Genomic DNA, 127,457 nt, shown 5'->3' with positions numbered 1-127,457 from the left:
CCTCCTCTCAGCGCGTCAAAACGCTTCGTCTAGCAGTTCCGTCCTCCTCCATCCCTCTTCACCTTTCATTGGCTGGCACCGGGATGACTGATTGAATGTCACTGGGGGTAGGCCCACGATTTGGCACAATAATCAAGATTTCCCATAACCACGAATGTCAGCGTGTTATATATATATATGGTAAGATATGGCATCTCCAAGCTGTCTAAGTGAGTCAGAGTTTAATTTATTGTTTTTCCGCAGTTCTAATAGATAGTACATGGCTTTGACGCCATGGACGTTTGTATGGCATATGGAAAAACAAACAAACAAACAAACAAAAAACAGCCAGGCAAAGAGAACCGTGTTCTCTCTCATTTTAGCCCAATTAGGCTTTTTCAGGTATGTCAGTGTTATGTGGATTTACAAATTTTATAGGGTAATAACACCAGATGGAAAAAACTTCACAAACGTTTGAATCTGAATTGATACCTGTCCCCAAACCCACTTTTCAGGCGAGACACAGAGTGCACCTCATTTGTCTCCTCGCTGTCTCTGAAATCTCTTCAGTATGCATTATTTGACACATGTGGAATGTTGTGAATAATAAGCTGACCAGAAAACTGGCTGAGAGCTATATGGCAGTGCTTTACAACATAAAGACTATTCCTGGTGGGTACAAATGTCCCACTCAGTTTACACATTCAACTGTAAATCCTGAATTTCATTTGAGCCATTTTTTTTCTTTTATATTTATTTCGACATTTGATGTTAAACTGTTAAAATGTCGGACTTCGAAGTAGAAAGTAATGAATGTGTTGGTGTTTTTAGTGCGTCACAAGTTGAACAATCTCAATCAAACTCAGGAGAAATTTCATGTTGTTGTTGTTTGATCTAGTTATAGACAAAAATGTCAAAACTTTCACTTTATAATCTTTTATCAATACTTGATTAAATGAATGTGAGATTTTCAGAGCAGAATTAACAGTTGCGTAATTACGCACATCTAATCCCTGATATGACAGCCACCACGTCGCTGTCGAAAAGAAAAGGCCAGCAGCCGAATTGAGCACTGGCAGTAACACTAGCACCTATTGAGCTTGGCAAAGCCTTACGTGGTCTTATTTGTTCCTGGTAGCCAGTGCCACATTAAATGACCTGACAAGGGAAAGCCACGGGCTACTTCAGATAAAGTGTCCGGGCTCTGGAAGCAACTAACCGCTCAGATTCAATGTAACAGGCGCCCAAAGTGACCGGGTAATCTCATTTTCACTAACTTGTCTCATGGACAGACAAATGCGCGTCGGCCTGGGATGCGGCAGGTGGCTTTTTAGGCTATCACATTACAGTACTTTAACAAACTATCAGCCAACACATTCACTGAATGACAGCGGGCTTTGTATTAGTTGGATTTTACCCGGAATTTCGATTGATCAGGGAGGTATTTTGAATTGTGAACTGTTAATCATACAATACTTATTTTATTTGGGTAATTCTTTATACTTTTAGGTGGAGTATTTGCCGTTTTTTTTCAGCAAATTTGTGTTTTTGTAAGCACAATAAAATGTTTAAGAAACTACGTCAGATTTATAAAGGCTACATACTGAAAAAACTGCACGAACAATTGCGATAAATCCCATTTTGATTGTTGGGTTTTAAAGTGTGAGATCACATTGTACACATTCAAATGGGAATGCAAAGATACTGAGATGGGGGTAAATATATGTTTTAAAAATGATCCACATCTCGCCGTTCACAATAAGCAGTTATGAAGCAATATGACAAGGCCCGAGGTGTTTGTTTGGCAATATGGACGGACTCGGAGTGTTGGCCGGCTCCCCCTGCCATATGTGAGCTCACCGGTGGCTTTTGATGGGGGAGAATTGGTCTGTTATAGCTGTCATCATTTCAGACATTTTTATGTTTCTCTTGATGACATTTGCAAAAACAATTCCCTCGTGGTGATGGTGGAATTGCTGTATAAAAAAACGAAAACACATGTTCGTTTTAATTTAATTGCGCATCCATTTTTTTTTTAAATCATGACTCACACCTAAACTCGAATATCTGTTGAATAAGTGCATTGAAAATAATATTTACTCAATTTGAGTGACGGCAGTTCCTTCAGTCTGCACCGAGCAGAAGGGGTCCCACTCCTTGTAGAGGTGGGGTGTTAGTAATCTGGTGTAATCCTCTGATTATGAGTGATTATGACACATTAGATCTGACCTACGAGGATACCACCGTGACACTGGTTTGCCAAAGAGAAGCCCCACAGCCCGCCTCCTGTCAGCTTTTAGGAATTTACTGTTGTTGAGGACACTGTCGGACCTTTTCGTTGCCTCAGAAAAGGTGGGGCAAATGATAATTGATGCCAAACGTCTCTCTGAAATAGCAGCCTTGAGGTCATCTCATTTAGAGCAAAATATTTCGTTTAAACCTGCAGCCCTCCATGAAACAAGTAAAGATGTGGGCTACATCAATCCTCGTTTCTTTCCCACAGGCAATATAAAAGCTGACACCCTGATTCCAAAAGTCCAAAAAGAAACGACAACAAAAGAGTGAAAGAGTGCGATTTGTTTGAGAAATTACCGCTTGATCTGCATAATCGGGGGGTTCTGGGCTGCGGCTCGGTACCCGGGGGCTGCGTTTTTATTGCGCGTCTCTTCGCCGTTATCAATTTCAGCAGCGCGCCTGACTTTTTAAAAGGGGGACGAGGCCGGCTGCCTCTGAATAATGAATGACACGCTTTTATATTGTCGCTAAAGTGCCCGTGATGTTACAATATGAAAAGGCAGCGGTAAGTAATAGTGCATTTAAAGGGGATGTAGTGTATTATTATGATGTAAAAGAGAAGGAGGGAGAGGGAGATGAGTGGAGTGCGGCACCCAGAGAAAGACAGAGATTGTTTTATTACAATAAGAGGAGATGAGTTTGCCTCGCAGCGAAATGGGGACCAGTTAATGAAACTTTACCGCAGCTAACGATTTCCCCTCCCTCGCTCCAAAAACCCGCCCTTATGAAATATTTAAACTATTTAATATAGGTGGTATTAAGCTGAAAGACACTCTCATCGGCCATCTGACAGCATTTACAAGCCTGCAGATTTTTTTAAAAGTTGGCTAAACAAAGCTTTACAGCCCGCTCTCCCCTCAACTGGCATACAGCAGAAGTCTCGTATAAATCGTGCTTACATCGAGCGCAATATCGTGAAAACGTGTCTTCCTCTTTGGAGACTTGATTTAGTCTAATATACACTTTCCTCCATGCATCTTTTCTCACGCAGATGGAGCATTTTCCAGGCTTCTCCCATCAATATGAGCCTGTCTTTAACTGGGGGGGATTGCCTAGCATGGCCCCAATGTGGGGGTATAGTGTTTCATATTGACATGCTCTGTGGGATTGTTGGATGAGAAGAGAGCAATGGGATCCCCCATCAGGGTCCCGGACAGAGCAGTCATCATCCCTGGGCTGTCATTGGAGCAGTGCTCTGTAGCTGTGTGTGGACACAATTTATCTGACAGACACTTAAAAAGCAGATAAACCAAAAAATGTCACTGTAAATGTCACTTATATGGCCTTGTAGATATTAAAGGATTTTAATTAGCAGTTATTAAGGTTGTAATCCCTAAAGATTCTCTTTATTGGTAGAGAGGTATTTCATTTTTCACTAAAAGACAGATGTCAGCAGAAGTGTATCTAAATGTTCTAGCAGCAACATTTTGTCATTTTTTTTTGTGAACTTCTCGTGCACAAAAAAAGTCGCAAGCTTCTTTTTTTTGTGTTACTATTAACATTTAAAGGTTCCCTGATGTTTATTTGTTTCAGTGAACATAAGGAAGAAGATGCCTCGGCTCTGCGTGTGTGAGGGTAGACTATGTTAGCCTGTCTGATGGTTGAATGCATGGCTGCCTCTTCACGCTGGTTAGAAGTCGTGGAGGGAGGGAGAGGAGGAACAGAGTGAGAAAAGGAAGTAAGCAACCACACGGACATGAATTATAGGGATGGACGAGAGCAGAAACAGGATGGATGGACGGCTGAGATGGAAATGTGAGGGAAAGAGTTTAAGCATTAATGGGGATCATTTGGGGATGATGATAATTGAGCACATGGCTTGAGTTTAGACAAGAGGATTGTCTTTTCTTTGTGAGTGGGAGTTAACCTTTGATAGGAGTGCTGAAAAGTTTCTCTGCTTTTTAGTCGCTGATCACGAGCAGCTTTCAAAGAGGTCCCTTTGACAAAACTACTGATGTAATTTAATTAGTTTCTCGTGGCTTTAATGACTTATGACTGATTTATGTGTGCATATCTGAGAGTGTGCCAAGAAGGGTTTGAGTTTAAGAGCAGCTGAGTGCTCCTGAACGCCCCTGGTCATGGCGCTAATGTGTTAATTCATTACTGCTTGTAGTCAGCTGCATTGTGTCAGACCTGCGATTCCCGTCTCCCTCTGTCTGCGTCCCTCCACTTCATAAAAGCCGATTATGCTGCGTGTCGTCCTTTCTCTCCTGCCTCTTGACCTCCTCACCCCTCCTGTTGCCTGCCTGCGGGGCGCTCATGCAGGGGAGCAAGGGAGGGAGGGACGGAGGACCAGCTGCCACCAGCCATAGTGCTTTGGTTCCTGGCAGAGAGAGCTACTCCAGCCCCCTGCTTTGCTGGGCCTTCTGGCCCCTCAGGGTGGAGGGGGCCCACCAGCCTCATGCCACCAGCTCCACCTGTCTTGCCCCAGGCGTAGTGTGACCGATTAGCCACAGAGACATACACAGTCACACTTTTCAAAACTGGATGACCCTTAAATATGTCAGTAGCTTTGATGCCATTTAGCCTCTAAACTGTTTAAAAAGCTACTGAACTCATGCTGAAATGCAACAAAACACAAGCACCATTCCCCACATGCACACACACTGCAATACACCTCTCTGCACACACAGGCGGATGCACAGAGGCACTTTGCTGAGAGGCGTGAAAGAGCGAGAGCTAAGTGAGGCCACTCCAGAGCGCTATTCTCTATATTGATTTCCCATTATCAGACCCTTGGTCCCCGTGGAGTCATTAGTGCTGGGATCAAACAGACAGACAGAGAAGGAGACTAATACCAGTCACTTACACCAGAACGGGGAGATCACCTTACCTCCCTCAGGGTAGGAAGGCCAGAGAGGAGCAGAGGAGGAGAGGAAACAAGTAAAGTGGGGAGGGGGGATAGTGGACGGACGAGTGCAATGGGCTAACAGATGGAGACAGCAAATGTGCAGAAAGAGAGGAAGAGGAAAGAGGTGGGGTCTCACAGAGGAACAGTACACACTCTTTGATCACTTTATTTGACAGTTCTGTTGGGTCTTGTCTCCACTTTCTACTTTAGCTAAGCATTCAAAATTGTTTGAGTTGCCTTTGTTTAAAATTTTTATCCAACTTTTTTCAAATTTGGGACTTTTCTCTTTGTTCAACCTTCTATAATGTTGCCAATATACCTCCCCACCCTGTTCTCTGTCAATAATTTTACAGTAAAGATGCAGTGATGAATGGTTTTCATGTAGCCAGCAGCTGTCCCCACACCAGAGACACACACACACACACACACACACACACACACACACACACACACACACACACACAGATACACAAAGTGAAGGAGCGAAAGAGGAATATGAAATGTGAGATACTCATTTCGGTCCCTTCCTTCATAATTTCTGTGGATGTATTTATCCTCTGTGGAATCCGCAGGAACAATGAATTTGTAGTATGAATCAACACCATCAATCTTATTCACTTCTGCCTGCCAGTGAGACCTGGAAGTGGTGGTCAGGTTCCACACTCACACATGGACTGACACACTCATACACCCGGCTCAGATGGGGGTGACCCTGGCCTGACCCCCCTGCTGACCCCCAATCTGTTCCCCAACCTCACACCATGAGAGACCGGGGCACACTGGGACAAGGCTCATACACACACAAGTACACACACTGGCATACTCTGCCGTGTGTGATCTGATGGATATCTGCTCAGACAGTGCCATGTGTGTGGGCAGTGTGCGCGCGGACAGCGTGTGCATGAGGGTGTGCGCTACCATAGCCTCTGCCCCCTCCCACTGGTGTTAATTGATTCTTGGTGCGCTTTGCTGATTGGTGTGAGGACCCCTAGAGGCGGGCTCAGTCTCCACCAGTGCCCTCTCCCCATTTGTGTAGCACCTCAGACACACACACACACATGCACACTCTTCACACAGATATACAATATGGTTTATCTCTAAATAAGTATGGTGTATGTGTGTCCACACAGTGGTCAGTGCACATGTGTTGATTGTACTGGTGAGAAAACAAACACACACACACATACACACACATTTGCACACTCTCATGTCTTTCAGGGGGTTTTCACACCCTGGTAAAGAGGAAGCTGGCTAGCATACACGAGCAGATTGTAGATCATATGAGACGATCCACACAGAAAAAAATCTGTGTCTTAGAGGTGATTCACGAACAATATAGGTGGGTGAAGGTGTATGTGTCTGTGTGTGTGTTTGTGTGTGTGTGAAAGAGAGCCAGAAAGACAGTAAGAGAGATGAATCTGCGGTTATTAATTTCCAGCCGCGGCCCCTGGGTGAGATGTTAATATAGGGCTGATTGTGACTAATTTCTTATTAATTGCCATCAGCGATTACACAGTGGCCAGTAATGTGGCTAATTTGTTGAAATGAATTTGGTTTTCTGAGGCATTTTAATTGCTGCAGGTGGGCAGCATCCTCTGCAGTCTCGCTTTTGTTTTTCGTCAGGAAACTTTTGAAGTTGTGCAGCTGCTGCTGTGTGAATAGTATTGGTGACAATGTATGATTTATAGCATTTTATCTCAACATTAGAGAATGTATGTACCATTTCAAAGAAATGTTAAACTCATAATGGACACGGATGCTTTGGTAAGATGTTTGGGCGTTCAATCCTGTCTCTGAACTGAATGATTGTAAAAAATAAAAATTGGTTGGGTTTTCTGAAATATAGGGTCAAGTAATACATACAGGCTTAAATATATCCACAACTTACATCACTTGTTCAGTGATACTGAAAGTTCTAAAATGTCTTTTAACTTACTAAACCTTTTAACCTGTTAGTAATCACAACTGATTGCAGCTGTTGGTTTGGGCAAGTGCAGCCCCTTTACCAAGGTCTTGAAGATGACCCAAACTGTCAACCTCAGCTGAGAGGAAATTGATCCAGATGATCATGACCAAGTCAGAAAAAGTGACAGAACAATTCTGACATGAACTAGAAGCTGTTTGAAGCGTTAATGTGCACAGTCAAGAGTGTTTTACAGGGGTATAGACTGAGAAACTGCTGTCCAAGGAGAAAACCCCAGCCTTAAAATCAACATCTTCAAGTAGAGTATATGGATAGAAATGAGGCCTTCCAGAGGAAGATTTTATGATCGAGTACAACAAAGACCTAATTACTTAGCAACAAGAATTAGGGTTTAATTTAAGGGTGTAAAGGTGAAACCCAAAGAACATTGTACCACCTGTTAGGCATGGTGATGGTATAATCATGCTCTGGGGCTATTTTGTTGCCAGATGGAACTGAAAGATTTCACAAAGTGGCTGACGTAATGGAGGACGACTTCCTCAGACTTCTTCTCAGCATTCTCTAAAAAACAACTGATCTGGCTGGACAACTGAAACCTAACTGATGCCAAACACAACATAAAGCAGGCCAGCTTTTAGCTTTTGGAATGGCCTCCCAAAAATCGTGACTGAGCCTTTCTGGAAGTATATCTTTGCTTAAAAGTCAGATTTATGACATGGAAACCAGCTAATTTGACTGAACTCTGCCAAGAAAAACAGAATTCTGCCAGAGGCTTGTTGATGTATACCAAAAGTGACTTTTGCTAAGCAACATTCAGCTAAATATTAGGTGTTATGTTTTTAAATGTGTGCATTTAATTTTGCCCACATGCTGATTTCAGAATTCCAAATTTTAGTTAAAGAAGCATGTTATACAAACATTATGCCCCAGTAAAAGACCATGTTGCCATATATTCATGACTGTGAGTAAACCTTCATGCCTGTGCATGTGTAATCTTTTCTCGCTCTGTCTGACGACATACACACAAACAAATCCTTGCAGCATCACTGTAAATGCCCCTAATATCTTATTCATCAGGTTTATTCATCCTCCTCCTTCCATATTTCTCTACATGTTCACGATCATTACTGTGGAGATGAAGGGACATTTAGGTTGTTGCCTTTGTTTGTTGAATGTTTATAGCTTCCTTTAGCACAGTCTCAACGACCACTGAGGAACCAGTAGATACAAAATCCAAATCCTCCCATAAAAGAGGAGATGCCCTCTGGGCAGCCATAGCTCATAGTTGGCCTGATTTAGTGGCAGCCAGGAATCTGGGCTTGAATAAAGACAGAGAGAGCGAGGGCAGAGTGGGAGAGATAGAAGAAAAGATAGCTCCCTGCGTGATAAATAGCCCCGGCTCTCTCTATTGCATTAGCCGTCCGGGCCGATAGATTGCGAGCCCAATAGACCCAGACGTATGCGATTGGTTTCTCATATAAAAGTTGCATATTAAATTCCTTCACAGGACTGTGCCCTCCAAGCATGAAGGAGGGATGGAAGAAATGCGAGTTAAAAAAGCAGAAAGTGCAGAAAGGAAGGGAAGAGCAAGAAAAAGGCTTTTTATGAGAGATGAAACGAAGGCAGAGTTGGGGAAGCCTGTGAAGAAGGGGGGAAGATAATGGCAGGAAAAAAGTAGCTTGATGGTAGAAAAGACAAATGGTGATGTCATGTATTTAATAAGTCCGTGGATATTGGGCGATGAGTGCGACCGAACGTCCATTTAATCAGTATTGCTTCCCAATGAAGATTTCTCTCTTGTTTTGTTCAAGCCCTCCCTTCTTCTGTTCTCAGCCGTTCTCCACATGCTAACGACCCCTCTAATTGTTTCCAAGCTCATTAAGATGCTGCTGTTTTAATAGTAATTAATCCGTCATTTGCCTACATGAGAACATGGACCACTGAGGTTTGTTCATCGCTGTTTCAATACACTGATAATGCAGTAGCTAAGTCAAAGGAGACAATATCCTGCTAATTTAGCTCATCTCTGTTAATTGGTTGTTAAGTGCCTTTAATTACCAAGCAGGCTTTGGGATTTAGGTCGGCAGAAAGAGGGTTTTCTGTGATTGTCCTCGTCCATCTAATGATTCTTGAGTGAACTTTGAAAAGTGGAACAAATGACCAAAGAGAGGAAGGAGACGCATGCACACTGACCCTGTTCTCTTTTCTATGTACCGTTTTCTCTCCCATTTCCTTTCTTCTTCTCTTCCTCTCCTCTGTCCTCCTGTCCCTTCCTCCATCTCTGCTCACTCCCCATCTCTTTCTCCAGATATTATTAACTCATTAAGTTTTTTTCATTATTTTTAATAAAAGATGAGTTATGGCTTTAGCCTCACTGTGGCAGCATCCCCCATCCTCGCCTCCTCCCTCCTCTCTCCGCTCCTCTTCAACCATTTACTCCCTCCCCTCCTCCTCATCACACCCCCAGATTTTCTCCTTCTTTCTCGGCCTTATTGCGCACTGATGCTCTGATGCGTTTGACCCCTGAACTGCAGTTTCCGACCTCGGTGTTTCTGGTTACAACCTTCTGTCCGTCTTCTTTGCTTTCGCCACAGTCACTCTCAACTATCAATCATCTCTCTTTCTCATAGCACTGAGCAGTCTTTAGATGGCATTCATAAGATTTATGATTCATGATTCTCTCTGTCTTTGTCTCTGTGTGTGTGTGTGTGTGCAAGAGCGAGAGAATTTAGAGAAAGAAAAGGGGATAAAGAGAAAGATAGACTACAGAGAGGGAAGAAAAGGGTCTTGTCGATGACACAGAATAATGACAATATTCATGATTGATAGCCTATACGGAGCTAGTCGGGTGTGTTGTATTTGTGCCTGTGTGGATGCGTGTGCTTCTCTGTTTTCCCCGCGTTAAACTGATGTTAAAGAAGCAATGATTCATGGTTTTCATGTGGTTTCAGCTGTCAGTGGTCACTCTGAAAAAAAACAAACACAGAGGGAGAGATGGAGAAGTGTGGCAAGTGTCTGGGATTACCAGGGGACACATGATTTCTATGTAGCAATAGGAATGAATGAAGCGGGAGAAGAGCAAAGCCTAATCAGTTTGAGCCAGACGGCGCAGACTGCAGATCATACCAGTTAACTAACTTTAGCATTTACTGCATCTGCTTGTCTTTTCTTCTACACTCTTGGCAAAATTGCTAATGAATTAATCTTATTAAAGGCTCTTTCTACATTCTTAATGGCCTTTTTTGTTATTACATGCCTTACATGGATGAAAATAGTTGTGTAATGAAGCAGTGATATGAGGTTTAAGGAGGAATGATTAGTGTTTGAAAAACCTCAATCCTTCAGTTTGAAATGTACTGCTTGTGTTTCTTTGCTGTACTCTGCTGCAAGGATACACGTGATAGTGGCATAAACCTATCTATATGTTTGTGGAAATAAAGCCGCAAACTTCCAGGCTGATGATGGCTAAAGGTATACTGACATTTCTTCTGTTCAAGAAACTCTGTCCAAAGGGAAACTCCAGAAAAGGACGTGATGTAACTACTAAATATTGCTCAGAGTTGCTTCAAACATTCAAGTAATGAGTCTGTGGGCCGCCCTTACTCATACTCAGTCCCAACTCACCATGCTCTGTCTCTTGGTCAGGACACCTTTCCTTCAGTTTTTACTTGTTTTTTGCAAACTAATGTTACCTATTAACAGCATAGTGACTGATTACCATTGTTTGGCAGCGGTATAGCAAGATTTCCACTATGAATAAGAAAAGATGGATATAAACTCTAAAAAAAAAAAAAATTAAAACTTCCACTAATACAGAAAAAAGTACAAGTGGTTTTTGCCTGTTTTAAAGGGGATGATCCACACTAGGGGAAATAGAAACAACTTTTTCGATCGAAAATGTTGTCTTACCAGCTGTGTCTGTTCACAATAAAGCTGATTGACGGGCCTCTTTCAAGATTTTCTTTCTTAAGGCTTTGTGTAGAATAGTGGTCTTAATTGACAGTGAGCAGAGAACAAGAGAAGGGGACGAAGAGACGGAGGATGACATGGTCTGGGACTGGGACTCAAATCGGGGCCTACTGCAGCAAAGACTTGCGGTATCTGTAAATGGATGCCTACTCAACCACTTGAGCTACCTGGCATTTCCATCTCCCTACATTTGTTATATTATCCCAAATATTCCCAGAGATTCAAGTAAATCCTGAAGAAGAACTCTCTCCATTTTTTTTCTCTTGTGGATGTCTGGCAAAGGTGTTGCTGTGTTTCCTCAAAGGTTGTTTCTGCTTAGGACAACTACTTCTTCTACAGAATTACAACCACTAGCAAGGCAGCCTATACCCCCCGGAGAGACTATGCAACTTGATTTATTCACATCAAACCAGTCAGTGGAAACGCATCTGATTCATATTTACTTTTTGATGCTTTTCAAAAGATTTATTTTGCTTGGCTAGTGAATGAAAATCAGTCAACTACTTTAAAAAGTAACTTGTTACATTGTAAGATTTCTACTGTTATTATATAACTGCTCACAATGGATTTGTATCTGATGGGACTTGATGGAGTACTTTAACACTGATGGGGGCTTTGCTGGCTTAGAGTCAGAATCAGAAAATTAAATATGATGGAGGCATACAGTATGTGAACTATTTGACTTTCTCACAACATTTTTTCCAGGCAGTGTGTTAACAGCATTTGGTTTTTGATCTCTTACTAGTTCCACTGCTTTCAATGCTGTAAAGTAATTTTTTCTTTTTTTTTTTTTTTTTTTTTCTTTTTTTACTGTGCTGGGTAAATAAAAAATCTGTCCTGAGACCTGTAAAAGTTCAAATGAACACTCTCTGTTTTTCAAACAAATAGAGATGACAAGTGGAGATAACATTTTTGAATGTCACACCTTTTAATCGATCAGATTTCCCTTTGGGTGTGTTCTTTGGCAAACTGGAGCCTCACTGTTGTTTGGCATTGAGTGTAGAGTCAGCCACTCAGATTTGTTTTTATTTGATTTTTGTCTTTTTATCGTTTAGTTTTATTATTACATTTCAAAATGATTGTAATTATGATACATACTATTACTGAGAATAATTACATAATTAATTATTATTTAGAATTAAATTACAGTTTCCAATCAGCATGGTGGTGATTACAAAAAAATATAGGTGAATTTATACTGTGCAAAATGTATTTTTTCTGACTTATTTCTAAGCAACATGGTTCAAAATGGGACAAATCTGAGTACAGCACAATCAAGTGTAAAGATGGAGGGGTCTGCGGGTGTAGATAAGTTTAGCTATATTGGCAGAATGCTATCAAAAAATGTTATTTGCTCTTCCCTTGTTTAAATGTATTCAGCTACTTACCTGCCAATCAAATCAACGTGCACTGCTCTTAGCAGCTTGAGAAAAGAAGGCTTTTTAATCATAGATATTACACAATAGTCCTCTTCTGCATTTAACAGTACTGTTCACTACAAAGATTCTTCAGCAGCGATTAAAAATGCATAAAAACTATTGAATGGTCCATATTAAACCTGAGAAAATATCTCAAGCCAAAAGAGGACATTTCTGTTCTACTGCCAATTTTAAGATATAGTACAGTATACAAAAATTAATCAACTTCTTAAATATTTTAATTGTTACATGCTTTTTTTTTAAACGGGGCAGTGAGTAACCTGTCGTTGTATTTAAGTGGTGATGGCATCCTTTGCGTTTGCGGAGATATTCATTTTATCTTTGAAGGCACAATGATTCCAGCGTCAGACTGTGAAAGTCTAAGAGTCCTGCACCAAAATAAAACTGCAGTTTTCTGCTGAGTTGTCTTCATGCCAGCCAATTAGCTTCAGGTGCCTCTTACATGCTCAGTGTCACTGGATGATTGAGACCTCATCTGTCTAGCTGATAGGCAAGAATCAATCACTCTCATGTTAGAGTGCCATAAGCAATTTTAACAGTTGTTTCCATTTCCACCTTGTTGATTTCTAATGTTCTAAATTTCTAAAGTTTCTACTGCAGCTTATTTGATCACATTAGCATCCTTAAATGATTTCAGGTTGAGTATTGTTTTTTTCCAGTTAATATCCATTGTATCCATCTTAACTTCTCCACCATAACCATTCAATTTGTGCAGAAACCTTGCTGCTGTTGAGATACATTAATGTATCTCAACAGCAGCAAGGTTTGAAAGAGAAAGAAAACATTAGTTTTTTTTCCCAATTGGGAAAAAAAACTAATTTTAAACTAAATCTACATGTTTGCTTTTTCATTGTTATTTTTTTCAAAATTTTCTGTAAAGCAATCGGTCACAAAATTGAATTCACTGAAAGATGAAATGCATTACGTTCTTCTGGAAAAGCTTGAGTCTTGACATGTATGTGAACGTTACTTTGACATGCACCATCTAACTGATTGTTGTTAAATGGTAAATGGACTGTACTTGTGTAGGGCTTTTCAAGTCTAACTGACCATTCAAAGCGTTCTAACACTACATGCTACATTCACCCATACTCATAGCACGTCTTAGTATGTGCATAACCACGTGCTTCCAATCCATTCACACACACATTGCGTTGCTTTGTGCACACTCATACACCGATGGATCCATCTTCCTCCTGAGCTACAGCCGCAGACCAAAGACATCCCTCCTTTGCAACAGCATTCTCTCAGCACTGTGGCCTTCCCCAGAAGGACAGTGTACCTCACCACAACATTAAAAGTGGTCAATGAAGACATCAAAAAGTCAACAAATGGCGCACTGTATTAGCAGAGCCTCTAAACTCCCCAGATCCCACTCTGCCTGTGCTTCTGCAGGAACAAGACAGATCCACGTAGAGCTCACCTCACAGCCCACAGGACCCAAAGGATCTGCTGCCAACATTGTGGTACTATACACATGTCCCAAGGGGTCAGAGCTGTTTTGGCATGGATCACAATATTAGGCAGGTGGATTTAGTGTTGTGGCTTGTGGCTGGTGTGTAAATTCCCACAAGTTATGCTGCAAGAAGAGTGTGTGAGGTAGGGAGGATTGTATTTTATCATTTTGAAGTGCAGTTACACTGGAGAGCAATCGCATCCTGACAGGAAGAATCAATTACATCTGGCAGGTGAGTTCTGAGTAAATTAAGATTGACTTGGAAACGTTAAACTATTGTCTAGTCATTAACGGAAGTGTTAGAGCTACTCACTGATATTTAAATATAGTAAGAAAATCTGTTGAGCAGAACTAAAGAAATGAATAGATATGTATAGTGTGCATTTCTAAATAATTCTTCAAAGGAAATAGCTTGTAGTATGAAAAGGGCTCAGTGTTAATGTGGTGATGGTTTGAACCAAGTCTGTTGACAGCTGTGATGAATTGTGTCCGCTCTACTCATGTTCCTTACCACACACGTTGTCTGCATCCTCCCACATAATACAGATCCATGCTTATCGGCTTGTATTGCTTCCAGTAATGGTATTGTATGCGATATACCTCTTTTGAGATGCTCTTTACTGTTTTGGTTGTAATTTTTACATATTTTTTTTTAGGAGCAGCACAATCATTTTTTTCAGTCCTCAGTCACATTTAATGGATGAGTCAATGTATACGTTTGCCAGCATTACACCACAGAATTAAGAAGCATCTGAAGGTGGCTGGAGTCTTCCATATGGACACAAAACATTACAATACTATACATTTCAATGCAAAGACGTGTTTGCTCAAAGTCCATTTATCACTTTCTCCCTTTGGGTTGTTGATCATTATGGGTAATCCATTTTGAATTAAATGTTTATTTGTCTTCTCCAGGCTGAAGATGTGGTACTTCAGGTTTCCACTGGAGTGCACTCTTGAGTCGGCATAAAAAATGTCCACCGGTTCATGAAATTAATGATCAACAAGTCAGTTGGCTGGCCACAGTACTATCCACAGTCTCTGGAGTTCAAGAACTGGATGTGCTTGTGCGTTGATCCTCATTGAAGAGGTGCTGCTGAGATCCTGGTCTCTCTTTTTCTGTGTTCAACTTAGGCTAGAGGGAATTCTAACAGAAAGACAAAAGAAAAGAGGTTTGTCTTGATTCAGTCACCCTTGCTGTCAATGGAGAGAAGTACAAGTCACTACTGAAGTGTGCATTCTTATTCTCATACAGTCCAAGCCACATTGTAGGAGGTAGGTTTCTGCTTCTGGACGTTACCATTGTGCACAAATAATACTTTCAGTATTCCTAAACCATATACTATATCAAATATAACAAACATCTTGTACAGTTATGTTACACATTAAAATTAAGCTTATGTTGGTTGCAAACCTTGGGGAGATTTATCTGATGCTGAACTTGTACTTAGTTAAAAGTAGAGTAATTACTACACATCAAATCTGGATGACCTATAAATACACTCATACATTCAATGCACCTAAAAAAATATATATGTTTGAAAAATTCCAATTTGTCAATTTGAATACTAATTGAATTGTATATGTGTGTGTGTGTTTGCATGCTTGCTGCAATACTGCAGTCCCAATAAGCCCCTACAATGGTAATCATAAAAGAAAAAAAGAAAAAACTTGTTTTGTTGCTTTAACTAATTCACAGTTGGCAAACTCATTAGTATGTGTTGTTCACAAAATGCAGTGAAATGAAAGCAGGCTGTGAAACTGGATAATGTGTCTCCTCTGTGCTGAAAGCACATTTCTTGGCCTAATAAGCATATTGCCATATGGCCTAATGCACTGTGGACGACACAGCTAGGATCTGCGTATCACAGTTCATTTGTTCTGGGCAAGACGTGGCCTGTGGGGGCTGCTGGGATGCCAGTATATGCAGTATATCTACTTACATGTTGTATCATGGGTGGTTCTGCTGTAGCACTGAATGTGTTGGGGGTTGGTACGTTTCTCTGTCTTTTGTCTGTCTGTTTCTCGTCATGCTGATGTTTTCTTGCTGATTCTTGGTGGTGTCGTGACCACGGCATGCTCCCTGACCAGCCCAGGCTCAGTTTGACCTAGGTTAGCTCCTAAAGAATAGCAACAACAACACGTCTGTGTGCTTCTGGGAGTGAGTAGATTTAGTGTTTGAGAGAATTAGCGAAGCAGAATTTATTGTAAGAGCCAGTGCAAAGACACAGCATGGTGTTCATCTCAATATTGCTTAATATGAGTGTCTTTGTAGCACTAACGCCCCCACGATGACGATAACGGGCATCAGCACCACTGATGACTCAAACCTCACTGCAACCTTTCTCTATTTTTGTTAATGAAGTGTCATATAAATACAGACTGAACAGTAATTTAGCCTTCATTGCCGCCGTCCTGTGTGGCGGCAGTACCATTTGTAAAGTGGATAGTTGGCGTGGCTGTCCTGCTGTTCTGTTCTACAAGAATGACGTTTTGGTTTGTTATAGCTGCCCTGCAAGTGGTAGGGGTGTGGCCACACAGCAGCGTCATCTCTGTCAGCTGCTCCCTGGGTGAGATGGAAAGCAGAAAAGATAAGAACTGGAGTGAAAAAAAAAAAATGGCTGGCATATTGTTTTCATATTGGCTTTTTTCATATTTCATGTACAGTACTGTGCAACAGTCTTGAGCTATAATACCTCATTTCTTCATATGTTGCCAGAATAATGGAAATTAGGTGCAAAGATTTATTGAAACGTGTAAACATTAATATGAATACAGTAAGGCAAAAACTAAGTTTGTAAAGTCAATATCTGCTCTGAGCAAAGTTATTCTTCAACACAGCCTGAAACCTCTTAGATGAGCTTTTTTTGTCATTTCTTTAAGTGGTCTTCAGGAATAGTTCTCCAGGCTTCTTGAAGGACATGTCAACGCTCTTCTTGGGATATTGGCTAACTTTTCTTCTCTTTTCTGTCAAGATGATCCCACACTGCTTCAATAATGTTGCGGCCTGGACTCTGGGGAGGATTCATCACTCATTAAAACCTGTTGCCACTGAGTTTCAGTCCAGCTTTTATGTCATCTGACATGCCTCACCATTTTCTCCCCGTTTCTCTTCTTTATGAATGGCTTCTCGGCAGCCAAACTTCCATGGAGACCATTTTTGATGAGGTGGTCAATGAAGAGTAGATGGATTAAGATGGATCTCTCAGGTCCTGTGTCCTTAAGGACATCCCTTTCAAGTTCTGTTCATTTGCTGTAGATGGTTTATTAGGCCTGCCACTTCTTCTTTTGTCCTCCACTTTTCCAATTTCCTCACTTTTTCAGGAAACACAGGACACCATGCTGAGCTATGACAAGTATTCCACTAACAACTTTGCAAATCACCCTGTTGGTGCAAAAATGCTGTCTGTCAAACTGTTATCTTTGGCATTTTTCATAAAGGCAGCTAAAGAAATGGGAACAAATGATGTATTTTTGCCACAGGCTGTAGCGCAAAGTGCCTAAAGATACAAAATTAAATTATTATTATTATTATTTTTTGCTAAGCTACAAATTGAAACATAACATAACCTTGAGTTAGGTGCCTTTTTATGCTTAAATGATCAATAGGTCTGTGTTAAATGGCTTGACAATCAGAAAAAAAATTGTCTCTAAAAATTGTCAGCTACAAAGACTGCACTATTCATCAAGTCCAATTTAAGATATCACTAGAAAGTCTGGGTCCTTGGAATCAAAATATAAAGAAATGAGGGGTGGTTCAAGACTTTTGCACAACACTGTAAATATGCACTCTGAAATCAACCGTATTCTGGAAGAGCTTCAACTTAGCAGCTTCACCTGCTGTTAACAGTTGGGGACGGCTGTCGGCTCCTCCACCCTTTGTAAACAGGGCAGCTACATCTCAGTAGTTTGGTGTAAGCTGATCTAAAATCCCTGTTTAGGGCTCCATAGAGGATAGGATTCAGGGCTGAGTTGGCATATCCCAGCCACAACACAAAAGAAAATTCTGGTACTAAGCTAGGGTCTGGATGCTCCTTCAGGCCCAACATTGTGAATAAGATGAAATAAGGTAACCAACAGACCACAAAAGCCCCGATCACCACTGCCAGTGTAACTGTGGCTTTGTGCTCTCTCAGTGCAACCGCCGAAGCACTGCAGACCAGAGTGGTGCAGGTGGGAGGATTGTTCCTGCTGTTGTAGCTGGTGACACAAGTGGGTCGGGTGCTGACAATGCGCTTGGCCTGCGCTCGTGCAATACGGAGTATTTGGAGGTAGGTCCAGCACATAGCCACCAGAGGCAGGAAAAAGGTGAGAAGAGAGTCGGTGAGTACATAAGGTCTGTTTAGCTCGAATCGACATCTCCTCTCTGCAGCCATAGGCCCGCGGTTCTGCACTGTCCCATTCACGGTATTCCACCCCATTTGGATGGGTAAGAAAGACACGGCCACAGACACTGTCCAGACACTTGCCATGGCTACGGCAACTTTCCATGGCAACACTAGTGATGCGTATCTCAGAGGCATAGTCACAGCCAGGTAGCGGTCCACACTGATGGCCAGCAGTGTAAGGATGGAAGCAGTACACAGCATGACATCCATGCAGATGTAGAAGTTGCAGAAGACTGGGCCAAGCGGCCAGTCATCATTGAACTGGAGCAGGGCAGAGAACGGGAGGACCAAGAGGCCGAGCAGCAGGTCTGTCACAGCCAGCGACACAATGAAACAGTTTGTGATGCAGCGGAGGCGTCGAGAGGCACAGACAGCCAGACACACCAGCACATTACCACCCACAGTCAGAAGGATGAGGAGGGACAGAATGACACCCAGCATCACTTTTGACAACATTATTACCGCTTCTTCACTGGAGACGATCTGATGGCATCACGGCTGGAGCTGCATGCTAATCATAGTTATGTTCATTTTTTAATAAGTAGGCCCACATTGTAACCCTCAAGCTCACAAATAACGTATTTAAATATGTTCATTTGGAATGTTCAGGGGGTCTCTATAATGAATTAAAATCTTGTAACGTGATTCATTCAGCTCCAGGTGTTCCATCTGTTTCATATCTTCCCATTGTTGAAAACTTGGAAACCTTCAACTCTCCTGTCTTTTGATCACAAAACTCTTCATATGCACATTTGTTATGATATTCATCCCAAAATGAAGTTGGTCGGTCAACATTTGCTTTTTCACAAATGCTGCAACAGAGAGGTGCAACTCAGTTCTGTCATTGGCCTTCTGCATGATGACTTGTTAATGGTTGCTCATGGCGTGTTGCTGTCTTCAACACCGTTTTCATGGCTGGAGTGACACCTAGTGGACAAAGAAGACAAACACAGTTGGTCTAAAATGTTTGCTTATTTAAAAAAAAACAAAATAAAACAAAATCAAGTTTGAATACTTCTGAATCTTAGACATCACATGTGAACTACTTTTGAAGTTGTACTTAGAAATCACACCTGAAAATATTACACCCTATCCTAAGAAATTTAACCAAATTTTAAGTTCAACAAGTTCTGTGTCTGCAGGCTTTTTTTCCTCTTCCTCTTCCAAAGATGTCATTTTAATATGAGCTTACTGCAAACTCTTAGCTTAGTTTTTCCATATTTCTTTTTTTTCTTTCTCTTTTAAGGAATTCACAACCACACAGAAGACAGGCATTATGAATCATGACTGTTTGATATGTAGAACCCTATTTTCAAGGGGCACAATCTATTTAAAGGGTGAGCTCAAAAGCTGTTTTATGAACATGTGTGGACTTTCCCTTCATTACATCTTCTTCATGTAAGCAGATAAAAAGTCTGGAGTTTATTTCAAGTGTGACATTTGCATTTTTAAGATGTTGGTGTGAGTCCAGTAACGATAAGCAAAAGGCACCATCCTTGAAGCTTCGAAAAGAAAGTAAATCCATCAGAGAGTTGCCAGGAACACCTTTGCGTTTATGGGCAACATGGCTTACCTCCAAAATGTGCTGAAGTGTGTGGATGTTAGTCCACAGCACAAAATATAGCAGTTCCACAATCAAGGCCAAAATGGTAAATTTACTGCATCTTGGCTCCAGAGTCGCTACATGACAACATCTGCCTTATAAGATTGTAATATGTATATGTTTTTTATTACTTCAAACTATCGCAAAAGTGATACTGAACAACTCTAAAAAAGTTCAGACTGGTTTATAAGTGGAAGGTGGTGTTACACTTGTCTGTCAAGCCAGAGAACAAAATTGGTTGGCTAGGAATAAAAGTGTTGGATAAATTGTTATAGTTAGTTATGCCCAAAAAAACATGGTGAGGGATTTAAAAAGAAAAACAATGTTGTTAGGCTTAAATATAGACAAATAAAGGTTGGCGTTATGTTGTCTGAATGCTGCATTACACAAAACAACAACCAGTGTCAACATTTTTGCATCTAATTTTTCTGTACCTTTATTGTTAACGCAACTATGTTTTAGACAAATGGGTAAATTTGTTTATTGCACGTTCTCTTATGGGACGGGGGGTCACGGATGACTGAAATTGAATGATCACAGGATCCTTTCTGCAGTAGAGAGAAAACAAAACAAAAAAAACTTTGCAACCTCCAGCAAAGTGATGATCACATACCAGGAGGTACACATGTAATTATCAAAGTCTACCATAAAATGACATTTTCACAGGATCAAATGCAGAGGGTTTACCACAAGGTGCAAACTTTTCATGAGGCTCAAAAATGGGGGAAGGATTGGTTTGACTTGCCAAAAACAACTTCAAAATCTAGAGCAGCTCTGGAACGTCATACTTTGTAAAGATTAAACTGAGATTATCCTGTACAAGAATGAATGATAGAAAAAAACTATGGAGAAAGCATTGAATTATCTGAAGCATACATCATCAGCTGAAATATATTGAGACCCAGTGTGATAGTATTGGTATTTATCGTTTTAGATGTTTATGGATAAATTGACAGAAAATAGCCTGATTAATTATTAAATTTACAGGGAAATACTGTGTTCTCAAGTTCAGCCAAATCTGATTGAATGACACTTCACAGTGTAGGTGAGCAATGACCCTAAATGTACTGCCATTGAAAGTTATTAGGAGTTATTGAAAGTTAATAATTCCGCAATTTAAAGTTTGCAATGGGGGCATTTTATCGAAAGTCCCCTTTTTCTTGAAAGCATATATTTGTGTGTCTGAAATCACTACTGACTCAAAGTTTCAGAAAAAAACTGAACTCTGGCATTTTGTTTTAGGCCCCCCATTTCTGAAAATGTGATTTCCTGAGCGGTTCAGATTTGAAGGGGAAACATATCTCTCTCTGAACGGTTTTCCAGCTTCCTCCCTTTGTATCTCTGCCTAACTTCTACATCAGATGATAATACTCTTGCTAAAAGTGGGAAGCCGAATGTCTTACACTCTCGCTTTTTGTTTTGCTATTAATATCAAATCTCATTATTAGTTTAAAGGTTGCTTGACATAAGAAATAAACAAGCTAATAACGTGCTGCCAGTACTTTGTCTGATTCTGTAAATCTTGACAAGGGAATCTGACATCAGTGAAATATTGGCCATATAAATGACAGTTCCTAATGTTAGCTACTAAGCACTCAAATTAAAGAAAGAGGAATGGAGTCACAGTGAAGTTCAGAGTTTCTGGAGAAGATATGTGACAGAAGAATCACAACGTGAGCTCTCAGTTGGGTTATTAATGGTTGAGTGACTGTTGGGATGTGTGTTTAAACAACTTTGGCCAATTCAACATGACTTGCAATGAGACTGTTTTCTAAGCATTCTTACTGTAAGTCATGCAGTGGTCTGAGATCTTTGTGGTCTGGGTTAATAACATAATAACATGGTCCAAGGTTCATGCAGTACTGCAGATCTCAACAGAGGCAGACCCTGAGGGAGAAAACGGTGCAGTGGAGTGGGTCACTCTTTGACCCTAGAAAGATCTGCTTGAATTGTGACAGCATGTGAAAAAAGGACATAGTTTGTCTCCTAGAATAATCTGATCTCAACATTATCGGGCTGCAATCATTTTAAGACGGTAGAACTGTCTTCAAATCAGTCGATGGCTTTGATGAAAACAAAATACGGTTTTACTGCACTCCTGAATCTATGTTGGGGTCTATGTTGGGTTGTTAATCTCTTCCCCGACTGGTCGTGCAGTCAATGGTGTTTCTTTTTTTTAATTCTTCCATTTCACAATTATTGAGGCAACTGTGTTACAGGGAACGCTCAGAGCTTTGGGGATGGTTTTATACTTTGGTCTTTATCCATATCAGTCCATAGTTTGATCACTGAGATTTACAGAGAGTTTGTAGGTCTTCAAGTTCAGAAATCCATGTGCTGTATATTGTCCTCTATGGACAATATACAGCACAAGTGCCACATGGGTTTTTAATGTCTGCCTGTCACAATGTGTATAATACTTGTTAAGTGTCAAATGAGTGTGTGTATGAGTAGAGTAAATGTGCTTGCTTCACTGGTTGGTGGGTAATGTTTGCTTAAAGCTGCAGTCGGCAAGTTTTCAAAATTGCGAGTCTAAAGTCGGAAAATTCGAACTGATACAACTTTCAGGTCCCTCCCCCAACCTCTAACAAGCTCCGAATCGCCCCCCAAACCCCTCCCCCTCTGTGGACGAGGTTGTGCACGTGAGTTCACACCAGTGTGATAGACTCACGCTCAGCAGCGTGTGCACAAGCTGTGATTGACAGGTAGGATTCCTCCACCCTAACGTGATTGGTTAAAAACAGCCGGGAGCGCTCGGTTTTTGCAAGCATGATTACAGGCTTCAGAGGGAGCTACAGATTTCGTTATTTTTCCTAAACAGCCTATTTAATATTCAACTTCCAGAATCCCATGACAGTTCAAGCTAATATGACTAAAAAAAAGTTGCCAACTGCCGCTTTAAGTGTCCTTATAGACATAATGGATATTAGGACATTTGCCGGACTTGGTTCAGAGCTGCTGGTTTATCACGTCTAAAAGAGGGAGAGACACATTAGAAGACAGACACACTGGCTTCATATCAAGAAAAAAAGAAAGAGATCTAAAGTACATTTTGAAAATGGCACAGAAAGAAAGGTTTTAATTAAATCCGTCTCTACAGAAACCAGAAAGTCTTCTAATCTGCAGTTCTATAACCAACTGCTGCTTTGAACGTCATCCATAGCAAACACTGATAACACAGCAGCCGCAAACCTACGAAGTGCAGCTCTCACATGCAAATGGCATCTGGGCTGTTACATCTGACAGCGTCAAAGACTGATAACTCCCACATTTCAGCATGTTTTCATCATCAGAATATGTCTTTCACTGTCCCTTAGTGTATCTCTCACACACTTGCTTGCATAGATCCGATAGCTTCAGGAGGGTTTGACTTGGATTCAACACAGTCCTGAAGAACTGTCCAGATATCAACATGCCTTTTAGTAACTGCAAGTAGTCCAACAGGACCAGCCTTCTCAACCTTATGTACACACCATCATATTTATAATATACATAATGTATAACACGAGTGTTATGTGACAGAAGAGTGTTCCCTCTGACTTACGTGTTTTTCTGCCCTCAGCTAAATGCATTAGTTCCATTTCACAGTGCACACAAGTAAGAGCATAGCTGCATTTGTCTCCTGTATTTTATCTTTGCAGGAACATTGTGATTTCATAAAACCTTTTAATATACAGTTCGGACCACGTACTACCCAGGAAGCTTACAACACAAAGACTTTAGTACAAGATGCAAATAATGACTTGCATGCATTTGAGAGTGTAATAGCCCCTTGTTGCAAAATAACTAAATGTATAGATTGATGGACAGATGGAGCAATGCTTAAATGAAGGAATGAATTAATTTAAAAAAGAAGGAAAAAATGATGTCATTTTTGCCGTGGTACTTTATTATTGGGCATCTGCTGATTTTCACAAACTTCTCATTATAGTTGTCCCTAATGACAAGCCCAGGTGAATGTTACTGCATCTTTATGTATTGTAATACGTGTCCACACTTGGCAATTCCGGGCTCACATGGAAACCAACACAACCAGCAACATCTGTTTGAATAATGGATTTTGAGGACTTTAATGGATCGTAATGACTACTGAGTGCTCTGTTTTCCACAGGATGTGAAGGCTGTGCTGCTTTCAGGCATTTTCTGAGCAGAAATCATGTATCATCTCTTTAAGCAACAACAAAAGGGAATATTGGTTTGCGGTTTTTAACACGTTTTGATAGTTCATCCCAAGACTTGTGTATTCAGTGTTTGGAAAGCGACACAGTCGAAATTCCAAACTTCTTTGCTGTGACAACCTAAAGTCTGGAAACCACTGACATCATGCCTTTTGATGCTTTATTGTGGGTCTCTCTGCCTTTAGTATAGGTAATTACTGATTTAGCCTATTTAAAACATCCAATTACTTTGACTTATGAATGTCTTTTTTAATTGATGAATTATGACATCATATTGCTTTTGCAGTGTTTAAATTTAAAGCATACATCTATGCACTTGTGAATATGTTATATTTCTTGTGATATTTTCCATCTTTCAAGGCTTCATGCTATAAATTTCTATGAAACTTCATGCTTCAGGCCCCTGAAGAGATGATCAATCTCTGCCCTGTACTGGCACCATTGTCCTGGATTTAGGTGCAACAATAATCAATAGTAGCCGCTCCGATAAAGGTTAGCATAGGTGATGCTTGAGCATTAGTTGAGAAAGTCTTCAAATCAAAACAAGCATTTAATTTGTTCATACGCTTAAATAACAGCCTATGACGCCATCTTGTGGCAAACAGAAAAATACAACTAGCATTTCCACACCAGAGCAGACAGCAATCTAAAGTGTTTCCTTTACGAAGCTACAAAATCCTCTCAAGGAGGAGGGAAGCTTTGTCACTTTGTGGTTGGATTTAGCCAATAACTTGGTTAGGATTAGAAAAATGATTGTGGATAGGTATAAAATAAAAAATGTTTTCACAACCAAGCCATTACTTCTATCGATGCAATTTTGACAATTCACACATTCGCACATTCTTCAAAATACACATCCCATGGGGGTCTATTTGGTGATAGGACAGTCTGTCCGTTATCTCAGAATTGGGTAGTATTTCTTTGCTAAAAGAAGGCCAGAGAATGACATCAGAGACGTGTCTCTTCGGAGAAGATGTTTGTTCTTCTTCTGACGGGCTTTGCCAAGAGTTTATTTACTTTTGGCTTTTTGGGCTCTCCTCGTAGCAGTTCATTGATCCAAATGATTGAAGTTTGCTTTCGAACAGAGACTTGAAAATAGTTCTGTTACAAACTATTTGGTTATTGAAATGGAAGGACTTAAAACAAAAAAAAATCAATTTGTCAACAAACACCTATCACACCCTGATTGCTTAATTTCCCATCCATGGTGGTGGAGTACAGGGGCTAAATTTCATTAACTGCGTCACCATCCAATTACTTAGAGATCCAACTCGATCTGTGTGTAATTGAAATGACACCCAACCTCTGAAGGATATGATGAAATATTAAGTGATTATATTTTAGGGGCTCCTTGACAGCTGTTTTTCCTTTTCACTTTTCTTCCACTATAAGAAAGATGCAAATGAGCTGGAGAAGCTTCATCTTGCCCCGTCTAGACCCCCCCCACTCTACTCAGTAAGCAGTCTGCTGAAAAGAGCCCAATTTTGGGTATTATGATGAAAGGCAGGCAGAAAAGATCCCAAAATGGTGGCTCTTTAACAGACATGGTCTGAACTCTGAGATGAGTAATGAGGTTATTTATCTCTCAGCCGGGGCTTGCTGCCTAAATCGTGAGATCCTCTGACCTCTTTTATTATATTCTTTTTTACCACCCAGATGTTATCTGTTAAATAAATGGCTAAGCATTAACTGCTCTTCTTCATTCCTTCATTCACTTAATCAAAGAAATCACCTCTATTGTCAGTAAGTAAAGTGTTTGAATGTGTTTCTGCAGATCTAAGAAACTGAAAATTGATTTCACACTTTGCCAATTTGTCAGTCGGGTATAAATTGAATTTCTCTGCCAGGTTGTTACTGACTAGTTGTGCATGCAGGAAATAACTCATTAAAAAAATCACTTTTTATAATTAGTTGTCCTTTATTGGGAAGTATATCCTGAGATTGTGCACAAAATCAAATCTCTTGTCTAGTCTTAGCACTTTTGACATGTGTCTCTGGTATTGGACTAAATATACTTCTCAGGATCATGGTTAAATTTGAGGTTTCAATTTAGGACGAGTACAACATAAGCACATAACATATGGCTGAATTCTGCTATAGTCTGCATGATTGTTAAACCCTAATGAACTTTTTTTGTCAAAGTTATTGATGTTGATGTAGAGTTCAAAGTAAGAAAAGCGAAGAATTTTACCTGATATGTCAACAAACATTTAATTAGAGCTAATTGTAATGCTGAAAAGGTCTATAGCTGCAGAAAGCAACTGCTTTGTCCACCAAGGCAGCATAATCAAGCCTCCTAATGGCTCATTTATCCTAATATAAATTGGTAGAGAACCTTAGACTTGTCTCACTCTCTCCCTTTGCTTTTAAGCGGTTTGAACCTGTCTGCACTTTTCTTGATGTGTCAGTACCTGTTTGTCTGTGTGTGGGGGGGGCGTGCGCATGTGTGCTTGCACACACCTGCCTTCCTGCTTTGTCTTTAGTCTTTGACAAAGACTGTGTAAGAGGGGGTGGGGGGTTAGGGAAGAGGTGGGTTGCTAGGTAACAGTTCTGTGTTCTGACCAGTGGGGAGAAGCTCTGAAAGTGTGAAACTGAAACACGTTGTGCAACAGGTATAACCGCAGATCAACAGGGGGATCTGACACAAAAACTATGCATGGACACTAACAGCATGCATTGCTGTGGCTATTGCTATTCTAACAGGTTCAGGACAGATGGGAAAAAAATTATTACCCTGAGTGTTTCAATCTTACTACATCTCTTATGTTTGCAGTGCAGCTGTATAGAATAGTCAAACAAAATATGCGGCTGTGGGCTAGAGTGGAAACATTCATGAATAAAACACACTCTCATGAATCATCCTTTTACCTGTCACATCTTACATGTACACTTTTGTGCTGCTAAGGTGGGGAACTTTATTATGAGCTCAGCATGTTGCTGTTTGACCTTGTCACGACATCGTCTCATTATTCTAGAGGCACATTGTAGATTTACTTTTGGTGCTAAATTGACTTAGTTTTCCACTTTGAGCCACGGTATTCATTTTTTAGAGCAAATTCACTGTAATGATTGCTCAGCTGCTCTTTGGGCGTTGGCATTTACATAATTTGTAATTAATTAATTTATTGATCTAAATATAAAGTATAATGTCTAAAAGGCTTCTCTTTGGTGGGATATTAAGAGCATAACAACAAACCTTCACCAACATTGAGATGAAGGAAAATGATATAACTGAACTGGATATGTTCCTAATCTCATGTAACCAACAAAAACAACTTGCTGTCACTCCCAGCTTGACTCATATGGATGCATCGTCTGGAGCCTTTGAGTCACTTTTTAAAACTTTTGACTTTTTTAGTCAAAATTTCAACATGCAGCTTTGCATTAGACTTCGATAGATGTCCCTGAATATCTGTATTCAACACCGTACGATGGTAGATAAAATGTCTCGGTTGGACTTTACTGTCACATAGGAAGACGCAGAATGGGGAGGTGTGCTGTCTTGACATTGTTAAAATTGCCACGAGTGGTATTTTAAACTCAGACCTCAATGTTCCTCTAACCTAACTCGGTTAGCTTAAACTGAAAAGGAAAATAACTTAACTCCAGCATTAACCATCTGACAGGAGATCAAAGTCCCCTGAAGATTCAAATTAAATTCTCATTTTTAATGCAGACTTAATATTCTTTAACACAGTACTCTGGAAGGGTGGAGAATATTCTCATTATACTCAGACCATAGGCAGGTTAAAAAAGTCTATTAGCCATTTTGTTATTCATCATTTAGCCGTTCGTATTATCAACAAAAAAACAAAAAACAATGTATACACATCAGTATATTTTCTTTATTTTTCTGGGCTGTTTTTTTTTCCCCCCTCTCGATTATGTTCTTTGTCTATCTGTGTTTATCAATCAATAATACCTGGCTGTCTGTCAATGTGTTACAATAAAAAATCACTCCTTTATGAGATGGAAGTTGATAGTTGATGTTGATATATTGACCATCATAAAGCACACAAGTGAAAAATACATTTTTCCTTTTATGCAATTACGTTTGCACTGAATACTGTAATCTCACTTCCACATATTCCGGGCTGATTGAATGACCCCTTTATGAACTACATTTTACGTCGTTGCAGGCTCCCAAAAGGCTCATGAGACTCATTTGAACTCAAATCCACAGAGCTGTCCTCAAGTCATGACAGCTTCAAAATTTATATGATAGAAATTATGTCTCCTTGTCTGAGATGAGCCGTTAAGAGTGGGAAGTTTGGATGCTGTCGACATATGATGTGAGGAAAGTCACACATCACTAACCTCACACATTCTGCTTCTCTAAACTCTCCCTCGCTTCTATTTGTATTAAAATGCTATGAAATTGCATCTCTGATATTAACTGTGCTGTTTGTTGAACAAATACTTTGGCAGAAAGTTTACAGATATTAATTTCTTATTTTTCTGTTGTGTTCTTGCTGTTTGTTGAAATGCACTAACACTAATTACACCAAGAAAACACTAAGTCGAGCTTCGTCATCAAGCCAAGACGTGAGGTGACACGTTACAAGAAGTACGTAGCCAGTATGAATATCTAAACTTACCTCAGGGATGCTTTTCCCGTTGATGACGACCACTCTTGCTTCTCTGCTCTGCTCCCTGAAGAAACCACAGGCTTTCTCATGAAGACTGCATGTTTGTGTGTATAACGCGAATGTGGGACCAGAAGGGGAGAGAGAGAGAGAGAGAGCGGGCAAGGAAGCAACGGTCCCTTTCATAGCTCTGTCTCTCTCTCTTACTTCTCTTTTTCACTCTCTGCCCCTTAATTGTTCTCCTTTTACTCATCTCATCTGGGTAATTTGCTTTTAAAATTATTCTAATTGCTCTTCCATTCTCTGGTCATGCCTTTTAACGTGCATGTGCCAGCGACCACAATAAAGCAGGTTCTTCTTAATAATGCCTTGGTAATCCGAGCAGTCTACTGCATAGATATTTAGAGAAGCAGATATCTTTTTCAGTTTTTACTTTTCCATCTCATGCAGAGAAATGCATTTTCTCTCTGAATTTATGCAGTTATGATTAAGTGAATTGTTGGAGTTACACGAGCAATAGCTTCTGAGAAGTCTGAGAATTGGCATCACTTGGGAGGGAGTGATGTTCATGATCCCTAGGGCCTGAGAGACTCAACCTTTGTATCTATTTTTTACGAGGCATGCTTACTGGTGTTACTTCTCTTTACCTTCCAATGTCAGTTCATCTTCAGAGCTTCAGGCTAAGTTATTATCCCTTCTCTTTTCATTGCTTTTGTCCACTTGTGCCTTCCCTTTTCATATCTGTTTAATATTTGTCTGTTTTTGGCACGGTCTCGGTTTCTGTGGCCTTGTTCATATCGTAGTTAGAGCTGCATTTAATCACTTTCTGTCTCTTTTTTTCTGTTATTTCTTTTCATTCCATCTTTGCATAAGTTAATCTCTGACATTATATCTGGCCAAAGAATCGTCTATTTTTTGTCTTTCTTTCCACACACTTTTAAGCTCCACATGTCTCCCCACGACTTTCTACACCAGGGTTACAGTTTTGTTCTTCTGCACAAAACTGTGGCAACATATCTTTTCTTTAACACTTTTTCATTTATTCTCTTTTTTAATACACCTACAGGTTCTTCGCTGCCTTTCACACATTCATTTACTCACTTCTTGACTGCAAAACCTAACATTGTTAATACATCTTCCCATTAGTGTTAAATCCATAGAAAGTGTGAGAGCAAGAGTACTTGCTAATTGCTAAGATTTAAAAACAAACTTACTTAGTCATGGGCTTACTGACTGAGTCACTGGCTCCATCTGTGGCATCTTATGTATCTGAGGCTGTTCCTTGGCTTCGATGCATTTTATTCCAATGTCTTGAAATCAAGGGGGAAAAGGATATTTATTGGAACTGGCAGTTTGCTTGAAGTGCTTAGAAATATGAATAGCATTGTAGTTTTAACCAAACTGTTCCATGCTATAATCAAGACATCATTCACTTGCAACAGTCCTTTTTTTGGCAGAAGTAAACTCAACAGACAATGCAGATACAGATAAGAAACAATAACTACTGCAGCTGGAGTTTCTGTGAACAAACCAAATGCTATAAATGGCTTGATTAACAGCATATATGAAACAATTCATCATTTCCATTTACTATAGTTTATTTCCCCCTTCAATGTGTATATTTGTAGTTCTTATTTTTTTTATTATTGTTATTAGGACTATCACTTGGTTATGGTAAGAAATCAAAACTACTTGGTTAATATTGGAAAACGATCATGGTAAGGGTACACTTCAGATTCAGTTTGACAAATGTCCACTAGAGGTTGTATATTCTTCAAGATTCTTGCTTCTTTTCCGTCAAAACAAAGATGAAAAAAATAATAATCATGATAAAAAGACTTGAGAAAAAACACCTAAAAAAAAAATTGATAAAGAATTCCTTAAAAATAGTAAAAAAAATAAAAATAAAAAGGACACTACAGAAGTGTACAAGGACCAATAATTACATCGTTACCTGTAACACGATTATTGGTTGTTTATAGGTCTGCATGAGCATACAACCAATACTGTTGTAGAATGCTGTAGGAGAACAGTAGTGCACCTTGCTAAAAGTTTAACAACACAGTATTTGTGACTGCTTTCACTGGCATAAAAAATTCCACCTGATTATTTTATTGTTTTCATGCATAATGTATTTCAAAGCTACATGTTGGAAGCTGCTACCTTGTTAGCTACTGCAGAGGGCATTTATTTGTGTTAAACAACATGCGATATGTCAGCTGCAGCAAATATTAAATGCTGATTCACAGATAAAAATTAAAATGGACCTTAATTATACACGTGAATAAATCTTTATTAATTTTTATTCTGATAAAGGATTTGTAAGGAGTCAAGGATGATTTTTAGAATAAAGATAGTGTTTGGATGCTGAATTACTTTCTGGTCACTACGAAAAGTTACTATTTTAAGAGGTGAGTTCTTAATAAAGTCAAGAGAGTGGACCAGTAAAATTCAAAAAGGTCATATCTGTCATAGTTGATTGCTGCCGATTGTGGTGTTGAGGATGTTCTCTAAATGGAAGGCTGTTAGTTACCACGGTAACATCATATGAAGGAGTTCTGGGAAAATGCATATTTGACGGAGTGTTTTCTTTGAGATCTCAGAAATGAATTTGAGCTTGATGAATCATTTCATTGACGAGCAGAGCTGGGACCAAATTAAACCTTGATTTTAAAACTCTGGTAAATGAGAAATTTACAGCTGAGTCCTGAAACTGTATACTGCTTCTGAAATGTTCATTCGTACGGAAGAGACAACATTTTACAGTGCATACATCTTAGATAATGACAGTTTGCTCCATGCAGGATCAGAGCAGCAGTCGTTCATGCTTCTGTCAACTAAAGTTACAACCATTGCTCAGAAAATGAATCAGCAGATGTTTTATCATCATCATTTCAAGTATTTCACATTTACTTTTGGTGGGTTTTGGTCTGCATGCAGGAGAAAGCTGAATGCTCCCATCTAACCAGACAAAGTCTGAGTTATACTACTGGAGTGTGAAGTTATTACAGCACCTGTCACGCTAATTAGAAACTAATTGCTACCTGAGCATTAGACTGTTTCATAGATTTACAATTGGTTGATTGACTGATTACACAGAATCATTCAAATCTAACTTATTATATCTAAATTGAAAACGGGTTAATATATTGGAATTTACAGTGTGTGGTATTAATTGATCATTTTAACTGGCCATTACATAAACTAAAATATTTTGTACCACATCTTACTTTGAAACAGGAAATAGATAAATGCTAATGTCGTCGAGTGTTCCCCCTACATTTGATTCCTGTTTTATCTTTCTTGTTGCAGAGGGATGAGGTGATTTCATGGCATCCTTAACTGAACATTAAGTGTCCAGATGCTTCACCTTGTAACTCAAAACACTTTTGATTTTGGAGGCATGCAGGGCAATGCACAAAGAGAAGAAGGTGAGGCTTTTAAGAGATGGCAGTGTGAGCTGTCAGACTATTGATTTAAGTTCCACAGATCAGTGACTAGTTGTTACTTAGACGCCATCACTTTTTTTTGAGCCAATCTCTGACAACATCACAAGTTGCTGATGTTTGGCAGCCAGTTTAAGTGAGCAAACTGGAGGCCTCATACAGTGCATGGGCCTGTGTGCTTGATAGGACTCCACCTTTTTGTACTCTACCACTTCCTCTTAACACCCTGAAGACAGGAAGCGAAAAGAGGCAGAAGAGGAAGAAAGGCAAAGGGGGTTGGGCTTATTGTCTTTTTTTAAAGAAGAAAAAATGCATAAGAGAGAAGTTGAGGGCGAGAGATGAAAATAGGAGGAGAATCAGAAAGATACGATCCGCAAAGTGGGTAAAGGCTTACAAGCAATCATGGCTCCTTGGACAAGGACTGCTACAGAGAAATTTGGTGTGGGTAAGTGCTTACAATTTGTGCTCACTTGTGTGTCTCTTTGTGTGTGTGCATGCACATAAGTTTCGCTATGCTGTCTCACTGTGTAATGATGAACTGTCTATCTAAAATACAGCTTACTATCACTTCCTGCTTGATGCTATATGAGCAGGTGCAAAAGGCCTCTAGTAGAGGCACTGTAGAATGTGCACAGCCCATTAAATCCTAACCCAAAGATCTTACAATCTTACATTCTAACATTCTCATATTCATCATTTCACTTTTGTACAACAAAACCTATAGTAGCTGCAGTGTAATTTGAAGGATAGGATCACGAACACATCTTAGATCTGATGGAGAGAAGGTCAGCAGTTAGTTGGCAGTTTTAGTGCATTTAACATTATGCAGCACAAAAATATACAAACTTTATACATTATTCCTGAAAGTTGCTATTTAAATAGGAAATGTTCAAGTTTGATGAGGATTAGATTTTAGGCTGTGCAAACACAATCTGAATACAGTTGATTGTTAAGGTGGTATGTGGTTGAATATGGCAGAGCTGATCAGCTTATGCTGCCATTAGATATGCAACACAGTCAAAAACCTGTCAAAAACAGAGATTTGTCACTTCTTGTGCAGCTCGCCCGTTGCAGACATTACATAGATTTTTTTTTTTTCCACTGGAAATAAGTTACAAAGGTAAACTTAGAGGCGACAGCTTAAAGTTTTTTTATATCTGGTATTTCTACCATGTCTAGTTTAATTATTTCAATCTAATGGCTCTATCTGTAATGAGTTTCTTCCTAGTTCGTGTAAGACTACAACACAGGAAGTGGAGGAGAAGGAAGGACGTTTGTGTGAGTTTAAAGCTGTACAGCTGAGAACTGCAGAAAAGGTTGATACAAAGTATTATTGACACAATAATATTCACGAACCTCGCACGTGTACGTTTACTTTTTTAAGTACAAGTAACGGCCTAAGCTAGTAGTCTATGAATAGTGTGCAACTTGTGCTAAGCTACATGAATTACTGCGGTACAGGGGAAGAGCAACCCTGTTAGTTCTTACAAAGCGATGTCTCATGCAACCTTTACTATGTGGGAGCAGCTGCTGCTGCATTCATCTGAGTGCTTATCGGTTCTTTCACTGATATACTGAGAACTAAATGTATCATCAACTCATTTATGTGAAATAAACTAATCAATTCAATGACATAAAATAGCCAAACAAAAAACAACTAAACCTGATGACCATAAAGCAGCAATACGTGCAAATCACTACCAAAACTAATTTTCCTTTCATCCAAAACCTATTTGATTGTCATCAACCTTCAAACAAGGGTGATTTCCTGTAGCTCTCCTCATCTAAGTCTCTGTTAAGCTGATAGTCTCTAATGTGCACGTGGCAACTGGAAACAGTTTTCACGGTGACCAAATTACCTGCTTTTTCATTAATTAAGATGACATACAGCATGTGCTAAGATTTGGATGATCAAATGCATGTTTTGTGTTTAGGTGGTGTGTATTTTTTTTTCTCCATCATACCACCACCATAACTTGCACAACCAAAATTGTTTCTGTTTTAGTGAAGTGGAATTTTGTCAGCCAAGGAGAGAAGCAACTTTCCCTGGAGGTGGGAGATGCAGTCTACATCCAGGAGGTCTGCGATGGTAGGAACGATATTAAATAGATTTCTTCTCTTGTGAAGTGATTTAGAAAAATCACGATTTTTTTTTTTTGTGTTTTTTTTTTCATCATGAATGACAAAAGTTATGAGATGTTTCGCATCTGCAATGCATGTAGTACTTGTTGCATATAATTTATCAATGATTTTTTTTCTCCCCTCAATTAATAAAGAGTTGTGTTTAACAATACTGACATTTGTTGTTTTTAACAATAATAAAAGGCAAAACTTAACGCATATAAACTGTGCTACCACAATAACTATTATGTCATTACTTTTCCCAGGTATCAGTATTTTTTTGTCTGATTTTTATAATTATGCACATTGTCTATCACCAAATTAGGTACATTTGCCAATATACACGTAAAAATGTAAATGGAGGAGGAATTTCACCTGCTTGTTTCCATTGTATGGTGGTCTAGTAAAGCGTTAAGATGAAGTCAGATGACTATCAGTTTCTCTTTCAGGCTGGTACAGAGGCTACTTGGCAAGGAACAAAGCCCAGCAGGTAACAATGTTTTTTTTTCATTTTGCATATGACATTAACAGAAAGGTGATAGTGACACAGAAGACTGCAAACTAGCTTTAATCGCAAGAGAGATCTTCTGCTCCGGTTTTGCGGATGTTTTCTCCTTGTTCATTTTCCCTACATATATTCCCCTCCAGGGAGTGTTCCCTGTCAGTTTTGTCCACCTTAAGGAGGTCATCATTCAAAAACAGGGGTGAGTGTGATAGAAATGCTGTCTCTAAAAGTTAAAGGAGGCCTTTCATTTGTCCAGTTTAATGTACATTTGTGTGCAACTTCAGAAATGAGGAGGTGGTGGTTTCAGCAGAGATGCCCTTGGTCAAGGAGGTGACCACCACATTGAGGGAGTGGGGAACCATATGGAAACAACTGTTTGTGGTACAAATACAGCTATTAAAAATGTTTTTGCAAATGTTGTGTGATGTGTGTGTGTGTGTGTGCATTTAACACTATATGTCTATCTGTGAAGGTCAACAAACAGATGCGTGTGAAGCAGGTCCAGAGGCTGATGTGGGAACTGATGGAGTGGCGTTCTCAACTTCTGTCTGGCACGCTGCCGAATGATGAATTCAAGGAGCTCAAGCAGAAAGTTACTTCAAAGATTGATTATGGCAACAAGTATGACTGCACTGACTCACATACTCGGTTTAAAAGCTTATTTATCACTCAAACAAGAGTCACGCAAGCTGTAATAAGCCTCTATAACTAGTTTTTTTGCAAGTCTCTCTGTCCTCCTCTAATTGCTCTGTGTTTTTATCTTCTTTACGCTCGTGTTGTCATCATCGGTTTTCTCCATCACTTAGGTTGCTCTCCCGTCTTTGTTCTTTTTCCATACTTGTTTTCATTCCATCAATCCTCTGTGTGTCAATCCCTACTCCAGGATCCTAGAGCTGGACCTAGTTGTGCGAGATGAAGATGGGAACATCTTGGACCCAGAGAGTGCGAATGTCATCAGTCTCTTTAGGGCGCATGAGGAGGCCACAACCAAGATAAATGAACGTATCAAAGAGGAACAGGTACAGAAGCTAGAGGGATGATGGCTGAATAAAAAGTTTGATTTCATAATTACACCAAAAGATTTTCTGGAGAAACTGCTCTAACCTTTCTTGAGGTAATATCAGTAAATGTTAAAGCTATTCTGAGCTGTGCATGGGTGGAATCCCAATTTTGTAATTTATTTATAAATTTTTTTTGCAGTTATACCCAAAGTTAAGCTAATAAAAAGTCCATTTCCTTACAGGTTCACTCACATTTCATGCAGCCTATTTTACATTCAAACATTGATTCATAAGTAATCAGAAGATATTGAGATTATTTTTTGCTCACAGATTTTCTTCTCCCTTCGCATGGATACCAAAGCTTACACAAGTGAGCTATACGTTCAGTATTCCTGCTTTTTATCCTCCTAAAAAATAAAACTCTTCTCCTGCAGTCCAACATCCAGACAGACTACAGTGGTATCTCAGCACGGATTCAGTCTTCCCCCACCCACAGCCTCTACGTCTTTGTCAGGAACTTTGTCTGTCGTATCGGAGAGGACTCCGAGCTCTTCATGTCCCTGTACGATCCCATCAAACAGACCATTATCAGGTATCAATTCTCTCTGGCTTTGTCCATTCATTGCTTCGATAATGATCAGTTATTTTAGACATACGTTCTTGGATAGAGCATTTGAAGAATCCGACTCTACAAAGCTATAAAGCATAAAATGTCTCTGTTAAAGCTTTAAGTTGGAGTTCTGTGTTATGATGGATTCATTTAATCTCTCATTTATCTGAAATTGATTTAGAGGGATATTTTTGAGTCACAGAGGTGGAGAGAATTATGAAAACTGGAAAAAAAAGGGATCATATGACAACATTAGCATAATAAAAATTGTTGAACTCTGTACACAGAATAAAATTAGAATATGGGAACACTGATATAAGTGCTGTTTCTCCTCTGTATTTTTAGTTTTTACTTTGCGCTCTCTGAGAAGAATTTAACTTCAGATCTTTTCACCTTGCCTCCATATCTTATCTGTCTGTAACATGCACACTAACCCCCCAACCCACACACACTCTCCTCCCATTTCCTCCAGTTTTTTTTGTCTATATACCTCGCCTTCTGCTCTCTTCTATTGTTGAGCCATACTAAAGTATGACAATTTGCCAAAAATAGAGATAAAGAAAATTTGAATTATAGAGGCAGCGCATAGTGACTGGCAGCACTGTATGGTGCCTGACATTGTTGATGTTAAGCCCCGTCACTCACTGTCATACTGTGTTTCAGTCGCTGAAAGTATTAAAATAAACCTCAGTCAAATATATATTTTTTCCATGTATTTTTCTACTATAAGATTATCTCTTAACTTAGTTGCCATTTATTCTCCTGCTTTATTCTCTCCTATGATATCAGTGTGTTTTGTGTTCATTAGATGGATTGAATCAAACTAAACTAAACACTTTTATTCAGAGTAATATGCCTCTGTGTGTGTGTTTTGCATGTCTATTGGTTAAAGATGAGTTGAACAAGTTGAACTTCAGTATATGCAGTTTGCATGTTTTAGTATGGCATTAATGTACGTTTTAATTGACCTGTGATGCAAATGATGTACATATGTCTGTTTTTCAACATGTTACCGTGCCTTGTACAGTGAAAACTATTTGGTTCGCTGGGGCAGCTGTGGTTTCCCTAAAGAGATTGACATGCTGAACAACTTGAAGGTTGTGTTTACAGTAAGTGGCCACAGGATGACACTGTAACACTGCTTCTTTGCTTACACACTCCACAACGTAGCGGAATGAATGAACTTATTTCCTCTTAGAAGATTGCTGTCTTATTATCCTCGCTGTTTTTTTTTTGTTTTTTTTTACCAGTTCTTCTTTTATTTACTTTCTCTCTATCTTTGTCTACCAGGACTTGGGGAACAAAGACCTGAGCAGAGAGAAGATTTATCTGATCTGTCAGATAGTCAGAGTGGGCAGGATGGACCTGAAAGAAACACACAAGAAGTGCACTCTGGGCCTCAGGCGGCCTTTTGGGGTGGCAGGTACTTTTAGAAGAGTCAATACAGTTTATTTCGGTCCAAATGGTAGTTAGATTGCTATTCTGAGTGGACACGGGTTACACGATTTAGTCATTAGACTTACTTATTTGCTAATTTAAAAGCTTTCCATCTGTTGTCATTATTTACTTGTAGCACCTTTATTTAATATTGCCTTTGGAGTCCTCAGCCTCCATTTTGTGTGTTAACTACTGATGCGTAAATTCACACATGTGTAGGGAACACTAGACTAATTTCACCAACTGGCATGATGTGAAGAAGAATGCAAGCTTATTAATGACTTAATCTATTCGTTTTTACAAGGAAATAAATTTATTATGAATATTTGTTTAGAACTCAAGAAAACACACAATTTTTTTTTTGTTAATTCACAACAACACTCTGAAGTTGTCTTCAGAGTGTTGTTTATAGTTCTTTGACCTATCACTGAAAATTGTGCTATAATTACATAAGATGGATAGAAATGGCTTTTGTGTCCCATTCGTTTACCAAATTTCACCAGTTCTGTCATTGTGACTTTTAGCAGGGTAATGCATCTTGTTTGATTTGTCAGCTGATGCTGCTTCGGAATTATTGCCGATATGGCAAACTACATGGTAAAATTGTAATCTTTTTCACAACTAAAACGAATATTGAAGATGGCAAAATGACTTATTTCTACCATTTAGGCCATTGTTGCTCACACTGGCTAAAACAGGTGCCTAGATTCTTAAATAGCTTCTCAAAAGAATCATCAGTGAGTGTATTTCAGCCAGTTTTGCTCGTGTGTTTTCTGCTTTGCTGAGGTGAATTCCCGTTAAACAATATATTACTGCATCGGACTGTCTTTGATTGTTGTCATCACTGACACATTTTCTTCCTGTTCTTGGCAGTGATGGACATAAGTGACATCATCAAAGGGAAGATTGAATGCGATGAGGAGAAGCAGTTTTTCATCCCCTTCTTTCCGTATGTCCTATTTTCCTCTGATATTGCTTCTCCCCTCTCCTGACTCTATCTCACCTTTAGATCCCTATCGAGTTTTTTCTTCGCTGATCCTCTGAGTAGCTCAAACAGTATTGTTATGATTCTGTGATCATGCAGCTGTCAGCACATGATTTCAGATTGGAATATCTTTTTGAGTTTTCAAGTGTATTTGTTTGCATATGTTTGGTTTCAGGGTAGTGGCGGAGAACGACTTTCTTCACACCTTGCTGAACAAAGTGACAGCATCAAGGGGAGACAGTGGTGGTCAAGGTACATGGCTCTTACTGGCTTTGCTCCGTGTTTCTGAGGCATGTGACAATCCTTGCAAATGTTTGTCCTGTATTCACCCAAGGCTCCCATCGGAGTGCGTGCACTGCAGTCATTTTGTGGTCAGATAAAATCCCCAATGCTCTCTGTATCCTCGCCTCTTCTCTCTCCACTTGAGTTGTGAATGAGGGGACAGTATCCTGATGGATAACACTCGCCCTTTAGCTGCTGTTGCAGCTAATATTTGCTCTGGCCAAGCCCCAGCCTCACTGCCCACTGCCTCGTGTTTATGGCTGACTCTGACAACCCCTGTATGTGACACTATCGTGTTTCACCAAAAGTAACCCTGCGTGTTAGACTGCACTGTCATATCTCCAAGCTTTTATCTTCCTCCTGAAGGCTCAGAGCATAGCCCAGATATGGAGGGAGCACCTGTGGCCACCAGATGTCTGCTCTTAATGCTACTCTCCTCTAATCTCTCCTTCCTCACACACTGATGCATTTGCTATTGTACACACACACACTTTTACAGACGAACAGGCTTAAACAGTTTTCCCTGTCTGCAGGCGGTTGATGACACTGTCCAGCTTTTACCATGTCTATGTTTTTCTATAATATTTAATCCATTCATCCCTTTTTTTATATCCAATTCTGAAATCTGTGGGAGCCCGCACTCTTTAGGAGTAAAATTTTTTATGCCAAGGTATTAACTTTTTGCTATTAATGTGTTATTATGATTAATCATGACTTCTTGCCTCGGTATGCTTCTCCGTAATCACGAGGAGGCTCTCCGTCCTTTCCGAGTTCTCCGTCGGGCTGTCTGACACGAAAGGCAATTCATCTCCCTTCCGGCTCCGTTTCACTCCTCACAGTGAACGATGGCGACCGAGAGAGAAAGACTGTTGTTGGAGTTGGAGCTTGTTGATTTTGAAATGCAAATAATTTTGACCAAATGTTTACCGGCACACAGTAAACTCTTTCAAAAATGGCGGTGTTGTTGTTGTGAGAGGAAGACGCTAAACCTGAAAAGTGATTCCGGAAATGATGTTATCAGCCGACCAATCACAACCCTTGCGGTCTCAGTCGCCTCGACGGAGAGATAGGAATTTTGGCCGACGCAAGGGTGGGGTCTACATAGGCGACCATAAATCAGCCTTTATACCTCCAATAAGTTTAGTCAACCTAACTAAAGATCTGTGTAACTGTCTGCACTGAAACCCTTTTTGGTAACACTAAGCACTATTAAAACAAGTTCACTGTAGGTTTACTTTGAAGGACAGGAAATAGGGAAGCGCCTGTACTCACTCTTTCTCAACCTGAATGCGCCAGGAAAGGCTCCAGGTCAAAGTTCCTAATTGAGCTCTTTAAAATCCTTTCAGTATTAATTTGGATTTCTTTTAAATTTACACAAAACTGCACGAAAATTGTTGAGACAGAAGCATTTTGAGCAATTACTTAAAGTAGACTGAAGCAGTATCAATTAGCCCGGGCAGAATTTTGTTAATATTTGGTCTTTCAAAGTTCTGTGAAGTTTTCAATTAAACTTTCTCGTGTTCATAACCATGCCTTATTTCGGACAGAAATGTGATCTCCCTCCAATGGGTTTCCAGCTCCTGTTAACTCAGTGGACTGTAGAGATTTAAAGCTCTGAACCCAGGCAACCATTAAGATACTCTATGTTAGTATGTAATTTTATTGCCAGACAGATCACATCTTATATCAGTACAATCCTTCTTTCCATAAGCAAATTTAGCAATTTGAAAGCAAATTTAGCAAAATTGTAACAATTACTATTTTAGTGGTTAGTGTCAAGCTTTGTCTAAGGTCTTTGCAATAGTGTAATCCTGTGATCATTTCTAATTTTTCTTTACTAATTCAGTACAACTTATTATGTTTTTATTTACAACAAGGTGGTAAAAAATGCTCAAGTTTTGCTAGGCTGGAGGTCTGAAATATAATGATCGTTGGGGGTGCTTTATCAAGAATACGGATTTTAATAGAATCACTGCATCTGGGTTTCTCTGCTCAAGCTGCTGCCCCCGCGACCCGATCCCCGGAGAAGCGGAAGATGATGGATGGATGGCACTGCTTTTTGCAAAAAAAAAAAGACTAATACACACCTAATACACCGCTTTTCTCCCTGTCAAATCAAACTCTGCAGGTTTGTGGGTCACCATGAAGGTTCTTGTGGGAGACATAGTTCAGATCCGGAAGGAATACCCTCACCTGGTGGACCGCAGCACGGTGGTTGCCCGCAAGCTGGGCTTCCCAGAGATCATTATGCCAGGAGATGTTCGCAATGACATCTACCTCACCTTACAGGGCGGCGACTTTGACAAGTACAACAAGACAACACAGAAAAACGTGGAGGTTATCATGTGGGTCTGTGATGAGGATGGCAAAGTCATACAGGTGAGCAACACAAAGAAATTAGGCACAGCCGGTTTGTGAGTGGTGGTTTGAGAACATCCATTTTTTTAAGGCAGGCATGTGCACACAAAGAAAAGAAAATCTGACAATTTTACAATATATTTTTCACGTAACCCTTTTTTCCTAGAACTCCATCTGTCTCGGAGCTGGAGATAAGGCGGTTAGTGAGTACAGGTCAGTCATCTACTACCAAATCAAACAGCCCCGCTGGATGGAGACATTTAAGGTTTGTGTGTGTTACTTCCTTCTCTTCAATCCATTTTTCTGTTTTTTTTTTGTTGTTTTTTTCCAAATTACTTTTTTAACACAACTCGCATTCTCATTTCCACAAAACACAATGTTGTGGTAAGATTTTAGAATATCTATTGTATTATGTTCTGCAGTGACATGAGATGTCTTACAGGTTGCAGTCCCTCTGGAGGAAATGCACAGAATTCATTTGCGCTTCATGTTCAGACACCGCTCCTCTCAGGAGTGTGAGTATCATCCTCTGTTTGTGTACAATACCTGTCTGATTTTTTTTTGTACAGGATTAACACTCTCAACCCTCTCCTCCTGCTTAATCCCTTGAGCATAATGTGATCCTGAAAGGAGCAAATGATTGTAATCATTTTGCAAAATGACCCATGGCATCGTTACACACATTGATTATTCAAATGAGCAGTTTTTCTTCCTTACTCGTCTGAAAGCTCACCCTCCATTCTCATTTTCCCTACTCCCTGATGTGGTTTCCTCGTTCTGTTTACATATCTGTCTGGTCCTCCCCAGCCAAGGACAAGAGTGAGAAGAACTTTGCTATGGCGTTTGTGCGACTGATGAAGGAGGATGGGACAGTTCTACAGGATGGACTGCACGATCTTGTAGTCTTTAAGGTGAAAACCAGTGATGGGGTTTTTATCGAGCAAATAGGATTCACGCATGATTGAATTCATTTATTTCAAATTTTATTAAGTTAATCCTAATTTAACAAAGCACGTTCAACTTGCTTAGATCAACCCAAATGCCAGTGTTTCACATTGTTCGATTTGCAAATAATTGCGTTGAGCAAATAAACAGCCCATCAAAACACAAAGCTTTCAGACTTACACAGATACCAGAGTAGCACATTTCACATTAAACCTTTTGTAGTGAATTTATCTAGCGTTATTGAAGCAAAGAGTTTTGGATTGAGCAGCTGAACCACACTAAATAATGGATATTTGTCAAATGAAATGTATTAGCTCAAATTAAATTGGCAACTCATGAAAATGTTAAGCATTACAAATAACACAAGCGCACAGGGTGATTTGCCAAAAAGCTAACAAATGCAGATTAATGTTAAAAACATGTTAATGCATTGGAAATAATTTGATTATGTCTGTTTTGTTCCAACAGTCATCAAAGCAGAGCTAAAGATATAGTGAGTCTGGAAAGATTATGGCCACTCAGACAGGTTGAGTGAAGCCAAATAGACTCCCTGTTAAATGAGCCAGAGCTGAAATTGAATCCCTTCATTGATTACATGTCAAATGCAGTGAAGATTAATTACTCATGATTTGCTCAAATATCAAATGGATGGTCCCCCTGTACCCTTTTTCTCAATTATCTCTCGTTATCCCTGCATTCCTCTTGATCTCTCTGCCACTCATAGCTTCAATCTCTTCCTCCTCGATTTTTTTTCAGGGCTAATAACGAGAGCAGAGTTGATGGATTTAAAATATGATCTTGAGATGATAAATTGAAATGTGGAACACTCAACAGTAATCACACAGTTGGGTATGATAATGTAAGCAAAACTTGAGTGACCACAAAGATGTCTATTTTGTGCATACCGTTTTTTCCCTCCATTTCTTAATTTTTAAATGAGTAGTTCAGATGAAAAGGATTTGTTTCGCTCATGTTTTTACAAGCTGAAGATAAGTTTGGCAGAAATTGTTGTGGTATGATCATCTCTGCTTTGGAGGAATACTGCTGTGGCCTCAGTCACTGCTAGGGATTGTTTTCATGCAAGGTTGGCCTGATGAATCACTTCAAGTGTAACAAATCCCAGTGTCTCTTTGTTTTCTCATCAAGACATTTCTACGTAACACAGAAGGAATATTTTCTTGTCCCGGCTTCATTGTTACTGGTGTGGTGAAAATGTCATGATCTTCTCAGGGTGACAGCAAGCGCATGGAAGACGTGAACTCCTACTTGTCTTTGCCCTCGACTCGCCATCACCACGGTGACCCCCACAAAGGGTCAGGACTGAGCCGCAGCTCCAGCAGTGTGTCTGGGAGTGGAGGAGGTCTCTCAGTCAGCTCCAGAGACAGCTTCACCATCTCCACCCTTGTCTGCTCCACTAAACTCACCCAAAATGGTAGGTGCTTGTGTGGGTTTGGGACAGGTGTTACTTTGTTTAGATATCCAGCTTGTGACATTATGCAGACTCTAAAGGTTTGGCAGGACACACACACACACACACACACACACACACACGCACGCACGCACAGGTTTGAAATTAAACCTGTCCCATCAAAAACTTTTAATTAGCATCTTTCAACAGAGAAATAAGGCCTGGCCAAGACAATGAATCATTGTTGGCTGTGAAATTGGTAGAGGGCATTACTTTGAGTAGAAAAAGATATCAAACAAATGAACGCAGACTCAGCAGTATGTGAATTAGTTTGATAATGTTTTGATAATTTCTTTAAAACTATGGTTTAAGGGCTGCACAGTGGTGTGATGGTTAGCACTGTCACCTCACAGCAAGAGGATTACTGGTTCGAATCCCTGCTCCACTCTCTATGCGGAGTTTGCACGTTCTCCCCATGAATGCCTGAGTTCTCTCTGGGTACTCAGCTCCCTCCCACTTGCATGTTTATTGGATTAAGCGGGTATAGAAAATGGATGCATGGATGGATTATGGTTTAATATTATGTAACTTGCTCCCATCTGCTGTGGCAGTAGAATCGGAGCCACTAACTCAAAGAAACCTTCACAAACTGTGATGGAAGGCTGGTAATATCTGGAGCCCTTGGACCTGATTGTCCAAGAAGAATGCGGCGCAAGGGGATTAGCATAAAGACCAATACTGCTCACCCGCTGCATAACATAATGTTGAAACAACAAAGTGTGTTCAGTCTGAGGCTTCTACAGCTCCGCTGCAACACAGAACAATGCAGCAGGTCATGTCTGCCTGCAGCAATAAGCATGCATCATGACAGCTTGAAATGATTATTGAGAAAAAAATACAGCAACATTATCATTTCATCATAACATTATACTTTTTTTTTTTTTATGGGTGTGTGTGGGTCCACTGTTAGTATGTATGGGTTTTATGAGAGGAATGTTGTTCACTCCGTCAGCCAGCCGCACAGGCAAGACACACTTTCAATGAGAAACACATCCACTGTGCATAATTGCACATTCACTCCAGACAGCGAGGAGCATCAGACGCAGGTGCAGTGCAACACCTGTTACTGAGGAAACCAGTCCATCACTGTAATGAATATTTTCCTGCAATATTAATCACCTTTACCACACGCATAAATTCACACAACACACACACGCCCACAGCCTCGCTAGCAAGCATGCTCATAGTGCTGTTAAGGGCCACCCTCCAGATGTGTGGCTTGGCATGACGTGTCAGAAATTGTTAGACAGGGAGAGTGGTGAGCTTGAAATGCAGGCCAGCCCCATAGAGACAGAGAAGTGTGTCCCGTGTCAAACTGTAGCAATATTAATGACTGAAGACAGAGATCTGAATAATCATTTGAAAGTCTCACAAACTGGAGGCATGGAGACTTAGCATGTGTCCGTCAGGGTTTATACAGGGTTGATGTGGCTCCCATGGTAGATCACATTAAAGATGTGCAGTTTTTGCTTCTAGAAAATAAAGCCAGTGTTCATTGACTTGAAAGAATTACAGCAAACCCGGCTGCAAAAAATTCTAAAGTCCATTTTTCCTGCAACCACTTATCTGCTTACTACAGCCATGATAGCGTAGCCCATACTACCATCCCCTGACAACACACACCTAGTTTCCTTGACTCAAATCAAATAATTGAAAAGCACCTGATGTTTTTTTTCCATTTAAAATTAAAAAAAAAAAAAAAAGCTTGCTACAGATTTGTTGACAGCTGGATAGAAACACAACTGCTGACCATTGGACAAATTCTCACTTGGGGGAATTATAGGTGTAAGATGTACTTTGTTCCTCATTACAAGTTAAAGATGAACCCCCAAAAACACAGAACTGAATGTAACATTTTTTAGGACTGTGATATATCTGTGTGTGTGTGTGTGTGTGTGTGTATGTATGTATATATGTGTGTGTGTGTGTATAATGCATGTAACTGCATATCTAAAACCACATTAATACTGTAACAATATGAAATGAATGAAGAATGAAGCTAATTGCTGTATATCTGAATTGTTGCCAGCTTCTTTTTTAGCACAATGGATGATTAAGGGATTTGTTATTTCAGTTCCTACTTTAATACATTAGAGATATTTGTCCAATTGTCCAATCAGCTGAGCTATAAATTTCTATTCGGTTAGCTTTGAGCAGCACCCTGACCAACCCAATACATGCAGTCACCATTATGCAGTTCATACACCTGAACAGAAAATACTCTGTCTCTCCCTTTAGTGGGCCTGTTGGGGCTGCTGAAATGGAGGACTCGACCTGAACTCCTCAAAGAAAACCTGGAGAAACTCAAAATCATTGATGGAGAGGAGGTGGTAAAGGTCAGTGTTGTAAATATAAATGTGAATGTGTGTGAGAGAGCGTGCTGGCATGACTACGTTCTCACTGACCCTTTTGCCTTGTCTGTATGTATGCAGTTTCTGCAGGACACCCTTGATGCCTTGTTCACCATCATGATGGAACACTCTCAGACGGATGACTACGACATCCTCGTGTTTGATGCCTTGGTAAGCGTGCAGCATGTTTGTTTACTGAGAAAATGTTTATGGATCTGAGTCTCTGTGTGTGCCCTGCCAACGCATACAGCGCATTTCTTAACAAGCTGTCTTGAGTCTAACATGTCTTATCTGCCATGTCTTTTTCAAAATAAGCAGGTCTGTCAGATGACTGTAAATAACATCTCATCTGCCTTGTAAATATTTGCTGCTATGTAAACATGTCACTGACTCTGCCTCACTATTCTCCCCTCTGTCTTGCAGATACATATCATCGGGCTGATTGCTGACAGAAAATTCCAGCATTTCAACACAGTTCTGGAGGCCTACATCAAGCAGCATTTCAGCGCCACACTGGCCTACAAGTAGGTTACATCCTGGGTTAGGAATCCTTTGCAGTATCAGATAAGGGTAATATGTGATGAGTGAAGGGTGGGAATAAAGCATGTGCATAAAATAAAACAGTTAGAATAAAGCAGTTTATTAGTTAATTCCTTGTGTTGTCTTTAGAAATTTGCAAAGTGTGCCTCTTCACAGAGTCAATCCACTAACTGTAAGTCCAGTAACTTAGGTTGTATGAGTATGTGTAGCGCTCTTACACCCATGGTACAGGTGTCTGAGCTTTGTTATTTCCTTTTTCTTTAATGATCCTTCTTTCTGTTATTCCCCTGACCTCAGGATCTCTGTAATAAATGTCAAGAATGAGAACTAAAGAAAGGACAGTCTGAGTCATTGGATTGCCCTTTGGAGCGTTGACCCAGATTAGAATATGGTTCTATATTGACTGTATGCTTCTTCATTTATGTTCATTTCATCTCATTTGACTCGATGGGTACAAGTGAAAACTTTTGTTTGATTGCTCAAGCTCCAGTTGGAAAATTGAAAATGTGTCTGCACATACACGATATTGCCAAAAGTATTCACTCACTCATCCAAATAATTAAATTCGGTGTTCCAATCACTTCCATGGCCACAGCTGTATAAATTCAAGCACCTTGGCATGCAGACCGCTTCTGCAAACATTTGTGAAAGAGTTGCTCTGAGGAGCTCAGTGAATTCCAGCGTGGTACCGTGATAGGATGCCAACTGTGCAACAAGTCCAGTTGTGAAATTACCTCGCTACTAAATATTTCACAGTCAGCTGCCAGTGGTATTATATCAAAGTGGAAGCAAAGTGGTAGGCCAGGTAAAAGGACAGCGGATGCTGAGGCGCATAGTGCGCAGAGGTCACCAACTTTCTGCAGAGTCGATCACTACAGACCTCCAAACTTCATGTGGCCTTCAGATTAGTTCAAGAACAGAGCGTGGAGAGCTTTATGGAATGGGTTTCCATGGTTGACAAAGCAAGGTCCATAAAGACATGGATGAGCGAGTTTGTTGTGGAAGAACTTGACTGGCCTGAGTCCTGATAGAACACCTTTGAATTAGAGCGGAGACTGCGAGCCAGGCCTTCTCGTCCAACATCAGTGTCTAACCTCACAAATGCGCTTCTGGAAGAATGGTAAAAAATTTCCATAAACACACTCCTAAACCTTGTGGCAAGCTTGCCCAGAAAAGTTTAAGCTTTTATAGCTGCAAAGGGCGGGCCGACGTCATATTAAACCCTATGGATTAAGGATGGGATGTCACCTAAGTTCATATGCGTGTAAAGGCGGATGAGCGAATACATTCGGCAATATAGTGTTTGTTGTACCCACCCTGCTCTTTTATTGCATTGCTTTATACATACTCCAACTGTTTCTATCACTGCTCTTTGCATTTTTTTGCCCAATTATCCCCACCCTTCTTCTCCCCTCCCCGCAGCACTTCTTTTTTTTCTCTACTCCTTGTATTTAAGTATCTCCACATCATCTCTCCATCCTTCCCCTGCTTGTGTACTGGTACTCACCCTCTTTAAGAGGGTCACTGCAGCTTATTGCCTGTCAGCTCAGAGGCAGTTATGTAAAACGCTTTAACTCCCGCTCACAACACTTTAAACTGCTTTAAAAAAAAATAAATCCTCCTTTGCTTGCCTCAAGGCCAAGCATCTAAAATAAACTACCAAGAACTAAATGGTTATGACGGATTAAATTTTTGGGTTGGATTGTTTTAAACAGATTTACACTGGTCAGTGGGTGATCCCCATTTGCCATTTCATGGGAATGGAGCTGTCTCAAAACCGAACCTTTTGACCTCTGTATGTTTTATCAATATGCCGGTATTGTATGCCGCTGAAACCATGCAAATGGGGCTGTGTAATGTTGGTAGGTCATAAATTTAGAGTAAACTCTGAGCCATCCGCCCATCTCTCAAGCTGCGTCTGATAGAGAGTGAGTCTGATAGGTACGTCAGATGAGGTGTGAAGTGCTCTTTGGCGGTTATTCCACAACTACTGCCCTGCCAGTCAATCTCCTCTCGCTCCTTTGCTCTGGCTCTGCTGCACTTTGTCTTTCTGCTCCATGGAAGTGAAAAATGGAGTTAGTGATTCACTTTCCAGCCTGTACGACATCAGGAAAGAAATGAGAATTCTGTTTGAATGCTTCTGATTTATCACCATCTTCCTTTCTTTGCTCTCCACCCCCCCTCCCTTTTTTTTCACTGCATCATTCTCTCTCAGGAAGCTAATGTCAGTGTTGAAGAGGTATCTAGATGTGTCCAGCCGAGGAGAACAGTGTGAGCCCATCCTCCGAACCCTCAAAGCCCTTGAGTACATCTTCAAGTTCATTGTTCGTTCACGCATGCTCTATTCCCAGTAAGTGTATAGTTTTTTTTATTTATTTTCACGTCAAATGATCTTTTCGATGAAAATGTAGTTTTGGGATTTTCAACGCTGCAAATAAAAATTGTTGAAGGTGCACAGAACCCTCTGATTCTGCATTGCTAAAGTAATCGTTGTTGGCAGCTCTGTGAGAAGAGGCTGCTGATAACAGCACTAACGGTGCTAATAAGTACTGATGATGGAGTGCAACAACTAAATGAGAGCTAATGTCAGGACACGATTGCTGAATTGGCAGCTAACATGGTTCCAGCAGGATAGGCGCCCACTGCGCTGAGAAATCTACCACCCTTACACCATATGATGAGTGTAAACACCATTTAGAAGTCGTGTAAAAGGGGCCCTGACAGATCTCACTCATGATCCACAAGTGTGGGAGGAGCCTTGTCTGGAATAATGTTTGTTCATACAGTATACCCAGGGTCAGCACCCGTGTATTTGCAGTTGTACAATCCCAGTTCCAAAGTGCTTGAAGCGTTGTGTAAAATGAAATCAAAAACAGAATGCAATGATTTGCAAATCTCATAAACCAATGTTTTATTCACAATAGAAGACAGAAAACATATCTAAGATTAAAAGTTAGACACTTTACCGGTTCATGATAGATAGCAGTTCATTTTTAATTTGATGGCAGCATCACATCTCCAAGAAGTTGAGATAAGGCCATGTTTCCCACCGTGGAGCATCCCCTCTGCCACAACTGAGCTCTGATAACAAGCTGGATGTTCCCCTCTTCAGTCTTGAGGGTGCGGCATGCATGGTTTCCAAAAAAGAATGGTGAATTTGTCTGACCACAGTACATTTTAAATGAGCTTCGGCCCAGAGAAGATGAATTTGAGATGATGATTTTCATTAAATAGTAATATGTCTTGCAATAAACATTTGATATGTTTCCTTTTTTCTGTTGTAAAAAAAAATTTTTTTTAATGAGATTTGCAAATCATAGCATTTTGATTTATTTACATTTTACACAACATCCCAACCATCTCTAAATAGGAGTTGCAAAATGTAGTTTTTGGTGGATCCCATTTTATTTGGTTTATTAAAGGGATAGTTCGCCTCTTTTGACATGAAGCTGTATGACATCCCATATTAGCAATATTATTTATGAACATTGACTTACCCCCTGCTGCGTCCTGTGAGCTGAGTTCCAGCCTAGTTTTGGCTTTGATGAAGGTAGTCCGGCTAGTTTGCTAGGGTCCCGAAAATAAAGCGTCTTGCTTCTCAAAACAATATGCGTTCAAAAGAGTAATACATTTGCATCAGAAAATCCTCCCTCCAGAAAAAGTCAGACCTCACATCGCTATTTTTGCCTCCCTTCATATCAATGCGTACAGCCACCTAGCTATAGCCACACCTGTTACGGTGTTTACTGCTCGGAAGCAGGGGACTGCTCGGTCGGCACTTCGGTCTGCACAGTTTACACAGCCCGTATTGATATGAAGGTAGTCCGGCTAGCAAACTAGCCGGACTACCTTCGTCAACACCAAAACGAGGCTGGAACTCGGCTCACAGGACACAGCAGGGGGTAAGTCAATGTTCATGAATGATATTGCTAATATGGGATGTCATACAGCTTCATGTCAAAGGAGGCGAACTATCCCTTTAAGTCAGAAGTTGCGCTACAATGAATGCATTAGTGCTAAGAATGAATATGCAAATGAGGCTAGGTAAAAGAAAATATGACCATCAGATTTGGGTTTCATCAAATTCCATGAAAAAGTGGCTTAGCATCCCTCACTTTAAAAAGAGGGGATTTGTTTTTTAGAGAGTGCTCGTTTATTTGCATTAGTATGAACACATACATTTCCTTGTGCTTTATGTAAACATGAAGGCATATGGGGGAACACACACTTCTGTTTACATGTCATTGTGTATGTTTTCGTGCATCACATTAACCTTCCCGTTCCCTCTGATTGACTGAGTCTCAGTTGGCAGCCTCCCTGGATGTCTCAAAGCGATAAACCTTACTCTGCTTTTTTTCTGTTTTTCTCCCTTCTGTCTGTTGTCTCCCATATACATGATGCAGACAAGTTAAGCTTCCTCTGATGTAAAGATTTCATTCTCTATTAATTTTTCTGTGGTTTAAGGACGGGTAAGGCCAATAGGTAATCTGGTATTCAAGGAGCACTCGCAATCATTAGTGGTTAAGTTGAAGGCATTGAAGATTTATGGCCTGTCAAAATGGCTTCGTGCTCATGCAAAAACTACAAAGAATGTGGGATGTTTACTTCAAGTATATATACGGCACAACTATATCAGATTTAGTTATTTTCTTCTCCTCATTTTTTGCCCTTCATGTCTATAGCTTTGACCCCTCCTGTCCAGTCTAGATCCTCATGAACTGTGTTCTATATTCCCCCTTTGTGTTACTTGCTCCCTGTTGTCCCACTTCCCGTTTCTCCATTTTTAAAACATTTCAGTGAAAACAGATTTAATTTGTCTTGTGAAATTAAGAAAAAAAAAAGAAATGTTTTCTAAACCGAAAACTGTTTTTGTTATTAATTTTATAATTAATTGACTATAGCCATAGTGGTAAGTCATATTATCACGATGACTTGTAATATGATTATGTAATCTTTTTTCTTTACCACAATAGTTGAGTGTTTTACATTATGTTATATTCTTATAATGACATCTAATGATTTCATGACCTATTTTTAATTTCTATTTGAATTAGGAAAAGTTGCTCATGATGACACAAAACTCAAAACACACAAGTGCATACTTTGCTCAATCCTTTACATAGAAATACCGATCTTTGCCGACTCGTTTTTAAATTTTTTAATTTTAAAGAATTCCAACCATTTTACTATTCTACTGTTCAGCCCATGGTGTATGACTGCATAAATGCACTTGGATACAACACTTAATGTACTCTTATGTGCCTTATGACAAAATCTCGCTTATTGGTCACAGAAAAGGCATTGAGTAGAGACATTTTGTTTTGTCACTAGTTTTATGTCACTATTTCAGTTTGTGCCATTGTTTGTCAGGAACTGAGGGGGCGATGCTGAAAGCATCAGCATTTTTTTGGCAAAAAAAACCCCAAAACACTTCTTTTGGATGTTCCTTTAAAGTTTTTGCTATCTGTACCATATGATTGTGAACGTATACTGATGTAACCTGTAACTGTATTTGTCAGCAGAGGCATACAACCACAAGCCGGTTATTCTAGTTTTCATGTTGTTTTGAAAACTCTTAAAGCAGTAATGCATTTCAATAGCTTTTGGTTCATGGATCACTTATTTGCATATCCTTGTTTACACAATATCTGCATTTCAAATTTGACCCGACGTGATGCTGCCTAATTGCAGCATTGAACACTTTCAAAAACCGAACAAGAAGCTAACCGAAATTATGTTCCATGTGGGTGTCGTTTGTGGCTCATTTGCTAAGACAAAGATTTCGTAACTTATGGGGAAATGTTTGGAGATGCCATGTCCTGCCTTTTTTTTTTTTCTTTCACCCACAGTCACAGGCAATTGAGCTCTACCTCCTGCCTTTATTTCTAACACTCATCCTTAGTGTCCCTTAACCTGCTCTTTTTCAACCCTTTATACCTCCCTCTTTTCCACCTGCAGGTTTGCATTTATATTGAGCATCACGCTCTGTTAGTGTAAAGTGAAAAGTTGTACCAACAGTTTTGAGTTATCATTTAGAAGACACAACCAGTTGATTCAAGTGTATATGTCTGGAGAAAGTGCACAACTGACTGTGATCGCATTAAGACTGTCCCTGATGTATGTTTGTATCTCTCTAGGCTCATCCTTAAACACAGACAGGGCTTTAGGATTAAGCAGAGGAGTGCTTCTGTAATCATAACTATACTCTGCAAAGAGCCCAGTGATAAAACCTCTGCGTGTTACTGTGCGCCTAATCTCTTCCTCCACCCTAAATTCGCTGTGTGCCACATACTGTACTAATCCATCTCCCCGGCACTTACAATTGTAATAGACGAATGCACAACTGAGTCACACGAAGATAGTTAGGAAAGGGGTGAGGGTGGGGCAGTGGGATAGAGACATGGGTGACAGTAACATTTGGAAAGCATGGAGGAAGTGGGATTTAATGGGTTTGTGTGGGTTTTTGAATGCAAAGGGAATACCCACAACAAAGATAACCCAGTCTTTTTGTTTAGTTAGCTGATGTTGTGACTACAGCAGTCAGTGTCTGTCAGTATTTAGTGTAGCCTTTGAAGCATGATATCGTGTAAACCTAATACTATATTAGTTACTCTCTGTGATCAAATTTACTGTACTGAATTAGAAGTTTGCTGTAGCCCCAGTGTAGGATTATAATAATTTAAGGAAGTATGATGCTGGTGACCCATTTCAATACAAGCACAAAAGTTTAGATATATATTCAGTTGTTGCTAGGTTACTGAGTCAGTGCTAATATAGATGCCTCTCACTCCAGAAGCCATTGTCTCCACCCTCGAATCAGCTCTTATCATGAACTAAAACAAGAACTGCAAGATTATATATATCCTTCTGAAGTTACTGGTTGTTCTCAGAAATAGTTGGATGCTTTAAATCCAGAAAATAAAATCTGTAATTATCGTACAATTGACTTCGACTGTTATCGTTCCATCCTCCTTGCCAGACATGATATGTCATGTATTCTGGAATTCCGTCATGCACTCTGCCTGTCTGTCATATTCAGTTTTTCATGTTGAATTATCTTTTGCCCTCCTAGACTCTACGAGGGGAAGGAACAGGGTGAGTTTGAGGAGTCGCTAAGGAGGCTTTTCGAGTCCATCAACAGCTTGATGAGAACAGACTACACCACCACACTTTTGCTCAGGGTAATCCCATTTATCCACCTTTTATGCACACTTCCCCAACTAGCTTTTCTCTTTGCATTATCTTCCCATTCTTCTATTCTTTATCCTCCTCATCCCTTCTCCACTTTCTCTGTTTTCTGTCTCATCTTCATCTCATCTTCCCACTTCTGTTATCTGATTCTGACTACATCAGTTTTCTGCTTTTTGGCTACTTACACCCAAACAGACATTCAGACATATCCTGTGGCAAAATGTTAGAAACAGTGAAGCCACCCCTTGAAAAATGAGATGGATCATTGTGAGGATAATCTGTTTGATGATAAAGTCACCTTCCGCAGGTCCACATGTTTAAGGCAGCAGTTTTCACAGTGCTTCTTGTTGTGTGGGTGTGTGCCATCAGGTTGCTGCTCTGAAGTACCTGCCAACGGTCCTGCGCGATGTTGAGAAAGTATTTGATGCCAAACTCCTGAGGTAAGCTTATTCTTATAAAAGAAAAACATACAGAGGCACACTCACTAGCACATTTTCCTTAATGTCATTCAGGTGCATTGGCAGAGGGGATGTATAGGAGCCGTTTGAGTTTTCCTCCTGTCTTTGTTCAGTGACCCTTATTCTTCTGCTTTTCCTTCTTCACCAGGTGATAAAAATCTCATCAAACTGCCATAGAGACAGGGGAAAAACACTCACGCTCACTCCCTGAGTAAAATTCCAATGTTACCAAAACCATCAAGCAAAAATCTCTCTTTTCCTCTCAGACTCCTTAACAACAAAACCATTTGAAGTAGATCACTTAACCTCCCCTTGACCCACGATTAAAAATGCTCTGTTCTTTATAGCCCAAGAAATTACACAAGTACACATACCACTTAAGCTACTAGATATTTTTGTTTTTATTTTTATTATTCCTTTCCAGATTCTGAATTTCAAGCATTCTTATATGTCGTCTTGCAGTTCTACAAACTGGTATTTACCAGTTGTTCTCAGAACACTTAATGGAAAAATGTAGTTTTCTTGAATTTCTGCATTCAATTTTAGACAGATTCTCATAATGAATGGATCTGTCACCTGTGTGTGCTTATGTGTGTCCATTTATGTGTTTGTAGATTATCTTTATCTGCCTCATTAGCCTCCTCTTTGTTTGTTTTTTTAACACCTTTCTCATATAACACGGAGAAATACACACAGCTGTAAATGATACGGAGACGCTGAGTGGCAGAGTTAAATATTTTATATAAATATTTCATCTTTTTTTATTCATTTTGTCTTTCTTTCTCTTCGACACATATTCACTCACCCCTTATTGTCCTCAGCGCTTCTTTACACTCTAAGGTACCCACTGCATTCTTTATAAGAATTGCGTGTGAATAACAATCACAGTGCAGTAGGTGGACATCAAAGTGTTCTCATCTCCTGCATCCTTACATTCCAACACTTTGGAAACTCACCTGTGGTGAAATCAATGGAGTGGCGTGTTCACAAAGATTTTGTCAGATGCACACGTGTTTTGTTGGCTCTGTCCTTTGCATGTCCATAGGTTACAGGCTGACATTTTGGATTTTAATTAGAATCAGCTCAGATGATTGGTGGGCCTGATAAGGCTGCACTGAGCTTCTGTGTCCCAGCGTGTCCTCATGTCGACTTACGCACATGAAAAGGCAAACAAACCTTTTCCGTTACACAGCAGTTCAAAAAGGAGACAAAAAATTAAGACAGAGTTTGCCTTTCAGCATATGCAGCATACGTTGCTCAGCTCGTGTTTCTGGTTTGTGTTTTTTCTCTGTTATACAGATGTTTAAGTTAGTGATTGCAAATCTTTTTAACTCTAAAGGTGAGATGTTTACAGCTGGACTAAAGAGATACTCTTCTCTTTATTCCCTTCTGCAGTGCATTGTGTAAAGGACCAAGGAGATTTTGGTTATAATAATTCAGAACATTGATAATAATGTGTAGAAAATTCTTGATACTTATTTTCTGTAATTATTTGTCAAGAAAACAACCTCTGTAACCTAAATTGCCTGTCATTCATCACAATTTCTAATCACTTTTTTTTTTCTCTCTGTAGTCAGCTGCTGCATGACTTTTATTCCTGCATCCCACCTGAGAAACTCCAGAAACAGAAGGTGGCCTCTATGACTGAAATTGTCAGCAGCCAACTCTTCCAGAAACAAGGTAAGTTATTCTTTTTTTGCCAGATACAGGCCTCTGCATGAGCTATTGTACGAGCCAACAGCATAATTAATTAAGTGTCAAAAACCAATCACAGGTTTTCACAGGATCCAACCATTTGGATTCTCACATAAAGTTGAAGATTACATCAAAATAACTGTTAAACATTGCATAATTCCTGCAGGACTGAAAAGACAACTTGTCCCTCTCTGCCTTTTGACGAGTACGAGTGCTTTCTGCTCAGTAGGCTTTATCTTGATAACACTAAAAGGGTAATGTTCCATTGTCTTTTGGGACAATCCAGCCAAGCTTTGTTGAATAAAGCCTTAGCCATATAGTTAAAGGATATTTTGGTGTGCATATAAATAGTTTAAAGCAACTGCTTTACTGTAATTTTGAATATTTAATTTGTCTTAATGTTGCTGTTTTAACTAGTTTTGAAGATGTACGGAGAAGCTTAATTTAGAATTGTCTGCTGGCTGCTACAACTACTATCTATTGTTGGGCTTAGTTTGGTCAAAGTTCTTTCCCTCACGATCCCTTTTATATATGATGAATATAGACATTTTATGTTAATGTTATAACGTACAGTTTCAGTGCTGTTTGAGTCACAGACACTCTTATTACAATCAGTGCAATGGGCCCCAGTCACATTCCATCTTATTACAATCAGTCCAAGTAGCACTGATTAATGTACTCCTTCCACTGACGGTAAAGGTCACCTAAAGTCCCCGTTGCTGAGATAAACAAGTCTGTGTTTAGGTAAGTGCTATTTTAACCTCAAGATAGTTTCATTAGTTTATCTGACCTTAACTTATATCTGACTTTCCGACATTTTCCTTCCAGCCTCAAACTGTCCATTAACTTGGGTACTTTGTTCATGCCTTAGTAGGTGTTGGTAGTGAATATGGAAAAAGATTAAGACCAGCCATTTTAATATCGTGGGTGATACCTGCCATCTGATGAGGCTTTTGCCTGCAGATTCCATCCATCCATCCATAATTATTTTAAGAATTTTTTTTACCCGCTTTATCCAATTCAGTCACAGTGTGGCTGCAACCTATTCCAGCTAAGATTCCGTCTCAGTCCCTGCTGTTCCAGATTAGGTTTGACACTTAATCTAATTGAGATGCATTTTAGCATTGGGATGCTAATCAGTGGGCATGCATGCTACGGTGCTATTTGTTCAGCAGACTGAATTTGTGCAGCAGGGCTGAATTACATATTTATGATAGTTAATGGCCCCCGTGTCCCATCATCGCACAGTAATGCATATTTAATATCCGTACCTGTCTGTGTAAGTAGACCTACGAAGCTCAATGTTAAGGGAAAAATATCAAGGCACTGACACTGACACTCCAATGTTGGAGCAGTTACATGATCGAAGGGGATTGTGTTTGTCCATGTGTGTCCCTGTGGAACAGGGGATCAGTTTCTTGGTCAGATTTGACCGAGTGGGAATGTACAGACAACAAAACTGTTAAGTGTTTTGATTTGGTTTTGCGTGTGAAAGTAAACAGAAGGACAACAGTATGTTGGATAAGTGGATTTTTAATCCTCCATGTGCACAATGTATATGTAACCTTTTCTTGTTTTGTTATTCACACTCCTCGAAAAACCACTGGGCGCATAATGAGCAGCATACGTTTGTTCCACAGTTTCTACCCTCACATACTGCCACTAAAATATTTTCTCGCCACAGAGAGTGTTGTTTACTGCAAACTACTTTGGCAGAATTTTTCTGCAGAAAACACACACTGGATGAAACTTGATCCAAATTATTCTGCAGCTTTCTGAAACAAATATCAGCATATTTGGTGAAAGCCAGAATAATGCAAGCCCTTAAATGCACTTTAGTATGTTAAATCATTGAAATACATTTAAGTAATGTTGCTCTTCTGCAGTTGTTTAGTACACGAGCAGGTGCTATTTCTGTAATAACGTCCAGTCACATGGTCTCTTGGATGTATGAATTGTTCGTCTTTTCCAGGTTTGAAAGAATTTTACATATGTGTGTCCACCTTACCAACTCTATTTTTCCATGTTCTTGGCTTTTCCATGACTGGTAGCATCCATGGGCTGTCTTTGAAAGGATTTGGACATCTTTTTGTCCTCTGTCAGTTATACTTGTTGGACTTATTCAGCATAGGCTCCTGGGATTAAAGGTATTGGCAAGCATGTAGTGTATCTACACACACAGTGTGCACACGGACATACTGGCACGCATGCATTGATAGACATGTGCAAACTGTCATGTGGGTTAATCTGGTTTTGAGACTAAATTAAATTTACAAGGCGCATTATGGCTCAATTTAGGCAAATTATTATTCCGTCGGGCAATCACTGTGACAGATTGAGAGCATCAACTCAGATGAAGGAAACAAAACAAAGTGAGATATCAAGGGGAGCAAGAACAGTGACAGTGGTATGAGTCATTTATTTTCTTTTTTCTTTTTCGCCCTCTCATGTCCCAAAGCTTGACCGATTTAGTCCATTAAAAACTGTGTTTTAGGACGTGTCCATTTCTCCTCCTCCATGTATACCATCCTTTCTTTGAAATATATCAAAATGATTATAGCAAACCCCATATGTATGTGAATAATCCTTTTGTAAAGGTAAGAGTCACAGATAGATGTAAGGATTGCCCATTATGCAGAAAACCAGAAGGAGCTAGCACAGTAAATGTATTTCTTAATGTTGTCAGAACACTCGGTATAAACGGCAGCAATCTCATTACTTCGCTTTAGTTTTACTGCCACACTTTGTAGAGTATTGTTCACACCCATGTCTGTATTTTCCTGAGGTGGTTACTTAACAGAGGCATGCCAGTGCTTGATGAATATGGATGAGTGATGCACCAAACAGTTATTATTGTCAGGATTTAATCAGCGCTGAGTGATCATGGTTGTCCCTACACTCTCAAACTAATCAGCAGTAGTGACAGGTTACTGTAGGCTCAGGTGGAAAGAATGTGGCTTCTTAGAGGGGTTTTAATCGACTAAATTATTGACATGTGACAAAGCAGGTTCTCGCCTTAAAAATAGATATACCTACTTTACTTCTTGTGACCAAATGTATGCATAAGTACAGAGTGTAAAGTAGTATATTTAAAAGGGTCAATAGGAAGGTAAGCAAGTGAATGCATGCATCGCAAATGCCTGCAATTATTATGATGTATTTCTATGCTTGGCCATTCTCGAAGCAGCTGCTTGAGCTGTAATTTCAAATCTGTCGACTTTACTGCAGCAAGCAGTGAGTGGGAATATGTGCGTGCAACAGGTTGCTGGTTGGGCAATTGAGCTCCCATCTGCCACATGCCTTGTCTGTAGTTATAGAGATAAATGAAGAGACTGACATGTGAATCAGAAAAAACAGCATAATAGTCTTATGACGGTCTCACTCAGGCTGTCTTAAAGTGTTTTTCTTAGTTCTGCCTCACTTTGCTGTCTATGAACTGACACATCTAAAATGTTTACACTTCTATTCTCTTTTTCTCCTCCTGTTTCCCTCTGTTTTTTTAAGCTGTGCTACATTATATTTGACTTTGTTACACGTTTTTGTTCACAGTAGACTTCATATCACGTTCACTACATTGCTCACAAACACTCGTCAAGAGTGATGGCGAGAGCTACAGAGCGTTATCAGTGTAAATGTAAATGAGTCCGAGCAGCGGCATTTGTGTATATAAATGTCTGTTAGGGTGTTTTACAGCAGATAAGCCATCTGCTGCATGAGAGTTTTAAATGTTGCTGTTCAAACTGACCCAAAATAACAGCACTTATTGTAGAGCTTTGGCTTGATAGCTTTAGAAGGTTAATGAGAGTGCGGGAGGCGGTGGCTGTCATTCAATCTCTGTAGAGATTGCAGTTTGGGAGGTTGGGAATGGACAAAACGAGGGATGGATGAGACTAATGGAGGAAAGTGAAAGGAGTTTAATCATTTTGGGAAATGCCTCTCTCTCACACCCTCCCTCCGTCTAATTTATATTCTGATGCCTGTGCCTGTGGGGGGATCTTAGCAGAAACTGAATGCAGACAAGGACGGCAGAGGGACACAGTGTATGAATACACTTACCCATAATTCATTTTGTACAGATGTAAGGATGTGTTAATGTTCAGTAATGTTGAGAGTAACATGACAGCGCCACGTTTTTTATCAGTAGCTACCATTGAATAGGGAAGCCAGTTTCTTAGGTTACAGCAATTTCTGCTTAAAGCTTGTCAGTCTCTCCCTGTTTGGACACATGGTTAATAGATAAGCTGTCAAAAAGGTGTTGCGGTGGATGAACTGGAGATACTCTAATGATATGATATGAACAGCTTCAGCCTTAGTGCGAGCCCCATTATTCAAAACAGGATTTAAAAACAAAGATCGGACGTAAGCTTGAATGGAGCCAGCAGCTTTGTGGCATAAGTTCTTAATTGGAGGACAATGGAAATAAATCTGCTGAACGGTCAAAGCACTGAGTTGGAGACCGCATAGCATTTATCTTCTAGTGATCAGTTTTCGTTTAATTGATCAGTGTAGTGGCAACAAATAGTAGCAACAGAATGATTGTTCAGTCTATTCACACAGAGGATGAAGCAAAAGAGAAAGGCAGAGATGAGTGGTGGCTATTAAAGGGTGACTCATCGATGGTGTCCAAGCTGGATGGAAAGAAAAATAATTCACCCTGTTAATGAAAACACAGGATTAAAAAAAAAAAGAATCTGAAAAAAACACTTAAGAGATTAGTGCTAGTATCATAAGTGTCTAGCGCTTGTTATCTTACCATGTCCTTGTTTGTGTGGTTAATTGGCACAAATATAGAACTCTGTGTGGAGTGAGCAGCGATTAACCCATGCTGTGTATAATGCATATATGTTTTTGAATATTTTTTGTGTTTGTGTGTATGTTTTCAGAGAAAAATACATTCAACATATGTTAGAATCAAGAAAGCATCCTTTGATGTGACTGTGTTTACTTTGGTTTTGCTTGTAGCATTTGGTTTACCAGGTCCTAACCAGCATCTGTCATGTCTGTTAGTTTAGTTAGGTTTTAAGTTCCTGGTTAGTCTTTATCCGAACGTTATTGGTTGCATCCGGGTCCGGGTCCTCCTTCTCCACGCCACAACCACAACCCACTATGACAGAAGGATCTGGGAATGTGCATGAGAAAACCTGGAAACCAAATACTGAGGAGGGTGATTGGTTATGGAGTGCAGCTGAGGGGAGAAACACAGGTGACGTGAGTGCAGCTGATGGCAGAGCAAGAGAAACTAAGGAAAACATGGCAAAAAACTAAAGAATAACCAGAAACTTAATACCTATCAGACATGACAGTATCAAAGCAAAAATAAAAAAAAGTGAAAACAGTGACAAATGCCCTAGTTGACACTTTATATCATCGTCATCATTTACCTATGTAAAGTCAATTTTATGTAAAGATAAAAAGATGCTCCACATTTTTTTACGAAGAACAAAAAAAGATTGTTCTCAAAAATGTTATCATGTTTTTACGAGTCATGCTTGCTGAATTGGAGTGGATGAGCAAGCACAGTCTAAATATAAACAGAGAAAAAAATGTATGGCCTCAAATTCAAAATGAGGTTTAAAGACGAAGCAAGGGAAGAAGTAAGAAAGAAGGGAGGTTACAAATGAAAAATGGAAGGAGAGTGGATGATAGGGAACACCCACAGGGACATGAGAAAGACATTTAGTCATCACCAAGCAAGGCGATAGTTGGCATCGCCCCAGCTCCCTTTCATTTCACAAGATTTACTTGTCGTTGCGCCTCTGAACCTCCTCATTATCGTCTTTTCTATCACTTTATCTTCCCGACAGCACAGAACTGCATCCAAAGGAGGGAAGAGACGGGGATGGAGAGACAGTGGAGAAAATCTCTGATTTACATAGCTCTCAGAAACTGATATTGCATCTCATTATCGTGTGCTGTAGTTTATTGTGTTTGGCTGTCAAATGAAAAAAAAAAAAAAAAAAAAAAAAAAGGAACAGAGAAGAGATGAGCTGGCTGCTGAGCCATCAAAGCTGCTCCCTGTGTGGCGGCATGCCAGCGCCTTTCTGCTGTCACAAACTTGGGGAACCAAAACACTCAACCACATTTTCACACAGGCACAAAGAGATTCAAGCGCTTACGCATCACATAGCAGCAAAGCACCGAATCAGATACAAATTCATACGTGGACACACAAACATACACTGGTATTAATAATCACCAGCTGGGATTAGGGCACACAATAGAATAAGAATGATATTTTGATTTAAATACAGATGCGTTTTTGACGCTGTGTTGTGTGTCAGCACATTTGTTTAAATAACTGCAAACTGATCTGTGCAGATATATGCACACGGGTCAGCAGGTTGTAGAAACACACACATTTTCACACACACAGACCTTGATTTCCATGTACTTTTCAGTGCCTGTTGGCAAAGCTTTCTGGCACTGCGTGGCTGAATTGATTTGTTGCACTGTTGCATCACAGGCAGAATCCCAAAACATTCAACTAAATCACATCTGGAACATAGAAACAGAGGTGTGTGAGGGAAAGTGCAGTCATAAGTGAAATCACTAATGCTAGTTTTAGTCGGAGGCATGTGTTTGTATGTAAAAATTGTTCTTTTCCATTTAAAGCTCCTTTGAAATGCATGTCAATTTCCATTTTGCATGTGTTAGCATATGCTTCATATTGCTTTAAATGGGGACAAAATGCACCTACTGGAAATATGTTGCATCAGTTTGAATTCCTTCTTTTTATCCATGTGTTTGGTGCCTTTTGCACAGTTTCTCCTCCCCTAACTCTCCCCTGCCACTGCCCCTCTTGCCTTAAGTTGAGCCTTTCAGACAGCATCTCCTTTTAGCCTGCTTCATTACAAAGCAGCTGCTAGCAACCCTCTGCAAAAATGGTTTAACTTTATAGGATTAGGGGTTAAACTATGCCAGATCTTACGAAGGATGTGAAATAGCCTAAAAGGAAGCTCTTTCTGAAAAATGCGGGCTAGAGCAGATGCAGGGACATAGCCCATGTTGTGCTATTCCACAATATTTCATTTGAATGATGTTGCTACTGAAAGTAAAGTGATAATGCACTCAAAAGTAATGCTCCAGATGGAATTCATGTTTTATTTATCCTGACTTAACCTCCACCAATTGTACGCATTTTTTTTCATGATACTGTGCAGGTGGATTTTTTGCAAGCATCTTTGAAAATTATCCACCCTTCCCCTGAGAATTCAGGCTGTTCCACTAACTCCTGTCTGGTGTAATCCCAAACTAACTTGATGATGGTGAGCTCAGGACTCCATGGGAGTGATACCATCTGTCGTTCTTCTTGCCTCTAAAGCAATATCTTTAAAACTGTGGCTTTATATTTAGGGTTGTTGTCATGCAGTGAGATTCATATGGGAAAGATCAGACACCCCTTGATTGTATTGCATAATGGATAGGAGTTCACTAAAACCCTTATTGTACTTTATACAAACCTTGTCATTTGGATGAATTATTGCTGATACATTCACTTAAAAAGTTAGAGAAATTAATTTGACCTGAACGGCTTTGCTGGAGAAGCTAAATTATGATGGACAGAGCCGCACTAAATGACAGGCGAGGGAATGTATATAAGCAGAACAGAGGAGCACAGTGTATGAACAAATGTAATTTTTCAAGTTACAGCAACATATAATCCTTTGAGTGTTGAAACTTAATGATCTCCTTTGGGGAAACTGGGCTCTTTCACAGCGGCAGTGATAAAAGTGGAAGTGGCTGGCATTGAAGGTAATCCAATAAATAACTGCAAAAGAATAGTAGATTGAAGATGATACAATAACATATTGTGACTTGAGATTTACAGCTTAATTGTGCTTATCCCGTTATTCAGTGCGTATACCGTGACTGAAAATGTTTAGGAGGTCAGTTATAGAGGAAAACATGGAAGTCAAACAGAAAGAGATTTCATTATACAGAAAGGACTAGGGGTCTCATAGAAAAGTATGAATTAAAAGAAGTGAAGTAAAATATCAGGGAAAGTCACCAAAACCAGTAGAATTGTACAAACCTATTTTACAAAGAAACTATAGCTGCGTGTACGGTGTTGACAAAAACAGAATACCAGCATTGGAAGGCAAGGCAAGGCATCTTAATTTATATAGCCCATTTCATACCACAGGCAACTCAATGTGCTTTACATAAAGACAAGGCATTTAAAAGAACAGCATAAAACAGCATAAAAACAAGCATTTAAAGAGAATAAAAAAATAGAATAAAAATTAAAATACAGTTAAAAGCAATCAAAGAAGAGGGGAAAAAGAAAAATATAAAGTCAACCATAAGCACACCGAAAGAGAAATGTTTTTAACCTGGATTTAGAAGTGCTTACAGTTGGGGCTGATTTCAGTTCTGCTGGTAGTTTGTTCCAGTTGTGTGCAGCATAACAGCTAAAAGCTGCTTCACCGTGTCTAGTTTGAACTCTGGGCTCCACTATCTGACCTGAGTCAGCAGATCTCAGAGCTCTACTGGGTTTATACTCTGCTAGCATGTAATTCATGTATTCTGGACCTAAACCGTTCCGTGATTTGTAGACGAGTAGCAGAACTTTAAAATTTATTCTGTATCTGACCGGGAGCCGATGTAAAGACTTGAGAACTGGGGTGATGTGATGTGATCTCTTTGTTCTGATTAAAACTCGGGCTGCAGCGTTCTGAATGAGCTGCAGCTGTTTGAAACTCTTTTGGGGGAGTCCAGTCAGAAGGCCGTTACAGTAGTCAAGTCTGTTGGAGATGAAAGCATGAATCAGCTTCTCCTGATCTGTTTGGGACATGAAACCCTTAATTCTGGATATGTTCTTAAGTTGATAAAAGGCTGATTTGGTGACTGATTTGATATGATTGTTGAAGGTCAGGTCTGAGTCTATCAGCACGCCAAGATTCCGGGAATCTTCGATCCCATCAACAAATATTAACAGTTTATATGCTTACCACTGTGTTGCATCAACTGTATTTTAATAATGCATTCTGCTCGGGACCTGTTTTTTGAGGAGAGCGATTTGAAAACAAAATAGTTTCTAACTTTTGCTTGATATAGAATTTCAGCTGCTTAACAATTTTGGTACCCTCTGGTACCTTTGGTACCCTTTGTTCTTTTATTTCGTAATGATCCAGATTTTTTCAGTGGCTAACAGGTCTGTTCTGCAGTCAAACCAGTTTGACTTCTTTACTGTTCCTCATAAACCTGCAGAATGGGGTTTGGCATTGTCTTTCTTTCTCCAAAACCTGTTGATATTGTTTAACATTAATAGTGACTCCATAGTTATGTAAGTTGCATATTTCCATTCGCACCAATGCATCCCACAAACCATCTTGGATGCTACCTTTTTTAACAGTTTGAACCCACATTCCACCAGAATTCCACCTGCTTTTAATGCAGAGCAGCGTGAAGTTCTGAGGCCTTGTCCTCTGAATACAGAGTTTCCTGCAGATCCTGTGACTCTTTAAATTATATCATGTACCCGAAATGAAATCTTCTAATTCTTTGAAAATATATGTTGATAAATGCTTCTCAAATGTTGAACTAGATGCCTACAACTAACAACCTTTGAATTTCCCCTACTGAGGGATGAATAAAGTATTTTTCTATTCTATTTCTACTAATGCCGATAAGCCTTTCTCTGCCTAAATATGGAAAACAAAAAGAGATGGTTGTTCATTAACATAACCTGTTGTGACTCCACCATGCCCTTGTCCCACCTTTTTTATTAGAGCATGGTGGAAAATAGATCAAATTAATTGGCCAAACAGCAATCAACAACCTTGTAGCACCCACAGTTGCAGATATGCAACAAGCTTTTTATTTATTTATATTATTTATTTACATTATATTTTTATTTCTATTTTTATTTACATTACATTATTTGATTTTTTTAAATTACATACATTATTTACATTCATGTGTACGTTTTTATTTACATTACATTTTTTGCATTTTATATGTGCTTCACTTTTTCACAACAAAGATCTATGAAATCTGTTTGATTTGTTGTTGAATGGAAAGTTTATGATGGTTACGTTCCGCACTTTGTATTAAGAATGTTCAATAAAGGTCTATTATATACATTTTATTGTGGTAGCAGCAGTTACTGGTGAACTTTCACTATACCTTTTTTGCCAAACGATCTGCAGAGAATCACTTGGTTTTGTGAACAAAATTAATCAGGAAAGCCCACAGTTGCAAATATGCAACATTGCCTAAAATGATAGAAAAATAGCCCACTTCCAAAAATTCCAAAAATATTGGTTTATTCCCACCCAAAAAGATGCAAGAAGAGCCAAAATGATTTTTTTCAATGATTATTCATATGCTTGGGTGCTACAAGGTTAAATATGAAAATTCAATGTTTTGTTTTCTTTTAACATTTTCAGCTGAATATGGGGTTTAAATGGTTTGCAAATTATTCCAGTGCCTGAACAATCTGCTTCTTTCCATGTGCAAATCCTAAATATGTAGACGACATCCTGTTTCAAGGGCCCAATCAGATTTTTTAACTGGGTTTTGTCAACGAGCAACAATGGAAATAAAAAGATTTCTGTCTCAAAGAAGAACAGAAATTTACTGATGGATAACCAACTTGGCAAGAAATTAAACTGCATTCAAAGTCAGACGGCTTAAAAGTCAAATAAGAAATGCAGGAATCATCCATGGTGTTTGCTCAGGTCACAGATTTGATAGCTGTTGGATTGAAGGTACATTTTTCTCCCCTTCATATTAGTCTGCAATTTTTTCTTTCACTGGAATGTGAGTGTGTGATCGGCCAGAGGTGATCCAGAGAGAATGTTTGTTTAAGTAGCCGTGCGCTCTTAAAGAATGACTCTAATGTGAGAGCAGCACACCGTTGTTCCCGATGTCCTTACACGACTGAGAGCCCTGAGGACCATGGCCCATTTTAAAAAGGTCTTCATTGTTAGACTCAAACGGTAGATATTAAAACCCCTCATGCTATTCCAGGGGAGGTAAGGTAATAAGAAAGACCTACAAAGTTAAAGGCACTGTTCTGTATCAGTGATTAAAGACACACAGTCTATGGGAACATAACCAAGGAAGCCTGTGCTTCATCATCTGTGATGCTCATATAAGGGAGTTGTAAAAGTTATTTGCAAGGTGAGATGGACCCCAATTAAATCAAACGAGACAGCATACACTCTCACTAATCCATTGAAGGTTGTAGAATAAGCAAGCTATTCTATTTCCATCCATCCATCCATCCATTTTCTATACCCGCTTAATCCGTTGGTCGGGTCGCAGGGGGGGCTGGAGCCTATCCCAGCAGTCCTCGGGCGAGAGGCGGGGTTACCCTGGACAGGTCGCCAGTCCATCACAAGGCCACATAGAGACAAACAACCACACACACACCGAAGGACAATTTTAGAGAGTCTCAGCCAAAGTCAAGCTGGATTGCAACAGTTTTCATAAGGTAGCGTGGCAAAAGGTTCTAAACAAAGAAGGTGTTTTTAAAAAAAAAAAAAAAAAAAAAGACGACTTATTTTTGTTATTCGAAAGAACTAAACATTAACTCTTTCGTTTGTGGTTATTTTTTTTATTCATGCCTGTATGTGAAAAGTGTCTCACCGCAGGTCACCCTTTCCTTTCCCCCGCCCTCTTGCCCTTTTACTTTCGCTCCTCTGAACAAGTTGCGCCCAAAAATAACAACTGGGTTTGCTTGTTAGATCAATATAACTAGCATGGGTCACTAGGGTTATTTTGCCAGGTTATTGCATGCACAGGTTCACAGGTTTAATGGTACATCCAGGCCAGAAGGCTGATGGATTAATTCTTAAGCTTCCACAACAATACTGCTATAAAGCACAACCCCCTGTTTTCTCTATCTGAAAGGACAAAAGATGATGAGTTTCTGCTTTGGTGGATTAAGCAGATTTAGCTGGGTTTCAACTTGAATACTCTGCTTGTCACAGCTACGGCACCATTCACTATCTTTCTTGAAAGGATAAACCGGGAGATGTTTCTATTTCGATGTCTCTATTTTCTCTAGTTCTTAAAATGTTATTTTTAATAGATTTGTAGCATTTATTGCTGGATCCCCCCAATGTCTTATTTAAACCTCCCCCTTCCCAAGTATTTGAGGACATTCAGTGACTCATGTGTATTTTCAAATCCCTTTGTGATTCCATTCGTGTGCTTCCTGTTTGTGTAATAGAGTGAGTGTTGTGGTGAGGGTCCACGCAGCAGGCATAGATGTTTAGTTCAGTTAATAATGGATCTAACGACCATCAGCCCAAATGAGCTTTTAATGGGTTCTGTCTACCTGAGGCTACAAGGAGAGTGATGGGATTGATGATGTGGAAGAGCAGAAAGAAGGAGACAGGGAGACTCAGACAAGAAAGGGAGAGGTCAAGGTTGCAAGGAGGGAAAGGATCAGTTGATATTTGATATATTATGATCACACGTTGTACATAGTTGTAACTGGACACACATATCATTTTTATAGACCGCTATTGCATTTAGAGTGCCTGGTAAATTGGCTTCAATAAACAGAATTAGATGTGTATAGCCTCCTTTGATCATTTAAGTAAATCTTCCGTGCTTCCAGTTTACATTATGATAGTCATTAATGCAAGTGGTACAGCAATTTTTTTTATTACGTTCTAGGGTTCATGAGTTTTTACAAGTCATTGCAGTATGATAACAAAATCAACTCCCTCAAACTTGAAATTTGCTCAATAGCTAATGTCTCATGATAAAACACGTCTGCCCTTGATTTAATGTAATTTTGGACTTTTGATACAGATACATTTGCTCTGACAGACATTGATCATGATTTTGATTGGATTTTATTAGTTCGACTGTTTTGTTGACTACAGACTGAAAAACAGTTGCACAGTAGCATATAAACACAATTCCTCTGCACCCTAATGTTCACTTTTACAGGATGATCACATCTGAAAAGTCCCCATACAAGGCTGTTTGTACCTAGCAAACGTGTGAATAGCCGCATTCGCACTGTAGGAACCTTTGGCAGTTCCTATAACCTTTTAAGGAACGGGGCCGTTTTTTCCCGCATTCGCACATACAGGAACTCGGGACCACGGCCCTCAGTTCCTATAACCATTTTAGCTCCTTCTCCGAGGCTGGGTCTGTTCTGGGTTCTATAGGAACACATCTGACGTAGGTGTTTGGTGGTCGGTAGCTACGCCCCGTGTCATGTTGTCACGGCTGAAATGTTTACTCATACGACACATAAGTTAAACTTACACGTCGTCTCCTTTGTCTGCGGCGCTCTGCTCTCCTTCCTTCATGAAAGAAGAAGTGTCGCCTGCGCTCGATCCTGACTCTCTCTGTGAGCTCTTCCAGCCTCGATGTTAGACGCCCGATGTGATCGTCCATGATTAATATCACCATCATGCAGACCATGAACACGGTGGCCTCCCCGCTCTCCATGTTAGCTTTGTGTTCTTAGAACAGCGTTCTTAGAACTGCTCTGTCCGAATGCGGCTTATGTCACCAAAAGAACAACAAGGGAACGCACAAAAAGAGAGAACTCTCCAGCCAGGTTTCCAGCCAAGTCTTTAGGGAAGGTATTGTCTTGCATAACTTTTTAAATGATGAATGTTGAAAAATCTAACTTTGAATATATAAAAACTTTGGTTTTTATATATTTTTTGCTTAACAGTTGCAAGTTTTGTATAAATGCCATTCTATAGAGCCAACTACAGCATAATGATTATATCACTAGCCTGGTCAGTGAGTTGGTAAACTGATTGCAACAGTTGCTGCTTTTAAACTAACTAGCCTAAGAGAAGCTCAGACAGTTTTGCACAGTCAACACATCAGCACATGATAATATTCATAACTCCTACAGTAAGCAATGTCACAACAACAGCCTGTCTTTTGGTCAAGTATGTGCCATGCTAGACAGCGAGTTGGTGTCACTGATCAAAAGTATTGGCAGATGGGACAAGATTGACGCTGACCTTTTGGATCTTTGATGCAAACAATCAAATTTTGCCTGTCCATCGAGTGCAAACAGTCTCCTCATCTGCATTGATACTTTCTCAACTGTCTGAGGTCTCTCCACTGTTGAGGAGCTTAACCAGTGTTGACAGAGTTTTTCACCCTTCCCTCATTACAGGCTGTTTGTTTTCTAATTAAGATTATTTTTTTTGTCCATTTCTTGGCCATCTTTCCTATTTAACAATGCAATAGTGTTGAAGACATGCATGTTGCACATTTATCAACCCTCTAGTTCAAACTGCCCATTTCCTCTGTATGGCCTTCGTCCTGCACTGTACACATGCACACAGCCCTGCAGCTGACTGGTCTGAATGTCAGCATGTTGATAAATCCAAGCCACCTTTTCCCCCTTATATATCTCTATTTAAACACCAGATTTATGTCAGTGCTGACACACAGACTAATGGACCACAAGGAGACGTTAATTGAATTTGACAAAAAGTATGTTCAGTGATGTTTTAAAGTACTATAAAATCTGAAATATTTTTTTTTCATTCGCTTAGTCACTCTTGAAATATAGATAATTTAAAGGGAATTCCTGATTGGACATGTTTAAATAAAATTGATTTAATGGCTTTATGTTTGTGAAATGAATACTGGAAGCGAAAGCAGACTTTATTCGGCTTGGAAAATTTCCAAAAGTTGTACAGTAAAAAGGAAGATAAACAGAGCACATCTTCTGCCAAGGAAAAAGGCCACATGTCACAAAATTTTTCAAAACTTAATTTGATGGGGAAGTTTTGAGATTCTTGCTGATGGATGTAAACAGACATCATGGATCACACACGTCTTTCTCAGCTTCCTCCATGGCAGAGGAGACTAAGATCAATCAGAGAGATGAGAAAGAAAAAAATGTTTGGGCACGGTGATGGATGTTTTGGTTGTGTATCTGACAGTGTGGAAGACTGACATGCATTGAGCTGTAAATACACTTGACTGATATCTCTCCATTACGCATTCTGGAGGCATCATTATTCATAGCTGTGTGGGTGCAGTCGATCAGATGGGAATCCCATTAAATGCTGTCTTGATGTTAGAAATTTTTATGTTTAATTTTAAACACAAAAATGGAAATGAAATATAATTCCCTTATATGTCTCACTCAATTTGATCTGTTTTCTCTTTATTTAAAACCATCTGTCTCCAGTCACTGTGTGTGTTCAGTATGTATTTGCTTATTAGACAAGTCATCTCTGACCACATGTTCTTCTTTTTTCTGCAGAATGCCGTGATGTGCTGTTACCCATGATGTTGCGGGAGTTGAGCGGGGCACTGGCCAGTATGGCTGATGGACCTCATGATGAGAGAAGAAATAGTTTAGAGCTGCTCAACAATATTCTGGAGGTCCTCAGCAGAAACAACGTGGTAAGATACAGAGTGACCATTTTCCAGTATAAGACAGCAGGGCCTTGGCCATGTCACTTTCATAAAGTCCCACCTACAGCCTCTGCCTGAAGCAAAATCTTTTTTGATATCCGTGTTAACTTTGTTACCTCCTTCCGTCACTCTTTCCAACTGTCTGTGTAGTTTTAACTTCTATACAGTTAGCAGCCCCACTTCTTAGTTCACTACGGGAGCTGAATAGCCGATCAACTTAGCCGTTTGTCATTCTGGCTTGAAATCGGTTTGTTTGGGTCAACCGAGGAGTATCTGTCTCCTAAACACCTTAAGTTATTTTTATCCAGTCATGCAATAAAGCAGGTCTCTACCAGTTACAGTCTAGCATATTTAGTCACACCCTGTTGCTTTTTGTTAGACTGCTTGTTAGACTGCTTGTTGGAAACAAAATCAGGGTAGCTCTGGAACTAAACAGCTTTAATACACATGTGCACACTCACATGCAAAACAAATAGGTCACCAACATCCAGCTGAGGGGGTCTTAATTGCCTGCGCAAGTTTGTTGACAGACTGCATGGTCTTTGAAGTGAAGGTATTACTTTTTTTTTTCGGCTGTATTTATTTGGATGCGTTAATGAAGCATGAGCCAAGTGAAGACAGGCAGAGAGAGCGGAGAGAGCAAATTAATGAATGAAGTGGATTGGGGTAAATTTGATAAGATGAATTTGCACTGGTTGCGATACATCAATAAAAATTAGCGGTGGCAGGGTATCTGATGGCTATGATAAATGAAAATACAGTCATGGACCGCACACAAGCACACACGGTTGTTGTTTTTTTATGTATAAATAAGCAGACTATGTAGGAATTATTTTTAAAATGGTGAAGACGCATGAACAAGAGCAGAAAAAGGCCTGAAAAGGCAAAGGAGAATGAAAAGTTGAATGTAGAGGGAGTGAGTTGAGAGTTAAACAGGCAGGGGCAAAAATGTTTATTTCATAGGCACATAGTGGGTTGAGGTATTTTAGAGGAAGACAATATGAGCAAAAGAGAACAGGTGCAAGAAGAAAAACAACAGAAGCAGAGGAGGAAGAGGTGCGAGGAGATGGCTGTTGACTCCTCCCCTTCACCCCTCATTTTCTGCACCCTTTGTTTTTCATCCTTCTCTTTTCCTTGCTCTGGGTGGTACCTGATTAAATTGTCACACCACAGATGTCTGAAACCAAAGAAAGTCTAGGAGAGAGAAGCAGAGACGGCGATGTGAGGACAGATGCTCATGTTAGCAGGAGGTTTTGTGTTGAATTTATAACTAACTTTAACCTTTGTCTGCATTTATAAGTGTGTGGGTGATAAAGTGTACTATAGGAGAAAGCCAGACGTGCTTCGCCAGAGGTTTTTTTACTTGTTTTTTTCCCCCCTGACACCAAAACAATAGGCTCGTTAAAGTAGAACTGCGTGGAAAGCAGACAAGAGCAGGCAGCAAGAGCAGAGACAAAAAGCTGCTTCGAGTCGAACAGTATAGGAGCCTTCACTCTGTACATGAAGTTGTATACAGACTCAAAGTTATTCCACCCATTACAGAGTGTATTTGTTTTAATGACATATAAAGATACTATTCAGGCAATGTTGTGACTTCTTAATCATTCAGTCTCCATTTTACATATATTCTCCTGCAAATCAGAACCATATTAGCTTGCGGCTGTATATAAGTCAATTGCAGTCTGTATTCTTCAAATAATGAAACGAAAGTAATGATAATATCTACCCTGCCTTTCACTACAGAAATGTCAGAGCTTAAACATTCGCAGAAGCTGCTTCAACCAAGCTTTTCCAATCATGCCCTTGGGCGAAGCAGCCAGTGCAGACTAACTGCTATGTGTGGCTCCAAGATCTATAGCCACCTTGATCTAATGAGGTTGGATGCGTTTGCACGACATCAGAGTAATTGGTGAATCTCGTCAGTATGCTTTGTGCAGTGATAGCTGGTTGTTGATTCTGAGCAGACAGGGCTAAGTTCAGACATTCCCTGCACATGGTAAAGAGCAGTGATGGAATGAGAGCCTTCAGATGATGCACTCATTGATTATCATTACCTTGAAATGGCCAAACTGACCCCAATTTCAGCAGCTGCTTGTGCGCACAGCTGCAGATCTTCTGCCCGACTGTGATGTAGAGGAAGCTGAGGTGGCTTTGGTTAGATTACATTACATTACGGTAATTTTGCAGACTCTTTTATCCAAAGCGACTTACAATAAGTGTGTTCCACATCGGTAGGCAAAAGAACTTCAGGTCACAAGAAATTATAAGTGCATTTCCTTCCAAAACCAAACAGCTAAGAGCATAACTAGTGCTAGAGTAAGTGCAGTAAGTTAGGTACCTAGACAATTTAGCTATGGATATGGCCAACTGTCGTCATGCATCTTACTGCTCCTACATTCCTGTTCGGGATTACTAGCACCCCTGAACTGTAAGAGTTAGACAGAATTAGAGAATCTCCAGAAACGAATGCTAATAAATGTTTTGGTTTTTGTCATATTAAAAAAAATATTCATATTTTGATAAAAAAATGTTTTAATGCAAACCAAAAATATGTCCAGTTCACAATTTTTGGTAACCTTTACTATATCAAATTGCAGAAGCTTTTACAACAGTGACAGCCTGTAAATGTTCATATAACCCTCGGGAAGAAGTTTTCTGGTAGTTAGGAGTCCTTTTGCATTAACTGATTTTGGTTATCTCAGGGGATACAGATCAGCACTCATTACAGGCCCTTAAACTCAAGTCTCAAGTCACACAGCGGCACTGTCACAGTGTTTTTTATCTTGCCTGTGTCCCTGGGTGGTGAGTCAGTGCTTTTATTGTGGTTCTCATCAGGCCCTTCAAATTGTCTGCCATCACAAACACACATAATAGAAAGTGGAGATATGTGGAAAAACTTTGAGGCTTTTTTTCTTTACTTTACCTATGCCTACTATTTTCACTATGCCTATTATTTTCAGACCTACCTTCTTTTTTTTATTTATTACCAATAAAGTGACATAAGGAAACACAACACACTCACGTTCACACACATATCCAACTTTATCTTAATTTAAGGGTTGCTTATCCTCACATACTCTTTAAAATAAAGCAGTGACCTCCTGGTTTTTAGACCCTATAAATTAGTAAAACAGATCTAAACATAAACATGGGCCAGACTATGCAGTTTTTAATATCAAGGTTATAAACAAACTCATACGCATGTATGTGCCCTGCAGTGATTGTGCCAAGATAAATTTGGATATAGCAGATGCTTCAATATTGAGTGGGTACCTCTAGGCAAGTTAGTCTAATGACCAGCTGCAGTGTGTGTGTGTGTGTGCTGTTTTTTTGTTTTTTTTTATGTGCACATGCCATGCCTCTGTAATGCCCCATATTTTATGCATGCTTCTGAGAGAGGCCATTGTCCTAATTTAGTGTGTATTTAATTATTCAGGCCAGATCTCACTTTATAGGTCATAGAGTACATGGCTTTTGCCACTTTTAGATTTCAATAGTTTATTTGTAAAAGGGAAATTATTATCAATGTAAATATTATTATATATATGGATTATGGCCATTGATACTGGCTCATTATAAAGATTGTATTCTTAACCGTAAATTTGGCTATGCTGATATAGATAAATATCTTAACTGTCATTCTTATGGCGCTTTTCCACTAGCTCGCTTCGGCTCGGCGCGCTATTGCGTGTTTCCACTAGCACGCAGTACCTGCAACCGGGTTGATTTTCCATATCACCTCAGCCCTGGTTCCAAGCTGGCCGAAGCGTTACTAAACGTGACGTCAGCCGACTGCCTTCCACTGATTGGCCGATGAGTGTCATCACTTTTCAATACTGTTTTGTCTGGCGGCCAGGAGTCTTCTCTGGCTCTCTTCTCTTGCCTTCTGTGCGACAGAAAGCCACAGGGTGAGCAGCAACACGAGCACCTCGATGTCCTCCATGCTATCCTCCTCGTATGTTGTTGTTGTTGTTCTGGTCGCGCAGCCATGTTATGACGACCCCGCCCACGTCAAGGAGGCACGAAGTGATACTCAGTTGTAATGGAAACACAACCAAACCGAGCCGTGCCGAGCCGTATCGAGTCGTGCCGAGCTAGTGGAAATGCGCCATTAGATATTTGTCCTTGTGTTTTTAATACTATCTTCCTGTTCAGGCTCAGTATTACCAGCTAGAATAAAATGTAACGTCACACACATTTTAGTTTAATTTTCAACTACTTCCTAAATAATCACGCAGAGATACTAATATATAAAAAAACATATTTTATTAATTATATCTGAGAATGTCATTGTCCCCAGGAATACAGTATTGTTTTCATTCTTCTATTCTATTTTACTTTGGTTTTTGATTATTTGAAAATGCTATTACTGCTTCATTTAAGTATACTTTTCTCTTCTATTTTTTTAATCAAATTTTCTTCTTTACATTTAAAGAGCGGACATTTACATTTGATTAATGTTATGCAAAAGTGTGCTGATAAGCATTTCTCAGCTGTTGTTTGGATACTATCGGAATGGCAGTCAATGTATTTCCTCTGGTCATCGTGTATTTTTGGGTATCAATGCAGTTTTAATGAAAATCAGGCATCCACTTGAGACTCGGATGCTATGGTCAGGCTGCAGATAAATCACACTCGCCTCACAAATCAGATCTTTAGGTGGGCACTTCACACCGTTATTTGCAAGCGAATAATTATCGATTTGTGAGTCCGATCGCCTGCCTTTCTGTCTGGGTTGCTGTGGTAATGTTGTGGGAAAATACAAAGCAGTGCTGGTCATGCAGCTCTCTAGAGCAGTGCAGATGACATTCCCCAAAATGCCAGAAGAGAATTTCTTTTAGCTTTCGACAAGGGGCTGTTATTGTTTTATGCTGTCCTCCATATAGCTCTACCAATAACAGTATTGATTCTGCTGAGCACTGCCACAGTACTGATGTCATTGTTCTGTGCCATATTGTGAGTGAGACACTTTAGAACAGCTAGAACATCTGGACAGACACACACCTGTAGAAATCATTCTTTCATTTTACTTCTATTTTTCTTTTCTTCCTTTTTCATAAACATTTACTAAAATTAGTCTTGTTCTAGCCTGGAAATGGATCTGGAAATATGAATGCATCCAATGACTTTTAAAGCATACAAGTCCAACAAATGCACTTAACACAGTCGATGAACAGCGCTTGATGTCACTGAAGATGGCACCAAATTATATTTTAACTTCAAATTCTTCAGTTTTTGAGAATTAAAACACTTTTTTCACAAACTGGTTCAATTTACTGAAGACTTGATTAAATTGCTTAATTGCTTCAGCCAAAATAACAGAGAGGCAGCACCCTGCAACTCATTTTTACTTCCGTCAGTTTACACCTACATTCAAAATGATCATTTGAGGGCATGGAGTTACCCTCTAGATTCCACTCCAACCCTCTCTTCCTCAGGGTCTTCCTCTTTTTAGATCTGTAGTACTGCATAACGCTTGGAGGACATCATTGCGGAATGAAGGAGCGTATCATAAATGGCCCGAGAGCTCAGACCACATGCCAAACTGAGAAAAATGCTTGACCGACAAATTATTTCTCAAATCCTTACATTTCCCTCCTCTGCAGTGGGACCATGGACAACTTGTAGACTACTGATCCCTCAGGTTTGTCGCCACTCATGTGTTGAGCCCAAGATGTTAAAACTCACACCGCACAACCTAACAGCCACTGAAGGGTTCATAACGGCAATGAGAACTTACATCGTCACATATTAGTTCTATTAACTCTGGACTTCTTTATCGCTCCATTTGTCTTTGTTCTTAGCGGCTAACATCAGGAAACTGTTGCTTTTATGGACAATATTTCTGGCATGTTACAGTTTCAGATTTAAAGCCCAAAACAAAATTCATGTGAAAACGTTTTGTTTCCCTTTGTCCCCTTCCAGTGTGTTCATTCAAACCTGCAGGATTTTTTTCTAATATAGATGTATAGACTGTTTAAAGCGTATTGTCCCCTGTGTTTCCCTCTGGGTGGATGGGAGAAAGGCAAATGTCTTCAAAGGGAATGGAAATGGCGGGAAAGGAAATCAGGTCTGTGCAGGAAATTCATATTCATGGTTCAAAGGCCTTTTCTAGTTCATATGTTCATACTGAAGTAAATGTTCTGCTGAGGTTCATTTTCTGAAGAGTACAAAAACACTTTAAGTTTCAGATTTAGAGAACTTTATTCTCTTTCTTGTTTCGTTTGGTCCATCTTCCATTTAGAAGAAAAGTAAAACTTTGGGCTAGACAAACTAGGTTGACTTTACACAGAGGAGTTCATGTGAGGGGAAAACGGTAAGAAAATAAAACCTGATAAGTCTTAAGTTTTGCAGAGAAGAGGTTCTGACGCTGCTCTACAGTAAGTTGAAGCTCACTGAAGAGCTGAGCTCTGGTTCGCAACTGTGTATGTTTTTGTTTGTTTACATCTGCCAGATCTAATAATCATTTTTGTGTATTTCTTTTTTTCTTTTTCATCTTCCTCTGTTGTTCTCTCTGTCCTTCTTTGTCATTCTCTCGTTTTGTGTCTGTTTATGTCAGGGAGAAACATTTCAACATATCCAGGACATTGTGGTGTCTCTGCTAAGGATCATCAACAGGACAGTCATCACAATGGGTCGAGAGCACGCCCTGATTGTAAGTACGCATAGCTTGGCGTGTAGGCCATGTATACGGTGATGTACACTGTTTTTCAGTTATAAAACTTTATGTGTAAGGATATGATTTAAATTGAGTTAAATACAACCTTAGATGACCAACAGCACATGCCATATTTAATTGAATTGAATCGTACTTTGTTAAATTGTCAAACTGGAAAATTATTTTGCAGCATAAAGAATCAAAACAGGTATTGGTCATTAGTGACTTTTAGAAAAAAAAAAATTATGTGTGGAGTCATTTCTGTTTGCAAGAAATAACTTATTGTGAGATTTTTTTTTTTGTTGCACCAGAGCTGAAGAAGCCTCAGACTGAATGCAATTCCTTGTTCGATCAGTTTGCCGTGTAGAAGGTGTGCAGCATTATCCACACCACAGAGTCACCCTTCATTATCAAGTACTTGTTGATACAAGTACAAGGAGGAAAAACATCAGCACTGATCTTATGAGGCCTTTTTTAAACAATATAAAGTCTGTCATTCTATAGTGAGAAAAAAAGTGTCTTTGTTTTTGTAAAGTAATGATTCTGAGTTCTACGTCAAAGGTTGTTGTTGATCTAAGGTTGTATTTACTTCATTTCAGATCTAGTACGGATCAGATAACTAAATAACTAAACTAAACTAAACATAAATATAAGTGTTGGACTTTATATAAACTTGTGTGTCAAGCTTTTCAAAACCGTCTCTCCTGTGTCTTTATAATTTGTTGTGCGCTAATATAAGTGGACTGCAAGGAACCATCTCTATCGACATTTTTCTTCCATTCAGTGTCATTCTGAAACACAAAGTATGTTGTTGACACTTTCTTTTGTTTAAAATACACATTTTATTGGACATACAAGTGGAGGATCAAAAGGAGAAGGATTTCGTGGGAGCTCACACATGACATTGCAATTTGGATATAGATTGGGTAATTAATAAGCGTGGTGTCATCCGGCATTCTAATTGGGGACAATCTGTCAGCCAGAGGACGCTGCAGTAGGCCCTTTTGACATCAGTAATTAAGCTCTAAACTGCTGTGGCAAAAACATTGGGAGCATTGTGCAAATGTTATATCTCTGAGTATATTAAAACATTCTGTTTGTATATTTGTAAAAGGGATGGAACCATACAGAACTTTGCAGACATACAGCAGACATATCTCCCGGTTTATATTTTGTTTTTTATTTCTCACCCTTAACTGTGTTATACTTTTATAAAGACATTGGTTCTTGTTTTAAACTGCAGTGTGGCCTTAAAGGGGAACTCCGGGGCATTTGAAGCGCAATCCCATTGCTAGGGGTTGTCAAATACTGACAGTAGGACACAGACTGGTGCAAATCGGCGCTCCCTGTGCGGCGATTGCGCTGTTTGCGCAGCCTGTCATGCCAGCCAAATACTTGGTGGCCAAGGGGCAAATAATAAACCTTCCACGTAAAACAACAACTTGCACACTGCAGAAACGTCACACCACTTTATAAACCATCCGACAATAAAGTCACAAGCCTTTATCACAAGGTTTATTATTTGCCCCTTGGCCACCACGTCTTTGGCTAGCATGACAGGCTGCGCAAACAGCGCAATCGCCGCACAGGGAGCGCCGATTTGCACCAGTCTGTGTCCTACTGTCAGTATTTGACAACCTCTAGCAATGGGATTGCGCTTCAAATGCCCCGGAGTTCCCCTTTTAATGCTAAAGAAGTTTACAATTTTGTCACTGTGTCAAAGGGTCTATCTTTTGCTGTGAATGACGAAGCCATGGAATGTTTTTTATTCTTCTTTTTAATTTACCAGGCAACTTCCTGTTTGTTCACACAGTAAATCGTAGCATTTTGACAGTATCCTGCAATGACTGATCAGGAAAAATCCAGACATCAACTGCTAGTTTAGCCGTTAATCGTACAGAATTCATTGGTGCCATTTTGGTTCAGACTGCACAAATATTGATACATTTATCATCAATGCAAGCCAATCATTAACAGTGAAGTGATGGGTGGTTTACCCCTAATTTGCTCTTGATCACAAATGTAACAACTGTCTACAGTATACATGCGTGTGGAACTAGTTCCTTGAGTGTCAGTGGGTTAACTGTATGCGCAAATTAGTGTCTGCAAGACTGTTTGTGCATGTTTTTGTATGCATGTCTGAGTGAAAATCCTTGAAAAGGAACATTTACATTTCGTATGGTAACAAAGGAGAAAATCAATCACTCTGTCAGCCAATGTTGACAGAATTTTTAATTATCTGTCAAAAACTGTCTTTCTCCGATCAGCTGCCACTCACGTAGTCTCTCAGGGTATTCTTGATATAATCTACCATCTCTGGCTCTCCAAAATGCTGATGATCCAGTGAGTCATCTGTATGTTTCCAGACAGGTCATCAGCTTGTTTTGTTTTTTTCCCAAGGTCCCTAAAGTGTTAAAGTTGTTGCTACATTCAAATTTTGGCTACCAAGCCATCGAAAGTTGAAGAAATCCAAGTGGTGAAATTCCTTGGCTTTTTGATGTCATCACGGGTCCCCAGCTTATTGCTGTAAATTACCAGAATAGTTGTGAAGAATCAGCACATACATCTGTCCATCTGTCTTGATAGTCACTCAGCCAAATTATAAACAATACATGTGATTGGCATCTAAAGTCTGCTTCCTTTGTCAGCGAATAAATTGGTCTCTAGAAAATAGTGTCCTTACTTTCAGTTGTTCGGTAACAAATGAACTAATGAAGTTTAGCTCCCGCAGCGATAGAAGGGGTGGTCTTCTGTGTCCTTCTTTGGCCCTTTTTTCTTTCTTTTGTGCATTTCCCTTTTTCTTTATATGGTCACAGATGTATTCTATCAGAGAAAAAGTGTCCTTTACACGTATGATGCTTGGCAAAAAGAAAAAAATCCTTCTATATTTGATAAAAACTTAAGTGGACCCGTCTAAGAGAGGTGCCTTCCTCCACAGTAGAGTATTTTAGCTCCTGTGTATATAATGTAATCCACATTTGTGTTCATCTGCAGTCCAGAAAGGGGGTTGTAGGTTTTGCAAAGATTAGAGCCACCAGAAACACTTCTTGCGCAGTTTCTTGACACGTGCCTTGGTGCTGGGGCGACTGGAAGAAGAAGGGGCTGGCGTGGGTTTGGTCAGAGTAGGTGCAAGCACATCATATTCCACCTCAAGGGCTTCGATAACCCCCTGGAATAGTCCCTCCTGCTGTCGAAAATCATGTTCCACACTGCAGAGGAGTGATGGGGAGCAGTTGAAGCGGAAAGAGACAAAGATGAGAGAGAAACAGCAAGAACCGGATTTAGGGGTTTGGTTTACTGTAAATGCAAGTCAAAATTACTCACAAAGCTCATCTATTACAAAAAGATGATTCCAAGTGAGAAAAAAGAGAAGATGAGCAGGGAGCTGTAGAGTGTGAGGTGAAAGTGGGGACTTAGTGAATGGTACGTGAAGGAGTCTTGGTGACAACAAAGTGTAGGCACAAAGTGCATCAAAGACTCTACAGAGAGGCTTTGCTTATGCATTAAAATCATATGTACCATTAGTATGCACACACACACACACATTTTCACACAGGCACTCATTTCACGTCCAGAGTATTCTTCAGAGAACTTCATGCACCAATAGATCACAGGGTGGTGAGATGAGAGCAATGGGATGAGAAAAAGAACCAGGAAAAGAGAGGAGAGGAGCATTTGCACAATGGAGGTGCTAAAGGAAAGAGCAGTGGAGGAACTTTTTGCTCTTCGGATATGTTCAAAGCAGACCCTCTTGGCTTTCTTTTTCTATGCTCTTCCCACCCCCCACCCCTCTCTCATCTCTCTTGCACGCTTTTCCTCTGAAGTGTCCATTGCTGCAGGTTATAATGTTGTAGACTTTTGAGTCTCTCACTTAATTTTGGTAACTGTGTGTTTATGTCTGTGTATGCTGAGCTGGATTAGAGGGGTGGAGCTGCGTAGGGCCTGACATCTGGAGTTAATGAGGCACATGATGAGGCAAGGAGAGCAGAGATAACCGCCCACCCCTCCCTCCTCCTCCTATCCCCAAACTTCCCAACACACACTCTACCCCACAAACACATATTGTGCTATACACACACAAGATGTGCTGCTCTGCCATACAACATGAACATCTTAAACAACGAGCCCGCAGCTTTTCCTGAGGGGAAAAAGAACTGTTAAAGGATTTATAGAGGGGAAGAGTAGAGAAACTCATGAGAGATTTAAAGTTGGATGAATGAAACGGACCAGAGAGATCATTGCAGAATAAATGAGGGAAACAAAAAAAAATTGAAGAGGATGAGTGTCAACACAGGGAGAGCAGATCCATTTTGGCTCCCTGAGAGAAACCACAGTGATGAGAAGAGTGAGGGAATGAGTGAGTAGAAGATGAAAAAAAAAAAAGATCTGATGGGCATAGAGGAAGGAATATGGCTGCCATGAATAAATTATGCAGGGAATGTACCCATATTACACGTGCACACACACACACACACACACACACACACACACACACACATATTTTTCCATAAAACACATTTATTTACCTGCACATACTTAATTTACAGTGAATCTTGTTGCAGAATGAATTATTTTTCTGTCAGGTCCCTGTTTACCCTCCCAGTTATAATTCAGGGACCCCATGTCTCAGACCTTATTATCTAACACTCTTTTTAAATCTACTTTCTTCCCTCTCATTATTGTTTGTGGGATTTGATACTATGGGAAAACCTGCTGCTCATAATTCCTTCTGAGAGATGTCATCTGCAGTGTCTAAGAAACCTGCATGACTACGAGATGCTGTCGTTTTTATCCTTGTGAGAGACTGTTACATTTTTAAACCTTAATATTTTTGGGTTAAGTTTGGGCTAACATGGGGTTGAAAGGGTTAAAGTTTAGCTGCTGCATGCATGCATGTCTTACACAATTAAAGCTTTCAGATCAATTCAGTTCCTGAGAAACCTAAAGCGTAGTGTTTGTGGGCGTGCCTGCATATCTTTCATGTGTGTTCACGATAAGACCTGTTGAAAGCACATTGTTTTAAGAGGCAAATTATTCAAAGATAGATTCAGTATTTGTGACAATTTTATTTAAATCTTTCAAATAGTGTGAAATGTATTCTTGCCTGTTTGTGTGAGTGTACATGGTATGCATACAAAAAGTGCCCAGATTTCCCTCAATAAGTGAATTTCCCTTTCTGCTGTATTAATTAGCATGCGTGCATACACACATACTTTGTATTTGCATGTGTCCAAGGAAAAAAACACAAGGGAACTGGAGCAGGAAAGAAATATCTTCAATTAAGAGAACAGAAAAGAGAGACTCGAATTATATGAGAAAGAGCAGCAACATACTTTATGTAAAACATCTATGCCCAATAGAAATGACTTTTGTATTAATTTTTAATCACATATTTCTTTGCACAGTGTATTCAATCTTCTGACGTATAAAGCAAGAAAATAATGGAACCTGGAATAGCCAAATTTCTTGGGTGGCTTCTCTGTCGGAGCATTCAATACTTTTCTGAAATTTTTTTTTCTTAATTTGATTCCATCAAACCCATCGACATCTTCACCGTCTGTGTTCAAATGCCCCTGGATGTGCAGGTTAAAATTGCCTATAAAAAAAAAGCTTTCATGCATTTCCCATTTCAATGAAATGTTGTGTAATGCTAGTTTTAGTCGCGCCACACACAGTAACTTGCATAATGAATTCATCCACCGGTAATAAAATGCTGGCTGTCACTCTTATTTAAAGTGCAGGCTGAATGTCTCTTTGTGTTTGACAAACAGTCCAATGCTTGAACATTCCACTGCAAACTGTCACCTGCAAGAAGCTTATTTATTGTGCACTTTTTGTTGATAAAAAATCATTTTTTTTGGCATATTATGTCATAAAAGTTATCAATCATCTACTGACTGTTTCAACTGTTTCAGGTTTAACTAGATGTAATACTTTATTCCACTCAGATTAGCGTAAATGTGGGTGTGTATATGTTCAATATGTGTGGTTTGACGTATGATCAGATTAGCATCCATATGGGAATATGTTATCATACGGCAGTCCTCCCTCCTCGATGCGCATTACTACTGACTGAGAAAAAGATTCTGCCGTGGTAATCAAGATCAAGGGGAGAATGGGATGGAAGAAGAGCAGAATTTTGATGCAAAGAAAGGATGAAGAGAGAGGCAGTGTAAAAATGAGAAAGGGATAGAGAGATGCAGAGGTTGGGCTGCTTGGAGGCAAATGACTTTAGAGAATTGGAGAAGCAAATATCCTGCAAAATAGGTCTTTATCTGTGGAGATAGAGTGATAGATAGATAGATAAGGAGAAGGATAGATATGGAGACAGAGATAGTTTATCAACCCTGGGGGGAATCAAGGCCTGCAAGGGAGATTTGTCTGATTATAAACATAAACATTCAGAATTAGCTTCAAGCCTGCCTTTGGTCTGTGGATATGGTGTTTCTTTTCTTGCTGTCTAATCCACTGAGCTACGCATGAAAACTTACAATCCCAGCTTACGGAAGCAGTGCAGAGCCAGAAGAGTGGAGCCTCTGGCAGTGGATGGGAGTGGGGCACAGGTGATTATAGCTTTGGCAACTGACAGGACAGAATGAGGCACGGACATGCAGAGGAAACCAGTCTGATGGAAAGTCAGAGTTGACAGATCGCTCAGGCATGGCGATGAAGGGATGAAATGATTTGCAAAATGAAAATATGTGAATGAGAAAAGGCCTGGGTGGAGGTGATGTGCGTATTAAAGTACAGTATCTGGTAGCAGATTGTGGTTGAGCGGTTCTGTAAATTGCATACAGTCTAATGGTGCAATTTCATATTTAGGGCACTAATACATGGGGGATAGCTGCAGCTGGAAAGATGCTGAAACAATGGTTTGTTAGCACCGAACTTCCTTTTTTATGAAAATAGCTATTGTGGATAGAGCTTCTAGCTTCTTCAGTCAGTCAGAAGATTACAGTATGCAATTGTTTCAACACTGATGACTGGAATCACTCATTCTTTTGCATTTTTCATGTAAATAGAATATATTGTAATATTAGTCATCAGAGTTAGAGACAGAGACAGCCAGATATAAGGGAGACGGGAAAGGAAAAATAAAAAGATGAGCCCGAGGTAGTGATAAAACCAGAAACGGCTGAATGGTGAAGCAATGGGAAATAGAACCTTTTCAGGACCACAAAAGAATAATAAAGAATTGAGGGGCATTTTTAGTACCCTCCAGGCAAGAATAAGTTTGTAATGCTATGTAATGAAGTAAGTTCATTCATTTAATACGGTTACCTGTAGATGATGCAGGCTGTCCTCTGGCAGGTGGGACAGTTGTTTATGTCCTGTCCTGTCCTGTATGAGCTGCGACTGCTGAAACAACAAATATAAAGTAAGACATCCATGCAAACTCATAAAAGGAGATTGTATGGTGATGGTAGTGACATGTCTTAATACACTGCATTGTTTTTTTCTTAATTGTTGGTCTTTTTTTATTTTTGTATGTGTATTTGCACATAAACTTACTGATATTATCTGCTTAGATTTCGCTATAAACCAAGTCAAAACTGCTTTGTCCTTCATATTTATCCATGTCTAAGCAGGTGTCAACCATAAACTTCTTTAAATTACCTTGTATGAGAAAGAAACCTTAAAGAAAAATCGCTTTGAAGTTGTTGAAATTATGAACATATTACATTTTGGATCAACGTCTTCAAACCGAAGCTATTTTGTTACAACCGTGTGTTCTGATGTAACAGGTTGACTGCTGGTGCCCCAAATGTTATCGGTTCCCTTACCAACGTATACTCAGTGCAGCTGCATTATAGGTGTGTGCTATGTGTTATCAAAGAGAAGTCTTATACCTACATTGTACCAGTGAGCGACTGTTTATTATTCCAAGCAGGTAAAAAACAGTGTTTGCAGCAGCTGTGTAGGCAGATCTAGTTTGGAGCCAAACAAAACATGACACAAGCATTATTAGCAGCAGGTTGTTGTTTTTTCTTTTTTAATGGGGTCTTATTGTCTACCATAAAGCTGCGGAGGCACTATTAAAAAAATATGATTACACATGCTCACTGTGTTGTCAAGGATAAACAAGAGAACTAAGCTAAAGACGGTGTGGAAATGTGTGAAGCTCATGATGAGTGGCATGTAATTACAACACTTTGTGTTCATCAAGATATCTCTGTTGGCCTTTGAATGAACCGATTAGATGAAAGAGTCACGATTTTATGTTGATAAAATTGACATTTTAATTACATGGAGAGAGATCGTGTGACTCATGTTTTTTGTTTTTTTTTCTCCCCCACCTATATTTATCAAAGACCAGAGCAGCCACGGAGACGAGTATTTGCCTTCGGAAAGAAAGTAAACAAGGAGCTGATCGCAGCGACAGCCTTTTTAGCCAAGATGACAGTTTTATCACAGCGGCCCACTTAGACTACTTTCATTTGTGGCTCAGCATCAAATACACACACTCCCGTTTACTCGGTGGTTCCGATAATTATTTTCAGTTTCACCCTCTCTTCGCTCCCTGCCTCTCAGTCTTTCTGCATTTATCAGGCAACACAAGGATAAGCACACACAAATGACCACCCAAACACATGGATGCATGATATTAAACCAGGCGAGACGGCCTAAATACTGTGTTTAGGAGTCTTATTGTGCAGTTTAATCATTAATTGCAGGGTAATCTTGTAGGGATTAGTCTGCAGCGAGAGGCATCTGTTAACGCTGAACAGAAAGAAGAGGGATGTTTTACGTATAGTAAAAACATGTAGATAGATTAAGGTGGAGCAGCTTAATTTGTTTTCCAATTTTTTTTGGAGGTGAAAAAACGAGCACAAATAAGAGATCGTTTGAAGTTCATGGTAAAAATTAGTGAGGTATAAAATTTGCATCACTAATGGGTCTAATGTGCTATGACAGTAAAGCTGTCCTCAGGATTTGAACCCAATTATCTTTTAAACTTTAAATGCAACACTAATCGCTTCCAGCTCCGAACTTCTGTGCTTCCGATGGAGAAGGGAAGAGAGTTTTACACGGAGAAGTGAGCGACAGATGGCCAGGGAAAAACTTCCGCACAGTGTTGAGGTTAATGTTCTGAGATCTGGGCTGGGACCTGGGGTGATGGGATGGGGAACCCACACACAGCATCCACATGCACCATGGCGTCAGGTTTGTTCAGCCCTTAGAGAAGGCTGCTGGGAAAGTGGCTATCCTGTGGATAGCTGAGCAAAGGAGGGTATTTTGAGTGTGGAGAGCCCCTCTTACAATGGCAACATTGTAAAGGCTTGCTTTGCTGATAGGGGCAAGTACTATAGGGCCGGGCAACCTGTGTGTCTTTGGAAACGTCTCACTGAAGCCTCAGAAATGTACTTTAACTCATAAAGTCATCTTCCATAAATTAAATACAGTTTTCAGGATTTTCCTTGAGAATTTATCTTTTTAGTTTTAATCTTCAACACATGTTTACACATGTAATGGGAAAGAGATTACTTAATGACATGGTTAAAACTGTTATGATATAAATAATCTTGCCTAACATTTGTATTATTATGATATTTCTCTTAAAAGCCCAGTCGCTTGTTGTAAGAAGGGTCTATACGCCACTTAATTTCTGCATGTCATTAATAGGCCAGTGAGCGCCACTCTCACAGAAACAAATCCCAGCACTCAGTCACTTACTGCAATATTAAGGTTCATTTCAATTTTCATTTTTTTAATTTAGTTAAAATTTTTAACCGCTCACCATGGGCCGCAAGTGAATTACAGGGCTGGACAGATCCTCACTGTCCATCCAGGGACCAGCGAGGATAGATCACATTGAATTACGAGAGGGAAAAAACTGCATTTATGGCAGTTGCTAGTCATCCCCTTCATGTGGCCTATCAATACCACAGTTATAGATTTTTTTTTAATTACTACGACAGCTTAGTTTTGTTTACTTTGCAAAGCAGCTGGAGTCTCAGGAGAGTTGCTAGATCACAAACACACAAATTATAAGTCTGTTGCCACAGCACAAAAGTTCTGATCAATTAGCGATGAGGGAATTCTTATTTGTGACATCGACCAACCATGGCAGTTGCTATTTACCCACTTTGTTTGTCACAGTTATGGAATTATAATCGATGTTTATTTGTCATACAAATAACTGTGAATAGTATTCTGTCATAATACACGAGCTGAAGACATGGCGTGTCATAGAACAGGAGTGCAACACGATTCCTTCATTAAAAGGGCATCAACTCAACTGGTTATCATCAATGGAAAACAATGTGGAAATATGACTTTTGACTTTTTTTCTATTGACTTTTCAGTTTTGCGAGCTGTTTTCAAGTAGGTGAATGAGCACGACTATCACAGCTATGTAAGCATGCTCATGATTGATCTCAAATGATTGCAGCTCGCCAAATGTTTTGTAATTGTAACCAGATTGCAGCTAATCTTATTTTTGTAAGTGCCTGCCTTTTTTCGAAATGTTTTCGATGGTGGACTTCAAAGATGGCTCTATGAAGCAAACCACCTGGTGTGTTAGATCATAGTATTGCAGTACCTGCTCTCTGAATGATCAGTATACATTACACGTTCAGAATGGCCACAGTGTTATCCTCTTTCTTCTTTGAATTTTGCACTTAAAATGTTTCCGTCCTTGAAATGATCAACAGAAATAAACTTGTGTTGCCTTGAAAAAGTTAATTGTTGAAGAGAATATGGAAAGGGAGGAGATGAAGAAAGGAGAGCAGTAAGCTGGTGAAAAAAAAGAGTGTTGGCAAACATGTGACAGCACAATAATAGACAGGTTGTCAGAGAGGGGGAGAAGATGAAGAAATGGTGTGAGTGGAAAGGAGCGATTCACAGTTGTTGTTTGCGGATATGGTTTAAATGTGGAGGTGTGGGTGGCAGATAAGGATGAAGAAAAGGCATTAATTAAGAATGGAGCACAGAGACGTAAAAGGGTGGAGGTGGAGAAAGATGAATTTGCTTTACAAGAATTTGTTTCAAAGCAGCAAAAATAAAGGAATTAACAGGAGAGAGTAATAGAAACTGTTCTTATGAGTTTTCTTTGATAGGGAGCCGTGTCTATTTGGGACTACTGAGTAGATAAGCTCAAGGGACAAAGGAGATGTTGGGATTCTGAAATTGGCTACAGGCAATCTGGTATTATATAGTCCTACAGGACTGCATCACACGCATGCAAACACACACAGCACGACAGCTCTCTACAGGCCTGAAATATCAAACGCTATCACACAGACTCAAAAACCGATCGGTATATAATGCTATAAAAGCCCAAATATGCTCTCTTCTCAATCTGGTACGCTCCCTTGACACTGTCTCTGGTTCTCTATTTGCTCTCTCTTTATCACTCTACCACGCTCTCACTTGAAAACTTGCTTTTGCAGTAAATACTTCTACCTCTCATTTATGCTTCCTGTCTATCCTTAGTTCACTCTGTTTGAATCTTGGTATCTAATCTTCTTTAATTTTACTCTTCAACCTCCATTTTTTCTTTTCCTTCTTACCTTCTTCCACTCCCCTGTATCCCCTCCTCTCCCTCTCACAATCTTTTTTCCTCCCCAAGTCCCTTCTCTCACCCTTCGCCCAAGGCTTTGCTCTTCTCCAGGTCTTGAATCACGTTGAGAAGCACCTTGATCTTCTCCTGATTGGACAGTAGGTTCTCCTCCACACTCTGTAGTTGGCTCTCGAGCCCACGTGGCACCTTCACTGTGTGTCCGTCCAACAGTCCTCCTGGAGCCCCATTACATTGTGCTTTCATATGAGTCTTACAAGGCAGAGTGTGGTCATCAAATGATTTACCCTTCTGCTCTTTGTATTCCTTGAATTTAATCCGTTCTGAGGATTGTTTGAATGAACTTGTGGTCACTTGGTTTTTGGTTTGCGCTACGGGTGTGACTGGTTTAGTAATGGAGGCCTTAGGAGAGCTTTTTGGTGGACGAGGTGTGGGGCTGCTAGATTTATGGTCACAGTTAAAGGAAGGAGTTTCAGGCTTAGAAACAATGCTGACTGATGTGAATTGATGTGCATGTTCATCAGCGTTCTGGATTTGGGCCAGATCCTGATTGTGTTTGTCAGTGGAATTAACCTTTGCTGCCTCTGTAGTGGGCATGTGTGTCTGATGCGTATGTGTGCTAGCTGTACTGCTGTCTGTGTTGCCGTGTGTGTGTGTTTCTGTTGTTTGCGTGGCCGAGTCCTTGTAATAAGTAAAGTCTGCCGAACGAGGCCTTGTCTGCTGCTTTGAATCTTTTGTTTTGCTCTGAGTATGTGCTGCGTGGTTAAACTGTGAACTGTGTGTTTTTGGAATTGTGTGTGACAGCTGTGGTATTTGAGCAGTCTTTACTGATATGTGCTGCTGCGAGTTGGCTGCGTTCATGTTTTTGGTGCAAGGCTGAGAGTTCAGAGCAGCAGAGGTTTTTCTTGATTGCGTGGGAGCCACAGATGGTTTCTGTGGCGGATTAGGTAAAGTCTGGCTGGCTGAAATTTGATTGACTGCCCTCCTGCGACATGCACCTGTGCAGGGTGCAATCTGTGATCGTCTCCTCCCACATGTATCACAAAGGCGATGCGGGGAATTGGTCATCATACGACAGGGCCGAGGTGGAGTGGCATGTAAAGTACAAACACTCCCCGTCTTCAACACTGAGCGATGACCGTCCCCTCTAAGAGACTGCACCCTTCTCATCTCGTGGGTCGGCTCCTTACCTTCTGTAGCCTCACTGCAAACCCCTCCCATCACATCAGAGGCTACCACACTGCCATTAATATACCGAGCTGTCCTTTTATCTCTCTTGTCCTTGGGGTTCGTCTGTATGGTTCTAATCTGGCAGTAAACTCCACTCCCTGACCCCTGTGACCCCATGTCGTCCTGTGTCAGGCTGTTGATCTCGTTCTGAGATGTCTCTTTGGATTCCGGCAGACTGCTCCTGTCACTTTTGATAGCTTCTCCTGTTTCGGCTGTCATTGCTTTGTCTGTTGCCATGGTGACTGGCTGATGAGTGTTGGTCGGTCGGCTGCCGTGTCGTTTGATGGAGGGGAGAGTCCGGAGTCTGGGAGATGTCTGCACCCCGATGCTGCACAGTGGGCCCCATCGCCCCCCTACAAGAGGAACTCCCAGTGCAGGCACTGGATTGGTTGGGTCAGCCACCCTCCTGCCCATGCTCCTCTGCAGGTTGGCTCAGCCCCCGGAGGAGCTGAAACAGATGGAGGCATTCGATGACATCAGCCAACCTCTGCAAGATTATATCCAGCAGAAAGCCAGAGTGTTCCAGCTTTTATTTAGTCAAATTAAATTGAGTGTTTGGGGGGCAGATTGAAAGAGTTTGTGTGCGGACACAGTAGACAGGAATTCAATATTCAATAAACTCTCAAAGTTCTTCCATTAAAGACCTCATCACGAGCTCTGACTGCTTTGATCGGACATTTCTGTCAAAGTTTCTTTTCTTTTTTTTTCAGATTTTGACCAATGGTTCGCTGGTGATGGATTCTCTGGACATTTCTGGTTCGTTCTAGGGAGAAATGAAAGAGAGGCAGACAATATGTGAGAGAAACAATAGAAGAAAAAGAGAGAGACAATACATTATCAGACTGGAAGGAAGGCACAGACATTAGGCGCGTTAAGCACCATATAAAAGCTTCAACCTTGACTGAATGCTCACACTGACCAGATCAATAGAGGTCTATCAAGTTCTTATTACCCCAGCAGGTGGATAGGAGTTATCATGGCCAAACTTTAAATCTCATTCAAGTGAGGGAACAGAATGTCTAGAAATACCTTAAGGGTGACAGCGTGTGTCTTAATAAACCTGGAGTTACACACACAGCGGAGTTGTATAAATCCTACAGATGTAAAGGTGAAGATGTTGGTGCAGTCTTTGGCTGGATGGTGACACATAATTTCCATTTTAAAGCGACATGTTTGCCTCCCACAGCAGAATGTAAATCCAACAAACCAGCATCTGTTTATATTTCTTATGGTTAAATTTCTGTGTCACGGGTCGGTAACCAAAATCAAATCTCAATAAGCTCTCTGTTCAGGCAGCACTCTGTCATCCAAAGGGCAGAAGTGCATAGACTACATCAATGCAGTGTTGAGTATTTGGAGTCCAGTCGCAGTGTTCTCTCATTTCACTTGTCTGATATTCTGCTCTAAAATGGAGGTTTTGTTAACCATTTTGAAATCATATATTTTGCATCTATTTAGGTGAGCAATAAAATAGGATTTCAGATCTGAACTCAAGTTTATGTTTGTGAGCAGAAAATCAAACTGATTAGCTTGTGTAATAAAAAGTTTCAAAAATGTTTTACATTTATCTGAATGTAGCGAATTAGCCATTTGATTAAAGTCCCGTCAGTGCACACTTTGTTTCGCTAATAATACAGGGTCAAGATATTACTATATTTGCTTCTTCTCCATTTGGGAATTGATTCACTGCAGCAGCAGAGTTTGGCAGACAAAAGAACAGAGGATGAATGAGGCTAATCTTGATAAACACATAAAATTAAGTTCTCTCTTGCAGACCATGTAACAATAGTTGGAGCCACTTTTTTTTTTTTTTTTAGCTTTTATTTGAGTTAATGAAATCATGCAATGAAACCAATTCACTTATTGGGGATTAGATGTTTTTCGCAGTTTTCCATCTTTTGAATCAGTGATGCTGCTGCTCAAAGAGACTGAATCTTGAACCTGTCTTGTAAATATTGTTATTACATTGCAGTCGGTGTGTGATGTTAAACCTGCTGTAAACTCAACACACAATGAGACAGAAAATAGCTTTTTTCGTCAAGTGGTGAAGGTTCACTGCAGAGATGCTTGTTGTTTAAGGTCAAGAGTGGAAAATCCCAATATTTGTTTTTCTGTTAAAAAGAACGTGGCTGTTTACCTGCTGAAGAATCCATGAGATTACTGACATTTCTATCAAAAGCTAGTAAATGTTGACTCAACATTTAAGAGAAGATTCAACACAGAAAATATAACTGGATTTGAGCTCAGTGGTTCAGAAAGTTTTAGAAGTTAAATTGAAGCAGTGGCCCGGTAGTAATTACAAATCATCCCCTTGAACAACAGGTAACTCAACCTGACTGAGATGACTTCTACTCTATTAAGTTCATATGGATTCAGAATCAGAGTCATGCACACATTCACACATACCAATGGTCTGTCTTGACTTACAGTGACTCATTTAGAGACCTGCTGTCCCCAAGCTGCTTTTACAGCATGAGCAGAATAACAATAGACATTTCAGTCCTTTTAGTTTCCTTTCCTTGGCAGCAAAATAAATTGAGATTGTCAGACTCTTTGGAATTTCAGTTTTCATTTAAGAGCATTAAAAATTAAAATACACTTTATTATGCAGGTTGGCGTGCACATCAGCAGCACTAAGGAACTCGGAAATTCAGACTACGTTCAGTCTGCATCCCATATCCTGTGGTCTGCATCTTGCATGTGCAGCATTCTAGACATAGTTAAGAGAACATGAAATGTCGAACAGCACCGTGTGCTTGCGGCTTCACGGTGAGCTTAATTCACAGTGGTGCTTTGAGAGTAAGGTTTTTGCAGCAAGCACTCCGTATCAAGATTTTTGTGCCTGTGTCACATTTAATAGCGGGTTTGGCTGCTTATAAAAGATTTACAAGGCTACAGAGATGCCACTCTTTGGTTTATGGGTTAGCTATGAAGTCTTGATTTTTTTTTTTTTTTTTTTATTTATTTTTATTTTTTTTACCATCTTGGATTTGCAGGCAAAACTTATATGCTGGAGTTAAAATTAACTAGAGACCAAAGCCATCTTTTTGTACCAAGCTCTAAACCTACTTACTTTTGCTGAAATGTCGGGCCCTTAAATATGGTGGTATGTAGGCAATAACTCATATTTGTGTGGCCGTTGTAGGAAGTGCCCCACACACTTTTACACTTGATTGTTTGCGATGGCAAAAGTCATTATCACTGGCGTGATGTGGACCACATAGGTCTTGAGGCAGAGTACATCATTATGTCAATGATTAGGTGCGTTTTTCCCCCATTTTTAAAGCCAGATGGAGCCAGTGGGTGGATGAGAAAAAGACTTAGGTGTGTTTTGTTGGCAAAAATCAAATTGCAGGTGATCATATTTTTCTGGAGAAAAACAGACTGGGAAAGCAGAGAGGAGAGTGTGAGCCTTTGTTTATTTGATCATTGGAGACAGTGTAGACTGCAGATGGGTGTGCATATACCAGATCATGTGTGTGACTGTATGAGACTGTATGAGGGATTTAGACTAAGGCAGATGAAGGCAATTATACCACAGCGTAATTCCAAGCATTTGTCTCCTCATCAGCAGGTGCACCAGAAACACCAGAGCACCTGATACAACAAAGTTTCTTTCTCTCTTTCTCTCTGCAGTCGTTCTCTGCGTGTGAACAATGTTTTTGTTGGTCTCAGGTCTCACACTGCACCTCTGACCTGCAGCCTGCCAGGCAGAAAGTAACACCATGTCCTCAGACATCACTTTCACACTCCTGTCGATCTCTCTCCCGTCTTTCCACCAGACTCTCTCTCTCTGTCTTTCCCCCTCGTTTAAATTCTATCGGATGACTTTGTCCTCCCATCACTTTTTCGCTGTTACCTGTGTTTATTTTAGCACTTCTCCACACACCTCCCCCCCTTTCCTTCTCTGTCAAGCTGTCTTTGATATGTTGTGTTTTTCTATACCCTCCCTCTGCCACTGTATTTAATCTTAGTCTCTCGCCCACATCACACCCCTAGCTGTGCAAAATGAACGGGGAGGAGAAGGGAAGGAAACTCCGCTGTGGGATGAAGGCAAGGCACCTAAATAGGTGAACATGGTAGACAACTGAGGTGCTGAAAGGTGTGATGAAGGAGAAGAATCACAGACATGATTTAATTATTGCATGATCATGCATGTTTGTATGCATTATGTATGTCAAAAGAGGATGTAAAAGCCTGGACTTTGCCAGTAGGTTTATGTGTCCTAAAGTGTGGGATGGGAAATAATAACTAATAATGACAGAATACCACAGGAGTGAGATGCATGGAGAGGAAGACAAAAGAGGGGAAGGAAAATACCTAAGATCTGCTTGTCAGAAATCAATACAAACTACAAGTATGTTTGAACATCTGTCACAATGCATCACACACACATGCACGCACGCACATCCACGCACACACACACACACACACGCACACAGAGCCTTTAAACACAACATGGAATTTCTTGATAGGGTGTAGCTTTTATGACATCTGTTTATACAGGTAATCAGTTTAATGTACCAGTTGGCAGGTTTTGGTTGTTAAAAAAAGTAAAGCCTTGTGTGTACATGTGTGTGTGAGTGCACACCCACGCCTTTGCAGTGGTAACAGAGCATTGAATGCTCCAGCGAATCGCGTCCCCTGTCGTTTCAAGGTGAGCCTCATTTTTCAACTGCCGATTGACGGGCTGTGTGTGTGTGTGTGTGCGTGTGTGTGTGTGTGTTAGGGTGACTGAGACTTGCTTTACTGCTCTGTAATCACACTTCTTCTCCCAGTAACTATCTCTCACCCACTCACCGCCAGAACAGAACAAGCACAGGACTTTATTGGGGCACACACTGAATTCTTGGTTATGCCGTCAATTTTTTGTCCCTCTCTTATCTGGACTGGAAGCAACAGAAGCCAACTCTGCTATTTTAACCTCAGCTATGTGTAAAGCAGTGAACTTGGTCTTATTAGCACAAATTCTCAGATTTGATAACAGTGTTTGAAGTTTCCTGCAGTCATTGTACTTGGCAATTGCTCTATTACTTTTGAAATTTTGCACAACAAGCTCGCACATTTAATGTTTCTAGCATTATATCAAATCCCAAAATCAGACATGATTTTAAACCTAGCATGGACATTGGAGACATTGTCTGACTGTTTTTCTTTCTTTTTGAGGTGATTGGTGATTGAAAAAGACGTCTGATACAGTCTGCCGATAAGCTGTCTGTCAAGTCAGTTTGTCTGTTCAGCTTAGTACGAGTACTTAACACAATATTTCACCCCAGCTCTAGTGAGACCAGGCCTCTGAGGGGATAATATTTTATATTGCAGGACTCCTTATTCATCCTGTCACTTCAAGGGGCAGTGTGTGGGATGTAGTTACAGCTAGTAGCAAGGTAATAGATGACAACCAACTGAACACCCCCCCACCCAAACCTTATCCTTCCAAGCATAAAGGAGAAACTTCAGTGGATGTGAAAAATGTTAGAAGGCCCTCTTTAGGGTCAGTTTTTGTTTTGTCTGTTTTGCGTTTCTATAGAAAATGTGGTGGTGGGAGACTTGTGCTGCCTCTTGTGGCTTTTCCTAAAGTAACTAAACTCAGCAGTTCTAATTTTGATCCTACAATGATGGAAACATAACTATGAATAGTTAAGTGCCTTTTTGTCAACAGATCTTCCTAAATCTCACACACTGGAGGTATGAAGTCCTTTAGAATCTAGTTAAATGTGTGGGATCACTGTATGTGAATTTACTTTTGCTGCTAGTGAATAATGTATGTGTGCTGCACTGCAGATGTAAAACATGTATGCACAGCATCGTGTATCTCTCTTTGCTTTTATTTTTATAATAGTTTACTGATGTAGTTCTTTCCTAAGTGTTGTGGCATAGCGTTTATCGCTGCCTCAAAGGGGCACAAATCCAGTAATGATCACTGGAAAAAAAACAAAAAGAAAAACAACGGAAGCTGGCTCAGCTTTATTCGGAGCCTGTTTTGTTGTGCATTTTAATTGACTGCAACTGTATTGTTCAAAGACAGTGCACTTTAATCAGCAGTTCGAGCAAAGAGCCAGACACCAAAAAGTCTAATGTTCAATTCGCAAAAGCCAAGCAACTCAGCCAGCTGAGATAATAGTTAAAGGCAGACTGTTTGTGAAACACTTATAGCGAGACACTCAAATGTTCTCCTAAATGACACTCGAGGCTCTTACTACAAACTGTTGAAGGTGCTCAAGAAAATCCCAACATGAAAAATACCAATAGGTGTTCAAAGACGAACTCAAATCCCAACTTTACAACTTTACATACAACTAAATAGTCTTAAATGCCTTTGCTTTCCTGCAGCTTGTGCGCTTGTTCATTGTAAATTTACTTTGGACCAACTCCTCTGTGTCCTTTGGTTTGTTTGAGTGCGTGTTTGTGTTTGTACAAATTTGGACTCAGTGATGCTTAAAAGTGGAACATAAAACAACCAGTTGCTAGTGGGGCAGACTAACCCATGCCTCTGTCTGAGAAACTCCTTAGAATATGTTGACATCAGCACTGTGCGATAGGAAATGTAAAATTATTATTATTTGATTATTGTTATTGTTGTTTTGCAGTTGTATTTAGCATATATTAAGACCACAATAACAAATTGCTGTTTTTTTTTCTTATAAAAGATTCTTCAGTAGAGGGAAAGAAGAGAGGGGCGACATCACAGTGAATCAGTCATAGACTTGCTTAAACCTGCCTAACAGTCCCCGTCGTGCATTTCTAATCAAAATGCATGATGGCAGAAACTGCTAAAAAGAAAGAAAAAGACATTCAACTCATGGGGATATGAATTGTTAATGAGATTCTAGCCCTTTTCAACTGTTTTTTTTTTCCGATCATTTACCTAAGACAGTAAATAGGACATTAACCACATCGATGTTATATTGTGGTCAGAGGGCTGTCAGAGACCCCTAAAAAAACCAACCAAACAAAAAAATAATAAATTACATACTTGGTTGTATGGTGTAAGCTTGTTAACCACCAGTTATGCACTTGTAACAGGCAGAGGGGTCCCATATAGAAAAAGAGCCCATTATTGAGCCTATTGGTAGACAAATGTGTGTGTTGTGCTGGTTGGGCAACGGAGCAGAGAAGCCTATAAAAAACGGAATACTGATTAGCAATTTGCTCCCAAATATTTGATAAAAAGAGATAAACATGATTAAGTGCAGAGCTTGTTCCAGTGAGCTAGCAGAAGAAACAACGTGCCCGAGTCGGGGACGCACTTCAAATGCATGGCCACACAAACATTTTATCAGTGTGGCTAATAGGGCGTGATGGGTGGGTTTTGTACGCTACCCTCTGCTCTCTTTAAGTCATTTTTTTTCATTCGCCTCCTCATTTCATCCTTCCTTTTCACCTATCTTCATCTTGATTACTCCCTGTCTTCCCTCTATACTTTTCCATCACCTCATCTTTATCTTTTCTGTCCTATCACTCATCCTCTCAACACGTCCCATCTAGCCCCTCTATCATTTACCCTCAGTCTATTTCTCCCCCTCTTATCATTCCATCCTGCTGCCCCTGCTGTCCTATTTCGCTCTTCTTCATCCATCTTTCTCCTCCTCCTCCAACTTTCCAGTCCTTTTTGTCTCTCTGTGCATCTCATCTCTCTCTCATCACTTGCTCACACTCTGTCTAGTTAGAAGAGCAGCTTAAGTGTCAGTGACACACACTCACACAAACAAATGCATCTGCAGGCACAAACACCTTTCTTCTGATTCTTCATCTTGTCTTCCTGTCTATCCTCCTTTAGCGTCTACTTTCTCTTTCCCTCCACCATCTGTCACTCTCTGGAAAAAATGACTGGACTGAGAGGAAATGCAGCTTAATGGTATAACCTATGTATTGATTAGGTTACTCTACTCTGTAATTTGCATTAAATCCCATTCCAATTAGCTCTTAGTACACTGCAGTTGTTTCCTGTATGTGCCCTGTTATTTTTGTACTTATTTGTTTATAGATGGATTCAAATGTTCTGGTTCTTTCGTTGAGATTTGGTTTTACTCGCTTAAGTTATAAGAATGAAACAGTTTCTTCATTATATGAAAAGAAAGCAATAGTATATGACACACAAAAAAATCAAGAATCAATAAAGCACTTTCTTGGGAAAAATGTAGGAATCTTTATGGATGTTTTGATTAATCCTCAGTCAGATTCCAACCATCTTTCAGTGGCTCTGCATTATTGTTTCATCCAATAATGAAAAGAGAAAAAATGCCACTACTTATTCTGTTCACCATCAACAGTAAATTGATCTCATTAATTTTGTGGCATCACACACTATAAGTGCCATTTGTGTCTTACATACAGTATATCTACTGTATAGGTATAGATATGTATGTTTTTATTGTTAACTTAAATGATATTTGCTCATTGTAGTGGCAGCTCATATATGCTCAAGTTTTTATTGCTTTTTCATTTACACTGAAAATGTAAGATGGACGTTTAGGGATACCTGCTTATCTTGTAAGTGAGGCTTTTAAACAAAATGAACACAAAATTACTTTCTAAAAACACATATATTTCAAGTCATCTTTAAGGTGATGAAGGAACAAGATTCGATTTTATTCTAATCTAACCCAGTGAATTAAATCACAAATGACAAAAAATGACTGTAATTTATATTTGTTTAAAAAAAAACATTTTAAAAGTGGTGTGTTAAAACCCTACTAATACACTAAACTATTTCAATGACATGAAACGAAACAAGTTTATACCACTCCTACATTTACTTAATTGTTACAGTATTTCATTAACTTGAAGAAAAAAAGTCATGTTATGATGTGCAAAAGTCTACTTATAACATTTCAGGGCTTCATAGGTTGGAAAGACTTTAATTGCCTCATTAAAGATAACCTTCTTTAAGAATTAGACGATGACAACTGCTGAGCTTCTCCACTCTTCAAACCTTGTGGTAAAACTCAACAACCAGCCTCTACGGGCAACTGATGTAGGATCTAAATACTGAGGATGTAATGCAAATAAAGACTTGGAAAAGGCTGCAAAGCAGCGTGAAAGGGATAGTGGCTTGTAATTTCAACTGGGTAAAATGTGGTGAAGAAATTACATAGCAACATTTTGAGGATCAAGAAAACTTTCAGATAAAACTATGCAACTGCTCAGCATAGAATAGAATAGAAAAATACTTTATTCATCCCCCAATGGGGGAAATTCAAAAAAGAAATATGCATATAAATAGAATAAAAAATATAGAAATAAAATATAAATAAATAGCATAAAAAGAAAGCAAAATGTACGCATGGCAGGAAAAGACCTGCCAGAGGGCTTTGCAGGTACCGGAGTAGCAATGCACTGTTCCATTCTGTATCAGTGATGCAGAGGGAAACTGTCCCTTCAGCCTCATTACAAAAGCCAACATCTCTAGCACACAAAGAAACATCTGAATAAGCCTTTCATTTTGGTGGAAAGCCCTGTGTACATGTGAATTTCAAATTGAGCTGTTTGGCTGTAATCATCAAATGTTTGCTTGGAGAGAAATGGGAGCAGCATTTGATGAAAAGAACACCTTGATAGCTATTAAACATGGGTAAAGATGTATTGCGTTTTGGGGTTCTGCTGAACCTTGTGCCAGAGAAAAGTCTGCACAGGCAAACAGAATATCTGAAAATATCTGGATTTTAATGCCCCCCATGCCGTCAGGAAACTGAAAGCAAATAAATAAAAACAACATTATTTTTCCGTTCAGCTCCTGATATGTTGGTGCAAAGAAAGGACTGCGCTGTGTGGTAGTGCAACACACACTCAAACATATGCACAGGCTGTTATTTGAAATGACTTGACTGATTATGTTACATCGAGGTTAAGTGCACAGGTCATGCATATCCCTACTGTCTAAGTAGTCGATCCCTGCGCTGCATTTGGTTGTTTTCATAGAGTAGTTGGAGTCCTGAAGTGACATCAAACATTTTTTGGTTCTGGGAGGCTTAACCTCAAACCATTTGCCAAAAGTCAAACCTTGCTATTCGATATATTACATTATGGGGACTTGCTTTTTGGTCCTTTAAGAAAGACCTCCTAATGTGACTATGTAACCAGTTTCGGGTCGCCACACGAGAAGTATTACCGGGACCAAACACACACAACCATGTTCAGGTGTAGCATTACTGTATAAGAGATATTTTTAAAGCTAAGCTAGCTGCCCTGACGACCACTTGAAAAGGCTTTTAATAACAGTTGGTCAGCAGACACACACACACAGACACACGAGCATTTGGAATCCTTGTTAAAAGCACTAATTGTCATTAATGTTGCATAATAGATCACAGAGGATAATTCCCCACTGAGCACACAGACACACACTTTACACAAATGCACACTGATGCATTCATATGCATCAAATCCTCCTGTGACAGATGGATGGGATTTTGCACCTGTCACACACACATATACAATGAGTCTGTGCTCGATGTTGATGATGCGATCGCATTACTTCTTGAACAAAATCGCACAAAAGCACAGCTTTAGTGAAGAAGAAATATACAAACATATGCAAAACTGATTGTCGGAAACAAGGCGAGCTATCCATCTTTTTCTCTCTCCCTCTATGTTAAATTGTGCAGTCCAGAGGTTTAATCTGACCTTATGTCTGGTATTGCAGTTGCTTCCAAACAGTCATAGTTACACCCATTAAAAAAAAAAAAACAGATCTGGGGGGGTTTGATCTGCTTTAAAAGATAAAGTACTAGCCATGGGCTGTGAGTCTGGGAACAGTCCTCAGAGGGTCATTATAGAGCAAGAAGAAAACATTGTAAGCTTCTATGCTCTTACTTCCTTACACACACTCAGTGTTATTTAGTCTTTTCTTTTGCTTTCTCAGTCACTTACCTTTTCTCGTCCTCCTCTTTGGTTCACATGCTTTTCCTCTCCCCGGTTCATGGTGTGGCTCTCCAGTGTCGGGTAGTCCTTTAGTCATCAGCTGCGCTCCCCTCCGACTCTTTACCGCTCTCTATCTCTCTCCGTCTCATTCTGTCGCTGCTGATCCTGGCATGCTAGCGGAGCCCAGTGATCCTCCCTCCCCCTCTCACTAACTCTCCCTCTCATTTTCCCTATCCCTGATCGATCTCTATCTCTGTTTCTATCTACTGCAATTTTTTCATTAATTCTCACAAATCACAGAAATGCCTTCACGCTGTTGTTGTCTTCCACTGTCTTCCCCCCCTTGACTCACTTTTTCCTCTTTTTCAGTCTCCATATTGGTGGCTTATCCCTGTTTGCCCTGGTTTAAGCATCCGTGCTTGTGTATGTGCCTACATTGACCCTGGCATAGCAGCACAGAAGTGTCAGCTTCTGGGAGTCGAGCCAGGACGCAAACATACACTGTCATAAACACACACCCTTGCTCAGTCAATCACTTTATTTATATCTTTGCATTTCTGTGTAAAACCAGTTTGCCATTGCTCAATTACTAACTCTCTTTTTCTCGTCTGTTTGCTTCGTCTTCCCCTGTGGCTTCACCTCACTCTCCTCTCAGTCACTGTCCTCCCTCCTCTGTCCCACTTTAGCCTGGTCTTCCTATTGTCGTCTTCTTTCATCTTCATTTCTCACACTCACCTCGTCCTCTGTGTCTGGTTGTGCCGCCACTCATCCTGCTTCAGTCTCATTGTCTTTTGCCCATTCATTACAGCTGAGGATGACTGATTTCTTTCTTATAACAAAATAGACGGGAAAAGACCGTAAAAGTAAACACCGTTTTACATCAGGTTTTAATCATTCCAAAATGACGAATGCTTTGTCTTCCCAGCATGGCAGAAATTCTGTGATTGCTAATTAATTTCCTCATTTGTCATGCATCAGCAAAGGGAACATATTTTAGAGTGAATTCAGTCTTTAGAGATATGGGTTTATCAGGACGTACTGGCAACACTTATCCACTTTAGGGATGTAATGCTAATGTCTTTTTGTGTTGTCCTTGTTTACTTCAATTTTAAGCTATGACAGTCTGTGAGATATGTGTTTGAAATGTGGTTGAACATCTAAAGTAATCTTTGAATTTGTTTGTTACTGTCTCCTGAAAGTTTTCTTGATGCAGCATCCTCATGAATGTCCCCCCTGACCCCTCCCCCAACTAAGAGTAACCTGTGATGTATGCGCCACAGCAAAGTGACTCACCTTGTGTTTGGTTTCAATTGACCTCTAGTGAGACAAAGAAATGGATGCGTACATATATAAATATATATTTTTATACATATAAACATGCTTGTTGCAGTGTAGATTGTTTTACCCTACATTGCATAATAAACATGTGCTTAGCAACATGTAAGCTTTGATTACACCTCAGATTGTTGTGTTTTATTTAATTTTTATTACAATTTAAATAGTTTTTGGGAGTGGAGGATGAGAAAAGAAGTATATCATTGCTGAGGAATAGAGGGTTAAGAAAAAATATTGAGATTAAGACTGAGGAAATCTTTGCATCTTTGTCTTCCCTACCCCCCATTGTTCTGTTCACCTTGAACTCCCTCCCTCCTACCTTAGCCTTGTCTTCCCTGCAAGTATCACATGCTAGTGCCTTCTTGTACTTGACTAGGAAGCAGAGGGGTGAGGACACACTGATCTGTTCTCTGATAGACCTTTAAGCCGCACAAGCCACCTATCTCTCTGCCTCAGACAAACACACCGACACATCGACGCACGCAACCGCTCTAATTACATCTCCCCACAAGTCTGTGTGTACCTCTAACCCCTCTCTACGCTCTGTGCTTTTCACCTTAGCCCTTAGGTGTTGGTAAAACACTTGTGTGTGTGTAACATGAGTGAGCAAGAGTCTTTTAGGGAATGCTGCAGGCATCCCAGCAAGACTGTTTTTTTTTTTTTTTTTAGATATTCTCTTTAAGAAAATAATAAAAAATCACAGTTGAGAGCGGCGTAATGATTTTCCACCTGGAGGGATGCCACAAATGGAAGGAAAAAAGGAAATAGGGTGAGGAGAGGAGAAGCAGAACACAGACCTAACTTGAGTGCTGTGTTAAAGGCATCAATAGTCTTGATGTGGAATTATTTGAATGGGTCGCTGCCGTCTTTTGCCTTCTGCTTTAAATTGGAACTAATTTCTTTATGTATTTGGTTCTATTTTGCCGGGTAAAGGCTTCCTGTTTGTGTGTTTTATTTCCCAATTCTCCAAAGAGGCTAAACGTCTCAGACATCTACAATGTTTTAAAAGATGAGAACACAAAAGAAGATGCCAAAATAGTCAGTCTGCACCTGGTAGATTGCCTGATCCGCTGATCCGATGTGTGACGGGTTTGTTTGTATCTGAAAGGTTTTTTTTAGGGTTAATTCATCAGATTAAATGTGGACACAACTGTTTAAATTAAGGCTTTCACAGTTAATGCTTTAATGCTCCGTCTTAATTTTAAATTAATGACATTTAAATTACTTTTAACCGCATCGATCATGTTTGATAGTTGATCCTGCTGGGTATCTTTTGGGGATAAGGAACTTTAAGGCGAGAGTTTTAAAATGTTGAAGTAACTTTTTAAAAAGGGTCAGTGCAAACTTTATGTTTGTAAAGCATTTACGAGCAGTCGCATGCAGTTTTTGTTCACTTGAGGTTTCTTCATCTAATAGTTTGTGGTGCAGCTATAGAATCTTACATTCTTAATAATACCCATAGAATCAACAAATTAAATCGGATGCAGTATAATACGTGTGAAAATAAAAGTCTGTGGCTTTAAATGAATTGATAATTCTAAATGAAACTTTACTTTGTTTTGAGCACAGGCTCATTGAGGATTAATGAGGAGTGAGTAAAGAATGCCCAATGTGTGGTTAGCTGTCCTCGCGTCTTTTTTTTTTTTTTATAGATGAAATTGCACTTGTGATTTTACAAAATTACTGGTCTATTCGATTTTTTATTTATTTTAATGACTGTAAGCTGCCAGATGATGCCAGCTGGACTTAACTGTTTATTCAAGCTCGAAATTTCAGAAGCTGGAAAGCTTTGTCTATTTAGAGGTACATGTGCTGAATCCATCTGTTGGAGGTGATGATTGCGAACTGCAGTCTACACAAATATATCTGCTGTCACTGTTCATGAGAGCACTTGATTTGATTCTTCCTTCACAGCAACAGCAGCATCCCACAATGTATAGTCAGTCATTCGATTACAAAGGCTGTGAAAGCGTCGTCATGCAAACTGATTCTGAATATGTTGTGCACTCTCTATTTTGCAAAGTCTGTGACCTTTTCTCTCTCGCCATCCTGAGGCCAAACATTTCCTTTTTAATCATATTGCAGGTAAGAGTATACTAAAAGTAAAATAATCACTATGTTTTTTTTTGTTTAATTCAGCATATTTTCACTCTGGCACTGAGTGCAAATTGCCGCCTCTTAGTTTCTACTGTGACAAGGTTGAAGTTGGCTTTACTTCCCACGAAGAGTGCTTTTAACGTGAAACTCTTCTTTTGAAGCAACATAGAAACTGCAGCTTTAAATATATTATAAATACCCCTAACTAGAGTGAGAGAGTTGAAAGAGAGAAAATGAAGGAGAGAGGGGGAAAAGAGAAAAAATACCCAGCATCTGTGTCCTGTGATGTCAGTAATCTCGTGTTGTGTAAGGGTGCTGCCTCAACACGCTCTGAACTTCCTGTCTGTGTGACATGCATGATAGTTTTATTGATATGCTGTCCACACCTTTTAAGAATGTCTTTCAATGTGTTAATGAAACACATTCATGCGAGAAGGCACAAACAGTTTGGCCCCCTTGAGCATTTCTGTTATGTTTAGATGGCGTTAAAGGTGATTTTGAGGTCTTCAGAGAAAAGCAGTCGCAGTCAAGTAGGGCAATGTGACATGTGACCTACACTTCACAACACAAACATGCACAGATACGCAAGTACAGTGAACATAAAACCAGAAAGTACTTAGCTGGAGAGTAATTCTGGTAAGTGACTGAGTGTGTGGGTGGGTTTTTAATCCTATTACTGTTCAGCCATTGCACACTAAAGAGGCAAAGATGGAGGAGAGAGACAGGGTCAGATAATTGTGCTGCTAAGTCCTTTCTATTGCTGTCTGCTACCTGGGGGTGGAAGACATCAATTTGTGTAATTTAAACTCCTACTACCATGTCAGCAAAACTGTCATTTACTCTGTTTTTGACATGAATGTTCACTTTCAATGTCAGGAGTTCGTTTTAATGATGTAAGATAAGTTGTTTCTTAGGAGTCCCTCAGCTATTTAAAAAGGATTCAGGCAGGGAGAGAGGAAAAAGAGATGAATTAATGTGAATATGCGGATAGGATCTGGTGTCACCACACTGCAGTGACGACACTCACTAAACTGAGTTTGTGGAGGAATGAGTTATTTATGAACTGAACTCAAACACACATCCTGAAACAAGCTGTAGTCACGCCCAGCCAGATGTCTATGAACTTTTTGGTGCTAGTGAAAACAGTTTGCATGTCTATGTCTGATGTAATATTTTCTGTAAAACTTAGTAACAAAAAATATGTTTTTGTTTTCATACATGAGTGAAATATGGTCTTTGCCCACTACAATTAAAGCAAGCACAAACACACGCCCTGCTCATTTTGAGGGGATGAAAGCTGTCACCACATCAGATGTCATTCATCTTTCATCTTCTGTTGGTTATCCATCATCCCTCATCTCTGTCTCGTGTTTCCCTTTTCTGCTGCCAACCCCAGAGGAAGATTTTACTCAAACTCTGACTTGCAGAAATGCCACTACATCTGCTATGTTCCCTGTAACAGATCAGTTAACTTTCTGTAGACTTGAAAAGGAAAGCACGGAAGAGGAAAGGATCAGAAAACACTCATGTACTTCAGAGGATTCTTGCAAAACGGCACATAAAACAAACTAACAAAAATATCATTGGGGTTTTCTATGTCTGACTCCGACTGATGTCCAAAAAATACCATAACCACTGCCAGAGTAACTGGGATTACACACCTTTCTTTGCTGATTATGCGTCAAATTGAAAGGAAATCGAAAGGGAAAATGCCGTCAACATGGCTGTAGGGGATTGGACTGTGCATCTGTAATACATGCAAACTGTTTTCGTTCTGTCTTTGTTCTTTCATGACGTCAATTATTTATTTTCTCCTAGGTCAGTGTAGCTTAGTTTTTGTCCTTTTTCTTTTTTATTCTTCCTCTACTTTGAGCCCCTCTCAGCATCTTGTGAAAAGATTTGATCTAAAATTTCAATGAATTTTCTTTTTTCTTTTTTTATTTCAGCCCAAAGATATTTTTTTCCCAACATAAGTAGTTTCACACATATTTGTAAATTTAGTTTAAACTTTTTTTTCAAACTATGAGTCTGTCTTACTCTCAGGAGTCATTGCGGTGATTGCATCTTTTTCCTTTTCATCTTCCTTTTACTCTCTTTCATCTTCTACAAACTCTTCGTGTGCTTTTGTGTACTTTCCTTTGGCCATATGCATAGTCAAGTGCTCCTATTGAGAAATGAATGCCTTGTTAAAATCTGAACACTGAAATCCTGCAGTAAATGAATTTTGATTTAGAAAAAAAAAAAAATCAAACAATTTTTCTTAAAGCCCCACATCGTGTAATTTGAAATGATATTTATGATCTTTTTGTATTACTATAAGATATCACACAGTTTATTGGATCTGCCAATTTGCAGCTATGAAATTACCATATCTTTCACTTGACACCACCACATCGAGTTATTTTTTTTAATTAATTCTCCCTTCTTGTCTTTCACTTTGCCTCATATGTGAAATAATCTTCCCTTCTTCTTTTCAGAGATGAAATTAAAGATGTGACCACTTGTTAAGTTTCCCTTTTACAACTTGCTGTGAACTCTAAAAGCTTGCAGAAAATATTTTTAAATCTCACCTTACTATAATATTAACTAATGAACATAATAGAGAAACTGCAGAGGCTGCTACTCCTCCTGGCGATGGCTCTGTTTGTTTATAGCAATTATGATAATTTGTATAACACTGTGGTACCAACCAGTTGGCACATAAAGCATCTTGAAATATAACATCAGAAATGGCACATTTTTGCTGCTGAGAGTGCTATTCTTTTGTTCCAAGTCCTGCTGGCAGCACGAAGTGATGACATTTTTGGACTGTAATAGTAATAATTGGTAAAATCTGCCAAGTGATGGAACTATTTAGAGGGTGTCTTTGAAATCTTCTTTCGCTACCTTAGACGTGATGCTTCAACATTTTTAGGTCTTAGGTCTTTGGCTTGAGATAGCACACAACAAAAGTAATACTGCTTCCTTTTCTTCTCTCTTTACTTCTGTAGTCAAGAGTTGTCTCCTGCATGACGGCTATCCTCAGTCAGATGGATGATCGTCATTATGATACATACATAGAAACCTTCGCTGGAACCTCTGATCTAGTGGTAAGTTGGACTAACATGCTTGCAGATCTCTGTCAGCTATGCATTCAAGATACACAAAAGTCAAGTTATTTTTTAATAATTTTGCTCCTCCCTTAATCTTTTATCTCAGGACTTCCTCATGGAGTCCTTTCTACTTTTCAAGGACCTTATTGGGAAACATGTGTATCCCTCTGACTGGATGGCCATGATCATGGTGCAGAACAGGTACGATACCGCAAGCAAATAGACACTCGCACGTACACAGAGAACCGCAGTTTGCAGTCAAGTCACTAGGCCTGTGTGGGTTGCTGGTGGGCCTGCAGGGCTTGGTGTTGCATTTTAAAGGAGGGTCAGAATTCAAAAGGACTTGTTCATTGTGGCAAACAAACGCAAGGATAAGTAAGAGATAGCAAAGCCGAGATCAAGGCCGCAATGTTGAAATGGCTGATGTGACAAATGTGTCTGTGTGCTGAGCTGACAGAGCAAAAGCTATCAGGGATTTTTTTGTGGTGGAAGCCAGAGGGAACGATAAAGCTGTGTCCGAGGGAAAAGCCAATTGGTAAAAGTGAAAGAAAAGTAGAGGGAAAAACAGGCTGATAAGAAGTCTGCAGACAGGGGTTTGGGAAGAGATGTGCAACTGCAGGGAGAATGTACCACTAAATAGGAAACGAAGGAGGGGAATGAGATGGAGATGGTCATTTGGCTCTGGATAATGATTATAGATTGACAACATTTCACCTGAGAGAGATTGGAACAGCATTGCTCTTTAAGTTAAATAATTATACAGAATCCCATCTCACAGATATACACCAAGTGCTCTTCGTTGAATTGGTATCTTGCTTTTGCTAATTTGTGTACATGTACAAATGCCGCACCTTCCATAAGCATTTTTTTCTAAATATTTTGTTATTGCATCTTTCATCAGTAGGAGTTAATATTAGGACCATGTAAAAAAAAAAAAAAGTCTTAAGAGGAATGTTGAGAATGAAGTCAAGTTGTTGAGGATAAAACTCCTTTTCCATATTATTCACACTGGTAGATAATCTAGAATGTTTCAATTTTATTCTCAACATTTTGTCCTAATTCAAGAAATAAATGCAAGAAAAAAATATTTATCTTTTCCTTTTGCTGGGACTTTAAAACAGTCTAAAAGAAAATAATAATGTAATCCTAATATTATATGTCTGCAATAAAACGGCAACATAAGAACATTTACTACTAGTTTGGCATCTTTTTATGCAAAATGTATCTGCTTGTCTCTCCCCATCAGAGTGTTCCTGAGAGCCATCAATACCTATGCCGACACTATGAACCAAAAGTTCCTCAATAACGATGACTTTGAAGTACAGGTAAGTGTATTTTGTATGAATGGCATCTGTGTTATTTTTCCTGCATAAATGAAATTGATTATTGTTTATTTATTTATTTATTTATTTATTTATATGGGTCTGAATAAAGTCTTCTGCTATCCCTCTCTTTTATCACGCTCCTGCTCTTTGTAGCTCTGGAATAACTACTTCTACTTGGCGGTGGCGTTCATTACGCAGGAGTCTCTGCAGCTTCAGCATTTCTCACCAACAAAGAGGAACAAGATCCTGATCAAGTGAGAGTACATCCATTTAATTTTTCCTAATTGACCACAACAAGTCTTCCTCCACGTGGATGTAACTACCTATTAAAACGTTGTATCACCTGTAGTCTGACATTCAATTAAGGTGAAGTATGCAGCATTATCTTCCCTCAGGGCTTGTTCTGTTTCAGAAGGTAGAAAGATCATTACTGATTAGATAATTATTCTTAATTTAAGGAGGTGACTTCTTGTTGTGTCTCTGTTTCTGTTCATTTCCTCTTATACTCTTTCTCAAACATTTTTTTTTCCCAGATATGGAGATATGAGAAGGCTCATTGGCTTTGCTATACGTGATATCTGGTTCAAACTAGGTGAGAAAAGCCAGTTTGTTGTGTGCAGTATGGATGTTTTTCTTACTCTTGAGAATGTCTTTACTTCATGATACAACTACAAGTCTGTGGATTTTTTTTTTGTACTGACAGATGGTACAAAATCTTCAGTAACTAAGACACTATGTTGCATAGATGCTAATGTAAATAACATTTGTAGCAGTCAGAGAGAGCTGTAAGTAGAAAAAACAGAGGTATGTATTTTGCTGATAGAAGGGGAAAAAAACACCGACTGGTCTATGGTCTGGGGACATAGACCTGAGGAGTTACTGAATGAGACAGGGAAATGGTGAGTCAATAAAAAGACTGTACTCAAGTTTTTATATTTCTCTCTTCAGCAAGTTATTAAGCTTTTTAAGTAAAAGAGAAAAAAAAGAAGGGGTAATTATCTCACATAAAAACTATAAGCTTAAACTTCCACAAATATCAACATCATACTATGAAGTCTGGATCCATATTTCTCTCAGGATGGGATCGGTGACATTAGTCCAATATCCTATCTGTGAATGACATCAGTATTTAGGCCCAGTATCGATGTCGGATCGATCCCAACTCTATGAATCTCTATGAATCTCTCTATGAATTAAGTGACAAACATGTAAATGAACATAATGTGGGATTGTTTTGCGCGTCTGTATGTGTCTTGCAGGCAGTCATAAGATCTGCTTTATCCCTGGCATGGTGGGTCCCATCTTGGAGATGACTTTGATCCCTGATGAGGAGTTGAGAAGAGCCACTATCCCCATCTTCTTTGACATGATCACCTGTGAAAATGCACAGTTTGGGAACTTCCACAAGGTGCATGCATACAGTTTATGACATATACTATATTCTTATTCACGTGTTTCTGTATATTTGGTGAAATACTTTAAAAGACAGACACCTATGTCACTGCTGTGGAAATATACACAAATGAAGAACATCACCTTTGGGAACACAGAACCTACACACATCTTGTTGTCTACCGTTGATTTAATGCGATGCTGCACATAAAAGTAAAAAATTACACCTTGATTAAAATTGCATGAAGGCTTTCTCCTTTTACTGCTCCTCTCTTTTGTTTTTTCCACTTCCAATTTGTTACCCACTTGCTTCATATCTCTCGCCTTGCTTTTTTTCTTTTGTGTAGTTTGAGAATGAGATCATTCTGAAGTTGGACCACGAGGTGGAAGGAGGAGGAGGAGACGAACGATACATGCAACTGCTGGAGACCATGTAGGCCTCAGTATTAGGATATAACATGTCGCATTATGTCAAAAAAGGTTCAATGTTGAATATTTTATGTGCGTGGCTTTCCAGTTTTCTCAGAAAATCTTAGAGTGGTTTCCCTGGTGACTATCTAGAATGTAAAATTAACACTTTTCGCTGGTCTCACAGCAATAACACTCAACACACACATCTCTGAATGTAAACCACTATCAGATGTCGCTGATAATTAAGCTTTGGAATGCTTGTCTGCCAGCTTGCTGGACTGTGCTGCAGAGAAACCCACACTGAAGCCACAAGTGCAGCACTTTGTATCCTTGGTGAAGGGTCTCCTCATTCGTCTCCTTGACTACCGCACTGTGATGAGCGATGACAGCCGCAACAACCGCATGAGCTGCACTGTCAATCTTCTGGTAGGTCAAACCCTCTTTGAAATCAGCAATCACCTGGCAGAGTTGCTTTTGCCTTGATCTTTAAAGACTTGAAAACTTTACACAGTATGTCACCACTCATATGTGAGCTGTGTTTGATTGGGGCTGCCTAAAGGAGCAGCAACCATTTAAGGTACAGGATTGATGAAGAATGTGGATCCTGCAAGTTCAACATGCTGGTGCAAACTTGACCTACGTTAGATCGGAATCTTACTGAATCATTCTAATTGCAGATTTGCATTTATTGACTAACCTTATGATTCATATACTGTACTTTGTAGCAATGAAACTGAACCCACCAGCAAATAAGTGCTGATTTCAGAAATCAGTTGTTTTCCACACACAACAACAACAAATGAATTGGTAATTAATGACTAATTAAGTAACATTTCAACATCAAAGAGTTGACTGTGAAACATTGATCATATGTCATGTCTCTTGTACCACTGTCTTTGCGTTCCTTTTCCACATTTAATCTGAGTGCTGATTGGTCTAAAGATTTTTCTTCATCTCTGGTCTCTGTCTATTTACAGTTGGTTGCATCAGCTTCTGTCTGTTTCACATCCTTTCTTTTATGTGATCTCCTAATCAGATTCTCCCCCTTGATATTCTCAGAGTTAGAAGTGGATCCCATCTACCCACCATTTGATCATTTTTCACAGCAGATTTGAGCCCAATTACAAACTTTGTCTTCCTTTTCCTTTGATTTTTGCTTAATCTTTTACAACTTATCTGTGATTCAAATATTTAGAAGGTTACTTCATGAATAATGGTGAAGTGTTTTGTTGTTTTCTTTATTCTACATTGGAAACCGGCAGCTGGTACATGGCAGAGGTCTTTAACTTGTGGCAGCTTGTGGCAGCTGTTTTATTTATTTAGCAGGACAAAAAAAATATTTCTGCAGGCTACCAAGCACTTGCACACTCTTGTATTCATGCCCCCAAGTCTAACTTCCCTGAGGAGTAACACATGCGGATTCACAAATGCGTACAGTGTTTGTCGTGTATGCTGATGCAGACGCACTTTCAAAAAAAAAAATGTAATGTTTCATTGGATCTGCACCTTTTGAGTCAATTTTGCAATTACAGTGGATCCCCCGAAAAAGAGGTTTCTACACATTGAAGAGCTGTTATTTCTAAACACTTCCATCAATTTGGATATTAATACCTTCAAATTGATGTCCTCACTCCTACATACATATATGTTTAGCAATAAGAATGCATAACTGTAATTTGTTTTGGTAAAAGGCTACCACTTTGTGTAATTTGCTATTTGAAGTGCCGATTTCCAGATATAAAAGCATCACTTCCTTCTCTTGTTGATATATTTATATAGCATCAGTGCCGTCAATGATATATCATGCACTTGCAAAAAATAAAATAAATTAATAAATAAGTCATCATCCAAACAGAGTATTTCAGTATCCAACTCATACTATAAAAAAAAGCTTGTTTTTCTTTTCTTCCACACTGTTACGGTGTGTGCCTGTTTTGCTGGTAATGAGAAGCGGGGTTACATCAGTTCGTTTCTCTCCTCTGTTCTCTGTAGATATCAATAAACTTAATTAAACTGGGAATACTGTGCAAACGCACATGAACACACTCCCACACATTAACTCACACAGGTCACCAGAAGCATGCGGGGAAAAAAACGCGTACTGTAAGGCACCAGTGTGACAAACACTCAGACACATAAATGCTGCCTTACAACACGTACAGTTACTGCAGGTCTTAAAAGGGATATCAGATATATCTGTTACATACACTCACTACCTATGCTAACCCAACCTCTGCTTTTGTTCTTGCAGAACTTTTACAAGGACATCAATCGGGAAGCAATGTACATCAGGTATTTGCACTGCATGCTGGATTTGACATGAAATGTCTTTAAATGGTCTGTGCTGTCTGTGCTGTCTGTGCATGCATGGATATGCATGTCTGGATGTGTGCTCTTGTGTGTCTCTGGCTCTATAATCTGACAGGGGATTATATGAGTTCCACTGAATTAATGTCAAAATCCACAGGATCAGATGGTGGTCTGACCACAGAGAGAACAGAGAGACACATGGTGAGCAAGAGGGAGAGAGAGATGAAAAGACAGAATGCTAGCAAGAGAGAGACCGGAAATGAGGAAATACCGATCCTGTCAGGTTCCTCGGTTTTTTTCAGGGTGTGGCTTTTAAACAAATTAGTTATCTCGATATGTGAATTTAAGCTTGAGCCAGTGGATGACTAACTGATGTTGTCAGCTCTGTTCAGAATACAATCATATTTAACTGGCTAATTAGTCATTCTGGTTTAATTCAGATAAACAGCTAATGCCAGTGTTAGATGTATGCATGTAAATTCAGTATCTGATCTTATAATAAACGTGCACAACAATCTATAATAAAAACCAAAAGCTAACTATGCTGTGGCCCAGTGTATGAGCAATGCCACATTACATCAGCAGATTGTAAAAAAAAAAGTCAAAAATACAGCTAAGCAGTTTTTGAAGTAACCCGATGCTGACGGAGACAGCAGCCCATCTGCAAACCGACCACATTATCGGTGCATGATTTCATCATCTATGGCACACGATATAATCAAAATATTCAAAGACTTTTGTGCAGAGACGCCACAAGACCAAAAAAGCAGAACTGAATGGGTATCGTTTTCAGGCTCTCAGGCGGCGCTGCATTAAAAGAGAAACACATTAATGTTGCTGAAAATCACTCCATGAGCCCAAGAACATCTCTGAAAAATGTTTTCAGTAAACGACTCTTTACTTCAGGCACAAGCCCATTTTTTTTACTCTGCTGTGCAATAAAAGCACAACTAAACATGATACAGAAATGTTGCTACCCTCTCTGAGGCTGAGGTAATTGATGATGGACTGAGGTGAAGTGGAAAGCAACCCCATGGTCTGAGCAATCAAAAATTGGAAATCACAGACGCTATTGTTAAAGCTGCAGTCTGCAACTCTTTTTCAAGCATAATGCCTGGAACTGTCCTGGGATTCTGAAAGTAGTACATTAAATACCCCAATACAAAAAAAAATTAGTTCTCTAGGTCCCCTATATGTCCTGCTAGGTCCCTCCAAAGCCAGCAGGTTTGTTTACAAAATTGTAGACCGGACCGGTAAAAGGTAACCAATCAGGTTACGAGCTGGGCTCTGCTGCCTGTCAATCACCGATTGTGCACGCGCGATACAAGGTAGGCTCGTCCCCACGCTTATTTATCTGGACTATTGAACTTCATTACGGGCTAGTCTACTTACTGTGTCTTCCATGATCGCAAATGACAGGTGAGTTGATGAATGAGGAGTCGTGTAAGCGCATCTGGCATGCACGTAGACGTGCACGAGTTCTCATGTGTTTTGATGGGGCGGGACAGGAAGTTGAATAACTTTTTATTTTTCGGTTAAAAAATAAGCATTTCTTGCATTTTGCGACTACGGAGGTCACCGTTTTCAACTTCAAGCGTTCTGATAGATCATGTAAACTCTTAAAATGCCAAAAATTAGGACTTTACGTATGACAACAACAAATCCTGCAGACTGCAGCTTTAAGGAGCAGTGACCACCCACAGCTTAGAAGGCAGCATCAGTTGTGGAATGGTATGAATGTGCTTTAGTGTACATGGTGAGGATAACTTGCACATCTATTATGGCAACATTAAAGGTTTTAAAGCAACGGACTATATAATTAAAAAAAAAAAAAAAAAAAAAAAAAGCTTTGCTGATACCACATTCAAGATTAGCAACATCTGTTTCCCTTTTTTAACTATTTTAGTTGCATCATAGGCTTTAGATTATTTAGAAATGATCCCATACATTCTTAAGAGCATTTGGCCCCATTTGTTTTTGGAAGCATCTGTTGTTTGTTGTAACTTAGTGTAGAATAAACTATAGTGTAGAATAAACCTTTGAGACCAGCAGAGTATAGGGGAGTGAAAAGCTGCATCTTGCTAAATTTGGCTTTTAAAAACCATGTCAGTTCTGAGAGGCCTGGTCCAGGCAGAAGGAAGGAGGACAGAGATGTAGGAGGGGTGAAGAGGGAGAGGACGATCGGGGAGTAAAGGAAAAAAAAGGACAGCAAATTAGATAGACATAGACAGCTGCAAGTTTCGTGAGATGAAGGCTCTAATCGACTTTAGAGGGCTAGAGAGTTTTTACTTTTTTTAATTTACACGAATACTAACTAGACTGTCATAACCAACAGATCAAGTGAACAAACCCCCAGCCTGAAATTCATTAGAGCTGAAAGGGATAGAAAATGAGGCTTTAAAAAAGAATATGGTAAATCAACTGTTGATCTGAGTGCATCCTTCTTGCACAAACTGATAGGGGATTGCTTATTCAGAGGCACCAATGCACCATTGCTTTTCTACTTTGTCATAGAAGCTTTATCAACAAAGCCTCGTCTCTGGCCATGGGGCGAAAAATTTCTTCTCCTGTCAAAAGCCTAATACAACAGAAATACATAAAGTAAAAGCAGGAGCAGACCCTTGTGTTGCCATTTTCTTTCCTGAATGGATTTGATCATTTTTGTGCCTTCTCATGCGTTCGTGAAAATACGTATTTCTGTGCAATTTGAATTTCTTTGAATTTTTTTTTAATTTGCACACCTCAGCTTTATTTGGGATTAAATAGCTTTGTCATTTCATCTGGCATTTGAGAATGACAGTCTTTGATATTCCAGGGTTACCAGCCGTTTCAATTAATCTACTGATGAATGTAAGAGCTTGTTAAACTTGATCGTGAGATTTTATTGTGGTATAGCAGATACCAAAGATACTGTTGTAGTGGTCAAACGTTTCTGGGTTTTTTTTTTTAATTTTTTGCAACATATAGATTATTTTACATCCTAGAATATTCAATCTGCTTAACCACCTTTTTTAATAAGCACAGATCCAAATGAAATCAACATAAATGGAGGAATTTTTACTAAAAAGCAGTTCTTTAAAGTAAACACAACAAACAGTCTGTACTCCTCTGGTGTCTCCTCAAACTTGCCTCTGTTACTGTTAATGTTGCTGAACTTGACGGTGTATTGGGCTACAAACACCTGTCAGACCTGTAAAAGGCATACGGCGTGATAAATTGTGCTTGTATGTTTTCTCTTGTGTTTGCACTCTTGTGTATGTACTCATGAATAATCTTGTGTACTGCATGTGTTTCAGGGCATGTGTGTGAGGGAGGCAGAGAGACAGGCACACAGATACATACTATTCATTAATGCTATATTTGCAGGTCTTCAGGTTGCCCAACACTGGCATCTTGTGGAGTGATGCTGAAAGTTTGCTTAAAATTTGGTTGACCTGACTTTTCTTTTAACGTGCATGTCTTCAGGTACTTGTACAAATTGAGGGACCTTCACCTGGAGGGTGAAAACTACACAGAGGCAGCTTACACCCTGTTGCTCCATTCCCGTCTCCTCAAGGCAAGGCACACTCACACACACATAAAGACATGTTTTGTTGTCGGTCACAGTTTCTTGCTCTGTCTAATTACTTGTCTGCCTGCAACAAATGATATGTTTGTTTTTTTATCAGCTGATAAACGGTTGCTACATCGCTGGCCTCCAAATGATGAAGCTCTGAGGTGACTTTATGGCATTGTGCCGGCCTCTGCAGCTATATCACTATGGTGATTGATACCGTGCACTTGCACAGTCAGTGTGTTTGTGTGTGAGCTGGTGTGCATGCGTGTGTCAGAGTGTGTTTGACCTTTTTTGTGTCCTAGTCTCATTTATAGGACATTTACAGGCTCACAAAAAAGTCTGGGGAATAGAAGAATCTCTTACTCCTTTTCTCCTCCTCTTTCTCTGTAGTATTGCAGAATCAAATAAGCTGATTTTTACAAGCTCCATTTGTCCACAATGTCAGTGATATCTCTTTCATATTACTGGAAAGAGAAAGCTGTCACATTCAATCTGTTTTCATCTTCTTGCTCACTATCCAAAGCAGATTAGACATTTTGGGAAACCATCGTTGACTTTCTCGTCTGATTTTCGGAACAATTTTTTCTATGTGATTTATCTAATAGAAGATGAGCTATTGTCGGATTTATATAATGAATGAACCACAGCTTTTTCCCCATACTCTGCTTGGGTCCAACATTGATTTATTATAATGAAGAGGCTCTGATCCTTAAGCTCTCTCTTCTCCGAGTTGTCCTGATAAAGGAACTTTCTTTTTCTTTCAGCATTGATGAAGTTATTCGTACACTTACCGGACTGTCTTTTTTTTTTTCTTCCATTTCTCCATCTTCATTTCTGCCCCTATCTCAGTGGTCAGACGACAAGTGTAGCCCTCAGTTTGAGTTCCATGGCTCCCAAACCCAGCGGCAACTGAAAGAAAGACTCTACGACGACATCATTGACTACTTTGACAAGGGCAAGGTCTGTATGGTTTTAGACTTTTTTATATGTCACTGTTTATACTTCCCTATTTAAACGTATCTCCATGGTGTAATGCGGTTATTTGGAGTCATGACTCTCCAGAGCCTCTTGCGGAAAGATTCATCATGTGTGTAGTGTGTTGGTGTCAGATTCAATGTGCATTCACCATGAGGGCTTTTTGATCCCTGAAGCATAAATAGAGACTTTCCAACACAGACACATAGAAACAGATTTTCATTCGATGAATTCCTGCCACAGCAGCTGTTGCTGATGGTATGTTAAAGGACACCTCTAATTCTTATGTTTGTGCGTGTTTCTAGATGTGGGAAGAGGCCATCACTCTGTGCAAGGAGCTAGCAGAACAGTACGAAAATGAGATCTTTGAGTACGAATTACTCAGCAAGAGACTGGTAATACACCACAATCGTAAACCTTCATATCTTCAGCACAACAATCGTGATCACATGTTTTTGCTGTTCCCCATGTTCCAGTTTTACTTTGCACAGTTCTGAACTTCAGAACGTACTATTCCCAGTAATACATTTACATGCACTGTTTCATTCAGCTTTAGAATTTGTTGCTTTCATATCTAAAAGTTTGCTTTGGTCTTCTATAAATACTATGACCCCAGCAGTGTACTTCCTCATTGCTAGTTTCATCTACTTCAGATTGCTCCGACTGTAACTGCTCATTTTGTCTTCACAATCCTGCTCGTGTTGCTTTCATATCATTTCATATCACACAGTAGAATTGTCCCCCTTCAGAGCCCAATTCTAACTACCACCTTCTCCTTATCTCCTTCTCATCGAACATCTTGTCCCCCTCCCCAGCGAGGCAAAATCCCCCCCTCTCTGTATATGACTGCCGCAGTGGCTCTTTCAACTTATGCCAAATTTATGTGGTTATATAAATGACAGACATTGCCCTTGGATGGTGTGCACTGTTTTTTCCTGCATCTATCACCCTAACAGGCCCAGCATTCTGCTGAGGATAGCTTTGGCAATGGCATGAACTGATTAAGCTGCCCTGACTGCTCACAGTGCACGTATAAAACTCTCCCTTGGACTCATCCTTGTTGTTCTCTTCCTGTCTCCCCCTGCAGGAAAAACAAGCCAAGTTCTATGAGAATATTATGAAGATCTTAAGACCTAAGCCAGACTACTTTGCAGTGGGCTACTACGGACAAGGCTACCCTCCTTTCCTCAGAGTTTGTTATTTATTTCTTTGTTTGACACAAATTAACAGTGTTCAAATAAATGTTATTACTTTGTGCTTTGTGGAAATAAAGTGAATTATAATAGCTATCATAAAGAATATTATCAGTTTTCATTAAGTAGACTTTTTAAGGTTTTAATTAGTGTCTGCTCTCTCTTGTGTGGAGTATTCTCTTTATGAAGAATTCTTTTCAGTCTTTTCAAAATGGCGGAATATAATGGATTGTAATCTTTTCATTACCATTGTTAACACGCGTTCATTTATCTTTTTCTCAGAACAGGGTGTTTATCCACCGAGGTAAAGAATATGAGCGCAGGGAGGACTTCCAGAACCATCTGATGAGCCAGTTCCCCAGCTCTGTGCGCCTCAACACGACCACCATGCCAGGAGATGACATCAAGAACTCTCCTCATCAGAGTATCCTCTGGGCGGCAAAACACAAAACCACATATGTGAAAATGTTAATGATTTACATGATCTGCAGCTTTCACAGTCACACTTGCTGTCATTAATGAATAATTCTTAACATGCAGTACCAATGGGATTTCTAAGTGTCTAGGTGACAGCAGGCATCTGAACCAATATAAGATGAAATATTAAGATCTGCTTGGTGACAGTAACTCATAAAAAGGAAATGTCACAAAACCTTTTCACCCACAAACACAATGTATCTATACCAGAGATTAGATCTGTGACAGGATAAATCCTTTTATCCTGTCACTTCTATTCTGAATTGACACAGAATTTTGGTTTGCTTTTGTTGTCTCGATACGTCAGACTCCAGTGCTGGAGGTCGGACACATCTCTAAACGATCAGTTTGTAAACTCTGACACAGGAATAGTGAGAAACCATCTATCATACTGTGAGAGCATTTTTTCTAAGCCATGTCCCCCAGATATTCAGTGTTTCACAGTGCAGCCCGTCCTGGAGATCCCTCCTCGCTTGAAGAACAAACCTGTCCCTGACCAGATCATCAAGTCAGTGCTGTTTAACTCTGTACAGTTTCATAAGATGAAATGTGCCTGCAAAATGTTAACTCTGCTAGTTCTTATTATCTATATAAACTACATCGCCCTTTGTTGTAAATTATTTATTATCTTTGAATAATTTATTTTTGCACATCTTTGCTTCGTTGTACCCTGGTGTGCAATGATAATAAAGTCTATTCTATTCCATTCTATTCTGTCTTCTTACACAATGAAGCTTCTATAAATCCAACTACGTGCAGCGTTTCCACTATTCCCGACCTGTGAGGAAAGGACCCGTGGACCCAAACAATGAGTTTGCTGTAAGTTAATTGTCTCTAATGAAAAGATTCACAAGTCTGGCAACATGGATCATGACAATGTTTCAGATGCTGTTGAATACTTGCTGAAATAATTAATTCTTGCTCTATGAGATAATATTGTATTCAGCAGTTGTAGAGAGTACACAATGTTAAGACATCAGCTTATGTGAAAAGGTTTCAGATGAGCAGCTGAGACGAAACATCAGGTTCAGTTATTACTGCGATGTGCTGTTTAATGAAATTAAATCATTCTGTTTTTTTCTCTTCTGTCTCTCTTTATGTTTTAGTCAATGTGGATTGAACGCACAACCTTCACCACTGTGTATAAGCTGCCTGGGATCCTGCGCTGGTTTGAGGCAACTGACATGAAACATGTAAGTCTTTGGGGCAGGTTTTTAAACCATCTTTGGCTTACATTTTTGCAATATACGCTATTATTATTATTATTATTATATATTAATGTATATACAACATAATTTCCTGTGAAACACATTCCCTATTTCACCCTTGCTGATGGAATTTGTTCCATCAGCAAGTACCTTCACAAACATTTCTTCTAAAAACCTGCAATGTCACTCCTCCCCCCCCCCCCTCTTCCTCATCTTCTACCTCCCTGTCTCCTTCTCTAGACAACCCTTTCTCCATTGGAGAATGCCATAGAGACTATGGAGTCTACCAACGAGAAGATTCTGACCATGATAAACCAATACCAGGCTGACTGGAGCCTTCCCATCAACCCCCTCTCCATGCTGCTCAATGGTATTGTGGACCCGGCTGTCATGGGGGGCTTTGCCAAATATGAAAAGGTAAATTGTCAGCTCGAAAAGATCAGCCTCCGTATCAAACCTGCCATAATTTGTTGTCTGAAAATGAGTCCTTGCTAGCTGTTGTAAGATGTATTTTGGCTGACTTACTGTCGCACTTTAGTACCACGAGGCAGATGAAGATAATGCACTCGGCCAAAAATTTACCATCTCAGAATGAGACTTTACTAAGTTATCAAAGCTTAGGAAAATGTCTTCATGTAACACTCATGATGACTTAAGCATCTAAAATGTGGGTCACTTCCAAGCCTTATTTTGCAGTCCAAGTCTTTTGAATTAATTGTACTTTTTGGGGTTTGTTGTACTGTATTCATAACTTAAAGCACTCTACAAAGAATGTTATCAGTGTGCTCATAAAGAATATACATGTGTGGAAAAGTCAGTTCGATGTGAGTTACAGTTGATACCTGAAAAATTAAGATCTTTCTCCATTTGAATATTGGATTATTGTCCTTGTTATGTAAAAGAGAGTTTGATATTATTGTCAAAATATTGTTTAATTTGCTTCTCTTTATCCATTTGTTAGAAAATCTGATGACCTTTTGGGTCATATTTAGGCTTCAAATACCGCTTTACAATCTGCCTGAGTAGGTGAACACTACAGCTATTATTATACTTTGAATTAATTTCGGATGTTTCCCCTGAATCAGGCATTCTTTACTGAAGAGTACACTCAGCAGCACCAAGAGGACAAAGATAAACTGCTGCGGCTCAAAGACCTCATTGCATGGCAGGTACGGAACAAGTTAAAGCCCATCCTCACACATCCGCGCGCCCTACATATGGTTTAGCACTTTCACGTGTCGTTTTTCTGACTCAAGAACTTTTGTGTTTGTAGATCCCATTGTTGGGTGGAGGTATCTCTCTCCATGGGAAGAGAGTGACAGATGACCTGCGTCCTTTCCACGAGCGCATGGAGGAGTGTTTCAAGCAGCTGAAGAAGAAAGTAGAGAAAGAGTATGGAGTGAGAGAATTGGTAAGAATGAGGAAAAGAGTTGAGAGAAAGAGAAAAGAATCAAATGTGGGAGAATGAAAGCTTATTACCTCAACACTGCGTTTCTGTAACCAAACATCTCTTTTGCTTGGAGGGCTAAACATAATTACTGTAGTGAAGCTATGATAATTAAGTTGCAAATTAGCTTACTGAGACAACTTTATTCATCAAAGTACTCTTAAAACCCCTTGAGTGGCGTGTTTATACTTCTGAATTTCTCTACAACCAGAAGAAAGTTTGAAATCTTTGAATGGGGGCAAATGTGGATATTAACTTCTAAACTGGTTCTGCCCTTGGGGAGAAATTACACTAATGAGAGGGGGGTTGGTATACTGCTTTAAGAGTGACTTTGCTGTAGGGACAAATGATATTGGGAAAAAATGTGAGATGCGGTATGATTGTTTTGTTGATGATTTATATTCATACAAACAATTACTTAAATATATGGTTGAGGTCGTTTAATGAGGGCTGCATTCCACTTTCACATCTCTGCATGTTAGTTAGTTGTAGAACGTGCACAAAAGCAAGTAGAAAGAAGCCCTCTTTTCAAGTCAAAATGTCTTTGTAATATTGATGCTGTGCATGCTGATACTGCGATAATGATGCATCCTTTATATATTGTACAACCCTACTGTTTGTTTTTCTATTGTTTCTGACATGTACTTTAACATTTTCTTATTGTTGACACTTTATCGCTATATAGTCCTGCTACTGTGGTTTTGAATTTCACATTGTTACAATTTCTCTGCCTTTCTCCAGCCGGACCTGGATGAGAGAAAGTCCACTCGTCCTCGCTCCATGCTGCGCTCCTTTCGTCAGTCCATTATCTCCATTTCGTCACTGCAGGGATCTGAATGTGGAACGCCAACCAAGACCCATGCTGACAGGTGGCATAGTTTAATTATTTACCTCAAACTATTACTACTTTTACTACTATCCAATGCTACTACTACTTTTTAACTGATTAAAAAAAAAAATCCCTCTCGATTAACATGAAAAATAAACAGTAGTTTTGAACTCTTTACTTACGCAACTACCTATCTCCTCTCAGGGAGATCCCTCCTGAGTCACCAAATTGGACCTCCACCCTGCAGCGCTCCAGTGGAAGTGTTAGTATGTGCAAAGTGGACGAGGGAGTGGTGACAGTAGGTGATGCAGAGGTCAAACTGAGGAAGAGCAAGAAGAAGAAGAAAAGGAGCAGCATGATCTTCATCACAGAGGAAAGAGAGAGAACGAGTACACTGGACTGTAAACGGGTGAGTGTTATTGATAGTGGCACGAGATTGGGAGAGAAGGACATCAGGGGAGAACTGAGATGATGGCGTGTAAATTTTGGAGTCATAAAACACTGAGTGTCTGTTGAAGGGCTGCTCGGTTTTATGTGATCTCTTTTTCCTTTAGCTGTCCAAGAAACAGGAGTTCCGCAGTGACACCAACTTGTCTGAGCCAAATGAAGGAAAGGAGGTGCTGACCAATGCCAATTCCAGATCTCTGCCGGCCATCACAGGTCTCATTCTCACACACATGCACGCACACACACCCCCCCCCACACACACACACACACGTCAACCTGTGGCACACAGCAAACTGACACTGAGTTGCATCTGCAGAACAAGGACCCACGAATTAAAAGCAAAAAAGTCATCACCCTGTGACAAAGTGTTGTTTTTTCTGGAAAGATGTAAAATAAAAAAAAACAAACAGATGCATGAAATGGGCAGCCATTTCCTCCAGTTTATGTCATTTTATTAGTTGCATAACCCTGCACTTAAAGTGGTTCATCAAACCACAATGTATTGATGCTTTGCTGGCATCTGGCCATGATCGGACAAGCTAAGCCAGCACAGACTGTGATGTTAATTCACAACCTCAGATTAGCACCTCCTGCAACAACTGAACAAACACACATCGAACAGTGTAGAACAGTTGAGAGAGCGAGCAAGTCCCCAAAAATGTCTTACTACAGGAACAGACAGCGCATTTGTTGCACGCTGCTAATAGGTGATACGTAAAGACTGTATCATGCTTTTCCTTTATCCAGGGCTGTCCTTGTCAGTGCTTGGTGGGACAGAGGAGATGGACTCATCCAGAGCCAAGAGGGACAGTAAGAGTATGTCTGTCTCCGCGACCTCTGACCGAACAACAGACAGGCGCTCAAAGGGCGTCATTAACCTGCTCTTCAAGTCTAAGGTAGAGGAACAAGCCAACGTGTTTAAAATTGTCTGATAGACATTAAATAGAAATATATGGCAAAGGGCACCTCGACTGCTCTCTGATTATCGCTTCATTCTGAATATTTTTTTGAGTTAAGTTCATTATCTGATGACTTGCATCATATTAATTGAGCAATCATATTAGCTTTTTTCTTTTATCTATAAGAATACAGATACATCTATTCAGCCGAGCATTGTGCAAGTTCATACTTCACAAGAACTAATTCAAAGTTTTAAACTGAATTAGCTGAAGTTCACAGTTCACCATTTGAAATTCTGAACTTACTTAGTTTGTGTTCCTAAAATGAAGTACATCACATTTGTTTCTCATTCCTCTAAATTGTCCTTCTTAAAAGGTACAGTGCTATTAAGTTCAATATCATGGGCTCAATGACCGTCTGAGCAGACGCCTGTGCGTCTCTGCATTTATGTATTTCATCATTAACTCAAAATCAAACTGTAAATGAGACAAAATGAAAAATCTAAATGTTTTATTGCTTAGCCTACTTATATTTGATAAAGTTTAAGAGTTAATTTTTAAAGGTTAAATTGCATCAACTTTGTCTTCACCATTCTTATCAAGCTTTGCTGCTTCTACCAAGTTAAATAAAACATTAATGGCTCTTAAATATCATAAATTGCAGAGCTGAAATCAGTTTACATGTATCATAGGTCAATAATATCAGTATATTTGTAAAACTGTTCTCTGGTGCCAGTGGAGTAAGGAATCAGCCTCATAGTCCACTATAAGATTCATCAATGCCCAACACATTGCATCCAAAATACGCAAACTCACTATTTTCTGTGCTGCCTGCCTTCCTCTTGTCTATCGTCCCACTATCTGCATATTGACATTTTCACACACCGACTAAAGCATATTAGCTAGCAAAGGGCCAATGACAAACTTGCAAAATTAGCCTATGGTAACCTCATCAGCAGTTAAACATTTGCATCTTCAGATCAAACAGCAACAGCAAAATACACCTAAAGGAAACTAAGCAAATAGACCAGTAGCTCTGTGAAAAAATGTGTTGTGGGAACATGACCTCAGATAAAATCATACTTTGTGGCAGTGCAGGACACAGATGAGGACTGAGTCGATGAGTGCATAGCTGTCTGTGCCAAGGCCAAAACAAAAGTTCAACTTATATTACAGGTGCTCTCCTCTGACTTTTCTGATGAGCAAAGTCAGTTAGAGTAAGCTGGAAGGCCTGACTAACTCCTTTATAGTATTCATCAGTGTCTTCTTGGTGTCTGCTATATATTTTTTATATATACATATATATACTGTATATATATATATACACATACATACATACATACTACTTAGTTCTAAGATGTCTGTGTCAGTTAAAACTGCTGCGTACACTTCAAAATTCACAGAGCATGTGAACACCACTCTTAAACGTGCTCATTTAAACGCATCTTATTTAGAATAGTTTGGGCATTATTGAAATGTAAGAGATTAAAATGCATTGGCAGTTATAAATTTTGCATTATTTTATGACAAGTGAATTTTGTCCTCATGAAGAAATATTGTACTTACATAATGCATCTATGTTTATATCAACAGAGCTCCAAATCAGAGGATGCGAAGCCCAGCGATTCAGCCAAAGACAGCCACAACCATTTCTGAAATCTTCTGTTTCAAGTTATTTCTTCGATTCTTTCACTGATAAGCATTTGTTTTACTTTGGATTCAAGCCTGCCGTCATAATGGAAATCATGCACTCACTCACTCACTCACTCACTCACTCTCACTCTCTCAGTCACTCACTCTCTTAGCCTGCTTGTCTTAGTATCACTGTTGCTTTGATATAACTGATGTTACCTATCAATAAAGGCTATTTTTGTTCTGTGACCTTTTTTTTTTTCTGGTGATTTGAATGATTCCTACTGAAGCTAAATGCCATCATACAGCTTTTCAATCAATTCTGCTTATACACGAACGAGCAAACACAAACCACCCCGCCAATGCGCTTGATTGAAAAGCTTCTTATTATACAGTTTTCAGCATTGTTGTGACTGGAGTTAATGAGAAAATAATAATTCAATAAAGCACAAAGGTTACCGTGTCCTCCCATAGGCCTGCCAAAATGCTCTGGCACCAATGCAACAAACAAGAACATAATGAATTCAAATAGTCAACAAACTGTGGGGTCTGTGTGTGCTCAGTCAGTTTGTACAACAATGGTAAATATGTGTTTTCCCAAGTAAAACCTATTTTTGTGCAGCATTTGGTTACTAGTAGTATAACATTTTTTTTTAAGATAAAGAGAAAGCATAGAGAAAGCTTGAATTTATATTGCTTTATGAGATGTCGCCATTGGCCATTGTTAACTGATAAAATTGATTCTATCCTCAAAACAACCAGGAGTCTTTATTGGAATGTTAGTTTCATCTCAAACAACATGTTTTTGTCTAACTAGTGCAGTGACTTCAACAGTTTAGAAAAAACTGAGAAAACCTCAGCAGTAGCCTATATAGTTCCAGCACCCAACTTTCTTTATTCTTTTCAAAAAATGTTATCTGTCCGGATTAAATATTGCGTTTGAAAGTGCTCGGAAGAGCTGAGCTTGCTCTTTCCCCCATGCCTTCAGGCTTCTTCCAAAACCAAGCAAACCTAATCACTTCCCGGTTCTTTGTGAAGGCCATTTCACAACAACGTTGAGATAAGTCTTTTCATCTAACTCGGCCAGATTTGGGATTAAAACTTGCATGATGCCACTTTTTAGGACC

At 39.6% G+C, this 127,457-nt stretch overlaps 3 protein-coding genes across 5 annotated transcripts; 1 reads left to right on the top strand and 2 right to left on the bottom strand.

The window, feature by feature from the left end:
- Positions 1 to 15,851: 15,851 nt before the first annotated feature.
- Positions 15,852 to 19,106, bottom strand: hrh2a (histamine receptor H2a). Its single transcript, XM_075480656.1, has 2 exons — positions 17,751 to 19,106; positions 15,852 to 16,479 (listed from the first exon to the last, which is right to left on the bottom strand). The coding sequence occupies exons 1-2, from the start codon at positions 18,755 to 18,757 to the stop codon at positions 16,308 to 16,310; spliced, it is 1,179 nt and encodes a 392-aa protein (XP_075336771.1). The 5' UTR covers positions 18,758 to 19,106; the 3' UTR covers positions 15,852 to 16,307.
- A 13,297-nt stretch (positions 19,107 to 32,403) lies between these two features.
- On the top strand, positions 32,404 to 127,017 carry dock2 (dedicator of cytokinesis 2). The gene is made up of 51 exons (XM_075481438.1): positions 32,404 to 32,559; positions 34,120 to 34,203; positions 34,685 to 34,725; positions 34,884 to 34,939; positions 35,025 to 35,121; positions 35,213 to 35,361; positions 35,624 to 35,759; positions 36,176 to 36,333; positions 37,379 to 37,460; positions 37,642 to 37,774; positions 38,662 to 38,737; positions 38,949 to 39,025; positions 41,184 to 41,434; positions 41,580 to 41,678; positions 41,856 to 41,928; positions 42,221 to 42,324; positions 43,589 to 43,790; positions 46,065 to 46,162; positions 46,259 to 46,348; positions 46,601 to 46,701; positions 48,933 to 49,067; positions 53,790 to 53,898; positions 54,278 to 54,348; positions 55,940 to 56,046; positions 71,279 to 71,421; positions 77,993 to 78,088; positions 108,128 to 108,226; positions 108,336 to 108,430; positions 109,476 to 109,554; positions 109,708 to 109,808; positions 110,088 to 110,146; positions 110,814 to 110,962; positions 111,294 to 111,379; positions 111,627 to 111,783; positions 113,609 to 113,649; positions 117,133 to 117,223; positions 118,073 to 118,183; positions 118,504 to 118,593; positions 119,286 to 119,390; positions 119,674 to 119,815; positions 120,295 to 120,376; positions 120,603 to 120,687; positions 120,975 to 121,061; positions 121,317 to 121,493; positions 122,162 to 122,245; positions 122,350 to 122,487; positions 123,265 to 123,392; positions 123,557 to 123,761; positions 123,907 to 124,012; positions 124,547 to 124,695; positions 126,292 to 127,017. The coding sequence occupies exons 1-51, from the start codon at positions 32,517 to 32,519 to the stop codon at positions 126,352 to 126,354; spliced, it is 5,520 nt and encodes a 1,839-aa protein (XP_075337553.1). The 5' UTR covers positions 32,404 to 32,516; the 3' UTR covers positions 126,355 to 127,017.
- insyn2b (inhibitory synaptic factor family member 2B) lies at positions 79,763 to 101,838 on the bottom strand. 3 transcript variants are annotated; one of them, XM_075481439.1, is made up of 4 exons: positions 101,715 to 101,838; positions 89,677 to 91,605; positions 85,373 to 85,450; positions 79,763 to 81,300 (listed from the first exon to the last, which is right to left on the bottom strand). In XM_075481439.1, the coding sequence occupies exons 2-4, from the start codon at positions 91,254 to 91,256 to the stop codon at positions 81,117 to 81,119; spliced, it is 1,842 nt and encodes a 613-aa protein (XP_075337554.1). In that variant the 5' UTR covers positions 91,257 to 91,605; positions 101,715 to 101,838; the 3' UTR covers positions 79,763 to 81,116. The 3 variants fall into 3 exon arrangements, with proteins under 3 accessions (XP_075337554.1, XP_075337556.1, XP_075337555.1); XM_075481441.1 differs by having other exon boundaries at positions 85,373 to 85,447; XM_075481440.1 differs by lacking the exon at positions 101,715 to 101,838 and having other exon boundaries at positions 89,677 to 91,721.
- Positions 127,018 to 127,457: the final 440 nt, after the last annotated feature.

This window comes from Odontesthes bonariensis, chromosome 13 (assembly GCF_027942865.1).
Source record: "Odontesthes bonariensis isolate fOdoBon6 chromosome 13, fOdoBon6.hap1, whole genome shotgun sequence".
NCBI classification, from domain to species: domain Eukaryota; kingdom Metazoa; phylum Chordata; class Actinopteri; order Atheriniformes; family Atherinopsidae; genus Odontesthes; species Odontesthes bonariensis.
This window is presented reverse-complemented; position numbering and strand designations above follow the sequence as displayed.

Excerpts from the sequence above, each read along its gene's own strand:
- dock2 (XM_075481438.1), top strand. The coding sequence starts at position 32,517 with ATGGCTCCTTGGACAAGGACTGCTACAGAGAAATTTGGTGTGG. Across the intron at positions 54,349-55,939 it reads TTTGATGCCAAACTCCTGAG|TCAGCTGCTGCATGACTTTT; the intron begins GTAAGCTTATTC and ends TTCTCTCTGTAG. Across the intron at positions 124,013-124,546 it reads ATCTCTGCCGGCCATCACAG|GGCTGTCCTTGTCAGTGCTT; the intron begins GTCTCATTCTCA and ends TCCTTTATCCAG.
- insyn2b (XM_075481439.1), bottom strand. The coding sequence starts at position 91,256 with ATGGGCAGGAGGGTGGCTGACCCAACCAATCCAGTGCCTGCACTGGGA. Across the intron at positions 85,451-89,676 it reads AGCAAAGCCTTGGGCGAAGG|CAGTCGCAGCTCATACAGGA; the intron begins GTGAGAGAAGGG and ends TTGTTGTTTCAG. Across the intron at positions 81,301-85,372 it reads ACAGCCTGCATCATCTACAG|TGTGGAACATGATTTTCGAC; the intron begins GTAACCGTATTA and ends ACTCCTCTGCAG.
- hrh2a (XM_075480656.1), bottom strand. The coding sequence starts at position 18,757 with ATGTTGTCAAAAGTGATGCTGGGTGTCATTCTGTCCCTCCTCATCCTT. Across the intron at positions 16,480-17,750 it reads TCCCCAACTGTTAACAGCAG|GGAGCAGCTGACAGAGATGA; the intron begins GTGAAGCTGCTA and ends CATCTCACCCAG.